Source organism: Schistosoma haematobium, chromosome 1 (genome assembly GCF_000699445.3).
Source record: "Schistosoma haematobium chromosome 1, whole genome shotgun sequence".
In the NCBI taxonomy this organism is placed as follows: Eukaryota; Metazoa; Platyhelminthes; class Trematoda; order Strigeidida; family Schistosomatidae; genus Schistosoma; species Schistosoma haematobium.
In genome coordinates this window covers 55,805,826-55,941,354 of record NC_067196.1, presented here as the reverse complement: position 1 = coordinate 55,941,354, position 135,529 = coordinate 55,805,826, and the positions used below count along the sequence as shown (strand labels likewise).

Sequence of the window (135,529 nt, the reverse complement as noted above, 5' to 3'; positions counted from 1 at the left end):
AGTTGTAACTGTAGTTTGCGACATGTCGCAGATGGACTACTTTACACTTTGAAGTGTTAAAGGTAAGTCCGTTATCGTCTGCCCAACTTTGAAGTCGCGTCAGATCCTCCTGAAGTGCCTGTGTATCGTCTTGGTTGCGTATCTCTCTCCAAAGTTTCACGTCGTCGGCAAAAAGTAGTAAGTCTGACGTTACCTGTTGAGGAAGATCATTTATGTAGATCAAGAAGAGAAGAGGCCCTAGTACTGAGCCCTGGGGGACCCCACTAGGACATTCCATAGCCTGAGATAAAGTGAAATTAACCCTAACCTTAAAGTGTCGATTTTTTAGGTATGAAGTAAGCCAACCGATTAGAGGTGGTTTGATACCTAGTCGTTTGAGCTTGTTGATAAGACACAAGTGGTTAACCTTATCAAAAGCTTTTGAGAAATCAAGGTAAATGACATCAACCTTTCCCTTGCAATCGAGGATGCTTGTCCATCTGTCCACCGCAGTCAGCAGGTTGGTTATACAAGAGTAACCCTTCCTGAAACCATGCTGTTGGGGTGAGAAGAAATTTAAGGACAGTAGATAGTCATTTAAACCGTCGTATATCAGGGACTCCATGAGTTTTGAAGGTAATGACAGAAGAGTCACCGGCCGATAACTTGAAGGTTCATTGCGTTCACCTCCTTTGAAAATTGGTGTGATGTGAGCCAACTTCCAGTTTTCCGGTAATTTGCCTCGGCTAAGCGAGTGTGAAAACATCACGCTAAGCGGCGTTGCCAGGATTGAGGCTGCCTCCCTCAGTATGGCAGGATGAACCATATCCGGGCCAGGAGAAGTGTCAAGTCTTAAGTGCTGCAATTTCCGGAACACCAAGTCAGCGCTTAGGTCCACTTCAGAAAGTCCTGTGGAGTTGGAGATGAGACTGTCGTCAATAAAGTTGATGTCAGCCGGTTGAAATGTTTGAGAGTAATGGGCCGCCAGAAGGTTAGCGGCGTCGCCATCGTTGTTGGTCGGGCCGTTAAGACCTAGCAGTTGAGAAACTCCTGTTTTGGCTTGACGAAGAGAGGCTGCATAACGGAATAGGCTTCTAGGGTTAGAGGCGAATTTGTCCATAAGCTTTGTTTGGTACTGAAGCCTGTCTTCTCTTATAGCCTTCGTGCATGTGTTCCTGATATGTTTGTATTGCCTATACGCTCCATCGTTATTAGTTCGTTTGTATTCCGCCCAACAGTGCCGTATGCGGCTTAGGAGGCGAAGGGTACGGTTCTTGATTACTGTAGGTGGCTTGAAGCTTTTGGGAACCGTTTGAGGAACTGAATGGTCTGTAGCACATAAGAGCGTGTGCAGTAAGAAGTCCCAATGACCATCCACATCGATTTGAGGGTGAACATCCCAAACCACCTGTTGTAGATAGTCATGTAGAGCTGGGACATTCAGCCGTTTAAAATTCCAACGCAAATTATTGTTGGGATACCTTAGCTTAGTTTTGATGACAAAACTGAAGGCTATGACGGCATGATCGCTTTTTCCCAGAGGAGCCAGGATTGAGAGGTTGTCGACTAGGAATTCTTCGTTAGTGAATACACAGTCTAAGCGCGATGGTGTCTGACTGTTTCTCCAACGAGTTGCCGACCTCACATTTTCATATAAGCCCAAGTCATCGATGAGGTTGAAGAACCGAGCTTCAATTGAGTTGTCGCCTCCAGTGTACGTGTGTTCCGCGAAGTTGACTCTAGGGAGATTAAAGTCTCCTAGAATCAGGATGTGTGTGAAACCGAGACGGATAGAGCGGGATAGTCCTTCCAGCATACGACTATCGTACTCGGTGTCGGCAGTTGGCTTCCTGTAAATGACTCCGACTAGACACCTGGAAGTACTAGACAATCTTACAGAGCACCATATGGATTCCTCAAGGTTGTGAACTTGGTACACCTCCAAGCAAGAGCTTATGTATATGGCTACTCCGCCCCCAATTCCTGTTTTTCTGTCGTTGCGGAACAAAGTCATCCCAGGCAATGCTAACTCTTGGTCCGAGAACTGAGAAGATATCCAGGTTTCAGATATTCCTATCAGACGGGCCTTATTAGCGTTGCTTAGTTCACGTAGTTCATCCAGTTTGTTTGGTAGACTCGCGGCGTTCATATATAAGCAGTTTATGCTTTCAATTTGGAACGCGTGAGCTTCGTCCTGTTTTTCTGTATGAACCTTATGTGAATGGACAGGTAGCCCACCTATATGAGGTTTGCCGAGGTGGTAGGCCCTGTCCTTTACACGTTTTTTTTATCGTTTAGACAGTCCACAAGTGGAATGGTCAGCTCCAACTTGTCTTTGTTCTTGGTCCTAACTTCGTATGGCCTATCCGGGTGCATCTGGATTCCAGGTGGCAATCGACGTCTATTAGCACGAAATGCTTCCAGAACTGCAGCCGCCATGTGGGAAGATGGGAAGGTTATCTTCATTAGACGGGGTCTAAGATCACCGTCCTTCTTGGCTAGTCTCGTCACATGCTGAGTTAGTATGTGTTTGAGCCTCAAGGACTGTTTGATGAATTTCCATTCCCTGATGTCAGAATTTGATTGAGTAGGGTCTGCATTTTCCGGTATACCTTGGACAATTATGTTTCTTCCGCGGAAAAACTTCTCACGAGATTCTTTAGGGACGTTTCGTATGATACTGCGCTCAGAGTACGGTATGTCGGGCAGTATTCTTACGTTACCATCTGATTTCAGCAAGTGGCTTGCTAGCAAGACGTCCTCTACGTCGGTAGCAGCCTTAAGTGTTACTCGGAGAAGCCTCGGGTGATTTAGATGCTTAGAATCCTTTCCTCGAGTGAGCCGGGTGACCGTCAAAGGCTCTATTCTAGGAAGTTCGAGCTTCTTGTTCAATTCACCCCAGAGCATCCTGTCGTTTTTGTCCTGCAGACTGAGAGGAAGATCAGGCTTGTCAACGAGGTTCATGATAATGAGAGAATCGTCACGAACTGTTGTTAATTTACCAGGTTTCACGATGGGTTCAGGTTTAGTAACTTGTTGTTTGGAGGTCAGTGTGCGTTTATGAATCATGGGCTCTTTATTGACCGGACGAACAGTCTTGGGGGTAGACTGTGCGACTAAATTACCAGTTATTTACCGTGCAGCAACTCTTGGGTTGCTCGGCTTAGGCGGTGATGCCTGGTTCTTTTGGGCTCTCTTAACGTGGGTCGAATCACATGCAGGGTTTTTGGCAACCACTGTTGTGTTCGGGGACCCTGAGCTGGGAGACCCGAGTTTGCCTAGGGAGTTCAGTACCGTCGACGTAATGATGGTACTGAGCCTCGACACGTCGTCGTTAGTGTGGATGGATGCTCCATCGATGGAATACCTATCGATATCCCTGTTTTTGAGTCCGTTGCACTCTCTTGTTTGTATATCAGTTTTTTTACTATCGTATTCCAAGTTAACTGACAACTTGTTCCGAAGACCCGTCAGTAGGACAATGATGTTACTCAGCAAGACTACGGAGTCTGTGTTGCACGTGACACACACCCACTTTTGCTCTGACTTGCTGAGTCTGTTGTAAGCAGTTGCTGTCAGATCTGTGCATGCTTCGTGGAACCAACCTTTGCAGTTGTCGCACTGCATGCCAGTTGTGACAGCAAAACGGCATCCCGGACGTTTGCATGAGTTTTTCATGACGGTGTTGAAGCAAATTATGTTATAGATGCTTGCAAGAGCCTAGGACCTTTTGAAAAAAACACTAAAAAGCACACTGAAAACGGACAAAAATGGACAAAACGAGTGATATAAACTGAAACTAGTCTATACGTGAAAAACAAAAAAAAACCGAATAGTAAGCTGAGGCAAAACCACAGGTAACTATTAAATATAGTGAAACTCAAAAAAAAAAGTAATCTACCGAACGTATAGCTCAGGATAGATTCTTTAGAACTGAAATGGTACTTTTGTTGCGTAAGAACACAGCAAAAGTTTGATAAATGCAAATCACGTTAGGACTAAACTTCCCGTTCGAAAAGCGCGGTCGTATGACTATCTCGGTCCTCGAAGTTCGTGTCAATAAGCTCCCAGCTGGGCTGATCTAGGTAAAAAATAAAACATGGTAATGACAAAATTAAATTGTGATCCAGTATAGTACTTCGAGTGCAATGTCACTGAACCCTAGACAAATCATCTGGCAGTCGGGTCACTGAATGTCGACCAGTTCACCGATCCTCTCTAAGTTCAAGGACAACTAACGAGCATAAATTTATTGGATGCCACTAACTGACCCGTGCAGCAGTAATCACACACCGTTCTTTGAACCTGCACTTACTGATATCTGTAGTAACGCCCTTTGTGTTGTACGATCATTGATGTATCTATTGCATGCGGATACGACGAAAGAGCAATCACTGTCAGCTACTAACTGTGAGGTGTGCCTTCAGTGCTATCCGGTCGGTCATGCCATTACCATTCTACACGATTAAGTCCATATTTGTTAGGCACATATACGTTGTGGATCGACAGGATCATCTCGTAACTAATGGTCAGACAACGAAGTTCAAGTGTTACAGTTTATCCCCTAATTCAAGGCCAGAGAGTTTTTTCACCAAGCGATACATCGAGAGTTCATTGCTCTTCGCAAAATTGTGTATGTTTTTTATACGTTATTATATTGTTTTTGTGTTCTCAGATATTTTCGGCATATTTATAGATTCAGTTCTTCTTATGCACACATACATACAAACTTTTAGGGATCGAAACTCTATTAGTAATTTATTCTTCTATAGACCGAAGGTACAGAAGCCTTGTCCTGCTATGCAATGGATGGCTTCCACGAGTATGATATGACTGACCCACGTGCTCAGTTCCTCGGAGAAGTGAAAACACCATCGCGCCAGTACAACGGACACGTTACATTTGCCAAATCTACTGATGATGTTTCTGAGCTTTATGACATCTTTAAAAGGAACGTCTTTAAACATGACGATTAAATCTATGGACAAAGGTTAGGCCAACTCTTTCACGATATCGAATCGTGATACAGCTCGGCAACAGAATTGTTTCTACATTTGCTAGAAGTTGCAACAACTTAGGTTGACTGGTTAGGATTCGAACAGAAACATCAAAGTAATTGTCACAACAATAAAGCTTAGGTGAAGCGACCGAACAACCAATATTCGGTTGGAACAACGGACTGACGAACCCAAAATTTATTCAATTAGACCAGACCACGTTCCTCTGTATAGCTCACAACGCGTTTTTGAGATACTCGTATTATATTATGTCAAAACGCAAACTATGTGCTCAACATAAACGGTTCTAATTTAGAAAACAGAACAAATTACATCAGAAATACAAAATACCCCAAACGGTACAGCCTTTCCTATACAGTCAGAAGTTTTTGTAACGCAAATTAGCGCGCTAAACAGTAAAAGAAATAGTTAATACTAAAGGGTTTGGTACCTGAGAATCAATACAAATATTCCCAACAAGGGATTCCAACAATCCTCTCAAGCAGACAGTCAGAAGGTTAACAGTCACATACTGAACCACGCAGTGACCTTGAGCTTGGTCAAACATGACCTTAATGGCAATGGTCCGGCATCATGCAATAGAAAATTAGGTAACGAAAGATAAGTCTTCAATCAAAATCAAATAATAAAGGCCCAAACGAGGAAGACTGAAGAACAAAAGATATGGTTAAACGAGATCGGAACAAAGGTTAAAATACACAACAGGGAGAAGGAACAAATAAATGACAATACTGTTCAACAAAGAAACTGCAGAGGGATTTTCATCGTTCTCTTTCCGTTACATTAGGTACTCAATCATTTCCTTATTTTGCATGGACATTATATTCCCCATTTTTTTACGTTGAATTTTGAGAAGCTTTGTGTAACCTGACACAACTCCGCCTTCCGGGGCTTAAAGATAAAGACCTACCCACTACTAATCTGGTTTCTTATATCGGCAGTACGAGGGGTACTCAACGGAACGAAACGAACGGGCCCCACCCCAAACATGAAAATTAATTTCTGTTTCGCATGTGCTTTTTCCTGGTAGTGAAGATAAAACTTTTAATTATCTTCAACATAAAATTCGTATACATAAATATATATATGAATATTGTCTTTTATTGAAAAGTATTCGTGTTGCAGTCATTGTTTTACCCAGTTCATATTATATTATTATATAAGTAACGTACATATGTCGGATCAAATCTAAACGAAAAGACTGAGAAACAACTGTAATTAGTCACTGTCAGAGACAGACACTGTTATGGCTACGGACGCCTGACTCCCAGCATTCGATCCTAGTGATCGTGATTTGTGGTCCGCTCATGTAGAGCATTATTTCACGGGAAATCATCAAATCTGAGGGAATTCGCTACCGAGATAATTCATCTATCCTCCCTTCAATCTTCAAAGAAGTCCGCGACTTGATTTTAAGTCCATCAACACCACAACCCTACGCCATTTCAAGACGAAAGATAACAAACCTTCTATCTTTATCAGACGCCCAAAGAATCCTTGGGATTTTCCGAGGAGAAAGATTAAGTAATAGGCCAACATCACAATTTCATGTCACTTCCAAGTGTTACTGGGCGACAACACATTGTGTGAAGTAATATTATTGATAATAATTTACTCCCAACTAACAGTCTGTTGCATGATGCATGCTAGTGTACAGGCAAGATCAATTTGTTACAGAAGATACAGCCTTCACTGGAGTGGGTTACTCAGTCGGGTTGATGTTTTATAACGAACACCTCTCAAACATGAGTGCAAATAATATCAGTAATACTCGTATCGTCAATGTGATAGTTGGCACGCTTTATGGAGGTCGTGTTATGACGTGTGATTGGTGGTCGAAAATAAATCCACGTGAAGTTGGCAGCTTCTAGAAACCGAAATTTTATATCCCTCTGGAAGATCTGAGACATTAATGATAGCACAGGATAAAGTCACCAGTTCCACATGTATTTTCTGTGACATACTTCGAGGGATATGAAATGGAGGGAAGGAAGAAGAAAGGACAAGAAGCAGAACAGACAATGTTCATGCCTATTGTAATGAAGTCATTTTTGGTGAAATTGTTAAGGTATGACTACTCACTTTAATTCTCTTTTATTAGTATATGTTTTAGGCAAGAGCATTCTAATAGGTTAATGCGAACAAGCGTCGATATAGTAAAAATGGACAAAGAACTGTATTAATGGACGTGGTGCAAAAAGAAGCCGAATGTATAGGATTATGTATAGTTTTAAAATATAGTACTGAAAACAGTATTCTGACACATAAATGACTATCTCCCTTTTTTGTCCAAGCTATTTCAGTCCATTTTTCATTTTATTGACTTCACAGGATCATGAGCAGGCTTTGGTTTTAGCGGATTGTCTATTTGTGCCTATAGTGGGATTACTCGGTAGGGAGGAAAAACCAATTCAGGGTCATAGGAATGGGTCAAAGAGTTATTAGCCATAATATTTTATCATCAATACCATTGATTCATGAAATCCTACTAGATTATAAAGAGCCGTAACCTAACAAAATGTTCTGTTCTACAGACAAGGGTGGACTGAAGTTAACACTCCACCATCATGTTTACCGGTCAGTGATGCCATCCTCCTTTCTTTTGTGATGTCAGACTCTCTTACGTTTATGGTACTTATGAGTATTGCTCCAATTCAAGCATCGTGCTGCGCATCCGCACTAGATCACGAGTGGGAACGCCGTGCTCAACAACCCCTGCAATCGCTAGCCAGATTAGATCAGACAATCCTCGATATAGTGATAGCCTATCAAATATATCTTCGAGCCTCCTCGCTTTTGTCTTTTGATTTCGCTTGGTGGGTACGACTCATATTAGAAGGTGTTACTGGTTAAAGCGTTATTAAACTCCGAATACCTGCGACATCTTCACTGGTGAGCCTAACGTGATCTGGTACGCCAAATTACAAACTGTGTGTTGGACCAGACGATATATAAACACAAAAAGTATCGACAAAGTTAATAAAAAAACAATAGTAATATTAATATATATCAGTTAAATGTTACAAATACAATAAAAATGGGACTTTACTTAAGTTCACCCAAAATGATGCGTGTTCGGCTTTAATCTGGTACAATTAATCCACAATTATAAATGCTTGGTAATTCCAGATGTATCAATGAACTCCCCAGTGATGTAATCCAAAGTAAGATATGGTGTATTTACTTTCTCAGTCTATGAATGTAAATAATATTTGTTTTAGATCTCAGTTAACTCAATCTCGAATGAAAACAGAACGGGGAATGTGAGAGATGCAGTGTATTTGTTAACCAGCAACGATATGTCACGCTATGTAGTATCACAACGGAAAAAGTGTTCAAGGTCGTTGACTAAAACAACACGTAGTCATTTAATGATAAATGTACATACAGTGAAAAATTGACAAAATAAATACGAATAATATTAAAAACTATTTACAAAATAAGCTTGTCAGTCATATCTCCACAACTGTGAGTCTGATCCTTTTTGGGGTTTTATTTATCATTACCTTATTTTAATTTTTTATACATTGTGATATTTTTTCCGTGTTTTTATTACATATTTTGTTCACTCGTTCATTCCTGTACTTGATATTTCACTATGACTTAACAGACACCCAACGTATTTAAACTAAAGACCATGTCCTCAACTTCGTTCCAACTGTCACAGGAGAACTGAAGACATTTGGCGGATTAAAACCTTTTTATTGTATACTAATAATTTACTGTGTTTTTGGATGTATTTGTTTTACTTAACTTTTGAGCTTGTTTGTTTATATCATTGTTTTCGGACATTTTGGTTTGTCTCTGGTTTGGTATTTGGGAGTTTTTGCTCCGGGAACCTACAAAATTGAAGGTTTGTTTTGTAATTGTTATAATCATTGTTGTTAGAACGACATTTGGTCGACTATTTGTGAATTGCGAATAAATTTGGTATCTGAATTGGAGTTTTCGTTCTGTTGTCAATTTGGGTTCGTAATTAGCAAGTAGATCGATAGTTCCTACCTTAATAACTGGAACGAGCAAAACGTGGGCGTAACACCAATTGATGTGCTTCTGGCCAGACAACATCGAAGCCTGGTTCTGCTACGCAGAAGCCGACATCTACGAGCACGGCGTGAACGACACACGTGCGAAATTCCTCTTAGTAGTCAAAGCACTACCGCGCGAATTCGACAGGTACGTAACAACTAGCATGTTTACTAGTGATGTTTCTGAACCCTACGAAACACTGAAACTATCTATCCTTAAACATGGAGACCTAACTGATCGACAAAGTTTAGACCAACTCCTTAATAACATCGACCTGCAACATGGTTCTGCGACACACATGTTGCAAAGAATGAGAGAGGTTATCGGCCGAAGAACCTTCGATGATGGCCTATTCAAACAACTTTTCTTATTCAATCTTCCTCAACAGGTGCAAGCTGTGCTGGTCTCGTTTCAAAACGACGCCTTAGACAAGCTGGCTGCGTCTGCGTCTAACCCCCTGCCCGACTATCACCCACGACCCAGCCTATAGACTTAGAAACAACGCATATACATTACTTACCGTAAAACACCAAAAACAAATGCGTTGTAAGTTTTTTACAGTACGGTATAGTTTATTGTGGAACAGGCTGCCACTGCCTACCCGCAACTGTGATACGTTTACCAGATTCAAAGAGCTAATAACCCTATTTCTAGACTCCAAAGAGCTTCAACATTTCCTTGAACTCCCGCCCACCAATGAGGCACTTTATTACGGACCGCCTAGTATCTAGAAAGAACAAGATTATAACAAGTTCGACTGTTACTAATACGAATATAACCAAATCACAGAATATATGGCTTATCCTTTCCTATTATTCATTGTTTATTGATCATAACCTTATGTTCCTAACCCTAGCTTTCAGTTCCCAAATCTCTACAGGTTAAATGTACATTATTCTTCCTAAAAGTCATGCTTTTTTTCCTACTGCAAGTAGACAGATAGCTCAATCTTATGGATGCTGATCTACTAAGGCCGATCATACAAAGCTCAAAATTTGGCCACAATGTCTTGTGAGTTTCTCAATGTTTTATTTGTCTTACCCTGAAATCTTCTTTTCTTTCTACAGTTTTATACCCTCTCATATCTTTTGATTTGCTATTAGTCCTTACTTCTTTAAACCATTAGTTATTTTCATAGCAGTGTGATATACTATATGGACATCTAACCCAAAAAAGACTTTCCAACTATCTGATTTGCTTGTAACATGGACCTAGTAGAGACAGTGTATTCCAACTATGGGCTTTGATTAAAGCAGTATTCATACTTACCATAAACGTAAGAGAGCCTAACATCACAAAAGGAGGGAGGGTGGCGTTACTGACCAGCAAACATGATGGTGGGGAGATAAATTCAATCCACCCATGTCTGTAGGGCAGAACATTTTGTTTAATTACGGCTCCTTATGGTTTAGTGGGATGTCACGAACTTATGGTATTGAAGCTGATTTATCACGCAAAATGCCTCATTAAATCGTGCTACGAACGTTGAATTGGTTTCACTTCCTACCCAGTAATCCTATTACAAGCAAACTAGACAATTCGCCAATATACGAAGCCTACTCAAGACCCTATAATACCTGAAAAAAATAATAATACAAAAAAAGAAAGGGGCTCTAATAGCTTCGATAAAAAAAAGGAAGACAGCCAATTGTATATCACAATACTGTTTCTAGCACTATATTTTATTTTATAATCACACATAATCCCATACTCTCAGCTCCTTTCCGAATCGCCTCCATTTGTCAGTTGTATGTCTACTCACACATTGTTAACACTTATTTTCTTTAACCTATTAAAATGCTCTTTCTTAACAAATACCTTAATAAAAGAAAATAAGACTGAGTAATCATACCTTAAACATTCCTGCATGAATATAGGCTGTTCTGCCCCTCTTGTTTTCTTTTACTTGCTCCCTCTTTCAGCCCCTTGTGATATGGAACGAAAGATTTTATCTTGCACCATCCTCAAAGCCTTAGACATTCCAAAGGGATATAAGGTTGCGACATTTAGAAGCTCCCACCTTCAATGGACCTATCCTTGACCATCAGTTGCACATTCGCAACGCAACATTCGTGAAGCGCGCCAAATGTGATACTGAATAAAACCATCTACATTCATATCTTATAAATTATCAACCCAGCTGTGTAATTTACTACAATGGATATTGTGTCATTTGTATCAATTTGATCTTGCCTGTAAACTGGCATGCCTCATGTAACAAACTGTTATTTGAGAATAAATTATTATTATTATTATTATTATCATATTAGAAATCACGAAATCTTCTACTACCGAGGTTTTTCCACTCAAAGAAAAGCCTCAAACGACCCAGAACGACATAACCGAGTTATGTCATACACTTACACGTTATCTTAAATTTCGTAACGACCGTAAACAGCCACACACTCTTCGTAGAAGCACTTCACTTAAGCGATCTGTCTCTAGACTACGAGAGACGGATAAACCCGACTGGTGCTGGTATCATAATCAGTATGGAAAATTCTCCAGAAACTGCAGGAAACCCTGCAATTTTCCTAACCCAAGATCGACCGACACGAAAAACAATTCGGGGAACTTCCAAGCCAGGACGCGTTAACGGCAACCGTGGCCGGCGAAAACAGCCGTCTGTTATACGTTACAGATGTGGCGCTACCTCGTTGATACTGGCGCAGACGTTAGCGTTCGTCCTGTAAATTATAACGACCAGCCTCACGAGTAGTTTTCAAACCCACGGGCGGCAAACGGAATGTCTATCGTCACATACAGTAAAAGGTACGTTTACCTTAACGTGTGTTTACGCAAAGACATACACTGGATCTTCGTTGTTGCAGATATTTCTGTGCCAATCATTGGTATCGACCTACTACAACACCAAAATCTACTCATCGATACGCGCAAACGGAGGCTAGTAGACGGAAACACTAATTTATCTGTTTGCGTAACTTTTTTCTCTGGTTGCAGATTATCTCCAGTCACAATTAAGCGTACGATAGACCCACTTTATCAACCGCTACTCGGTAAGTATCCTGGGATACAACAAACGCAACCAAAACTACCGTGTGTAACCAGCAACGTTACACATCGCATCACGACTACAGGACCATCTGTATTCTCTAAAGCACGTCGACTGGGGCCCAAAAAGTTAAGATTGGCGAAAAACGAGTTCGACCACATGATAGACTCAGGAATCATACGACCGTCAAATAGCCCGTATGCATCTCCGTTGCACATGGTCCCTAAAAAGGACAGCAACGATTGGCGTCGAACTGGCGACTATTGGCGATTGAATGCGAAAACCATTCCCGATCGTTACTCGTTGCCTCACATTCCCGATTTGACAGCTACCTTGAAAGGTACAACTGTCTTTTCGAAAATCGACTTGGTTAAAGCGTACAACCAAATCCCTATGGCTACTGACGACATACCGAAAACAGCTATCATAACTCCCTTCGGACTCTATGAATTTTTGCGAATGCCTTTCGGTCTAAGAAACGCTGCTCAAACATTCCAAAGATTCATAGACGACGTTTATCGAGGTCTCAACTTCGTACATGCGTATGTTGACGACTGCCTAATCGCAAGTCCGAACAGAGAAACACATCTCAAGCATCTGGATTTTGTTTTCAAACGACTACAGAAACATGGCATTACTGTAAACGTTCAGAAATGCCAAAGCCGAACCGACTCATTAGACTTTCTAGGACACACTATAGATGCTCAAGGCATTCGACCCCTTAGGACCAAAGTGGCGGCAATTCTGGATTACCCAGAGCCGACCACCATCAAGCAACTACGAACGTTTAACGGCCTGGTAAGTTTCTGTAGACGTTTCGTACCAAAGTGCGCATTACTTATGAAGCCTCTGACCGATCGGCTTCGTGTAAGTGCGAAATCCATCAATCTGGACGATACCATGCGAAGATCATTCTCCACAACTAAGGAACTTATCGCTAAAGCAACAATGCTTGCTCATCAGGACACTGAAACACTCATTTGTATCGCAGTAGACGCACCGGATTCAGCAATCGAAGGAATCTTACAACAATGGGTTAACAACTCCTGGCAAAGTTCGGCATTTTTCTCTAGACGGTTGCTAGACACCGAATCGAGGTACAGCACATTCGGTAGGAAACTCCTAGCTATGTATTGCGCTGTACGGCATTTTCAACATCATATCGAAGGCCGTGAATTCACCCTTCTCACTGACCATAAACCGCTTACCTTTTCCTTAAGCTCTTCCTCTGACAAGTTCTCACCTCGTGAGTCTCGACAACTGGACTACATTTCGCAGTTTACTTCAGACATTCAGCACATCTCTGGAGCAAACAATGTAGTCTCAGCCGCCTTGTCTCACATAACTTCCTTGAACAGTTTCCGAGGAATCGACCTTCTGAAACTCGCCCGGCCTCAAAAAGAAGACAGTGATCTTCAGCACGAGTTATCGTCCGCAACCCTCAAATTACGTATCGAGCAAATGGGGACAGGTAAGGAAACCTTACTTTGTGACATCTACAGGTAGGGATCGCCCAGTCGTGCCGAAACGTTATCAACGCAACGTCTTTAATATGTTGTACAAACGTTCTCATCCTGGTGTTCGCGCAACCATCAAGCTTATAGCAGAACGGTTTTGCTGGCCTGGTATGAATAAAGATGTGAGGGAGTCGGCACGCTCCTGTGTAAGCTGCCAAAGATCTAAGGTTATCAGACACAATAAATGTCCCTTAGGCCCATTTAAAGCTTCCGATGCTCGTTTCGACCACTTTCATCTGGATTTGGTACGACCTTCACCAGATTCAAATGGATACTCTTATCTCTTAACCTGCGTAGACCGTTTCACTCGATGGCCAGAAGCAATACCTATCAAGGACATCATTGTTGAAACAGTGGCTTGCGCCTTCGTCGAACGATGAGTAGCAAACTTCGGTTGCCCTTCAACCATCACTACAGATCGCGGACGTCAGTTCGAATCTGAACTTTTCCGTCGTCTGACCATACTTTTATGAATCACTCGCTTCCGAACGACTGCCTACCACTCACAAGCAAACGGGTTGGTAGAACGCTTTCACCGACAACTAAAAGCTTCACTATCAGCTGCAAACGTTTCACAGTGAACTGACGCTCTTTCACTCGCCTTACTAGGTATTCTCAATGCAGTGAAAGCTGACCCTGGATATTTCGTGCCTTAAGGTAACCCTCGTGTTATTGATAGAAGAAACCAGACAGGCGGTAAATAGGTCTTTATTTCGATCTTCGTGCTGTCATAGTGGCGCGTGGGGTTGTTTATTCATACAAACAAAGCCTCTCAACATTCAATATAAGATAATAGGGAATATAACACCTATACAAAATAAGGAAGTGAATAAATAGTTGAAATATACTGTTCAGGCATATGCTTGGTTGTTTGAGGTCAACTCTTAACCAACCAACCTTGGATCATCTGAGAGACCATCATTGACAAGAACAACACAGGCCATTACACCTCCTGTCCTTTCCAAACTGAGACTGAAACTGGAAGAATAATCAATTTCACCCTATTCTGGTAAATTGAATCTATCAACTGTTCCATTCGATTATAAAATCTATACACATAACCTCATTATTTATATTTAACACTTCAAGTATACATGATCGCCAGTTTTATTTCAATCAAATTTTATTATCTCTCATCTTGATCATTCATTTCTTTATTCTCAATTCTAATTAGATTGTCTTCAAATGAAATGTTCATGTGATACCACTCCTGGAAATTAATTATTTTCTTATATACTACTAGTAATAATGATAACTAGTATTATCATTATTACTATATTATATTATCACAACACATTACATAAAAGAATACTCGTAATAATACAATTTAAAGCTGATTAGTGGAAACAGCATTATTTTTATACCTTCGTATGTAACGTGCTGTCTAACCAACTGTTCTCAAAAACATGTCACTAATACTTTTCTACATTTTTCAATATTTTCAGCCATTCTTGATGGAATTACTTGAAAAGCGTGGTTGTTAAGAGGATGACAGCTGGAGTCTATTGATCAGTGATGATGACGATTTCTATCAAATAATTTAAGTCTTTCAACACTAGATTTTTTGAATAATATTCTAAAACTATCTATCTTGATGACTGCCATACATTATTTGAGAATGAGTGAGTTAAATCATATTTGCTAATAACGTATGAAACACCCAGACGATAGATCACTTACTTAATTAATAACACCTGTTATCACTCATGAAGGAGCATAGGCCGCCCACCAGTATTCTCCATCCAACTCTGTCCTGGACAATTCTTTCCAGTTGTTCCTTTTCATCTGTGCTTCCTATTCTCGACACAGTGTGTTCTTTGACCTTCCCCTTTTCTGTTTTCCTTCAGGATCCCAAGTGAGGGTTGCCTCATATGCAGCTTGGTAACTTCCTCAATGTGTGTTCTATCCACTTCCAACGTCTTTTCCTAATTCCCTCTTTGTTTGTTTGTTCTCTCCCACTGTAATTTGTTGCTGATGGTATCTGGCCAACAGACATTGAATATCTTCCGTAGACAATTGTTTATAAATACTTGTACATGTTTGATGATGGTTGTAATAGTTCTTCACGTTCCAGCTCTGTACAGTTGAACTGTCTTCGTATTGAAGATTGTGACTTCGATATTGGTTGACAGTCGTTTTGAGTTCCTTATGTTCTTCAAATGTGGGAATACCACCTTTAATTTGCCAATCCCTGCCTTTACATCCGCATCAAATTCTCCTTGTTCATCGATCACAGTGAACATGTCATGTACATGAAAGTTCCCACCTGTTGCAGGGTGTCTCCATCAAGTGTAATTGGGTTGTTTGGTGTTCTCTGTGTTGTATTTGAGGATGTTGGATTTTCCCTTGTATATATTGAGGCCTGCTGCTGCTACACTAGTTGTATTCATTGACATTTCTTCATGTGTATAGGACAGAAGAGCTAGTTTGTCTGTGATGTCCAAATCGGCTATTTGTATCCAAGTTGTCCACTGTATTATGTGCGTCCTTTGAAGTGTGCAGATCTTCTTAATCCAGTCAACCACCAGAAGAAAGGGAAAGGGAGTAAGCAGCTTGTGGCTGTTCTATAGCATGTATCTCTTCCAGGGTTACTTCCGATCTCAAGCCCGGGTAAAAGAGGGAGGTTGGGTATCGGGTCAGTGACCCCATTCCGCAGAAAACAACATTACTAAAAAAGCACCAACTAGAATGAACAAATTCAACAGCTGTGCACTAGTCTCAAAATATTCTTGGTCAGTGTCAACAGCCATATCCATCTTCCATGTGATATATTTGATGTTCTCCCTTTCCACATGAAGCTTGACATTAGCTATCGACTACATGGATGTATTTAGGGCTGTTATAACTTGTGACCGCCGATCAGAGAGCAGTGAATTATCGATCGAACCAAGGACGAAACGTTTGTAGTGACTCACGTTTATCACGAGAACACGACTGGTTTAATAAAGACAATTATTATTATAACCAACTGTACCAGTGTTTGTTTTAATGTGCTCTTTGTTTGACTGTGCTAATGACAGCTATATTGTGCTCCCATTATTCTTCTTACACTTTTGATAGTGAACTCGCGCAAATTCGGTTACCTTCTGTAACCAAGGTTGTATCCTGGCACGATCTCGGTATCCTTTCGATACCACGAGATCGCCAGTGAATATATGTCGATTTGGTCCATTAACTGCCTTCTGATATTTGGCTTCCGGGGGATTTTATGGATTTATTTGGTTACGTTCAACCTTCGCCTTCTGATTTATTTGGCACGTGTTTCTTGGTAGCGGTGTTCATAGTCAATCCCAACTCGACGCCACGCTACACGTTTACCAAGTCTACAGAAGGACAGCGAAGCCGAGTGATCAGAGAGCATTGTAACGTTTGAAGTACCAGCTTTACGAGACGGCTACTGGAAATCTCCCTAATTTATTCAAGTTATTAGCAGGAGGAAACCATTGGTCTAATGACACAACGTCAGGTTTATGACGTGTCGATTAACATTTTACAAACATGTTTCGAACGCCTGGTAGAGAAGTGGTTAATCACCCCATTAAGGTCATAATAAGATAATTCTGCATTGTTTATAACTGCCAATTTTGTCCGGTTTCTATATTCCTCTTTGTTTCCTGTCGTCAATATTCCAAAAGCAATTTCAGATGAAGTACATCATGACATATATCTGTTATCCGGACACAGACCTTTTGGTCTCTTGTATCGACGATATCCTATGACAAACAGTGTATTACGAACTGGGTGAAGATGGAGAATTCGAACCACTGGATTACAATTCATGTCGGTACCCGAAGATCTTCAGACAGTTACTGCCTAGGAGACCCTAACAAAAATAAAAATCATCCAGTGCTCCCTGTTTTTCGATGTTTCCTTAGCTTTACTCACTCTGTGATAAGAGTTATTCTCAAAAGTAAGATCGAAGGTGAATAGGTAGGGATAGTACCAACCAGAACATATCAAGTCGACTATCATTTGGGCTGAACAGGCACAATAATCACAAGACAATATCGTAACAACGATTATCTTTATCTAGTAAATGTCATATTAACTAGAAATACAGGAAACAGTAGTATTAGGAATTCAAAAAGGTCAAAATATGTTACTTCAGAGTGTTGTACATTTCTTTCGTTTCTATTTGACAGCAATTAGTATGTGTAATAATGTCCACCACACATACACTTGTGGAGATAGGCCTGACAAGCTTATCTTGTAAATAGTTTTTAATATTATTTGTATTTATTTTGTCAACCTTTCACTGTATGTATATTTAACATTAAATGACTGTAACTGTTGTTTTAGCAAATGACCTTGAACACACTTTCCGTTGTAATACTGACATAGCGTGACATACTCTTGCTGGCTGACAAATACACTACTACTCGCACATTCCTCGTTCTATCTTCGTTTGTGATTGAGTTAACTGTAGTCTAAATCAAATACTGTCTACATTTATAGACTGTAATTGAATATATCACATCCTACGTTGGATTATATCACTGCAGAGTTCGTCAATCTGGTTGGAATTGCCAAGCATTTATGATTGTGGATTTACAATACCAGATCCAATCAGAACACGCATCAACATTTGGTGAATTTAAGTAACGTCCGAAATTTTTATTGTATTTGTAACAATTAACTGGTATATATTAATATTACTATTGATCTTTAGTAACTTTGTTGATACTTTTCGCGTTCATATCCGTCTGGTCCACCACAATTATTTGGTGAGCCTCGAATTAGTTATAGATATTTACTATATATATATCTACTTATATTTTTTTATCATTATTACTTGGCACGACACCATTTTTGTTTTTCCATTATGAACTCTCCTATCAAACTTATCGACATAGATTTTTTAAAAATTTTATTTGGACACATGAATATTGGTACAAGAGAGCGCCAATATATATGCGCCACACAAAACAATGAAAATTCAAGAGGAATACAAAGAAAGAAAAAAAAGCTAAGGAGCGCAACAAAAAAAAGAGAGAGAACAATAACGAAGAGATTGGTGTAAGGTAATGTGCTAGTAATCAGGGAACGCAAAGGTACAATCGGAAGAAATCTTTCAGTTAAGGAAGAAACAACCACTTTTTACGAAGAAAGTAAAAGAAGGTTACAGCAGGATCGCCACTGGCTTCTATTCTGAGCCATATCTGATAACGTCTCTAGCCACTGTGTTGCACCATCTCTCGGACCCCAACCAGGGAGTCGTGAAGGACCGACAGAAGCCAGTCCTTTGCGGCTTTCTTTCATACCACGACACCATGTCATATACTGACCACCTCTCCGCTTCTTCCAACCAGTCTCAGCGTCGGCAAATAATGCACGACGTGGAATTCTCTGGGACGACATTCGTAGAACATGTCCAAGCCACCGAAGTCGGTGTTTCAAGATGGTAACACCAACTGAATTATCATCTCTGTGTCCGAACACACGATGCCGAACCTCTGCATTACTGACATGGTGTTGCCACTGAATGTCAGCAATCCTTCGGAGACAGCGATGATCGAACGCAGAGAGTCGTCCAACGTCCTCAACTCGGAGAGACCAGGTTTCACAAGCATAGAGCAAAACTGCTCTCACTGACGCGTTGTAGATCCGATCTTTCACAGCCAGACTAACATCACGAAGGCGCCAAAGGTGGCCCAGATTGGCATAAGCCGCTCTGGTTTTCACTATTCGTGCATTGATCTCATCACTCACACCACCACCAGCACTTATGCAGCTACCCAGATACACGAACTTCTCAACTACGTCTATCTGCCCACCATCCAGGGTGAGTACAGGATTGGAATCCTGCCAGTCTTGTAGGAGTACTTTGCACTTCGAAGGTGCAAAGCACATACCATACCTACGGACACTGATTGCCAACTGATTAAGTGCGGATTGCATGCCTTGGGCATTATCGCACAGTAAGACAATATCGTCCGCATACTCAAGGTCGAGAAGTCTTTCTCCAGGCAACAGATCTACACCACCATTACTTACATTCATCAGAGCTGTTTCCAGAATATCATCGATGGCAAAGTTGAAGAGGAATGGTGAGATTGGTCAACCCTGTCTAACCTCGCTGCTCGAATGGAACAATGGAGAAAGGTGGTTGTATGCCCTCATTCTGCCTGAGATGTTTGTATATAGGGCTTTTAGGATGGTAATAAACTTCTCAGACACACCCTTCTTCAATAGACAATCCCACAGAACAGTGCTGTCCAACGAATCGAAGGCAGCCCTGATGTCAAGAAACACTACGATTGTTTGCCTTTGATAAGTATGGCGATGTTCTAACATTTGGCGGAGGGTGAAGATATGATCAATACATCCTCGACCAGAACGAAACGCAGCCTGCTCCTCGCGAGTCAATCTTTCTCGGGTTTTGAACAACCTACGAAGTATGACGGAAGCCAATAGCTTGGACGCAATCGGAAGTAGACTCATCCCCCGATAGTTGTTGCAGGAACGACGTGAACCCTTTTTAAAGATAGGGACAACTATCGACTCATTCCATGACGTTGGCACACTCTCGAGCTCCCAGACCTTTGTAAACAACGTCGTCAATTCCTTAGTCAGAAAGTCACCACCATCTTTAAAAGGAGCCGGAGGTAAGTCGGCTGGACAAGGTGATTTGTAGTGCTTCAAGAGTTGGAGTTTCTTGAGGACTTCCGCCTCATTTGGTGGATCAGTCGTCACCGGCCATGGAGGGCAGGACAGTTCGATCGATGTTGCCGGAGCAGCAGGCCAGTTGAACTGCCCTTCGAAGAATTCTGCCCATCGTCCAAGACGTCGATGGATGTTAGTGATTGGCATCCCATCATCCTCGCAGATTGTTTCACTCACACCAGACTTCTTGCTGCCAGTGGCTCGGACGAGCTGGAAGAGCTTCCGGTAGTTACCAGATGCAGCTGCTGCTTCCAGCTCATTAGCACGCTCCGACCACCAGGCTTCTCGGTCCTTACACAAGCTTTGCCCAATTTCATTACGTAACATCCTTCGTTTATGGTCAAACTCACGGTCACCCGGAGTAGACCGACGGGCTTCAATGAGTTGTAAGGAACCAGAAGAAATCATTTCTCACGCCGATTTCTTCTCACTTTGATGGAACTTTCTAATCTAACAGCACATAACCGACTGTTAATGGGGATCCAATCGACTAGTGCTGCCTCAGCTCTAGCGCTTAGTGCGACACCAACGCCTGCAAGACCAGACGAAGATGCCACAGGGTCCGCGGATAAGCGCACGTAAAACAAGCTTTTTGAAGTGATAGATGTAGAGCGAATTTGTAGTACTTCACCAGAGTCTTGAATACGGGTCTCGGATAGACATAGCCAGTCCTATCTGTTGACCAACCTGCATAAGTGTGAGAACGTTGAAGGCAGCCAGTTTGAATGGTGCACGTGGTTTCAGAAAAACTTCTTCAGTACTCATATTCGATGGTAACATACAATTTTCAACCGGACAGTGACTCGAGAACGTTTAGATACAGTCGGATTTCCACCAAAGACGAGCCGCTGTATAAGTATAAAAGAGGGTAAATAATGTGGAGAATAATAATAATAATAACGACAATAATAGTAATAATAATAGTATTAATAATGACAATAATTGTAATGATAATTATTTGAATCGACTGATTGTTTTTCAGAGCGAGAAAAGTGGTTGCCATAGACATAGAGTTCATCGTTTGTGTGTGGGCTGTGATACTGCCCGGGTGCCCAAACCGAAGCAGGTGGTTATCTTAGGGAGCCACACCCTGAACCTTTGACCTAAGGTCTGATCCACAAGCCAGTGGAGCATCGTAAGGAGATGCAATCCCATGGTAGCCGGTGACCAAAGATTGATTCATACGCCATTTGTTCCCGCAGGATACTGGAGCCCATGTGTACCATTGGTTTGGAATCCGGTTAAAGCGCCGGACATTCGCTTTTCGTCCTCTCATTTTCGTAAACAACACCACCTCCACGAGAAGGCAATGAGTAGGACTTCCCTGGCAGAGGCTGTATACGCGTGGCCGTGTGAGAGTATTTCGAGAGGGAGAATGGACTCACCCCACTCTCTGCCATACCAGGGCATTCGGGGGCCTATCTACAGCGGCCTGCTTGAATATCTGGGCTACTTGTTTCTGCCATCTGTTTATTTCAACAAGTTATCTGTTTTCTTTCGTTTGTTCTAACTTATAATTATGTCCATTAATCGCATAACCTATTCAGGCGCTTTTATGAAAAGCCTACGACCTTTCGCTGCACAGATTACAAAAAAGTACTATAAAAGACATCGTGGCGGTTGGCAATATGCGTTAAAGAGAATGAATATTATACGTGTGTTGATTCCCGAGCTGCTAAATTCTAACTCTCGATCACTAATCAACAAAATGGACCATCTGCAATTCGTACTAAGTCAAAATATGTATCGTAATTGTGGTTTCATCACAATTCAAGAATCTTGGTTAAATGATTTACAGGATGACTGCCTAGTATCACGACGTGATTTCAAAATTTATCGTCAGGATCGATCAAACAATAAAAACAGGTGTGGTGGCCGTGTAGCTACGTTTGTAAACATAAACTGGTGTCGATCTTCGTTTGTGTGTTTTAAGTTTTCAAATGACTTTATCGACTGTCTAACTCTAAGATGTCGTCCAAAACATCTGAATAAATACAAATATGTTTATGTTACCAATATCTACGTGACTCCAGGTTGCACATCATCTGCACTATCTGTTTTCGCTGATGAATTCACTGAGTTCGCTGTTACTGCCTTGAGTGATTCACTTTCAGTTGTATATGGTGATTTCAATTCATGTTACTGTAGCTTCCTTACGTCACTAGGTCACCAAAATGTAGTGGATTTTCTTACTCGTTTGGATGCTCATTTAGACTTTGTTTTCATTAATGATGTGCGTATATATGAGACTCGTAAACGTGCCCCATTGTTCAGCTCGGATCACTGTATAATTCCTGTTCTACCTAAAGCATATAGAAAGCATGAGAAGAGTACACTCTTACATCAAACCAAGAAAGTCAAATATAGGAATTACTCAGAAAATATCCGAAATCTGAAAAACATGTTTCATACGACAAACTGGGAATTATTTACAGATGACTCACCGGAAATCACTACTGATGTTATCACTTGTTACCTTAAATTCTGTTCTGATATTTGTTGTCCCACTGAAACCATTTTAATAAGTTTTGATCGACTTACATCTACACAACTAAAACGACTACGAAGGATGAAAGAAAGCATGTACAAGGAGAAGAACTCTAATGAAGTTCGTAAAATAAATGGTCTGATAAACCTAGAGATTAGACGTCTCAACTGTATGTTTACTCAAAAGCTCTTATCTTGCAAAAACTCTCCAAGTATGTGGAAATTCTTTAAAGAACTTACAGGTGACAGAAAGTTTAGAAGCGATAACCAGCCGAATGTTTGTGACTTAAATAAGTCTTTTGTACGTCAGTCATCTGATGTGATGCTCCCTCTATCCACGGGTTTAAAAACTAGCTCTGTTCCTACTTTCACTGAAAATGATGTACGAGGATGTCTCCAGTCGCTTAATTCATCTCGATGTTTGGGACCTGATGGTATCCCAAACATCCTTTTTAAAAAATGTGCTGACGTTCTGTGTCATCCGTTCACAACTATATTTAACAGATCCTTCTCATCTAATCTCATACCGAAAATGTGGAGAAAGATGAAGATAATTCCTGTACCCAAGAAAGCATCTGGTGATAAGAATGTAAAATTTAAACCTATTGCAATAACTTCACCCTTCCTCAAAACCATGGAAAAATTACTAATACTTCCACTTCAGCCTGCGATAAAAGAGCATATTGATCCATATCAGTTTGCCTACAGACGCAAAAGAAGCACTTTAGATGCTGTTGCTGTTCTGCATCACAATATAGTGTTCAACTTAGAAAAGGGTCAGAAGTATGTTCGATGTGCTTTTCTGTACTATACTTCAGCTTTTGACTCTATACCAAGACAACGTTTAATTAACAAGTTAATCAGCATCAACACTGACAGCTGGATAACCAACTGGCCATGTTCCAACCTCTCTGGAAGGGAACAGTACACTGTGTTTGGAGGAAAGTGTTCAGAGTCTCTGCTGTCTCATGAAGGTGTACCACAAGGAGCTGTTCTTTCACCTCTTCTTTTCTTTTTTTTTCTGCATGATCTGCCATCTTCCACAGAAAACACTTTTTTGAAATATGCGGATGATCTTACTGTATGTATGCCTATCTTTTCCTCTTTACATCCCATAGAAATGAATGAGTTTTTGTCTCGTATTGATTGTTGGTCTGTTGGTAATGGTCTCATACTTAATCCGTCTAAATGTCAGGCTGTTAACTTTAGTATGAGACATGAACGGAATCTGAACACCATTTTGAGACCCCATAATGCTTGTACCATCGGAGACTCTTTGATAAGCACAGTGTCGAAGGTCAATTATCTTGGTGTCACCTTTTCCTCTGATCTGTCTTGGTCTTCCCACGTTTCATTGTTATCAAAACAGGTTTTCGGTCTGACCTACTACATAAAGAGATTGCATGCTCTTGGGATTACTCGCCATTTACTCTTACAATTTGTCAATTCTTGCATACTACATATTATTCTTTACTGTTCTCCATTATTCTTTCCCGGGCTTTTGAGGAAAGACTTTGCTGTATTGCGGGGAGTGCTAAAGGCAGTTAGTAAGATGTGTGGTGAATCTTTCGAGGTCATAATTAATATGGTTGTGGACAGACATCTAAAATCATGCAAACTCCTGGCAGTTGTTATTTTATCAGATACTAGCCATCCCCTTCACTCTTATCTTTCTCCTTGTATATCTTCTGGTAGAACGAGACGTAATTACATTAAAATCTATGCACGCAAGCAAAAGTATAAAAGTTCTATAATACCTTATCTAGCAAATATACTCTGTGACGAACAGGTTATTAGAGTTAACCTAGTCAGTAACTTGCATTCTTAACATGTCCTTAGTTTTAAAAATTGTACAGTTTTTCGGTTGTTTTTTAAAAAACCTTTTTCATTTTTTTGTATTCGTTTTTTTTTGTTGTTGCGTAACTTGTTGAAATAACCTGTGCTGGGAATTCTATGTTGTACCAAAATATAATATTGAATGAAGCCATTAATAATAATAATAATGATAATCTACCAACCCCCTTAATGCATCACAACTAGAAGACAATGTTTTGAACTCGATAAACGCTATTTCTGAATTAAGATTACTAATATACGGTGCCAACAACCCCAGAATTTGGTTTGCACAGGTCGACGCATTATTTATGGCACGAAGCATACGATCGAAGGCAACAAAGTATGCATATGTAGTCAACGCACTCCCCATAGAGATTGCTACTGAGGTAGGAGACTTGATTGACCATGTACCAGAATCAGAACTTTATGATAAAATAAAGACTGCCGTAATCCAACGCATCTCGGTCTCGGACGCGAAAAGACTACATCAGTTGCTAACGTCTTGCGAATTGGGGGACAAGAGACACTCGCAGTTACTCCGGCTTATGAAACATTTAGCAGGGTCATATAAGGTAGACGACGCATTACTTAAACAGATGTGGTTTCAACGTTTATCACACAAAGTCACCCAAATTCTCAGCGTATCAGGAACTTCCGTCAATCTCGACGATCTAGCTGATATGGCAGACAAGATGATGGAGATTTATCCTGACAGTCGGTATTTGAACGCCCTACAAACCTCTAGTAGAGACGCTGTGAACCCTCCCCTGGACATTCAGCAGCAAATAGCACTCAGCAAGTAGCATCGTTGCAGGCGACCGTTGCCACGATCCACTTTCGTCCTGCCAGATTGATCTCGAGAAAGCGATCAAGGTCCAGACTTCGCCCTAGGTCACCCAAATGGGCAGCGGACACCTGCTGGTATCATGCGACTTTCGGAGAGAATGCACGCCGTTGCACTAAACCGTGCAACGTTAAAACAAGAAACCCAAACCACCAGGGAAGCGAAGCGGCCAGACAGTAATGGCGGCGGCTGTTACTGGCCGACACGTTAGCCGCCTCTTTCACATCAGGGATCGTATTTCTGGCTCGAACTTTCTAGTCAATACTGGAGCAGAAATCAGCATCATTCCACTACATCTCTCCCGCAGACAACAGACAACAAGCACTAAACTGTCCCTAATAGCGGCTAACGAATCAATTATCAAAACGTACGGTCAACAATCACTTATATTAGACCTCGGACTCCGCAGAAGATTCACACGGGTTTTCATAGTTGCCCAAGTCAAACGACCCATCCTCGGAGCTGATTTCCTCAGTGCCTACAATTTGTTAGTAGATATGACTAAGAAGAGATTAATCGACGCAAATACACGTTTACAGGTAGATGGTACACCTTCCAACGACTATGAAATCCATGGTGTACGGATAATGAAACCTGCGAACAACGTTTTCAACGACATACTGACAGAATACGAATGCATCACGAAAATAGACTATCAAAAAGAATGCGATCCACACCATGTGCGGCACCACATCACTACCACCGGATCACCCATTCGCACCAGGGTGAGGAGACTACCACCAACAAAGTTGCAGACAGCTAAGAGAGAATTTGAGCATATGATGCAAGTTGGTATCATCAGACCTTCTAATAGTCCTTGGGCCTCGCCGTTACACATGGTACCGAAGAAAGACCAAGATTGGCGTTTGTGTGGTGACTGCCGCCGTCTGAATAATCAAACCATCCCTGAGAGGTACCCTATCCCACATATACATGACTTCTCGTTAAACTTACATGGTAACTGCATTATCTCGAAACTCGACCTCGAGCGCGCATACTATCAAATTCCGATGGCACCAGAAGACATCGAGAAAACAGCCATCATCACACCCTTTGGTCTGTCTGAGTTTCTAAGAATGCCGTTTGGATTAAAAAAATGCCGCTCAGACAGTCCAACGATTCATGGATGATGTTACAAGAGGCTTAGACTTCGTATTCGCCCACACAGACGACGTTTTGATCGCAAGTTCATCAATAGAAGAGCACGCTCAGCAAGTCCTTGATAGCCAACGCTACCATGTTACAACATCTCAATACCGACCCCACCACCCATTTGATCCTATGTACGGGTGCCTCACAAAAAGCTGTCGGGGCAGTATTGCAGCAACAGGTAAATAAAATGACTACTCCCGTAGGGTTTTATTCCAAGAGACTGTCACCAGCCCAGGAACGCTATAGTACTTATGGACGGGAGTTACTTGCTGTCTACTTAGCCGTTAAACACTTTAACTTCTTACTACAAGGACGAACTTTCGCCATCATGACCGATCACAAACCTTTATGTTACTCATTCAACACTTTTTACGACCGACACTCACCTCGCGAAGCACGACAACTGGATTACATCTCCCAGTTTACGACAGATATTCAATTTGTCAAATGACACACCAACGTCCTAGCTGAAGCATCATCACGAAAGGACGTAAATACCCTGGTACTTAAACAAGACATCGATCTAGAAACAATCGCAAAATTACAAGTAGACGACGCAGAAATAAAAAGCTGCAAGGAAAAGTCTAATTTGATACTTAAACATGCACTGATTCCTTTTTCAGACTCATTTATCATCTGTGACACCTCAACAAGCAACAATCGTCCGCTTATCCCACACGCTTGTCGACGAAAAATATTTCAGCACTTGCACGGTCTTTCACATCCAGGCATCAGAGCAACAACAAAGCTCACTACCGAACGTTTTGTGTGGCCAAAAATCAACTCGGATGTTAAACGTTGGACACGTAGCTGCCTCCAGTGCGAACGCAGTAAGACACAGAAACACACCTCCAGTCCAAGTGGGAAGTTCCCTATCCCTGACAAACGCTTCCAGTACGTGCATTTAGATTTAGTGGGGCCCCTGCCACCATCAAACTCTTTCACACACATTCTTACTGCAGTAGACAGGTTTACTAGATGGGCCATAGCTTGCCTCATAAAAGACACTTCGGCAGAAACAGTCGCTTCAGTCTTCCTCGACCGCTGGATATCTAACTATGGATTACCATCAATAATCACAACAGATCGTGGTCCACAATTTCAATCTGTCCTTTTTCAGCAGTTCACTAAACTTCTAGAGGTCAACCACAATAAAACCACAGCTTACCACCCAGCAGCTAATGGCTTGGTCAAAAGATTTCACCGCCAACTAAAAAGCTCGCTGATGGTACGAAACGACATATCAAAATGGGGCGATGCATTACCTCTTGTACTCCTAGGTACCCGTTCAACCATCAAAGAAGACATAGGGTGTAGAGCTGCTGGGTTAGTCTATGGTACAACTCTCACATTACCAGGACAACTTGTAGACTCAAATCCATCAATATCAACAGACCCAAGCCGTTTCACCAGCCAATTACTACAAACCATGGATAGAATCAAAGCCACACCGCCTCGGGAACATAACAATCGAGTGCAACTTGACAAAAACCTAGAAACATGCGAGTTTGTGTTCGTCCGTGTTGATGCAGTTAAAAAACCATTGAAGCAACCGTACGAAGGACCATACCAAGTGATCAAACGAGCAAGCAAATACTTCGTTATCAACAAAAAGAGGAACAAGGAGACAATTTCCATCGACCAAATAAAACCAGCTTTCTACGAAGTCCCTCAAGACAAAGAAGACAATACTGCAAACAAACAATCACTCCCATCAATTGCTACGGAACAAGAAGATGAAAAAATTAGCACTACACCCTCTTGTTTAACACGTTCTGGGAGACTTATAAGAAAACCCAAGCGTTATGTACATTTTGCCGTATAAAAAGCAAAAACAATCAAAGCAAACAATTATCGAAGTCCTATACTATCAATTCCACAAAAAAAGTTTTCTTTTCACAGTGTACATAATCACATTTTTCCACAATTATTCGTTTTGTCACATTTTTCTACATAAAAAAATTTTGTTACAACAATAAACGAGTAAACTCCATTTAATTATTCATCTTTTGTACACAAAAGTAAACAGTCCAATTTTTTTGTGTGGGTCACTAGCAGTTTTGCACATTATTATCATTGTTAGTCAAACAAGACATTAAATGACAGTATTTTCATTTTTTGTGTGTTCGTTATGCTATGCTACATCATTGCTATTCTTAAACGATAACACACTGCATCTTACGTATATGTCATATTCATCTCCACAACTTTTGTTGGTTATAACTGTAAATATTATTTTTGTATATACGTATATATCATATTCTTACAATTTTTTTTGTTATTATGACCAGTGTTACCTCCGAACACTCTGGGGGGAGCTACGTGGAGATAGGCCTGACAAGCTTATCTTGTAAATAGTTTTTAATATTATTTGTATTTATTTTGTCAACCTTTCACTGTATGTATATTTAACATTAAATGACTGTAACTGTTGTTTTAGCAAATGACCTTGAACACACTTTCCGTTGTAATACTGACATAGCGTGACATACTCTTGCTGGCTGACAAATACACTACTACTCGCACATTCCTCGTTCTATCTTCGTTTGTGATTGAGTTAACTGTAGTCTAAATCAAATACTGTCTACATTTATAGACTGTAATTGAATATATCACATCCTACGTTGGATTATATCACTGCAGAGTTCGTCAATCTGGTTGGAATTGCCAAGCATTTATGATTGTGGATTTACAATACCAGATCCAATCAGAACACGCATCAACATTTGGTGAATTTAAGTAACGTCCGAAATTTTTATTGTATTTGTAACAATTAACTGGTATATATTAATATTACTATTGATCTTTAGTAACTTTGTTGATACTTTTCGCGTTCATATCCGTCTGGTCCACCACACACTGGGCACCACACACACAGTTTAAACAACAACCTTTTAAATAATGATAGTCGGATTAACAATCAAACTAATAGCAATGATAGTATACAGTTATTATTGAATGAAGAAAGTCTATCCCATGTAAACACAAATAAAGCTAATACATCGCCAACAAGTCGAAAACCAGTGGATGAAGCAATTATCAAGGCAATCCAAACATCCAGGAAGTGAAATTTTATGGTGTCTTCAGAAATATTTGACGTAAACAGATAAATGGAACACAAAATAGAGAGATGAAAGCGATTACAACTGGGTTTTTTCTTTAAATTTTGTAACTTAACTCACCTATCTATCTAAATTATGATCAATCCAAAAACGACAGTATTAGTCATGAGAAACGAATGATTTTTAACTTTGTCTCAAAGAGTTCTGATTATATGACGTGTTGGAAACGCTGGATATTTGCAACTATATGTATATATAACTATATGTACAAGCACCTCTTCTTGTTTCGCGTGCAAACCAATCAATTTTGAGAGAGCATCTGCCTGTCCGAAATCCGTTGTAGGTTGATACTTGATCTTGAAATCATGGCCCAGTAATGTAGTTGCCCATCGCTGTAGCCGGTTTGCTGTATATACAGGGATACCCTTTTTAGATCCAAAAACTGTCAGTAACAGTTTATGGTCTGTAAGTAAGGTGAACTGTCTGCCAAACACCATCTTGTGGAACTTTTTAACAGCGAATATAATCGCGAGGGCTTCTTTCTCTATCTGACTGTAGTTTCTTTCAGTCATAGCGATCTCGCAGCGTGAGCGATTGCTTTCTCAGACCCGTCAGGGTAGGCATGTGAAATTACTGCTCCGATTCCGTAGTTCGACGGATCTGCTGCGACTATAATTGGAAGATCGGGATCATAGTGTGTAAGAAGAAGGTTTGATGATAGGAGCTGCTTTAGTTTTAGGAATGCTTCCTGGCATTCAGTTGTCCAGAACCATTTAGTATCCTTTTTCAATAAGCAATTAAGAGGAGCACGATGGCGATGCAGATCTGGAAGAAAAACTCCATAATGATTAAGCATTCCTAAGAAACAACGTAAAGTTGATACATCCGTCGGTGGAGGCATGGACTTAATGGCTTCGACATTTTCAGGATCAGGTTTTCTCCCGTTTTTATCGACTATGAATCCCAAAGACCTGACTTGCTCCATGTAAAAATCACATTTTTCGGCACGCAGTCTGAATCCATAATCTGCTATGCGTCTGAGAACCGTATCCACCTTATTCTCTAAATCAGCATAGTCTGTACCCATGATCAATATATCATCGAGATAGGCCGCGGTACCAGGAATGTTTTGTAACGTAGTATCCATAACTTGTTGGAAGATTGAAGGGGCGGTCTTTACTCCAAAAGGAAGGCTGTTATATCGGAATAACCCCTTGTGAGTGTTTATTGTTAAGTAATGCTTACATTCTTCCGCTACTAGAATCTGTAGATAAGCGTCTGATAGGTCTAATTTTGTGAAATACTTGCCCTCATTCAGTTTCGCAAATAAATCCTCTGGCACCGGCAAAGGGTATTGATGGGCTTCAAGTGCTTCATTTAATCCAGTCGAATAATCTACACATAGCCGGATGCTTCCATTTGGCTTTTTGACAATCACTATTGGAGCTGCCCTATAGAAAATGTTTACTGGCTCTATTATTCCACTTCTTTGCAGACGCTCTAATTCCTGTTCAACAATAGGCAGCGTTGCATAGAGTACCGGACGTTTTGGTCTGAAGACGGAGGTAGCCCCCGGTTTAAGAATCAGTAATGCTTTTGCCTTTCTTTCCGCTTACGGCATGAATGTATGGCAACTGGCCATTATTTTCTACCATGGAAGTGTCGTGCTTTAAGTTTACCAATCTCTGACACTCTGTGGTTACTTCTTGTAGTGTTATTTTCGGACATTGTTCAATTTTACTCAAAATTCTGATTCTAATATCAGCATCTTCGGGGGATTGGAGGCAGCACACAAACACGAGACACTTAAGCTGGTCTTCTGTCATTGCTGATAGTTTGAAGCGCTCACATTCACGGTTTACTAACCCCGCATGCTTCACCCAGTCACCATAACCTGCTTTTGTCATCTTGTGACATTGATAACGAATATTAAACAAGGATGACTGTTCAGCAAAGATTTGAGAAAAAATTTCAATCGTTGCATCAAAAGATTCTTTGGAAGGATAAAGTTACTGTAACGTTCGTGCTCAACAGTTCCAAGTTTTCGAAAGAGTATTCTGACCTTAGTGGCGTCATCAAGGTTTTTGAGGCCGACCTTGAACAAATCTTCATATTTCTTGAACCAGGTTACAAAAGTAATGCAAACGAACCATCAAAACTAAATTCATGGATAGAAATAATGATCTGGTCAACATGAGATTTGAAGGGATCATCTGTAACTTCTTTTTGATTCAGGTTCATTTTTTGCGTTAGCGTCTCTATCATGTGCATCTGGAACTGTTCAAAACGTTTTTCTTGGCATTCCAGCAAGGCTTCAAATTGTTCAAATGTGAATGACATATTGTTACGATAACCCGTCACCAGATGTTATATCTTGAAATGTTGATTTCTTGATATACCGCGTATAACAGTGCACTAGAACACTCAAAACCCTTCCAAGTCGCAATAAGAAGACAGAAGACTAATGAAAGGAATATTACTCCAAACAGTGTCAATCATAGTACAAAATTGCCAGGTATTTATAGGTTTTAGTAAGAACGAAATCATCATTACAGTCCTCAAATCCGCATACAGAGGGCTATTAGCATTATTCAATCGGGAAGCTGCACGTAGGAATTCTAGAATATTCTCCCGGAAGGTGATTGGATGGAACATCTTCGGCTCCTTCTGAACCTCTTACAGCTTCCTCGAGTTCACCGGCGGTCCTTCGTCACACCCACTCATAGCATAACTCGTTTCAAGTGGTAAACGTCACACAGAAACTATCACCAAGATACAAATGAGTCATAGAAACATGAGCAGTTTGCTAAAAAATGAGAGCCAGGTCACAAACGTCCAGCGAAGTCGAGCAATTCTGTTGGCATCATTGGAAGTTTGGTAGTGAAATCAGTCGAGTGCAATAAATCATGTACCTGGCCTAAAAAGACACCCAGGAATATAGAAAACGAATAACTTCTCCACAGATCGCGACGACTTAGGAAGGGTTCACAAACAGTCGCTTGTCTCATGTTGGAGAGAGAAACTCAGGCTTGAAATCTTTGGCGGGTACCGGTACTGCACTTAGTATCATTCCTCAAAATAAAACTCATTTGGATCGAGAAACTTCTCCATTTACACTCCAAGCTATCAGAAGATTAAAGTTGTAACGGTTTGCGCGGAAAAATTGGACGCGAAGCTTGGGGTTTAGGAGGCTATACACCTAAGTGTTCACTTTTACCGATTTAGATCTGGCAATGCTGGAAATGGACTTTTTAGAGAGATTTAGATTTCTAGTCAATAATGAAAAACGACGAATTACGAAAACACTCCCTGCAAGTTCCACTATTTCACCGAATATTCTGTTATGGTTATAGTAATTTACAACATGCAGCATCTTATACTCATATAGACTAGTCATATCTACACATTATCACTAAAACAGAATCCGTTTCGGAGTACGATATATTCAGTGTTTTCGTATGACATACTACTATTAAAAAGTGGTTTTTGGATGAAGCATTTTGGATCATACAATCATTCAATACTTGTTTGTTGTCCTCATTTTCTTTTTTACGTGCTCATAAAGGTTATGCACGAAGTTAACGAATATTTCTGAGTCATGATTCGCAATGTACCAAGTAACTCAGATTTTTTTGCACTATTCAAACCATTCTTTTATTTTTATTTTCAACTTCTGAACTTCTGAATCAATAAATGTGGACATATTCTGAACCGTCAAAAGTCTTCCGTCTAAAACAACAGTGCCTTTTGGCGAGACCATAATTTACGGACGGACCAATCAGATTTGAAATAATATGTCCCTGATTTTGGAGTGAAATTCATTCACCCATTCAGCTAGATGAGGTCTTGGCATTTTAGGTTATGTAAGTTCGTAATGAAAAACCTGAATCTAAATGTTAATTCTGACCATCAACTGTGAATCATAATTCTAATTTTTCACACTGGTTTATAGTCATCATTTAGTTCCAACATACATATAAGGCTCCGTTACTATTTTAAAATCACGTAATATGGCTCACTTAAGCGATGAAACCAAGAATTAACTCACTAGACAATCTGACTGATAACTTTTTCACAAATAATGTTGTTTCCCCATAATTTTCTATATCTAATAATGACGGTTTGAAGAAGGAAAAACAAAATAACTTTCCAACCAGTTGATCCGCCGGTAAGCCCCATGGAAATTTATCGATTTGATAAGAGATTTGGCGACAGTCAATTGTGCAAACCACCACTGTAAGCAGTCGAGAAAATCTTTTGCAAACTGGAAGCAACATTGTCGTATATATACAAACACGGAGAAACCGTCCATACCAATACCATGGAAGTGATTTGGGAGTTATTTTCCCACTGGCTAAAATTTGTGCTACCACTCTACCGGATTATGAGCATTCAATTAACCAAATATATCATACTGTAGATAGTCTTCAAACAAATTGTTTTATAGCTTCTGTTTAGTCTGGTGCTCACAACTAGCTTGTAGGTACAGTTATTTTTTACCATAATTCTTTAAACACCGCTAACATATTAGTTTCAGGATATCGTCATAAAGCATTGTCATGACTTGACAATCACGTAATATGATTGATAAAATTGGTGAAACTATTAACAAAATCGGAGAACAAAGTTACTTTTAATTATCATTAAATTGTGTTATTTTCCCGTTATCTTCATCCATTACGGATGATTTCAATATGTTTCTCTATCAGTCGCTCATTCGGTAAATATCTCAAAATGTTTTCAGTTCAATTGGAGGTTTAGCGACACAATTATGCATATGAATCCTCAGTTTAAGCAGTCAAGCAAATCTGCAATCTGAAAATACTGTCGAATTTGCGCCAAAACTGACTAAGGATCAGGCCATTATCACAGACATGATTTGGGAGTTGTACTCCCCTTGGTTACAACTTATGTTCTCCATAATAATCATATGAACACCATTCACTGTTTATAACCTTGTAAAGATTTTTTAGCCGGAAGCATCATGCGACAACACAATACCTATGCTTATGGAAGATAGGCTAGGTCGGTCTCAACAATTCTTAATCACTATATTTATAACTAACTTGTGAGAAATCCGATACTTGCAACTTGTATGCACCATCAGCCGGTAGGTATGAATATAAATAACTAGTCTATGGTAAATCAGAACATTGAGTCTAGAGCATGTCTGTCATAAATACACTCATGTTTAACGAATCGCTGTTAGCTATCTGTCGAAAATTCACATAATTGTCACTTTTAATATGTTAAAATATTTTTAGATAACCATTCATATTTATTAGTATTATTATTAAATTCTAACACGGTTAGGTAAAAATGAGGTCGAGAAAATCTCCCCGTATCTAAATAAACCGTATCAAAACAACTGAAACACTTGTTGGAGTCCTTTTAAACGGTTATAATTTCGTTCCTTCAGTAAGCCTACCACGTTCGTCTTTTTAGGCTACTATTATGATAGACCAATTCATAAAACTAAATACGCATAGAAATAAGGACTATGATATGTTTATTGAAAATGTTAAGTGCTATTCAATGATTTTTAAATTTAAAAGACATAGAGATATAATGCAACGCACGTACGGGACAGGTTAACATGCAGGTTGTTGAGGTATATGAGAATTTAAAAACAATAAACATGGCCAGAAAAAAATTTTGGAGTTAGGACTGTTTATGAAACTTCAGGCAGAAATATGACGCGTTATAAACTTTCCTTAACAAGTTTCTACATTTAGCTTAGTGACATTTACAAATATGTAGCATAAGCAACTGAAGCTAAGAAATGTCTTTAAACAATACACTTTTTCTTAATACTGTGTCGTATTATAAAAGTATTAAATATTTCTTATACCAAACACGTTTTGGCAGCGGTTTGTGTGGAATTTATACGACAAGTCTGTGAAAATAGTTAGACTCGCCTGGATTATTTTCGCTTCAAAGTAAAGAAAATTTGAATTGGACAGTAGTTCAAATCTGGATTATATACAAAGTACTGTGGATTAGCTTCATAGATTAACACATCATTGAAGACTGAATTTGTATAAGTCCAAAATTAATTGAAGCCAAATACGTAGTATTGTCTGACCAACAACCTAAACAAGATCTAATATTGCAGGAAATTTATAGTTCAAATTCACCGTAAGTTTCTGGAGTATTGTTGTTTGTTAATGTTACTCCAAAATTGAAAGTTAGGCACTCAGTGGTCGGAAGAAAAGGTACTACAGGAAAGTGCATAGCTTAAGACAGATTAAAATGTTAAGCAAGAATATGTTTAGGTTCAGATAACTGTTCAATTCTCGCTTACGTTGCTAGTCAATGCATATTTAAGTTATTTACAGGTCATGTTTGCTAGAGCTTGAGGTTTTAACAAGCTTATTCCACCGAAGCATGTAAATGCTATCAAAGCTTAATAATAAACCATCTTAGCTGATAGTTAATATAGATGATCAGTTATAAGTATCGGTTGAACAAGTAAGTTATGAGCACTAATCAATATTACAATACGATAATACACGTGAGGATTAATCAGAGGATTAATAGAATCTGAGTTAACATAAGTAAAAACCGATCGAGAAAGTAAGAGTGAAAATAAGGATTAATAGTAATAGGCTGAGTTTATTTAGTCGGGCTTACCAATGTAGAATTATGGTCTACTTCGATATTAGTACTGCTCTAATAACAGACCTAATCCTAAAATTGATAGATTTATAATGGAGTAACTACCTAATCTATACGATCTTACGTGAAAGTCACATCATTGTTTACAACAACTCATCGCATCGTAACAACCACTAATATATGTTGGGGAACACATTTAGGCTAGGGATAATAAAAGATAAATAAAAGATATAGGACAACACTCGAGAGTGACCACTACTGAAAGGCCGAGCCATGCTTTTCCAATTATTTGAATTAATTGGATTTATACTTCTCTTAGCTTCGCCATCTTTAGGCTTTTCTTCGCGTTGAAAATTGAATCTCTATTTTCCCAGTTGTTTCGTGTTTCCAGCTTTGAGGTTTTTGTAGTCAGGGTCCAATACCACTACAAACTCTCAGTCATTTTTCACTTTTCTCTCAATATTATGTCTTAATTTTTCTGGTCAGTGGACACTACGTATATCTGAGATTACGAACCAGCTATGAAACGCGGTTTCCAATTCTCAAGGTCATATATTTGATCGAGTTTGGTGAATAATCCGACTTCTGTCTGGTTCACACATACATTTTTCTTAAAAAGTGGTTTTCCATATTACTGCATTTTTGTTCTCATTATGTCTACACCACGTCTATTTCCTACCAGATTGCCAATAAGTTCTGGAAACCAAATACTTAAGTGAAAGTGAACGTTTAACACTTATAATTGTGCTTCACCTTTTGTATCTAATCATTTTACACAAACAGTGAACAATCTCTCGGGCTTGAGTGACCTAAGTTATTTTCTTCAAAGTAAGTTCTTTATTTTCGACTTGAGGGCGACTCAAGACTCAGGTAGGTAAACACCTGGTAGCCGGACAAAGCACTGGAAAATGGTACTTCACTTACCTAAAGTTGAGTAGCTCTCTGGCGGCGCCTTCTCAGATATTCTTGTTTTATTTTCTTACACGCCATTCTCTTACACGTTTTGATCCTCACATGGAGGACATGTTCAGCAAGTCGTAAGCGATCATTTGTGGAATGAATTGAATGCTACGAAACAAGATAACAAGCTAGTTAGGTGTATTACACCAATGGAGTTTCTCCGAACACTGGCCGGGCTTTGGTTGTCATTGATTGAAAGTCAAAGGTTATACGAGTCAGTGATTTTTCACTGAACTGCGAAAACAGAACTGACATTTTATTGTTTGACAACTTGCTCAAACCGACATTCCTGTTAATATCAATCCTAGAAGGAAGCTTAGAATGGTTGGTCAATAGTTAACTGGAAACATTCAAGTAATTGTCAGAACATTAAAGCTTAAGTATTTACTCACTTCCTTATTTTGTATAGGCATTATATTTCCCATTGTCGCGGTAAATAAATCCCCAAAATCAATAGCTCCGTAATTCTTCGATATTTGATGCTGACCCTATTGGTCTTAATGGACTCACATAGCTGAAGGCGCTCGATCACACATTCGCACCAGATAACGAGTGGATAGGCCTTGGTTCACATCTTATACGACTGCTAACCAGCTTAGACTGATCACTTCCCGATATGTCGATAGCCTATTAAATGTGTTTTCGAACCTCTCCTTCACTGACTTCTGATTTGACAGGGTCGGCACACTTCGATTATAAAGGGGTTATTGGTTGAGACGTTATCAAACTCCCAATACCTCTTGCATCTTTACCACAATTTTACATGGAATGTTGAAGGCATTGCATGTTTGTAAAGGCAATCTGACACTCCGCCCTACCTTCCAGGACTTAAGAATAAAGACTTATTTACTAATAATCTGGTTTCTTATATCGGTAGAACGAGGGTTACCCACCTACATGAAAAGGTAATTGGACTCCAATCTTTTGATGAGGGCTTTTTCAGACAAACATTTTTATGGGACATATGACTTCTTTCTGCGCTGTCATTATTACCTCCAATATTTATCTTGTAACGTCATTAAGAAGCACAAAATTGTGAGTTAAAGATGACGTTTCTAACTAACTGGTTATGCATTTACCGCGGTATCTCTTATTTTAAACAGCTTTGAACTTTAACTGCATTCATTCTGAAACACCAGTTGCTTGTCGCAAGGTAAACTTTACAAAAGCACATCAACTCTCATATTCAACACCAGTTTTCCCAACATAAATATTCCAATGTACAAAATTATACCCCTTGTTTCTATGACAAATGTGCCCTATAACATATTAATGTCATGGAGTAACTTATTGAAGTAAAGCTTTTAGCATTTGTAACAATCTGATCTTGCCTGTAAATTGGCCTGCCTCACGTAAGATTTTTATTTGAGAACGTATTATTATCTTTGCGTCAATTAGTTTAGTTGCGGACACCTTATCTCGTATAAATTCCTTGAAATGTTTCCAAGGTGTCAAACTTTATAATCTAACCCACCTTCAGAAAGAAGACACTGGTTTTCACAGTCTTTGACGAACCCGATACTATGAAACAAACATGTGAGAACAGATGAGAAAACGAAGCCATGTGACACATCTGAGGATGAGATTTATTCGGCCATGCCGTAAGATCGTCGTCGGTGATAACTTTCCCAACCAGGTGTTCCAGCCATCATAGTGCTTATGAGACAAGTTCTTGTATAAGCTGTCAGACATCTGTGGTGATTAGACACAACTATTATCCCTTAAACTTTCACTTCACTCGATTTTCGTGTCGACCATGTTCATCGCGACTTATTAGGAACCCATACAGGTTTAAATGAGTAGGCTTATCTCTAGACTTGTGTGAACCGTTCCAAATGATGGACAGAAGCAGTAACTGACGGTGATATTACGCCTGAAGCAGTGGCCCACGTCTTTATTAAACGAGTGGTAGCAAAATTAAACTGCCCTTTCAAATATTGCAAATGACCCTGGACGCCAGTTCGAATCTGGACTTCCTGTCGTTTTATTATACGACTATGATAGACTACCTATCAATCACAGGCTCAAGGCGTTGCCAGAACGACTTCACCGACAGTTCAAAACTTCGCTTTCAGCCACAAACGTTTAGAAATGGGCTGACGCTCATCTACCAGCGTTACTCGGTATACGCGACGCAGTGAATGTGGCTGCTGGATACGGTGCAGGACAAAGCAGTTACGGCATGACGCTTCGGATTTCAGAAAAATCTGCTGGCTCTTTATTCTTTTCAACAGATACAAACTCCTACACTAACGGGCTTACAAACGCAAGTCGTTCAATTTGACCTGTTTCCACTCGATCAGAGTCAAACCGCCTTAAAGCTGAGTACAAACGATTCGATGTTTCGCGACTCACTACGACGATCCCTCAAAACAGCTTACGAAGGACCACACGATGTCCTTTATTCGGAAACTAAGTACTATATCATCAATAAAAATCAATATCAACTGTCTAAAGGCCGTTTACTTGAAAGGAAATCCCATCCATGTTAGAGTTCTCATGAAATAATCGAGCGGCACAATCCTAACGACTAAGGTGGAAACCCTGATAGTTAGCGACCATCACTAAACTCTAGTGGTTTTCGACAGGTAGTTCTCGAAGAACGACAATGTTTCCAGAACAATTAGACCATTATCGCACTTAGAGCTCATAATAAGTCTTTATTTTCATTTTGTTTTTCGCTTCCTACAACTAGTGAGTGACATGTTTAATTTTTAAATACTATTGCGTAAAAAATAAAAGACCCAAAAATTGAGTTTTTAAAGATGTGCTTGTATACGTTTATAGATCTCTGAAAGCCTTTTTGAGTCGGTTTTTTCTCTCTGTTGTACTATATATATATATAGCTTTTCAGGAACTTTACTTGGTTACGCAAATACGACTGTATTTTGAAATGGGGTTACACCTTCAGATTTCGCTTTTCCAAAAAGAACTGGGAAAGATGAAAAATGGACGATTATTACGACGACTCGAAGTTTACGTATTTCGCTTGTTATTATTATGTATCACATGGGCCTGTGCATAAAGGGAAGACCACCAGATGCTTCTGTAAATAGTAAGCTATCAGGATATTGTTTACTTACTGCAAGCTCGTTTGGCCTAAACTGGCTGGTCACTTCGAAGGGTCGTTTCTACCCCACTATGGAGTTGATGAGCTGAAGTGGTAAATAAATCCCTGAAATTAATGGTTCTGTAAGTCTTCGACATCGACGCTGACCCTGCAAGGCGCTGAATCACGCATCCGCATCAGATCACGAGTAGGTACGCTGTGCTACTCATCCTCTGCAATATCTAACCAGCTTAGAACATACGCTTTTCAACATATTGACATCCCTCCAAGTATATCTTCGAACTCATTCATCTCTAACTTCTGATATGACTTTGTCGGTATAGTTTGACAGTAAGGGAGTTATGGATAAAACCGTTGTCGAAACCCAAATATTTGTAGCATCTAAGATACCAATCTAGTCAATTGAGAATATTTATGTCCCATAGCACTAATACTGTTCTAGAATACAATTATGTAGACTACCGGTTACGTTTTGTAAATTTCAGTAGTCGTAAGACAACTTATCAATAAGACAAGGAACCAAAAGCATTAATTACCAGGGTGAAACTATAATCTATGAACGAACTTTGGGGGGCGCTGAAGTGACCCTGAGAGTTTCTACCTAAATACTAGGACTAAATAGGGGTGGCAAAGCAGTTTGAAGAATAGGGATTATGATTTACAGTTGATGGTTGGGGTTATGAATTAGATTTAGGGTTTTCATCTCGAACTGGCATCAGCTATAATGCCAAGACTCTATTTATCAAAATGGGTGAATGGATTTCGCGCCAAAATCCAAGACCTGTTATCGTAAATCTGATAGGTTCGTCCATAAATTTCAGTCTTGCCTCTATAATTGCAATTCCAGCAACAATTTTGAGTCTAATCACTCTAGGCGTCATCCCACAGTTACCCTTATTTTTATTGTCGGATGGGACATCAATTAAACAGTTTTACTTCTCATATATATGAATCATATTTTCTTGCTCAGACACAGGCTCGAAGCAACTGTCGAGTTTTGCAATTTAAGGGGCATGAAGTCATACTTAGGTGTTTGTATACTGAATGTAGCTGCCAGAAGTGTTGGTACCCTATGACCTGAAGTCCTATGTTAACTGCGACAAAAATACTTCACGAGGAAACCTTGGATTGGTAAAGTTGGAGCGAATTTTCGGTCAGTTAGACGGTAAAATTTTCTACTTTATCTCCGACAGTTTTGTTCAACCACACTTGGAGTATGAAAATATAGTGCTTCCACCCTCACTCCAAAAGGACAAGAGTACGTTGGAATGTATTCAAAGGCGAACCACGAAGTCAGTTCAGGGACTCTAATTCAAGCCTTAGGAAAAGCACCTCGAATCCCCTGACGTTTACACAGTGGAGCATGTGCATCTCAGAGTTAACCGTCTAACGACTTAAGATGTCTTAATTACTTCTGGACATGACTAAATACCCACTTAAGCTCAGTCCCAACACAAACCTTAGGGGTAAGACTCAGAAACTGGAAACACAACATAACAAAGCAGACCGTCGACAAACATTATACTTATTCTACTCATTACGAGTGGCCAAATTCTGAAATTAGCTGCCTTGTGAGCTAGTCAGAGTGACGTCACAAGAGTCCTTCAAGAAAAAACATGACATATTCTTATGGACGAAGGACAATATCTCACTATGATTAACTAGCATTTTTTCTCTTTTTTCGTTAAACATACCTAGGTTTCTACTTGAAGGCACCGGCGACCCACTGCTTCTACTCTATCTAGAACCATTTGAACCATTTTGGACTATAATAGTAACGGCGGACAAATCAGATAATCTCGACACAATTGTGTGCTTCAGGAAACCTGGATCCGCAAACGAAGCCTAGAAAACGGTTTTCGGGAATGTTTGCGATTGATTATGAAGCAACATTCATAGATCACAGGAGAATCACTGTGTGTCTGGCGTGCTTAGGCCCTGGGACTGACGAGGGAACTTTTGATACCGTTTTTTGTTCGCTAGTGACTCACTACTCATTTACCTTTGTACGAAGTAATGGTGAGTTTACTGAGCATTTGTCGCTCTAATCATCTAAGTGCCATAAGGGTATCTCGACGTAAACTATAATTTACGTCAACTATAGTTGATTATTTTGACAGGCCTTGTGTTGCATAAATTGGCTTTCCATCAGTACCAATAAAATTTATCGGTCGATAAAAACTACAGAACCTAAGGTTTAATGTTTAATTTTCCTGAGAACAGGCGAATTATGTTTCAGTTGCTTTATATGGAGGGATGCAATAACTCAAAATATTTGTGGCATATTTGATGCAGACCAAATGATGTATAATACTTGACACACCACGTAACATTAGTTCTGGGAAAACATGCAAAAAGTATGAAGCTGTATGTTTGGTGGGGTCTCAATTTAAGCAAGTGCAGTGTAGCACAACTTTACTACCGACTACATTTCTGACTAAAAACAATCTATGTGGTTTCAACCAAAGCTATTGCTAGTAAGCGCTTATAAACAGGATGGCATATAAGGATTACTTATCATGGGAATTTACTAGTTCTCATCTAATATTAACTTAGTTTTTCGTCTTAAATGGCAAAATCGGATTTCATTGTCCTAGACTTTTAACTTGCTCTGCATTAAATGCACAAAAACTCTGCCTCTAAATTTGTATGACGTGAATTGTGCTGTCAGTATAGTGAAGAGGTAGTCACAGTCTCATGTACTTGACTAAGATGTTTGAACTAGGACCGTTATTCTAAAAATTCATCTGCATTTCATCCCTTGTATATATTTGATGTTAAACAAAACATCGCACTGCTGATTCAAAGGCTGAAGAAAGATTAAGTCTTGTGGGGAAAATAGGCTATATTTTACTGGGCAATTGAGTTTATCATCGGAGTTGTGTTAGATTTGCTTAAACGAAGTATGTAGCAACGTTGGGGTTGGAATATACATATCATTTAGGTGCAAGGTAAAACTTGGCACCGATTCTTCAATTCAAGTAATCATACCACATTAACATAAAGAGATAAAACTCCAAAGATACCCTGGTGTAGTAGAAGTAGTAACAGTAGTAGTTAAAAAACTAAGTACAGAAAAAGGAGATAAAATTTCGGGTAATATACGTGTATCGCCGTGATATACGATATATTTTTGGTTTCCAATCATTTCCGATATGGGGTCTGCGTATTGTTTTAAAACCATCTGATAGTTGATCTCTATAGGAATCAAATTAAGGCTACTAAAATATCTTTGTCCGATGCTGATGGCGGGTGACACTTATAGTTTCTCCTTGCATAATATGCAGAACACTGGTGATTAGCTCCTATGTTTGCTTGCTGAAATTTCTGTACGATTTTCAATGAGAGAAAAGTGTCTAGATGTGAGAAACAGGTAACTTAAATATTAAGCGAGCAGTATACACGGCAAAGGCAAATATCTTTCCTTAAACTTGCTTGGATTCTACAACACTAATTCGCGTTCTCACAGGTTCGAAAAGTGAACATCTGTTGAGCACGGATAAACGCGATTCTCTTTCGGAGACCTCTGAAGTACACAGTGATATTGGGATATCAAGTTTTAATACTCGTCAACCAATCTGGTTAAGGTTCTTAAAGGAATATAACCCAATCAATAATGCATGGAGCTGTTTCCAACCTTATCGGGCTACTGTTGGACTGCTTGCTTTTGCCTGGTGTTCAAGTCATTCTGACATAGAACTACGGGTCAAAGATTACATCAAACAAAAGGTTAGTTTTATTGAATATGCTGGTTTATTTTTTATGTTCACTCAATTAGGGTTCTCTGGTATGGTTATTCCACCTTATTTTGACTTTTCCTCGTAATAAAATCTGGCATTATAGGTTACCAGGAAGATGTACATAAAAGAAACCGTTACATCAAAGATTGTAGATTTATGTTCCGAAAAACTTAACTATTCTACGAGTAAGTAATACGCTCAACTAGGTCTGAGAAAAAGCAAACAGTGAAAACAATACAAGTGGTAGTGGAAAACCAGACATCAGATACATAGTTCGAATGAATTAACTAAAATCAGAAACTGGAAAGTGTAAAATACTAGTGTTCACGTTATAATTTCCTCCTACTGCATCAATTCACTCGATAAGTCCCTAAATCAGAACACGGTTGAATAGTAAAGAAATTATATTCCAAGTAACAAGAGATTTGAGTGTGACCAACTTGATCTCGTGTGCCTCGACGTGCTATGTTTTACTGTGTAGGAGTAGGTTGGAAAAAAGCTAGGGGCGGCCGGGCCAAAAAATGGCACAAGTCCATGAAGTCACTGACAAGTGGACTGAGCCATGTTGATAGGTGTAGACTACCTGGTTGGGGACCGCGAGATGATAGCAACCGATGGTTAGAGACCCTGAGTGACATGGCTCAAAATCCTTTGCAATGGCACAAGTGCATCCACTATTTGTGCTCTCCCAAACTCTAATCTTCTGAATTCTTCATGTCCCTTATTTTCTTTCCAAATTTATTTCACTGTATTATACTCCTTGAATAACGTCTTCCAACCCTGATCTTTCCGATTACTGTTTATACTCTTACCACCTCTACCACTACGGAATTTGAGTCGACAACTGCATCTCTGTGCTAATATGGTAGACAACTGGAGCTGACGTACGTACGTGCGAAGTTCTACGTTACTGACTGAACAAGGGTAGATGGAAGTAAGAAACACAATAAGGAAAACGTTAATATATTTATATTTTTTACATGGGAAGATTTTAGTTTTCACCAAGTGTCGACTAGCGCTGATTGGATAAGACTTAGCCAATCAGCGTGCACCAACGCAATTTGCATGGAACATGCTTTTATCCAATCTATGTCCCGCTAACAGTTCAAGATTTATAGAAAGATAAATACTAGTCACACCCACCCCAGTGTGATTGGTTTTTGGTCATTTTATCTGTCACCATCCATAGATTACGATTTCCTCATGAGTTTTAGGGAGTTAGTCTGCCCTTTGTGATCCGGCTAAAATAGTCAGATCTTAGTTGGCTAATGTCTTGCTTTGGTTTCGACTTTCGTGACATTTATTTATATTAATTGACATTTAAATCTCAATTACTTTTACTAAGTACCAATTGTCTTTGAATACTCAGTTACTCGTCACATTAGCACGGTTTAAAAAATTATTACGACCGTAAAATATGCCTGATATGCTGAGTTAAGTACTCTCGGCTTCCCAAAGCAGTATCATTATATATCCTGAACTACCTCCCTTAAAGATTTGTATAGTTAACGCACCTGGACCTATTGCTCTACATTGCATCAAGTTAGTTACTACCTCAGCTCTACTAATAATTTGTGACCCACCAACCAGAGCCTACCTCGATTTGTCGTGTTGGCTGGTGTAAGGACAGGTTGAAAGTAAACTAGGACCAGTTAAACTGAAAAGTGGTATCAGTCCATAAAGTCTTTGGCTGTTCATCCGAGCCATGTTGGTGGGTGGCGACTGTGTGATTGGTGTCTGTGAGATCACTTCAATCACTAGTAGTTGGAGACGTTGGGTGACATAGGTCATATGTATTTGCTCTTTATCTCCCATTAGGTCCTGAGTTCTAAAATTAGTTTGTACTTTTATTCTGTCATTCTCGTTTCTTCGACCATTTTATGTATGCTTATCGTTATTGTGTTAATTAGTCACATGATTTTCCTATTTCTTGTCCTCTTTCCCATTAGACGTTTTTGTTTTTTTGCTAGAAATTGTTGTCAGCTACGCTTATCAGTGGTCAACTTTTCCTGTTTTTAAAACCATTGGGCAATGAAAACGACTCACTGTCAGTTGAAGAAGCAAATGCTTTTGTATCTGAAATGTTGAAAGAGGTAACTTGATTTTTCCAGTATTTGCTTTTGTATGGCGTCGAAATGTGACGCATTGGCTCTTCCTGGTACTGTTGACACACTGGGTTCTCTATTCATATAAAAGCCATTTTTGATTAAGAGTTGCTTGTATCTAGTTGATTATTTGATAGAACAACCGAGAACTTGTCAAATTATTTCAAATAATAAACATGAAGTGCAGCTTGTAAACATCTGAATATGAACAATGTGATTTTTAAGAATCTATCTTTGATGTAAGACGGTTTCCATCTGTGTAGATTTTAATCAAAATGACTTCAAATAATTATTGAACAGTGAATTCATTTTATTTAATCGAACTTATTTCTCAACATTACATTACATTTAAGGATGCTTTTTTTTACAAGATCCAGTAATTGACTGTTTTATCGCTGACAAGCAATAGTTTTCGGACTACTGAATGGCAGCAAATACTTGAAAGTTGTTTCTAGTTCATTAAAACGTTTTCAGAACTGGAAGATCACTGACAGTTCAAAAGAAAAACCTTTTTGTGAATATCAAGTATAAAGGACATGCCAAGCGGAGGCGAACGCGAAATTCCATTATTTAAGACCCTGTTGAAAAGGCTAGATGATTACCTACAAAGATCTATGTATAGAAAATCGACATGAAATGGTCAGTATACGAATTTTTCACATCTGGGTGCCATAGAGTAGAAAAAGAAACGTAAGTCATTCTGTATCTTCGACGACTAGGCATACATACTCTAATAGCATAATAGATGATAAACTATTTAGATTATATTTAGTTCAGGCTTGGTAGACTGCTTTATATTTTTATGAACTTGTCAGCTGAATGTACTTGCGTCACAGTGATTGTTGATGTTATCACTGAGACTTCAACCCAGTAAATGGGAACAGAAATATGTTATTTACTGGGTATAAGTTGTCACTCCCACCATATATATTTCTGAATGTTTTTTCAGATTTCTTTGATCACTTTTCGTTATTCAACTATCTTTATATCCCTTAAGCTCTTGATTGCATGGTATTTATTCGGAATTTTTATCATTATTTTTTTTCCATTTCGGGAATTTTTATTGTGTGAACAATAAATAATTTTACCTGAAATTATGTAGACGTATATAACTCTTATTTTCGTCACAGGATTCAGCATTGCTAGGTGAAATTATTTGTCATCCTTCCGAGCATTTATTCGCATCAGAAATGAATATTCTTAAAGATTTTGGTTACTCTGCTGGGACGGATGAGTGTTCTTTAGTTGACAAATCACATGTTTCAATTAGACCACCGTTTGTTAATCATCGAATTAGTTCAGTCCTTCAAGCACTAACTTCTGAAATTTATTGGAATTTGAAGAAGATGCTCGCCGCTAAGTGTCCGAGTGATATTAAATTGAAGAAAAAAGAGTCACAGCTATCTAAAGAACTAACAGACTCGTCAGACGATCTATTAATGGCTCCAGAAGAAAATGAATCGAAGTGGAATATTCTTGATGAAGTCAGACGTAAAGCGCTAGGGCGTACTAATGCATTATCTGCTTTGTCTACCTTTACAGATAGATCAGGATCAACAAGTTCTATCAGTGCTCAAACAGATATAAGGTTAGTTATTTCTTTTTTAAAACACTTGATGAAGTTGTCGCTTTTTATTTGTGGATATTCCTTTCTTATATACGAATAAGGTTGTGATGCATATCATTCAGATTTTTAGTAACATTCGACATAATTATAGTTTAGTTAACTGTTCTTTTAAATTCCAAGTTTGCCTATCTGAATACAAAATTATCCTTTATTCACGCCCCAACAAATCTATAGATTGACAACCTATCTCATTTGAATATTCACATCACTGACTCATGCTTCACCTCACTAATGTTATTATGTAACTTCGTTATGATACATTCGAAATAAAATATAGAACCTCATGAGCATCTAATCGTCGCCATCTACACTTCAAGTTAATGAAAGTAGATACCTTTCATCCCACCAATGGATTCAGGTAGCAAGTAAATAAGCAGTACCTCTGATCCAATAGGAGATAATTAACTTTAAAATCCATGTCTTCACTGACTTGTCGACGTTAAATCTTGCTTGAAAATTTAACTGTGATATCTTATTCTTTTTATTTAAATGTTAGAGACTTTTCAGTTGTACATATGATTTCGTTTAATCAGAATCTTAAGGCATTAAGTTTGTGTTTCTTTTCCACAACTGATAGTGGAGATCAATTCAAATTGTAGCTTTATATATAAAGCTACAATTTGAATTGATCTCCACTATTAGTTGTGAATTTCAATTTATTATTTATGTATTTGAGGACAAATACTGGTACAAAGGGGCACCGAATACATATATGCCACATAAGTCACTTGATTTGTGTGTCGGCTGTGATACTGCCCGGTTGCCCAGATCGAAGCTGGAGGTTTTCTTAGGGGTCACACCCGGAACCTTAGACCTAAAGGTCTGATCCACAAGGTAGTGGAGAAACTTCAGGAGATACAATCCCATGGTAGCCGGTGACCAATAATTGATACATACGCCATTTTTTCCTTCAGGATCCTAGAGCCCATGTTCACCATTGGTTTGGAATCAGGGTTTCCCAACTTCCCCAGGTGGATCCTTCATATCCGCCAACCCGGTTAAGGCGCCGGACATTTGCTCTCCCCCAAATGCCCTGGTGGGGAGAGTCAGCCCTCCCTCTCGAAATGCTCTCACATGACCACCCATATACAGTCATTGCCAGGGAATTCCTACTCACTGCCTTCTCGCGGCGCGGGTGTTGTTTACGAAATTGAGAAAACGGAAAGCGAATGGGGGTTCCAGTGTTTGACATGATTACATTTTGAAGGGCAGCAAGTCATGTTAGAAAATCACCTAGAGGTACAATATTTGGTGTAGAAACTTATTAGTTTGTGTGAACGATTTTAAGAAGCATTTACTAGTGATTTCTTTAAATTCTCAATTCCAGTTTTGAGTGGTTCGGGTAAGTTTTTGAAATAGTTTATTTTCATAGTAATAACAATAATCAATTCGAAAAACTTGTTTTCTAATCATTAATAACCTTGGTTTACTGGTGTTTTGACTAAAAAAATATTCTCTTCATATATATATATATATATATATATATATATATATATATATATATATATATATCCTATTTTTAGTATTAATGAACTCTTCAGAAAGTCTAAATAACTATAATTTGTGATGTTTTTGTTTGGTTTGAATTTTTAGTAAATGTTTAAATAGTATAATAAGTAGATTGCAAATAACTACGTTTCTCTTTTGTGGTCGTACGGAATCTCACTAAACTCTAGGTTTTTCGTGCTTAATTTAACTTAAGCAAAATAACCCTAAACTTCCTGTGCATGTCATCCGTACAGAAATATTTCCGAAAAACCGGTTAATTTTCTACAATATACATAGTTAGTGTCCATTTTAACACATAACTAACCTACTCTGAATCAAGATAATTCATGTTCACAACGTAGTTAGAAACTAGTTGATTGTCTGGAGCTGCAATATTTTTATAAAGTTGGAGCCTGTGTAGCAGATGACTAATGTGTTCGGAAACAAAATTTGCATGTGTTTTGAACTTGCTTTTGACTTACGGATGGGTAAAAAGGCCAGAATGTAGAGTAATCCATAGCTTCTGTTTCATCGATTAATTGGTCACCAACCTACTGCATTGGTGCAACATTTTTCATGTTTAAATTAGTTGTATATCCAAATTTGGCTTGTGTCTAGTAAGTGTTGACTTTCTGAACTCAACTACACTCAAAATGTGTTAACAAAAAACAACATACTTGAATTTGCTAGCCATAATAACACCCAAGGCAATCATAATCCTTTTGAGATACTGCATGTGCAGAAAGATTTATTACTTATTAAAAAAGTAAATAATACTCTAGGAATTCTCTGTTTTCGTATTAATCTTAATTATTCTAACAGATGGTGCTGATTATAGCAGAATAAAGTTTTGTATATCTTTCAGGTGACCATTTTGATTACTAAAGAATGTGGTAGAATGTAGATATAGACAAGATTTTCATTTGAAATAATTCCTTTATGAATACTTTTAAGGTCTAATTAGACTGTCAAAGTAAGTCTGCATTATTCAGCATAAGCTCAGTGTACAGTATATATGTCATGTATTAGTGGTTGCCCACAAAGAATGATAGATTCGGATTGCTTTTTTCGTTGATGTATTGTTACGAAAGTTCGTAATGAAGCATTTTTATGTTGTCCTACTGTTATTCTTTTGATCAACGTTTGCTTTTGCTCTGTCCTGGTAGTATCCTAAGTTTGTCAGATTTGATTGCATGTCTTGCGGAATTGTCATCTAAATTTTTCGAAGCTGACATTGTTTCCACTGTGACTAAGATGATGAATAAGTAATATTTTACAAATTGTCATATAAAAGTTGGATTCTCGATGTTACTAGAAATCTTTTATGTTGAGTTTATCGTGTTATTATCATTGTTTGCGGCTTAATGGTTAGAGCACTCGTTTTTCAACAATTGGATCACAAGTTCAGAGGTCATCCCATCTGCTTGAGTTTGGATAGTTGCGTAGTGCTACTAACCGTCAAATAAATGATCATTTCAAGTCGAGTTCCTGAACATGTACTTGATTAGTGAGTTTTAGATCGCTTATAGCTAAGTTGTCCATAATGTGATATGGGTATATTTTTAGTTTTTTGGCTTAAAAGGTTTTGACTTATTATGTACAGTTTATTGAAATTAAACTAATTGTTACCAAATCATGTGAGTAAATCTTCTTTTCACTGTATTATTGCACAATAAAAATGAACGGGTTTTAAGTACACGAAAGGAGTATAATTTGTAACAGTAGGCTTCCTATCCCATACATCCCTTTAAAATTTTTATAGATTACTGGGAAACAATATAATAAAAAAGTTTATTTGGCGACTAAATACCCATCAGTTGTTCACTACCTAGCAGTAGCCTGAATGGAAGATCGACATTAATCCTCCAATTAAAGTGAGAGCGAGCAACAAGCCCTGGTTGGTTAGTTCCTGAGGTTTTTGTGGATGATGATGCAGGATCGTCCAACCTAGAATAATATGCATCTGTGTCAGGTTCTGATCGAGCGTTTTAGACATTGTATCAAGGCTCTAGCGATAACCCTCAGACGCTTAAATCCAAGTTGGTGAAGCGGCTTTCAAATATAAGACGTTTTTGTTAAAAACAGAGTGCTTAAACCCGACCGTTGTTGCTACCTTGACGTAGTGGTCGGGCTTGCCTATCGTGATGAAGCAACCGAGCTATACTGGCTGGAACAACCTTTCCTCAAGGTCCTACCATGTCAGACAGGTCGGTTGAAGAGCGGTAAGACTAAATCAACAAACCCAAGGTCCGAAGGCGAAGTTGTACTGCTGACTGTACAGAGGTGTGACAGTAGTAAGGTGTTTCCTTCAGACAACCAGCATGACAGCGATGCTGCCTTCCTACAAGGAGGGGTGGAGTTAGAAAAGGTCGACCCTAAAAATGCATACCTCGCCTTACCCCACGGATATCCGTTTCCGGCGGTAAGGTCTCAACAAGTACTGAGCTAACACAAAAATTGCCCACAAGAAGGTCGTGTGTGACCGACCTCAAGCAGTTGTCCCTTGGGCACTGTGGTCACGCTCTCAGGTCACTATGACCACCTCTAATCCAATTTCCTTTTCGGGTACCTCCAGAAGAACCCTTCCGACCGGGAAGTGATAACCACCCTCATACCTCTAACAGCACTCAAGACCACTGTATTCATAATCAACCTCCCTCTTCAATTCCTATTATTCCTCCTACATCGACTTTCAACTTTCCTCTTTCGGCTTCCTCCTCAAGTGTCACCATAGCCAACGATTCTAGTGCTCAAAACACTGTCCCAGGTCTACTGAAACCTCGCTCCAAACTACACATTGGAGCCTTCAACGTACGAACCCTATGTCAAATCGGTCAGCAGGCTTCCTTGGTTAGAACCCTAGAATCTCGTACGATTGATGTATGCTGTGTCTCTGAAACACTCATACAGGATCCCAGTGTGGTCATTCACTTGACCTCACCTCGGCAAAACGGAGAGCCAATGAGATACACCCTCCGTGTATCTGGTGACCCGATGGCCAGTTCTCGTGGACTGGCAGGTGTAGGCATAACACTAAGCATGAGGGCGGAACAAGCACTGTTAGAGTGGATCCCCGTTGACAGTTGTTTTTGTGCTGTTCGGCTAAACGGCTCCGTAAGAACTCGGAAGGATAGAGACACACGTCATTGCCCTTTTGTCGTTTCTGCCTACGCTCCCACCGACTGCAGCTCAGATGAAGTGAAAGATGAATTTTACAGAAAGCTAAACGTTCGGACATAGTACTCGTAGTAGGTGACTTTAATGCCCAGATAGGTAGTTTAAACCAAACAGAAAGGCATTTGGGTAGGTATTTTAGTATTCCGACACAGCGAACAGATAATGGTGATCGTCTGCTGCAATTGTGCTCAGACAATCGTTTATTTTTAGCAAACAAATTTTAAGCATAAGGAGAGACATCGTCTAACATGACGGCCTCATACATCAAACAAACGATGGACTCAAATAAACCATATTGGCATCAGTCATCGTTGGTGAGGGTCGGTAGAAGATTGTCGCTCATTCTGGAGTACCTGTTTGAACTCCGACCATGCCCTAATTCGGGCACGCATCTGCTTGCGCCTCACTGGACGCAGAAAAGCCCCATTAGAACTGAGTTGAGTAACGAGGAAACCAAAAGTAGGTTCCAGGAACAACTGAGGTCACACTTAGGTAGTTCTGAAAACGATGCTGGCCCAGATGTTGCTTGGAAAGATATACAAGCAGCTGTGGAAACAGCAGTGTTATCTATCAGTGATTTAAACCACAGGGTTACAAAGAACCAATGGATTTCCTCAAGGTCTATTGCACTGATGGATTCTCGTAAACTCATCCCATTAGGCTCTGAACACCATGAAGAGCGAAAACAAATCAGATCTAGGTTAAGAAAAAGTCTAAGAAACGACCGTGAGCAGTGGTGGGCAACGAAAGCAAAAGAGATGGAAAAGGCGGCGGCTATAGGGAACACAAGACAGCCCTACAGACTAATATAAGAAACTGAAATTAATAAGTCAAGTGTAAGTCAGACTATTTCGGAAAAAGACGACACCCTCATCTGCTCTCAGTCCAGACGTTTAGAACGATGGGCGGAACATTTCAGAGAACAGTTCAGCTGGCCTTCAGCTACTCTACAACTACCCTCCATTCCCAGACAGTGTGAAGGGAACATTGAAGTAGGTCCCCCAACTCTTGCTGAAGTTGAGAAGGCTATAGTTAATCTGAAACGAGGAAGGGCAGCTGGTCCAGATGGATTGGCTCCAGAGGGCTTTAAGGATGGTGGTCCAATTTTAGCGATTAGGTTGACTAATATTTTAGCTAAGATCTGGGAGTTAGACGTTATTCCATCTGACTGGTCACAATCACTTATCGTCCCAATACATAGGAGAGGGTTAAAATCATCATGTGACAACCATAGAGGGATTAGTTTAACTAATATAGTATCTGAAATACTAGCCTCGATAATTATCAGACGCCTAACTAAGACTCGTGGACTGCAAACACGAGGAAATCAGGCTGGCTTCAGACCTGGTCGTGGCTGCATCGACCACATATTCACCATTCGTCAGGTTCTAGAACATAGACAGCTTATCAGCATCCGAAAATGATAGTTTTTCTTGGTTTAAACGCAGCATTTGACTATGTAGACCGAGAGGTTCTGCAGCAATGTCTGTGATTGAAAGGCGTTCCTCAGAAGTACATAAACCTTGTGAAGGCTCTTTACTCGGACACCACCAGTCGGGTCAGTGCTTATGGAAAGTTTTCATCTGATTTTTCAATCTCAAGTGTTGTCCGTCGAGGCAGTCCACTATCTCCATTTTTGTTCAATTTCACTATGGACATACTAATGGAAACAACGTTCTCGTTGACTGAATTTTCGGGGATTGACCTCCTACGAGGAGGGCCACTTATTGACTTAGGATACACAAATGGCATAGTCCTGTTTGGTGAAGACGCTGATAAAATGCAGAATATTTTGGTAGCACTGAGCAACAATGTCAGGATGTTTGGGATGTGTTTCTCCCCCTCTAAATGCAAGTTGTTGCTTCAGCGCTGACTTGGGTCAACAACTGAACTGTGGATAGGGAGTGAAGTAGTCGAACACGCTGACAACTTCACTTGTCTTGGAAATCTGACCAGCCCTAATGGGTTGGTGTCAGACGAAATGTGATCACGGATTCGAAGTGGTTGTTTGGTTTATGCCAACTTACGTCATCTATGGTGAAGGCGAGATATCCGTCTATCAATTAAGGGTCGAGTATACAACGCAGCAGTTGGTTGTGTTTTATTTTGTGGCTGCGAGACGTGGCCAGTAGGGATAGAGAGAGGGTACTTGTAAGTTACTAGTATTTGATTCCATATGTTTCAGAAAGATTTCCAGCACTGCTGGGATCATCGGGTAATGGTGAGTAATAATGAGGTTAGACTCAGAGTATTAGGGAATGATGGTAAATCAATTGATGAGTTGGTGAATCTTCATCGACTGAGTTGGTTGGGCCACGTCCGACATATTTTTAAACGTCGTTTACCACGAGTTGCAATGCTGACAAGTGTTGGAGACTGTTGGAAGAAAGTTAGGGGTGGCCAAGCCGAAACGTGTCATCATTTCTTGGAGTCACAAACTTCTAGTTTGAACCATGTTGGTAGATGCAGACTACTTTGTTTTAGTCTGTGTGACTATTGTAACTAGTGGTTGGATTCTGTGGGTGACATGGCTCAGAATCGATCACAATTGGGTGGGTGTATACACTCTTTGTCTTCCATTAAACCGTGATATTAAAATTGCTTTATATCTCTCTTTCTACGATCTAATGTTTTCTTCCTGTACTATATGTTTATACATAATCTCTTTTATTGATTACTATCATTGAAGTGACTACTATGAATTCGGTGTTCTTGTTGTGCTAATGAGGTGTAGTAACTTGGAGCGATGCATATATGTCTGGTTCTGCTTCGTAGATGACTGACTGACTGACTTAAACCTTTAAGTTTAAGGTCTTAATGAATGTCTTATATACTCTCAACCAGTGATTCAATGAGTTGTTTTTCTAAATCCTTAAATCTAACCTCTTGACTGTTCGGTTTTAAAATATGCTTTTATCATTACCTACTTTATCAATACAAAGTTCACTTGATGTTTAGGAGTAGTACGTGTTCATGAAAACCAAATTATTTCTCATAGGACATCATGGATGCTTTCATCGTGTTCCGTTCCGAATTACGGAAGGTAATTTTACCTCCCTGAAGTTTCCTGGTTTAAATCCTAAATTATATCCTTTCCCTTGTCATATTACTGTAATAGTTTTTCTCCAGTTGTATTGTTTGACTTTTTTCATACTTTCCTTTGAGCATTATGCACATATTCCAAGTAGTCAGTACTTATGATATAAATCAAATGCATACTTTATTTCCACTTGGATTTTCTGTTTTCACCTTCATTTCTCATAAAAATAAAGTTATTTTGATCATTTTATCGTTTAATTTCTCACAAATCACTTTCCACTATTTTGTACTGCGATTCTTTCGTGTGTTCCAGTCTTAGTAATAATGTGGTATGATTAGTAAGGTATTTTCTTGAAACACTGATTACTGGATGGTTGAAAAATATTGAACCTTTAACTAAATAATTACTAAATGTAGCATAACGCCGATCGATCATTGAGTAGTGGTGTAGTTAGTAGTAGTAACTAGTCTTGTCATGGTGTTTGTCGTTGGCCGAACTCTAGAAATATTCAAATAGAGTTAAATTTGGATTTATTATTGCTATTAATGTCAAAATATTCGAAGTTTCTTATCACTGACTGCCACTAATTAGACAAAAAGATTTTAGCGCTTCTTTCTAAACACGTTACATATGGTAGGAATATGTATCATTTAATTATTCTCGTATAATTAGTTTATTATTAATACGGATGTTTTGTTGTTAAATATTATTGAGTGGTTTCCAATATTTTCGTTAATTTATACCTTTTCTGCTTGTCATGCAGATAGCTTATATCGACTGATGTGTATTGCATGTACATATAACCATTATAAGTTTATTTATCTGATTATTGCTTATCAAGTTTTTGTACTTAATAAATCAATATATTCAGCATGCTTCTAATTAAGACATTTTCTTTGTATTTATCGCTTCGCAGTTATTGAGTTCTATCTCCGTATTCGTTTGTGAAGAAAAAGTAGTTCTTCAAATCATTATATACTGTTGTGTATTCATATATGTATTACATATACGAATTCACAGAATTATATGATGACTTACAGAACTTTCTCTGTTAATGTATATATATATATATATATATATATATATATATATATATATGTAACTACGACCACATATCTCGAAGCAGATGGACTGAGGTTTAAATTCACAATTCGATGGCAGATAGTAAATTGTTTAAAATGCTGGACAATTACTCTATACTGTTTGCTTTATGTTAAGTTATTTACAATGCTTAGTATTTTACTTTATTTCTATTCGACTGCGATAACATTTGACATAGGTAAGGTCACATGGTCAAAATGAAATTGATTTAGCACATTCTTTGATATTCATTTGATATTGCGTTTATACATCTTTGTAGTTTTTTAACCCTATTAATTTGTTTAAATTTTAGGCACATAAACTAGTGATAGATAGTATAGGTGTTCTGTTTTTCATTCGGTTGTTATAATACTCTTTTACAGATCATAACATATTTATTCAAAGTAATCTTTATCGTCCTAAAAGATATCAGGTTTTTTATTTTATCTGATGTGAAAAACCGTATTCCCCCATAGTGTGTGTAATACCGGGATTATCTTTTTGAAATATCAGTTGTTTATGATTATCTCATTTATAAAATCGTGTAATCCTAGGGAAAGCTTAAAATAGCTTTTCATAGAAATAAATACGGCAAGTTTTGATAATTGCATTTAAATAAAATAAAGTGAAACCTCGCTTTTGCTGTTCCTTATTGAACGCTTACTGAATAAGTTTTTTTCTCTGGTTTATTTATATGCTTCAACTGCGCTACTACCACAGTTTGGTGTTCAAAATCCATTTCATAAATCCCTATTTTGCATCATAACATTTAACCAAGTGGTTGAAATACCTTCCTTTTATTGAAAACTTTTTCTGGTGATATTTTTTATTGTCAGTTGATTGCTATGTATCATTATTTTCATTTTATACCTATGGTTAGATAATATTTATCTTTTATTAAGTACACATCGTTATATTATTGTTATTATTATTACCGTAATTTGGCGTGGATTTTCCTTTATTTAGATTTATCAAACAGAAACGAGCAACGGGACGGTTTAAGAAATATTTGGGCGATATATTTTTACAGTTAGGTGATTTAGAAATGGCACAAATTCAGTATAATCTGGCCCTTGAACATTTAAAACCTATTAATGATACTTTGTGGATAGCAGGTAAGTTTATTTTCTAAATGCTTCATATTCCACGTATGATCTTTTGTTTGGTTGCATGATAGACATGGTTTTAAGAAGTGAAGTGTTATAAATGAATTTGTCCCCGTTAGATTTCATTTGTTTATGAAATCGTTAGACTTTAAAATGGTGCTTTTCTTGAGCAAATAAAATAACACTTTTGAATAATAATCATTGAGGGTTCTGATAATGGTATTCATCAATGTCTTGATTATTTAGTATGAATTGAAATTGAGAACAATAATTGTCGATGATTCGGGAACTTGCTAAAACTTCCTATAGTTCTGTCTAGCCTTTAGTCAATTAAGGATCCTTATATTTACTGTGGTATGACGAACTTCTGGCATCTAGATCGGATTGGTTGATATGGAGTGTCAACTAAGAAAAGTTGGATAAGTTTGACAATAAACCAGTGTTAACAATGACTCATAGTTTCCTAAATTTTCTCTCTCCCTTACCGTAGATGTCTGTCTCCTACTTTAACTTCATTGCCTTGTGATTTCAACAATCATATCGAAAGTGTAAAAGGAGGTATCCCAAAGAAATTACCTGCTTACGTTTTGGTTCTCAAGCAAAATCATTGTGACTAAACAAATGACACATTTTTGCATTAAATTGTGTACGTTATTTATTATCCGAACTTAGTGATAAACAGCTGAGAGCCTGGTGCAAATGTATGTCAGCTCAAGTTACTATATCGCATTAGTTGTTGGTGGGACATAGATTAAATTAAAGCATGCTCAATGCACGATTGCGTTGGTGCACTCTGATGGGCTAATTCTTATCCAATCAGCGCTAGCCGATACTTGGGGAACACTCTAGAATCTTTCCATGTAAAAACCATGAATATACTAACGCTTTCCCTACTGTGCTCCTTACTTCCATCTAACCTTGTTATTTAGAATATAATCTCTTTCCTGTTCAACCGTGCTCTGATTTGGGGACTTGTCGAGTGAATTGGTGTCCAAAACTACTAAACAATAGGATTAACTGGGTTGTAATAAGAGAGAATTACAACATTAATACAACAAGATAGAATTAGGAAGATGAATAGAATAAATGTCCAGATTTCGCCAATACCATTTATAGTGAGAATGATTAAATAATGGAGAGCACGGTTTGAAAATAAAGGATGAGTTCAAGGAATAGAAAGTACGAAATAATTTTTAAGTTCAGGATTTGGGAGAAATTAAAAATTGAATGCACATGAGCCACTGTGACTGGTTCCAAGTCATGCCACTCAACGTTTCCAACCACTGGTCATGATTCCTATGCGAGGTTCAACCAGATAGTTTGCATCTGTCAACGTCCGCGATGATGCCTTGGCGCGCCCATCTCTTGTTCTCTAATCTGCTACTATTCTAACTAACTATGTACTTCTAGGTAAATTTGTTCGAATTAGCTTTCATGAGCGTTATTAATATTTTTACTCATCAGGAATTGGTAGATATACCTCTTCTATAATAAAATATTACCTTATGGTTACTTCACTTAATATTATCGAGTCATATCTTGACAGTAATCCTTGCAATAAAAAATCTATTTATAACTTGTTTTAACTATTTCAGGTGCTCTAGAAGGTCTTTGTGCAGTTGCTATGTGTCAACATTCTTCTGATCATTCCTCAAACCTAGGAACAACACGTTCGAATTTTCTTCAGCGTCATCTAGATGATAATTTAACCAATGGTGAACTACGGAAATCACATTCCCAGGAATCAGATATGCTGGGTATGTGTCAATCTTCAACAATTACTGATAACTTACAGTTACATAATTTTGATAAAATATTTCGATTTTAGATGATTGTTTCCGTTTTGCAAATTACATTTAATTTTGTGTTGTACTTTACTTTATAACTGTTTAATTAATGGTTTTTAAGTCCTCTTAATTATTCACGTATCAGCAGATTGTCTATGCAATATTGCGAACTGCTTTCTAGCTTTAATGACCATTTACTTATAAATGATCATATTTATGACGTAAGTTGCCAAAGGTTAATCAAAGGTTTCTATGCTAGTGCTAAAATTTTATCAGCCATCATTCTGTTAAGTGAAAAACTGACACAAATCTGTCCTTAGAGATTAAGACGTTTGACTTTCAAATACCAGGCTGCAATTTTGAGGCCTGCTTCACCTACTTCAGTTTGGGTATCCGAGTTGTATCACTAGATCACATACACAAAGAGAAGTTATAAGCCCATTACACGAGTCTGTACTTGATGAGTTGCAGCTGAGCGACGTTTCCTACCAAGGGAGTATAATACACATACCAAGACTTCTTCCATTGTTAATCAATGTGGAAAGATTCTGTCAGCAATTGTAATAACACCTGGCTGTGTCGTCTGTATACATCAAGCAGATTCCTCACAAATGAGACAGTATTAACTCTAGTATCATGCCCATTATAAAATTAGTCAATAATAACAAATTTGGACAGTATTAATGAGTCTATTCACAGATGACAGATGACGCTTCAATTTAACTATTAGTTTTTTGGTAAAAGTTATTTCACTTCGGTTATTCATCTTATGAAGTCTTCACAATTATGTACATTTTAATGGTAATAATTGTGATTCTTGTTTAAGAAACGTTGTATATTTGATAATTAACCTAGTCTATTTTAGATATTATAAATATTTTTATATCTGTGGTTTTATTGTAGCAATCCATACATCAGACTTTTATATCTACAATAAAATGATATTTTACTTATTATAAAAATTATTCTTTGTTGTTACCGTCAATGTCAATAAACATGTTAGAATTCCATTAAAGTTAAACACGTCAGGATACAGTCCAATTAATTTGATCAATAAGATAGAAACGATGAATTAATTATTATTTAATTTCTTAATCAACTATTGACTAGAGTTTAGATTCATTGATCTACCGGTGTAAATGTTTTTGTTGCAAGAAAGTATGTGTTGGTTACCTTTCTGTTTCTGGTTATTACTCTGACTTAGAATTTTTCTTTAAATTTCCCTTTTACAGAACATTCAACATCTTCAAGTTTAGATCTCGCTTCGTCAAAATTATACCACCCTCTTATAATATCATCCACTGATTGTTGTAATTACGCTTTGGAAACAATTGAGTTATACCAAAAGGTGTGTAGTGCTTTGCTCTTGTTGCACTTTTTTCCATTAATATGTACTGTTTAAGTAATACTAGATATCAGTGAATTATTCAGTAAGTCATACGCAACATAAAACTTGGCACATTCATTCTTCGGTTCAAGTTGTCGCATACATTGGCACAATGAGAAAATTGTCAGGACAAATCCTAGAGTAGTAGAGGTAGTAGCAGTATTAATATTGAGCGTTACATATACAATTTGAGAAAATATAAAAAGGCTTTTACGGAATTTAGGAACTTAAGATTTAAGGAAGCACAACAAGTGAAAGCACCTGCTCCATTGCGAATGATTTCGAGCCGTGTTACCCAACGTCTTTAATCATTGGTCATGATAATTACATGGACCACAGCCAGGTAGTTTGCACCTACCTATATGGCTTAGTCCATTAGTCAGTGTCTTCATAGACTGATGCCTCATCTTGGTTTGCCCGTCACTAATTTTCTTCCCACCTATTTCTACAATGGCCATCATCGTACGTAAAAGCAGTTGGTGAACGGACAGGCGTAATACAGGTATTAACCATCTCAAGCAATAAAGATCCTTCATATCTTTAAATACAACTTTTTCCTTCATTTCAAAAAATTAATGAGACAGTCAATTACTGTACTAAGATTTTTCGTGTAATTCATCCTCCCAAAGTACCGGTATAAGATATCTCGTTAAAATATCAAATGTCCATCGGAAAATTCATCCGTGAAAACTCCCTACTCAAATAACAACTGATGGCACAAGAGTGTGGACATCTTAAAATGACATCATGTTGAATTAGACCGTCAATTTTCTAATTTCAGTCTTTTATGCCAGTAATGATAGTAAATGGTTTTCAATTAGTTGTTTTTGAGGAAAATGGTTGAATTTGAGGATAGATTTCATCACAAACTGACATCAGTTTGAGAACTGCTGAAATCCAATTACTGATGGACATATCGAGGGTTGTCGTCTTTTCTCCATTCTAGAGTAGCCTTAAATTGAGAAGAGACAACTTATAAGTTCTTCTTGGCTTATCATCTATTATTCAGTTGGTGTCGTTCCACGATAACAGCTATTTTCAGGTTGAGCAGAATTCAAAAACCACCTACTTAAACAACGATCATATGCTCACTAATGATTAGCTTCTCTATGAATTTCTTTGTGTTCTTGTAAAAGGCTGGACAACTGGAGATAGCTATGTTTTGAATCAAAATAGTTATTATAGATAATTTTACACAATAGTCGCAATATGTCACGAATTACAAGTTAAAAATGTGAACTACTGGATTCCGAATCAGTTGTCTGAAAGTAACGGGCTCTCTGTAGGACTTAATGGTCTTGAGTTCCGTCCCTTATTTGGTCATGGGTACGCTATCCTTCGGAACTCGAAACAGCTGTTTAGTGCTATCAAGTTTTCACTGTTATTCCAGTTCATATCAATCCATAATAAAAAGTAGCGTCATAATGACTTCAGTCTCCCATCCTATATAATAATAATATTTGAATTAAAGTTTGTTTTTGTCTGTCATACCATTATTGTTTGTTGTTTTATATTGGTATACTTTTTAAATATATTTAGGTTGAGTTAAATCCTTATCTTTTTGAGGAGTTCAAATTCAAGGTGATTCGACTACTTATCTCTGAATCAGTAAGTTTAACAGGAGCAGAAGTATGATACGAAATAATGTATTTACAAGATTGGTTTCTTGTCTGTTTTTGAAAATAACAGCTCTATGCTGAATCTTGTGACTTATTATATATCACTATCTTGCCAACTGAAAATGCGCACTAGAATTTCAAATCCTTCCTAATTGTTAAATCGAAGACAGCTTAAACTCAACAATAACCTCATTCATCTTCAGCCACCCCCACATTAGCGCATATGCTTTGTAGACTTGGACACGTTGGAAAGTGGCTAGAGGTGGTTAATTAGATGTTTTTAATATTTGACCGGACCACATGATATCAGCCAAAGTGATATGTGTTCACATAGAATATATAGTACAGATCCATGGATTCGCTAACTGTTAAACTGAACCACATTGGTAGCTGAAAAACAAGTACCATGCACTTCTAAGTAAAGCATGTCAGTAATTTAAAGAAAATTTCCAGTGCCTCAGTCAATACCTACATTTTATTTGTTATCATACAGGATACCCACATAAACAGTTACTGACCACTTCTTGAAGAAAATCGAACACCAAATACAGCGTACTGTAACTTCACTTCCTCATTTAACATGTTAGACACAATAGTTTGGATTTATCACTGATGACCAAACATGATTGATTAGCATTAACCACTCACTCCTACATGTTATCAGCTGTCAAGTAGTTTACTGCTTATTTATTCACTTTTAATTCTCTGATAGAGCATAACTCTCTTTGGAATTGTAGGGGCGACTATCTGATGACTATAGACATGAATAATAATTCTGTGGTTTAAGGTATCATAATTAATACATCAGCTACTCAACACTGAAATTTTAGTATTACATATCGTAAATTAAATATCTTTGTTTTTATATATTCATTGTCTAATCTTTAAAAAATATCACATGTAAATATCGTCCAATATTTATAGCTATCAGCAACTGGCATTTTTGATTTCTCTAGTCCTAGTGACCATTTTTCTGGGTATCAGTTGTCCGAGTCCATTTTTGCTAAACGTTTATTGATCAATTAATGTTAATCAGTGTTTTGTAGTAAGAATGTTCTGTAGCCGACACAAAGATTAGTAATATGCTGCTTTATGTTAAGAAGATACTCTACATATTATTGATTAGTGAATATATTTGGATCATGTGATTTTGTTTGATTCCATCATATTTTGAGTCTAAGTTTTTCTGAATAAAGTCTTTTTCATCTGCGCTTTTTTTTAGCAAAAGCGTAAAGCTTGTGAAATTCTTGATTCGTTGGTTGGACCATCTCTTTCCTCGTTTAGTACTGAGGTAGTTTACTGTTTTTCAGTGCGTTATTTTACTTAATTGTCTAACTATACTAAAAGATTTTGTGTAATATGAAATTATCCAATCAGTGATTATTGTTTAAAAAATTGTAATATGATTTGTTTGTTTAATTGTTGGATAGTTGAGATTGGAAGAAACTTAAAAAAAGGGTTCATATAACATCGATAGTTATTGGGATTAGGTAAAATAAGTCAGGGAATAAAGAAGTTATTTATTATCAGATCTTCAGGATTTAAAGATAGATTTTGTCGACGACCGGCCTGTTGTCAGTCAGTCAGTTACAACGCAGGACCAGGCACATGGCCATCGAACTAAGTTACCACACCTCATTAGCATAAGATGAACACCAAATCCATAGAAGCAATTACTTCATTGATAATAATATATAAAAGAAAGATTGCGTGTAAGGATATAATACCCGTTGTATTTGGTGAAGTTCCTAATTTAAGCAAAGTCATCTATAATCTCAGTTACTACATATAAATATCAGTATAGAATAATTTTGGAGTATCAACTTTCATATGTTTGTGTTGGGATATTCAGGAAAATATCCCAAAAATTATTCTATTAAGTCTAATGCTATTCTTGGACTTGGAGATGGTATTATTTCCTCATTGGTCAATACTGTACAATGTTATTTTCTATTTTATGGTACGATGTGGTCTGCTTGATTAGTATATAAACAGAGTGTGTTTGAAATATAATGATTCATATATCCGAGGCTGAGACTTGTGTTCTGGACTCAACCGGCTGGGCTAGACAGGGAAGCGGGACCAATCAGAACCCTAGGCCGTTCTACGTGTTTGTGAGTCTTTTGTCCGATCAATAATTCGCTACCCTCTAATCTGCTGCCGTCACACAGTCATAGTAGTTTGTTACCAGACATATGCAGAAATCCTTAGGTTTTTGCCCGAGTTAATGATCAGATCGGTGATTTTTCACTATCGGTCTATTTAAAACACATCATAAGCAATAAATCGATCCCTCCAGAGTCACTAATGAACGACATTAATTGTTTATCAATGCTTACATGATAGGGCTAATCAAAAATAGACACACCGAGTATCCTCAGCGGATACCATCCGTTTTACGCATATAACATGTCTCCATGTAAATTCACGCCACTGTTTAGGTTTAAATATCCTGTCTTAAGTAAAATTAAATTTCCGAGATTTTCTTGGAGATCAATTCATTGTCAAAGGATATTTCGATCATATGTGCTGTTTATATGGATTCAAGATAGCGTGCACAACTTTTCTTCTAGCTAACTAATAACAACAATGTATGTATATTTAAAACTCTTAAATCATAACAACGCTATAACAATGAAACTTAAGTTAATTTTGCTCAGTAATGTCAGTTAATTTCCATTTCATTATTGTGTAATACTTTTAAACTTGACTATTTTAATTTAAATCATAAAATAATATTAGGGTTTTCTTAAATCTATTAACCAATTAAGAAATAAAATTTAACATTCAATCAATTTATTTATCCCTTTTTGTATGAATACTTGATTTTTTATCTTCATATAACAGTTCTAGTAGGATATATTGTACGTGTAATACAATGTGAACAGATAGACAAGTGATGTTATTAGTCCTTACATAATTGATGTACTTCATAATCTAATAAGAAAATGCTTGTTAACAGCATCTTTTCTTTTGACAGCGGGACTGAATAACACATTATTATTAGCCCTTTAATCAACCATTATACCTGCTAAATTAATTCTAATTAATTGCATTGCATATTGTTCAATAATTATCTTGAACTAAATGAAAATGTGACAAATAAAGATTTATATATAATTACTTAATCTTCAGCTAACGTAAACCAGCTGAGACGTCCAATACATTACTGGATAGTTAACAATACGTGAAAATTGCATATTATCAATCGGTTTCTTTCCAATGATCAAGTAGTCAATCAGTCATTATCAATATAGAGCTTTAAATAAATTGTGTTACCCGGATTTGCTATACCATAGTAGCGCAACAAGATTAAATTTGTAAGGTGACTAGCGAATTACGATGTAACAATGACAGTGAGAAAGACTAAGCATCGTAAACATGATTCGAGATCAAGGTGTATCTATAATATAGCTTTCATTTTGACTTAACGATATTTGGTTTTCATTTTTTTTTTCCATCTGTCTTTTCTATTTATCTTAGAATCCTTGTTCAATGAAACGTTATTTCACTATTGTTCGTTTATATAAATTGATGAATTTCAATCGTAAGGCTAGTTTAGCCCTATGGCTTTTATTATCATCAAATCGACTGAATCGTGTTGAATTTGAGCATGAAATTTTATTTAATGGTTTAAAAATTCAATCACTTTCATCGAATATTACGCAAATGACTGAAACGAAACTCCTAAATGGTGATGACGATACTACTATTAATACCACTACTACTAATAATAATAATAGTAATAACATCACTAATAAAGATTTAAGCTATTTAATAAATGAAAATAAACCACCAGTAAACGTCACCTATCGTTTAATTGCGAATCCCCCATTATGGAGTCCATTTGTTATACCTGATCAATCACATTGGTTAATTCGTCTCACCACAACGATATCAAATTCATCAACGCTTTCAACCAGTATATTTAATAATATAATTAAATTAAAATCAATGTCTAATAATACACGTCATATTAATTCAAACATGAGTTCTAATTCCAATAGTTTATATTCATCAAAATCATGTCTACTATTCCGTTTAGTTGGTTGGTGTGATTTACAATTGAAAGTCATATTTTATTTAATTAATGAATATAAAGCAAAAATTAATCTGGAAGATATATCTGAAATTCCATGGGATATTGGATTAAAACTTATTGGGTAAATGAAAAAGTACAATTGTGAATTGTTAAATTTTGATATATATATAACGCGCCAGCGTGCTTTATACTTGGAAGCAGTTAAGCCATTAAGTTATACACTTCTTATACATAACGTATTACTTACAAAGTATTATTGTACATATAGTATGGTCTTTTGAATAAGATGCTTTAATATGTCACCAACTGTTTGTTACTATTGTACTAATAAGATTGTAAAGCAAATATTAATCTTCTCACAGTTCTACGTCAATCATAATCATAGGTTTCTGCACAGAGTAAGCCTAACTTTAAAGTTTTTCAACTTCTTTTAAACACTCAACACTCCCATATAGGTTATAGAATGAAAATTGTTTCTATAAACTCTACCGTGTATTTTTTATGTTTATTTCTGATTAATGTGAAAATGTATATGGAAACGTTGATATCTTATTTACATTAATAGAAATATCAAGTATATAGTTCGTGCAATGTGTACTATTGAAAACCTTTGACTATCCAATAAAATTTCATTTATTGGCATTTTGTTTTAAAGATTACAAAATATATTTCTAATCATCAACTAGTCAATTTAATTAATGAGTTTGATCAACTGTTTGAAAACGAGTTTCGAAAACAATGATATAAAGAAAGGTATATCCTAACAGCACTTTGTAGAAACGCACTGGAGGATAAATTATAGGCGTAGTCTTTCTTGAATAAAGTAGTTAGGTATTGTATGCGAAATAATTGATATAATATTCAAAAACTCCCATTAAATTTCTTGTTCATATTTTTGGTAAATAGATCAATAAATTAAATGCTACTTTATCCAAATCTTTCCCGTCATAAAAAATACTATAGGGGTCGTCGATAATTATCAAGGGGATTCGTATTCACGGTGGAAAATCTTATGGAGGCTTTATTCATGTGTAAGGTTTCAGGCAGCATTTTATTTATTTATTATTTTAACACATAAATATTGGTACAAGGAGGCACCAAATACATATGTGCCACACAAATCTCATTTGATATGTGCGAGGGTTATGATACTGTTTGGGTGCCCGAACCGAAACAGGTGGTTTTCTTAGGGGGCCACACCCCGAGCCTTCGACCTGAAGGTCTGATCCTTAAGGCAGTGGAGAAACGTCAGGAGATGCAGTCCCATGGTAGCCGGTGACCAATAATTGGTTCATACGTCATTTGTTCCCTCAGGGTACTGGAGCCCATGTTCACCATTGGTTTGGAATCAGGGTTTTCCAACTTCCCTAGGTGGACTCTCCATGTCCATTAACCCGGTTAAAGCGTCAGATATTCGCTTTTCGTTCTCTCAATTTCGTAAAAAACACCGCCACGAGAAGGCAATGAGTAGGACTTCCCTGGCGGAGGCTATATACGCATGGCCATGTGAGAGCATTTCGAGAGGGAGAGCGGACTCTCTCCACTCTCGGCCATACTAGGGCATTTTGGGGCTAACAGTGATTATCCGCGGTGCTGTTCACGGGATTCGAACCCAGGGCCTTCGGTCTTGCGCACGAACGCTTAACCTACTGGACCAGGTAGCAACCATTAGTCTTAACGCAGGGTCATCGATCAATTTGTTTGATTCAGAGAAAAAGGTTAGTTCTTGCTTTCATTCTTCCGTATGTACATACACAAATATTACCCAGTATTATCATCTATTTCACAGTGATCATTATGAAACAATTTAAATATTCACTCCTGGTATCATAATGTATTGCTTTTTATGTATTTCTATTCTGTTTATTTGTTTTCATTTGATGAGCTACCACTTCATCCATATCTGTCTGAGACTACTCTTTTATTTTCAAAAAAATTATTTGTAGATACTGTTTCTCTGTACTGGACAGTTGGCCTGAATATCTAGAAAAAAGTAGTTGTATATCTTGTATGGATGATTTATGCTGTTTAGCGGTACTTCGTTGTCCAGACCAACCAACTAATTTACCTAGTATAACTTTATTAAATTATTCTACTCAAGAAAATGTCCGTTCTCGTAGATGGCCTCGTAATCGTCGTGTAGTTTATTCACCAAGTAGATTTTGTTATTTAATGAATAATAACAATGAAGAAGTACAGACGAAAGTGGTCGAGAATAAAATGTTAGATTTGGTAGAAATACCAGTGCATCAGTTGCCCTTAGTTAGGTAAGATATTTTTCTTAAAAATCGTATATGTGCAATAGTGCGTACAAAAGTTTTGTCATGTAATATTTTTGAAATTTAAGTTATATACTGGAGAATATTTGGGTAACTCTATCAACCCAATAAAATTGTTTGATTACCTTTTCAGAGTCTACGCGATAAGCGGTCAATGGTTGAGGATATTTTGTGATGTCTCAGAATCTTTTTCACTATTACTAATTTTGCATCAGTTTGATTCATTTGCTACTTATCCTATTAATTTCATCTAATCGTCCTGATGTGGTAAGTCGAGCCAACGCACTTATGTACCGGGCCCGACGTTGCTTATGATTAACTGACTAAGTGTCATTTGTAAAAATTAATTGCGATTTCACGATACTATTTTTTTGTTTTACTCTCCTTACTTTCTTCTGAAACAAATAACAGACTTTAATATTGCTTTTCCATCTTTACAATGATAATTTAATCTATTTTGCAGTCCTAAAAGTTTTAGCATTCAACTTTAGATTCAATTGATCAGATACTAATGGCCCTTCTCATAAATACATAGGTCATTATTGATCAGTTATTGATTGCTTTTAGTAGCCTGTCAACATGTGTATTAAACTTTATTGTCAGATATATCTCTATATAAATAATCTAAGTATCTGCCTTTTAATCATTGAATCAAATATTTTAACCTCACTACCCCAACCCCCGTACACGCTTACTTATCTTTAAGAATGAGGGCAAATATGAAAACTTGGACTTAGTAACTGAATTGTGACTGAATCGAAATTACTATCAGAAGAGAATAAAAATTTCCAAAGTACATTCAGCCACCTTATAAATTATTTAACACATTACAATACTGTTTATTTAATTTAATTACATATAAGTCAATGTAGCAGTTTTTTTTTCTCCGACAATCTAAAATTTGTAAGATATAACCATTATCAAAGTTTGACTTTACTTTATACTGGGATGAAAAATGATCATCTATTTAATTTCAATCTAAAGAGTGAGAACAGTATATCACTACTGAGAATCCTTCTTATCCATAAAAAAGATAAATTTGTTGATAGCTATCGTTTGATTTCAAAAATGATGTAACCAGCGATATTCTAATGATTCGATTCAGAAAATTTATCTGATACATCGTCATTGAGATTAATTTGTAGTGCTAATAAAACGAGTTAAGATGTAAGTGACCTTCAAATACTGTGTACACTCGATCTCTCTTGTATATCTATTCACATAACTCACTCTCAGAAAACTATCTTTGTACACCTGTAAACCTGCATTGATATGGTTTCTGAAACAGATGGATTTGTTTCCTATGGTATACTTTCCTATCTAAGTTTTGAGACAACGCATTTTTAGGTCACCTTACCGCAGCTTTTACGAACTTTATAGTGATAATATCGGTCACTGGGTGGTTCATATTGTTAGATGGCTAAATGCAATTTGTAAGTTTATCACCTAGTTATTCAATTATTTTCCCCAAATCATTTTAGAGACTTTGAATAATCAGTTTTTATTGTCTTTGCAACTACTCGTAAGTAACATGCTTCATGAGTGACGTGTAATTGAACAATAATTACGGTTTTGAAATATGTAAGTTACTGCTTAAGTTCATAAATAATCGTATTACATTTTTTACTCTCATTTTAAGATTGATCCATATACCTTCACTGCCAAGTAATCTGTTACCTCACACAATTTCTAAAAACGGAGCGGAGAATGTAGTTTCATTGAATAGATCTCGTACAGTTATTATTCGATCAGATCGAAATAAATCAAAACCACCGGAATCTAACAACAATATAGAATCATCAAAACCCACTGATCCATTTGTTTATAATCCTTTTCAAATGGATAATTCTAGTGCAACTAAACATTCGAGTATGTGTTATTCTTTGAATTAATTTCACAGTTGATTTTACATTTGTTTTTTTTCAAACATTCACGGACTCGTACAATTTTTTTCACAAGGCATTTCTTGGTTAGAGTAGAAACGCAACTGTTGGTGATCTACATATAAACGTTTAGCCAACTATGTCACGCATTTAAACATGTATTATAACTTAACTGATCTCTAATTGTCGTGTATAGTAATTTAGAAAATGCGTGTGTGTATGACGGCAAACCGAACACAAAAATATGAATATCTGATTGTCTAAGTGTTCCTTCTAAATTCAACTTAATGTTTATCAGTTGGTTATGGTGGTGACATTTACTAAATGATCATGATTCTTTACCTCATTTGTTCCATATCCATAAGTTTTATCTGTTGTGTTGATGTCTTTTATTCTGCTTGGCGTACATCCATATTATAAAATTTTTATAATTGTTTGGGAAACTGATTTATGCTGTGATGTTAAACATATCACCTCTTACGAAAGGCATGTTTGTATTTGCTGAAATAACTGTGCATAACTATGATATCTTCATACTTTTCACAATACACTACACACTCATTCGAAATTAATAATCTTTATCATTTTAACTTTTCTCATCATGCACTAAGAAACCTCATGTTATTCTCTAAAATAACCACATACAAATTGTTATAAATATTCTACTTAATAAGTGGTCCAACTCAAAAAAAGTCTCTGTATATCAAAGCGAAATTTTTCTTTGTCATTTTCTGTAACATTAAAGGATTGTCATAGCAAAGTGTATATGCAATACATTAATGTATGTATTTTCACACCATAAGCTGTTTAAAACGACAAATTTCAACAGTCTGCGTAACCTATTTCCTCTACAACACTGACATTATTATTTATTTGAATAATAGGAGAATCTGTTTTTGTTCATTCATCCATTAATCATCAGAAATACGCTATTTTGACGTATAATTTATTGGACGTCTTTGAGATTATTTTGATCACCATAGATTGAATTTCTGCTGCACCTTGATAATGGAATATATGTATATGTATGTAGATGTAGTATGTCATTTGTGTTTTTTTTGTATCATGTGAGTAACAAGGTTGTGGCTTAATAAAGTAAATCTCTGTCATTTTGTAGTTTTATACCATGGAAAGAAAGTATCTTATACTTTACTGTTGTAGTCAGTTTTGAGTACATATATAAGATTATTAATTGTTATTCAATTGTTAATCTTAATTTGTCTATCAGTCATGTGAAATTTAAAATAAACAATTATTTAATGAGAAATATACGTTTGGATTCAATATTCTACAATATGATGTTGAATATGATCAATTTTTCATAGTTTGTTTCAATAATATATTGATTTACATTTTTATGTACATTTTGGTTACTGATTTTGGAATTCAGGATTGAATACATACATTTTCTAAGTACAAAATTGGTTAGGTTTTTTAAGCTTTGAAGGTATTTCATATGTTGTCGGGTTATTGAAATACTTTTAAGATTCAGTTGAACTCAAATCCAAACTATCCTTGTCTTCTTGCTACTGAATAATTTATCAACATGTAGTTGAATATGATAGTGATTTACCTATGTCACCTCTAAATTAACTTCAATTCACAAGCAACTTTAATGTGAGCAATAACACAGACATTTCTCTGTTTGAATTAAACCTTCACAAACTATCTTTCAGAGGTATATAAGTTACGAAATAAAATCGTAATGAAAGTGGAACAAATGACATCGAGAAATGCATACGAATCCCTATGAATATTGATTAATTCAAAATGATTATTCAGAAATACGAACCATGCCACAAAAGTATTCATGTCACTGTAATGATAACTATCATTACTTATTTAATCAGTAGATAATGATATAGTGTTTGAACAGAGTATATATCAAACCTCAGTTTTATTGGGGTCTAGTCTTTCGCAAAAATAATGGAACTCATACTCAGTTTAATTAATAATTATTATAAGAGTATAAAGCGCTTGGATTATCCATTGAAAAAACACTTTATTTTTTACCTTTTCATGCCATCTTCAACTTTTGTTCCATTCACTGATTGTTTTTATGGTTTTTTTATTACAAGTAATCGATTGGGTTTGTGAAGAACCTGGATACATAGAAATGATAGTTGATAACAAGCTCCCAATTGATTTAAGAATGTCTGATTTAGTAAGTGCTTTTTGTGTAATGTACTTTTTCGTATGAACTAAACAATGTGTGCGTGATATTCTGTTGATAGTCAACACCACAATATCCATCGAATACACTTGGTTATGAAAACACTCAAGAAATGGTAAAATTTGACACTAGTTGCATCTGGGATAGCATTCGTAGAAGTATAATCAGGGATTATGATGAAGCATTGTCCACCACATTACTTTCAATTTCAATTAAACTTTGTGGCCTGACTGTTCAGAAACAATTAATGTTAGAGATACGTTGAAGAATTACAACAAATTTGATCTTAACTGTTAATATATATTTTAGTGCTATTCGAAATAATACATAATCATGTCATTAGAAAATGACGCATTATAAATGATCTATTAGTAGAGTACAAAATAAATATAAGAAATTATTCGATTAAGAGTGAATTTAGAAAATCTTAGTATGTTTACATGTTTATTTTCTTATCCACGTCTAGTTGGTTATCTAAAGTTATATATATATATATATATATATATATATATATATATATATATATATATATATATATATATAAAGAGTCTTCATTAGACATATGATTATTATTGTTTATTCTAGAACTAAACTGACTTTCAAACTAACCTAAACTAAATCAAAGCTTATAATTTTTCATTAATTTATTTAGTTTTAATAAACTAAATTATAAAACTAACAATATGCTTTAAGAAATGTTATTAAAGCGAAATCAATAATACACGGTTAATTGAATTAAAGAACTTGCAATTTTCTCAGCTTACATATAAAATAATTCATTGTAATGATTATATTCATAATGAATAATAATACAAATAATTTAATTATTATAATGTAGAATATTTAATGACATTCTAGTTTGAAATAGGTTATGATGTTATGTATATCTATAAATTATTCATTTATGAATGTTTCTAAAAAGTATGTCACAACATCATGTTTTATTCTTTGAAATATTTTAGAATGAATCTGTCACATAGCATTGATCATACTCATCTTACTCTATCCAATAATTTTGAACAGTATAAAACTATAAATTTTTAAAAGCTTCGATCATTTTTCCTTTGTTAGTAAAAAGTATTTTTCTTTACTTTGATATTATTCTTATCTCCAATGTATTAATAATAATAATAATAATAATAATAATAATAAAATATAATGATAATAATAGTTCGCATTCATTTTTATTAGTTGTTTGAATGACACAAGCGAATGACTATCCGGATTCGCTAGATAAGTGGTTAACGCGATAAAGTTTGATGCGAATGATAATGGGTTCAAAAGTCCCGGAGTAAGCATCAGTTCTGTAATGCATGTATATTCAGCTGACTAGTCTCAAGTGAGACGAAACATGCGTTTTAAGTTCGACTGTTAGACACTATCCATCTATGTATGTAATTGTTACTATTGTTTTTTTCAACGATTTAATTACAGCATGTTGAATTGATGCCAGTTAATATTGGATTATCGACTAAGGAATCATCATCCAATCGTGTTTCGTCATTGACTTCCGATTATGAATCATCATTTGGTGGTGGTTCTACTGTAAACAATGAATGTTCAGATGCTTTATCAAACCTAATTCATTTAGAAGCAATATTTTTAACTGTGGAAACTCCACAATCAGTTAAAATACTACCCACTTCACATTTGAGTAATCTTGATCTTGGAAATGTGAAACATCAAACAAAAGAGGTATCATTACGTTCATTTTGTTTTCATTAATGAATTTTGTAACATTTGTTTTCTTGAAAAGACCTACTATACTTGATACAATTGTTTACAGTAATTCTGTAATGAAGTTTAAGATTTTATATTTCCTTTTACAAGACAGAGAGAAAGCAAAGAAAATAAGTGACTTCATTGCATTTATCTGTGTCAGGACACTTTAATTCACTGATAAAATTATCAGAATGAATTTGTTGGTCAAATGGTTACACGCTTCACAAAATCAACCTACAAATCTTAATTGTAGAAATTCTAAGTTTCAAGATAATTGACTTACTGGTTGAATGCATATTGTTCATAAAATTTGCAATAAATATACTATGTTTATGAATGATATCTTGAATAAAATTAATTAGTTAATCATGTAGATGGTAGTAACAAACCGAGCATTAAGGTTACGATTCTGTACACCTTTTAAGTGTAAAATATTATTCATTCCTAATGTTCCTATTTACAGATATTGTAACAAATTAATGATGAAAGTAGTGAACGGCATGCTGTAAATGTAACCAATTATTAAAGATGTTCAATATATTACCTCATCTTTTCATCTCTGATAACCTGTATTCATTCACTTGTTATCCCATGCTCAGGAATGTGCGTTACTGTTTTCCAGCAGTATCATATAACATCTAGTAGGTCATTGAAGTTGTTTCAAGTGTTCTTTCAAACGCCTATCTTGCTTAGTCCAAATATTCATTGGTTCAGTACTAGCTGGTTGGCTTGCTAGTAATCCCCCGGATTTTTCGAGAAATCTTCAGTCATTTTAACGTCGAGTAGTCAGTTACGCAATCTAATTACATTCTCATCAAACTTTTTATTACATAATTTACATATAAAATATATTACAATGTTATATACTTGTTGATGTAATTTATTGGGTTTTATAATATAATACAGAATGGCTTCTATGGTCGTCTGGAAAGCGGTTGTCTTTTAGAAGAAGCTGAATTGCATAGACAATTTCCTTATTCCAATACAGAATGCTTTTGGAGACGAATTAATTCAGATGTAAACTGCAGATTACCATCTCATACGAATGGAATTAAACTGTCGATTGGTGTAGTACCAACTTTAGATTTGTTAACATCAAGTACTTCATTCGATGATTCAAATACATGTTTACATGTAAGTATTTTCTCTCACGTATAAATAATGTCCATATATTAATATTCCTTTTTACTTTTATTAATTCTAATGGTTATGTGATGTTGTTTATAATTTTGAGTTGTTTCATTCAAATAAACCCTGATGAAAAGTTCAATAGATTATTATTTTAAGGTAATATAAATAAGTAAAAAGTTATAGCACTTCTGAAGTTCTTCAAACCTCTAACTTAACAGTCGATTTACATGACTGACTGTCTCTTCATTCGGTTTACTGGTTTAAAACCAATCTGCTTATTCTATTTTAAGCCTAAAAACAGAAATAATATCTTTCTTGTATTTATATAACTCAAAATAGAATATTCATTGAAAGTTCATTTTGTCGTGTTATGAGCGTTTAGTTTCTCAATAATGTGAAATAAACTCTTTTCATAAACTTAATTTTTTTAAATCTTTACTAATTTAATCAACCTTCAAAAAAGTGAAAAGAATCCTATCATTTAGTTAGATCTTATCATATCCATCATTTTATATAATATCTTGTCCATCATATTAAATAGTTAACTTTTATCATTCACTGACTATATTTATTTTTCTTGTTTATTATTACTATTATTTGTAAAGTATCGAGTTATTGGCATTACTTATCGTCTAGTCGATTGTGGTGGAATGAGAGTTTGCCTTAGACCATCTGGAAAATTTCTTTATTCCTTGTCTTCACTTGGGGAATCATCTAGTAGAGGACGTGAAAGACATCCGAGTGGTTCTTCATCATCTACTTTTTCAACTATTCGATCTTCATGGAATTTAGGTTCGGAACCTATATGTCCTAATGGTATTTCAAATATATCTGAATTTGATAGTGAACATTTATTATCGAATTCATTGGGAATACAATTTTCATTATTACCACTTATTAGATTACAACATGCAATGCCACGAATGTGTATGTTTCCAGGTCGCATTTGCAGCGCATTCGATTTAAATGAAGCTGTTGATATATTGAGAAATGAATCAGCTAGTGAACATTCATGTGATGTTACGAAACAACTCCATTCACTTGGTCTATCAAAATTTCATGTCCCTGATCCTTCAGAATGGTGTAATCGTGTAGCTGCTGTGGTAAGCTTCAAGTCAAATTATTTTCCATCAAAATTGCTATACTGGTGCTAACTGTATCATAAATTAATATTTTGCTAATGTTTCATGGTTATCAGCCACTAGATAATGTATAATAAGTTACAATCAATTTTCAGTCAATCTCTGTAGTAGTTGAAATACGTGGATAAAAGCGTTAGTGTTCAACTTACGGCTCTAAAATGGCATTGATACTACAAAATGAAGAAACGAATTTAACCTAGATATTTGAATTTATTATAAATTGACCAGACGTAAACTTATTCACTTAAATAGCAATTAATAGTCTGCATTTTACAAATCCATATTTTCCTTCGGTACTTGAACACTATGACACCTTTTCTTATTTTAGCTCCGAGTACTCTAAAAGACAAATCTTCCAAGAAAAAGTTACATAATAGAGACTATAGAGAATTCATTTCAGCAAACAACATACGCGTACAGTGGAGTTGGAAATATTTGAAAGAATCGTAGACCATTGAGAAAATATAATCTTTGGATGGAGTAAAAATGAAGGATATTTCCCGTGATTAGTTTTGGCTCGACTGAAAATAGAAACTCAGTGTTATAGGATAAAGACAAAACAATCAGTAAACCGGTGGTTTCCTGGGTATTTGAAATCCTCAATAATTCTATCAAAAATTGTCTTGTGAACTCCAGGCGAAATTCATTTAAAATGACAGACAATCTAATAATACTTAGCTTAATCTTGTAGACATTTAGGTGAAATACTGAACTTTTTGTTCTTTTCGAAATCGTGTAACAATGAATTTTTCAGAATGTTCGAATAGAGAACCCTTTTTTTTCACCTTCCTAGTATCCGTGATCCTTAATTAGCTTTCATCAAATTTGCATGAAATTTTCAATATTTTGAACAGATCTTAGCAACTTGATGAAAAACTGTAACTCTGTTTACTTAAGAATTCACAATGTTTTGTTTATAGCTTTGCACATTCACTACACTATATTCATTTAAAGTCCACTATTAATTATGTCCTGTCATTAAATCTCCAAGTTGTCAGAAATAATCTATTTGTATAATATCAAGTTGGTAATCTAAGCCATGCCAGCTTTATGTGACGAAAGTAATCAAGAGTGAGAAAAATCAATCGTTGAAATTCTTTGTAGTATGATTCATATTATATTGTGATAATTTAGACATGTGAAGCCTTTTTCTTACTATTAGCAGTTACCTTCATTGTTTATTGAAAGTCTATCTGTTTCATCTCTTGTTTGTTTATCCTTCACTGAAGAAATCATAGCACAAATACAGAAGAATTGCTTGGCATTTACTAATCTGTTTCACTCATGGAGCCTGTCAAAGGGAGGCCATATAGCTAATCGATTTTCTCTTTCCAACTCTGTAACCATCAATGATACCATTTCATGTTAGTAGATACATATAGACTAGGTATATTTTAGTGTTTCTTCATAGCAAAGCTTTCGTGGAAAACTTTCGAATACCTAAGTTTAGAATTAGGTATAAAGTTGTATATTAGTCAGACCGCTGGAAATGAAGTAAAGTCTGGTACAGATATTTGACAATCCAAGTTGCTCCGTTTCATTTCAGCATGATGAACCACGTTAATTGGTGAGGTTTTTAACCTACATCGACTTATCTGGCTGAACCATGTATCAAGGATACATTCACTCGTACCTGAAGTGCAAATAGGTTGGAAAATGATTAAAGATAGGGAAAATAACATGTGTTTGCGCCATTGACTAATGTCATAAGGCAGTAGGGAGATGTGAAAGTCTTTATTGGGACTCTTCAAAACAGCGTAAAGCAGTGACACTTGATGGGATAGTCCCAAGTCATTATCAAAAGAGCAGAGATATACATTATTTGCCTTGCATTTCTTGACTATTCTGATTATTCCCAGTATTTCGTTCTTCCGGCACGCTTTTTATATACTTCGTTTATCACATTACATTTGTTTGTTCTCATCACGCCGTCACAAAGTGTGATGACTCGAACTGATACATATATCTTCGAGCGAGGTTCAGCGTTGATTGTTTCCTTTACCTCACTTTTTTATGATCAGTTTTTGCGCGTCTCTTTTTTGTTAATTTGCAGTTACGAGACGGTTGTTTTGATTTATGATATCTTCAAATAATTCATTAATGCTTTAGATTTTGCTGCATTTGTTTATATTTTCATTGCAAAATCACTACTGTATCAAGACTGTCAACCAGCAGTTATATAGTTGAAACTTGATAAAAGTTAACTTAAATATCAAATATCAATTTCGTAGCTATTAAGGATAAGTCCTAATAACATATGTCCTCTACCATTAAATCATTAATATTAATAATTCGTTATACACTCATCATCTGACTTTCATTTGCCTTTGCATCAGAGTAGATCTTTTTTTACTCCTTTCGTTTTACATATAACTAATGCTAGCAATATGTAATATTATCATTGTGATTATTATTGTTCTAAATAATAGTGCTATCCATATACTGAATTATTATTTTTTTACATGAATTTTTCACTTTATTTAGTTGGATTTAACTATATTTCCATATGAAACTAGATGGTTACCCATCGAATTATATATTCGCGATGAAAATAGATTCAATGTTTCAATAAATAATAATAATAATAATAATAATAATAATAATAATAATAATCCAGAAAGTAATTATGATTTTGATAGTAATTACTCAATTAAACGTAACCTAAACTTGTTACATGTAAATTTAAAATCAGTTTCATCAAGTTTATCATTGTTAACCAAGTTAAATTTAAATGCAACTGATTTTGTTCAATGTATCGGCTTAGAAGATATTCGAAAAAGAGTAAGTTTAAATTAATGTTTTACGAATTTCATTCAGTATGTGAATACTTTTTAAATGGATTACAAGAATGTTTTATTTTACATACACCCAATACTCATTGATACCTTGAATATATTATTTGTTTTTATTTATTTAATTACATGAACATTGGCACAAATGAGTACTAAAGTTTTTATGCAATACAATAAAAATAAAATTGTGAAGTGATAGGGAAAAGAATATCAGGTAGATTGGTGAATCTCAAGGGTTTTGCCTCAATTGTTTATTTATGTCCGATGTAAGAAAGCAATATTAAGAACAATATAAGTTTAATCTGTAGGATTATAGTGCGATGAGTAAGTTACTTTCTTAAGGCAGTTTGTTATATGTATACAAAAATCTAATTTTAATGACGGAAATTTTTCTTTGATAAGTTGGCGTTTTGACTGGTTCGAGATAAGTTTTTCACATGAATGGGTCCTGGCGTAGTTAAAGAAACACGAGTAATGTTCTGGTAATATTATTTTTGATTGAGGTGCCCTTTTTCGTAAGTCTTTGGTTGGTAGTCTTATCCAAGACCATACAAGTATTCATAAACTTGGAAAGTGTACCGATTGACCGTTCAGATTCTTTCAGTTGTTCTGCAGGTAAATGTGAATCAAATCTGAACAAGTTAAGTCGGGAGAATTTTAGGTGCATATTATTAAAGCGGAAACAGTGATACGAACTATCCAAAATGTTAGTTGCTTTCAGTTTCGAATACCTAACCGGTTTAAGTGGGACTTTGCCAAGTACATTATGGCTATTCATGCTATTTTCAAGGAATATTCTCTTAGCAACTTCTTTTGCAATAACGTAGACGACAGATCCGGCTTTAATAATGTCTTCAAAGTTAGCAGGAACTGCGTGCTTAGACAATAATAACTTAAGAGTTCATAAAGCTTACATTTCTTGTTTGGCATCAAATGTTGATGAAGGACTCAGGCAACTCCAATTCGGAATGCATATAGCTTAGATGCTTGCGTACATTGACTAGTTTGTTTTTTAAACTATCTATGCCATAGCTTCTTTGTAGGGATGATGTATGTCCATTAGGTATTACATCCATGCATTGTCATATGTGATGTGATTCCGATCATGACAATATCAGTAACATAAGAAATCACTGGACTTGAGATGTAGTTATTAACAGAGTTACTATTGACCGAGGTATTAGGGTTTTTTTCAAGCTCGTTATCTCGATAGTCGACCCATTTCGATGGTAACGCTACCGTATATGTGGTTTGTTTTATTATTTACTGAAAGTATAGAATTAGGGTGAATTTTTTCACAAGAGCGTGATAAAGTAGTTTTAGAACCAAACGCGTAGGAAATGTGATAATTCATAATATACTCTTATTGCTTTAACTTCCGTACTCTAGTGTAATAAATAAATGTTAAATATAATCAGTTTTCAGTTATAAAATCATGTTTACATATGGCGTGTTTGTCAACAAGGGTTGAAATAATTGATTATCTTGTCTTTAACCGTGGGAAAATCAAATTACTAATATATTGTCGTTTTTTCTGGGTCTGGTTCATCTTCTGATGAACATTTTTGAAAAAAAACTGTACATAAGATCTTCGTTTTATGCATAGATATTGTAGACTATTCTATTTCAGTACGTGAAGCAGTTGTCACCAATGGCATTCGATGCTCTTCGTGCTCTATCACAAGTTGATTGAAGTTATGATTGTACTAATGAATACTGGGTCAGGGATTCTAATCCTTTTGCGTCAATTTCAAGGTCAAATTCCTGACTGAGTCATGGGTAGGCATCACTGGAGAGTTCCATACTAGGACGCAAAAGCTGTCCGTTAGGCTCTAGTTTTATACGGTACATCGATCGAGATCAATCTGTTTCGAATACCAAAAATATCACTAATATCTACTGACTTTATTAATAACATAGCATTGTCTCATGTTTCTTCATACTTTTTTAAAATTTTATTTTTGTCAGTTTCCTCTCCCAGTTGAAAATTGTGAAGTACCAAATTCTTTACCAAATGTAAATTCTGATTATGATGAACATTCTCTTCCATTATATGCGACACATGTTGGTTTAATTTGGTTGAAATTCGATTCAGATAAGTATTGGCAAATTGTGACCGATCGATTTTCTTCAGACCCTGAAATTAATGAATTAATGAAACCTACTCAAGTACAGTCGATTTACATTGAATTAGAAATTGAATACGCTCTTGATGCAACTAAACCTTCACCATCGTCTGAATGTAATACATCATCATCTCTACTTTCCAATAATAATCAATCATTAACACGTCGAATTTCATTAGGATTCAAATTGGAATTACTGGCATCAAATTTAGCTCCATTAAAGTTATCTGATTTAATGTTAACTTTTGAAGATAAACCATTAACAAATGAATATTACTTACAGAAAAATAAAATGACAAAATTATTTGGAGAAAAAATTCAAGCTGAATCATTTTTATATGGCTCTGTCGAAACAAACTTATCACATACATTTCTACCTCAGGTATGTTTTCAGGTTACAATTTTTTCTGAAAAAGATAGTAAACATTGATTTCAGTGTTTTAAATCTTTCCCTTAGTAATTTTTCTTTTATCTGAAAAGAGGATTTATCGTATCTTTTCGACTTTCAACGTTAAACAACTACATTGGAATATTTTATTACTATGTTCTCGTATAGTGTTTGTTCACTCATGATTTTTCTCGTTTTAATTATATTCGATTTTCATCAAGTTCTGTAATGTTAAAACTTATTGGCATAATACATTCAAACTTCTACAATTTTTTTTTACATTCTTAATAGATATTGATAGAACCTAATCATCTCCTGCATTATCGTCTCGAAATAGAACTAGAAGAAAATTGGTCTAATAAACAACAGTCGAGGTCACTAGTACAATTAATTAGTCCATGGTTATTTCATGTATTTAATGAATCAGCAGATAATAGTTCTAAACGAAAGCAATCACTATCTTCTACTGAACTATCGAATGGCGTATCTGAAAAAACCTCGAATTCACCGAGTTCTCCTGTTTTAAACTCTTGTACAGAAGATGTCTTGGATAATTTGAAAACTACACATCAAATCCGTTTACCACTTATTGGATTTAGTGACTTAGTGTTCAGTAACAAAATGACAAAACTTATCAATTCAGAACGGTTAAAATCGAATGAATCAGGTATTCCTATTCCTGTGGAAATTGAAGTACCTGGCAGTGTTTTAGAATCAAATATAAAAGTAATATCACATCCCCTGTAATAAATATTATTTCAGTAATTCCCTGTAATGTTATTTAATCGAAACACATTTTTGTCAAAAAATATCTTAAAAGGGGTTATTTTAAAAGTTATTACGTCGAAGAAGTGCCTGAAAAGTGTCCTCTATGTAGCCAAAAATATCCATATTATTATCAATAGCTTGCATGCGTTTTTAACAGTTGGCTTCGTCTTACGTTACGGCTATGGAATTCGGTAGTTGAAAGTAGAAGTCTACTATAGGTTGTTTGTATTTTACGGCGAATATATTTGGAGTCTTTCTTTCTCAGAACAAAAGAAAGAAAGACTCTAAATAGTGCAATCACCAAACATCTCCTTGATACTGGACATCAGGTTGATACCCTACAATTATTCAAGGTGATTAGTAAGCAGCCAAACTCCAGTCTTCTGAAGTTTGCTGAAGCAGTTCCTATCAGATGCCAAAAACCTGATTTATGTGTTCAAAAGGAGATGGTTATTAATCTTTCCTTGCCTTGGTGACTAATATTCCTTCACTGTATCTTAATATTTTTTCTTTTTCTTTCAACTTTTTCTTGCACTTATCACATCATTGAGTTTTACTCCAACTACCTTCCAAATTAATGATCTTATTTTATCAACTGAAGTCTACTCATTTCGGTGGTGTTTTGTTCTCTGAGCTGGATGGTTTGGTCGTGGAGCTCTCATCGTTCTTCTGAACGACATCATCAGCATCTGAAGTTTGTGCTGATGATGTCGTTCAGAAGAACGATGAGAGCTCCACGACCAAACCATCCAGCTCAGAGAACAAAACACCACCGAAATCATCCACCTGAGCTACAAATCTTCTCCACCATCTCGAACTCTACTCATTTTATTCCTATCAATGTTTACTTGTTTCTAGCCGTTTGAACTGTTGTCACAATGTTCTTTAACATAAAGTATATATTTACAATATTCAGTCTATAAATTTATCTACACCCTTGCTGTACTATACGAATATGTCTTCAATATAACATCCAGTCAAACTCTTTCATGTAAGTAATTTAAACCCATTATGTAATTATGACTTTAAATATCACAGGTTGTAAGCACCTGACGGGAACCAACGAAATAAAAATGAATTCATGCTATTCTGTATAGACTTTTGTTAAAACTTATTCCATAATCCCGAATCAACAGTTAAAGATTCTAGAAGGCACGAATCAAATTCAATTACACTGATGTTAATGTATCTGATTTTTCCATCAATCTCGAACTAATCATTATTTCGTACTTCACATTCTGCAACTGTATGGATACCTATCTAACTATTTCAAATACCTACTTTCCCATTGAAATTAATGATATGATTGTATTCCTTTGATTGACCTTTCACCGCCTTGATGTGCAACGCAACGTGTCAGTGTAAATAGACATACATTTGTACTATCACCTATATTTCCTTTAGTTACAGAGAATAATGAAATGTCCTTTTTTTAATTATTAACTAAAGTAGATAACGGATTAAAAGAAGTTAATTATTTCATAATTTTACCTATATATATGCACAGATTGATTACTACTATCATTTATTTATTTTGTTCTAATCTTAATTCTTGTTTTCTATTCTACAGATATTTTGGTACTCTCGTGTTCAAGCTCGTTGGAAATCTGATTGTAAATCAGAAAAATCTCAGCAATATGAAAATTCATATTTATGTTCTTATTTTCGTCGATATGGTCGAATAATTTTACCAGCACATGAATGTCGAATAGATCCAAAATGGTTTGCTAATGAAGCTTTGTCAACATCATTATTTAAACCTTGGTATGAATATCCGTTCCTTAATTCTGGCTCTGCTGCTGGCCTTCTCTGGTCAAATAATATTTGGATAGGTTAGTCTTGTATTTCTTTTATGGATCGATTTTTACTGAGAACAATTTGAAGTGTTTGATAAACAATGATAAAAAAACGACTTCTGAATACATTAGTTCATGAATAAATCGTTTGTTCACCTTTAAAAATCTATCTAATTTTCTGATAGGTAACTTATATGTATAACGAGTAAAACTAGTCACCTTCAATGCTTATTTCAAATCACTATATTTGTTAGTATTTGAAATCAGCATCTCTATGAGATTTACTGGTTTTCTTCGAAGAGGATATTTAATGAGGAGGTGCTAGTTAACAGTGGAAATGCATAAAAATACATAAAACGATTACAAATTATCACTGCTATAGTACTCTAAAATATACAACAGAATGTAAGTTGTCGATTCAAAACTTTTCAAAATGGGTAACGCTTGAAATTTAAGATAAAATGGAACCAAAATCACATTCTGACAGTACTCCTTAGATCTTCAATAGTTAGTAGGTTTTATGAATGACAATAAGGTCATAGGAATTTTTCAATAAAGCAAACTAGCAGTTGTGATCTTCATTTGATCCTACTGGGAGATTAATTAGTGAATTTAAATGTGATTAATCATTTGTGATCACTAATTCCTTCCTAATTTATTCATTAATATTCAAAGCACTTACTTGCAAGCTGATTTTTAAGATTTTATTTATAAATTTCTATTGTCTCAATGTGCTACTACTTGTAAATAATCATCATTCAATATCTCTTCAAGTATATGGATACTTTTTTATCCCTATTGATCTTGTGTCACTCTAATTCAGTGATAAATACTTCAAATCTCTCAATACGATATATATATATATATATATATATATATATATATATATATATTGAATAGCTGCTGAATGATCGATTCGTGAAAGTTCACCACTAGTATTGTTTTTTGAAATTCATGACAATGACAAATGAAACACTGTTGTACTTAATAAATGAAAGCTTTTGCAACTTAATACCAACCATCGGTCTATGCCGAGTAGTGACGGTTATTTATCCGAAAAAGCACTCAAACGAAAAATTCTCAAGGTCCAATGTTACAACCTTACTCGTACTTACCAGTTATCAGAAGCTGTCCATTATCATCCTGTTACTGCTCACAGGCAACATCATGAGATACATTGTACAAAATGCTTGCGAATATTGTAACTATTGGTTGTTTGCATTTCTTCACTGAAGTTATGCTTTACACAAAAGTTACATTAAGCTAACGTATGTTTGTGTTGTATTTAAAAAAAATTGTTTAGATATCAGTCTGGACCCACCCATTCTTGATAATTCACCAAATTTTCGAATTAATTCACAAAAAAAACTTGATCCTCAAAGTCAACTATGTTTGCAATGTCGTCAAGATTATTCTATTGCACGTCGAACAACTGTTTGTACCCAACGTCGTATTTCATCTATTTCAGTATTATTAAATCAAGAATTACTAACTAATACCAACACTAATATCAATAGTACAATAGCGAAAAATCAGTTGAATAATTTAAAAATAGAAGAATTATCACTGGGACTTCGTAAAATATCTCTGCCCGATTTAAGAGCTTCACTAAAATCCATTATGAATATTAACAAAGAAGATCTTTATTCATCGTCACGTATTTGTACATATCCATTAAATCCTGTGTCTGTTTCTATTCAATGTGGAGTAAGGCAGAATTTTTTACGGAATATTTTTATGGAAAATGAAACAAGTAAGTGGTGTGTATACAATTCTTTGTTGATACTATGATAGTAATGATCAGTTATATCTTGTTTTGTTCACAAATTATCTATCTCGTTATTTAATGTATCACATACCTAACCACCGCCTAACTCTACAGCAGCATACTATAGTGTAGGAGTAGGCTGAAAGAAGATAGTGGCGGCCAAGTCAACTACTTTTACTACTGTTGTATTATGATTTTTAATGTCATCCCTCTGTGCTAATTTTGTGTGGAAAGTTGAATCGATGAACATATATTAGATTATACATTGCATATAACTGACTTACTGACCTCAGTTCTGACTTTTAAGCCGGTTTAATATCATGTAACTTATTTACCGATCGGAATACGACTCATAGAATCTCAGCACTGTGCCAAACCAATGACGTATCAACCGGTATGAACAGCCTAGCCTCTTCGTTAGAAATTTATGTATATGATATGCTAATCAACATGTGTCAAAGTACTTAAAGCATAAAATTGTTTAAAACGATCATGTTACTTAATTATAACTGACTGATTAGTCAGTATACTTGAAATAATTTCAGAATGGAATGTATTACAAAACTGTCAAGTTGGAAATGGTTTAAAATTGCACATATATATGTATGAAATTATCCCATTATCTGATGAAATGTATGGCTAAGAAAAGTTTACTTGGTTCCGTGGCAATCACAACCCATTAGATTTAATAAATGTATAATTAAATTACTCATTTAAAACTTAAAGTGAGAAACAGTTCATGTTACTGATGTAAGTCATTTAAATAAAACAGATATGGATATTCGATTAGAACTGTAGAAATTACTTTTATTAAAATAACATATGTAAGCGAATAATGTTAAATCAATCAAGACAATTAATAAGTCGATAATCACAATGAAATAGATTGCATAACTACAAATAATAGATAAAAAGTTAAAATGCTGGTGTAAAAAGAATAAAATTTCAACATAGGAAGTAGAACAAACTTGTATAAATAGACTTTAAAATAATAGTCACGACATTCTTAAAATTACTTAAGAAGAATTGTGTCAATAATCAGATGGTGAAGAATATTTTAACTTCTATAAATCTCTGTCTCCATTGTTATGCTGTTTACAAACATTTCTGCTATCATCTAGGAAACCAGTTAGCATCAGCATGTAGAACGTATTTAGCCCTCGATTTCCCTGGTACATCCAAGGGTGCGAAGAGTCCACCCATCCTCTTGAAATGCTCTGGCATAACCACGCGTATACAGCCACTCCCACGGAAGTCCTACTAACTTCCTTCTCGCACGAGGGTGTTGTTTATCCAAACTGAGAGGACGAAAAGCGAATGTCCGTTACTTTTACCGGGTTGGTGGGTTTTGAGTGATCCACTTAAGGCAACTGAAAAATCCTGATTCCAAACTAATGGTGCACATAAGCTCTGGAATCCTGAGGGGACAAATGGCGTATGAACCTATTGTTGGTCACCGGCTACAATGGGAGTGAATCACCTAACGTTTCTCCACAGACTTGTGGATTATACCTCTAGATCAAGAGCTCGGGGAGTGTCCACCTAAAAAAACCACCTGCTTTGAGTTGGGCACCCGGGCAACATCACAGCCCACACACGAATCAAGTGACTTGTGTGACGCATATATATTCGGTGCCACTTCTTACCTATATTTATGTGTTCAAATAAATAAATAGGTTTTACTAATCAATGGCTCTTTATGTTATGCGAACATCTAACTTTTTTTTACCATATTAGTTCATTTAAAGCAAATGAAATCACTTTATTACTGTAAAACGAACAGGTTTCTGAATTTATGTATCCTGATAATTTTTTTTTAAATATTGCTTTTGATTAGTTGTAATTCATCATTTGTGTAAACATTTCTTTTTATTATTTTTATTCGTTTTTAAAAAAATATACTCTAAAGACTCTACAACTCAACGAAAAAACTCGTTTCTCAACTCAAATGGTACCACAGATTCAACACAGGAGTTTCGAATAGAACATGTTTGGATGGGTCCCGCTGTATATAGACATGTTCAACACATTAGTAATGATGATCATGAATCAACTCAGAGTACTTTGTTAGGACCATTAATTGAAGGAATGGATTATACTTTTGTTGGGAAAGCCTCAGGTAGTATTGGGGTGAGTGTCCGATTGCATTTCTTAAACATTAAAGCTTATAAATGTGTAAATAATTAACCTATCAGAAATGTTTGTAATCACTGTATGTTTTTGTTTTAATATTTTTAGTTCTCTATCCCTCAGTCTTCGCCGTCATCATCATTATCACCATCTAGTCAAAAATCTGAAACATCCATTAGTTCTATAATATTTTTACGTCCCGGAAAATTTTGGGTTTGTGGTCTGTTAGGTATATTACCAGAATCTTCCATTTTAACTGTAGCAAAAGATGGTCAAATACCTACACCATTTCATTTACCATCAGTACACAGTGTTGAAACTATTCGTTTTTCGCCAAATGGAATCTATATTCATGTACTTGATTCACATGTGTAATGATTTTTTTTATCTGATTTATTTTTTTTTCTGATCTAGAAATCTACTTTCAGAAGATAAATATATCCTTCCACTCCCATAGGTTATTTATACTGTTTCCTTCTGTGTTTATTTTACTGTGATTATTACTTTCAAAGTGTCTGTTTGTCGGCGTTGTTTAGAAACAACCGGTTTCAAAATATTTTCCTACCATTTGTTTGTACTGATTTCTTCGTCATCATACGCTCAACGATGATTTGTCCACATGTTTTATAGTGATTTATATACTTTAAATAAATTTCTTTGTTCTATAGATTAACAAGTTAAATCATTCATATCATCATCATATTCACATCAAAACAACTGGGAGTATAAACATGAAAAAATAGAGAAAAATATATTATTCAATTTAATCTCTTTCTTATGTTATTTCTGTGCTGACTGTCTCAAAACACACATGATACATTTTTAGTCTACACTGTTCTATTTTTCCCGTTTTAATATCCTTCATTCTGCTTCTTCTTCACGTTTGTCGGCGTGTTTTCTTTATTCCTCCTCTTCTACTGTGATAGATTAATAATGAATATTTTTTAATTGCATTTATTAGACAGTATATTCAACATTCGCGATTTGATTACTTCGTTCAATATGTAGGCCAGTTAATTGTATGTGTGTATGTATGAATAGATATATATATATTTATTTATATATTTATTCAATAATAATGCTTGTTATTACTATCTCTTTTCTCTCATTTATATCTTGCTTCATTTATTCAACCGAAAACAATTGAACATTATACATATCATATAAGAATTATTATCTTAATCGTTCTGTAACAAAAATAAAACATTGATTCAGTGTATTGTAACTAGTGACTTCCTGTCCATACATTTAACCCTCGCCTCAAGAATGATGTGTGTGCAATTGGATAAAACTTGTTTACTTTCCATTTCTATATAAATAAAATACGGTTGTGATTTATCCAAATCAATTGTTCACTAGTTCTTAAGTTGTTTTTAATATAATATTGTTTTAATAAATAACTTATAAAACAGAATATAAACATTCATTTAGAAGTATATGGTTTATTTTTTTTTCCATATGTTTATGTGTAAAATTAATTAATTCTTACTTGAAACATGTCTGCAGTTGAATAAGTTGTTTCCAACCTGGTGAAGTAAATGAATTCCAAATTACTGAATTATAATATATTTCAATTGTGACCGACAACTGAATTAAGGATGATTAGTAGGATAATCCGTTGGGTTTTGAACAGATATGTTTTAAGTTAGTCTTAGTGTGAAAATCAACTCTGAGTACAAGCTGCTGAGTCCAGGATAGGGTGATATGTATGTCCGAATTTGCATTACTAACTACAATCCAAATATACCAAAACTTCCAATTAAGGTCTGTATCTAGACTATCTGCTGTGTCCATATACCCCCATAGAACATAATCAGTCCCAGTTCTGAATATGAATATCGGAAAATTTTCAACTTTTACATAAAGAACTGAATTGTAAGTTCCAACTCATCTCGAGCAAAGAGTCCAAACTAACTTCTATAATAAAGATTAACAGACTGGTTGTTGGGTTGTCTTCATCTGTAATAAATGTATTTGACATATATCCAGCGTGATCAACTATCGTTGTCAAAATAATGTTTACGAATTAAAAACTACTAATTATGCTGTCTAAAAGAACATGAAATCATTTTTACAAACTATCATATAAAGATATGACAAATGATATGCAGAGCCGACATAATCTATGACTTGCCATATTTAATCAATAATTAACTAAAGGGAATTCCAGAGGAATAAACTTGCCCGATATTTTTAATAAAAGTTTAAAATAAGAAATGATAGTAAAGAGCTGAATAAATATTTCCGTAAGTAATGAATCACTTATTGATGGAACAATGCCAGATAAATCACATGGATTCCTAATGTTCCAGCGTGCAATGATCTCGTTACCATAGAGACAATTTACATACTTTTCACAACACATTCCCGAGGATGAGTGGAGCTGCTTAGGCTGTTCCATCTAATTTTTAGCTGTTAGAGTTTGTGTATACTTTGCTTTACTGATAATTATCATTTAAATATCAGAGGTGGAATATTAGTTAATTTATGCTTTTACTAGGAACTGACGTAAAAGCTTAACAGCATTAGGATAAATAGTTTTGTGATAGCAGACGTGATCTCATGTTCTCTCGACGAGTTGTTAAACTAAAATTTCAACGTTTGACTGATAGAAGAAATTCGACCAGATTATTCTCTAAATAGTTGTGTCAAATACTATCATGAGATAAGTTTCATTAATCATAATTTGACTATCTAATTAAAGAAAGAGAGCACAGTATCGGTTGATTGATATAAAGTACCGTCAACACAAGTCTTTGCAAAACAAATGAGAAAAAATTCAGGATTTCAGCAGTTTATTGCAGTATATTTCACCACTGGCTCATGTAAAATTTGATCAAGGTTTTTAAACACAATAACAATTATCCCTGGTTTCAACATATTTTCTGCTATTTCGTTATTCCTAACTATATTAGTATATCTGCACCTTATGAAATAATTACACCCTAAGGTAAGTGCGTAACAGTTTACGTAGTTATTGGGTAGAACTATAGTAACTTAAACGCAACTTGTCGGCTCAGGAAAATCTCAATTGATTATACTCCATTTCTCTTTTGCTATCGTCGTTAGCTAATTTCTTTGAGATGTTTTAACTACTAACAAGCTTTAAAAGTAGCCACCTTTAAAATTTTGATAATAAAGTGCACGAACAATATGACTGTCGACAGCTTACTGGGATAGTTAGAATTGTGGTATTATGCTTGAACAGTCGTTTGTAGATTGATTGATCTCATTACACAAATTAGCACTGACATTCAGTGGTTGGGCGAAATCTGTCTGTGAAATAATAGGAAGCGGTAAAGCGTAAAATATCAGGATTATCAATCCTTGTCTCTTTCGCACAACCGGTTCATAAATCTCGTTTCTAAGTACTGATACCTTGATCGATGATCCCACTGTTGACATAGGGAATTTGGACTGCGAATTATGTTGAACGAAAATGGTAAGAGACTTAGTGGAGACACCGTCAATAATTATGGAAAAATGTTTGGAATAAATTACATATCTGCCACATGCTAAGTTGGATTGCACAATACTGAGTTTTAAACTAAGTAGTTTATTTGCGTTCAAAGTTTTGTCTGTGATGATGCGTTAACGACCAATCAAGTTTTAAAACTGACACAGTGTTCGTTTTTGCGCAGCCGGTGTGTATGATAAAGATGCTCATGAAACCTACAATCAATCAGACTGTCACCCTTTTCTACTTTATCGCCTGAACCGTCGTAGACATAAATATATTTTATTAACGACGTCTTCAATAAGTCATTCGTTGCCATTTCGCTAATCTAATAGACAGTGTTGACACATGGTATGAAGCACTACACGAACGAATCAAATTTGGTGTAAATTCTTCTGAAAAGTGTTGTTGCAAATACTTGATGACTTCAGTTTGTTTTACTGATTCGTGTATACAAGACATTGGGAAAGTGCTGAAGATCAATGTCTAAAGCCAACAACAATCGCTGTGAACTTTGCAATTACATATGAATTCACTTATAGGAGTCTAGCATTTCAAGTCAAACCATTTCATTTGTAAACTTTAAAGTCTTCTAATAGACCTCGAATCTTCTGTTATCGTAATGGGTTTTGAAGTCAATTCTGCAATTCCAATAGTAATAATTGTTTCAACTATACAAAGCTTGGAGACCATGACAAATCAACATAAATGCTATGCCGTATTTTATTTTTCTACCCATCATTCAATATATATAAATTATTAGTCATATGCGGAAATTGTGATCAACATTTCCACATTTACGGTTATTTCAATTGTCTACTTGTTTCATAATGACTGAAAATTTTATTCTGTACACGGCAAACATGCAAACATCTTATTATCAGGTGATTCATCTCCTTCTGCCTGGTTTAAAATTATCAGAATCGGGGTTTGTGGAGATTTTAGTATTTTCGCAATAGAATTCACAAGTCAATCTAGGCTAGACCACCAATGGAGTTGATTCGTTCTAGTAAGTGACTCCTCAGCAGTACGCATCCACGATTCAGCATGCGGGATTCGAAACCAGGACCTTTGGTCTCACAAGCGAATACTTGACTTCTAGACCACTGAGCCGACATCCAACGATTTTAAGGTCTAACTTTAATTGATTCATGAACTTGCTCATCCCTTCATCCATTATCTGAGGTAGGTACATATCTCTGCTCGACACGGATTGAATTCCACTGATCACGGCTTCTCACTAGAACTCCAGGGAATCCATCTTGAAGCTAGTCACTCATGAGCTCATTATTATTACCATTAGGGAGAGTTGTGAAGATTGCAGTATTTTTAACAGTACTTCCAGGTTTCCAATGGTAGTCTAGCTTAGGTCGACTCATGAATTCAGCTATTAGTCTAAAATTAGTTGTCTCAAACTATTTACCATCAAATTTTTCAAAATAGCGTACAGAGTTCAATAAGAACGAATAGGTAGCATCAAACAACATTTATTAACTATTCCAAGGTCGAGCTACACAAGTGTTTTTAAACCGTGAAACGTTTACCGTATTAATTCATAGAGAATACGTATCGATAAGTTCGAATTGTATCTATCTTAACTGCTTTATTAGAAAAATATTTTACTGCTTCAACATATTTATCTTAAAAAGTCTCTTGTGAGATTTAGAAAACAACACACTGAATATTGGAAGATATAATGAGATAAAACAAATGTATTATTGAATAAAACAAGACAAATTGTAGGTAATTTATAAGAGAGTAGTGAACTATCTGATAATAATTACATTTGATAGCCTCAGGTATGTAGATATATAAATATACATATATGTTTAAATTGATAAATATTCTTTGAATGAATGATATTTAGCCAAATGGAATATACCTGAACGAAAATTGCCAATTATATATACATATATATAATCCACCCAGCTTTTGCTAAGATGTTTATTGAATGAATAATAGGTTAACAAAAAGAAAAATAACTCTGAGATTATAATACATCATCATTTCTCGTTCAATTTTAAAATCACACCTTACGTTATAATTTCTCATAGATATTACTGCTAACCTCCTGAATATCTTCCGAATGTAAATACTTATTGACTATGATTTAATGTTGGATAGTGGATTAGTTTATAAAAAGAGAATAACTAAACTAAAATTTTAAATACAATGAAATGAAAGTTTTAGAAATAATACTGATAATGCTCAGTGTAAGGTTTTGATTGCGGGAAGAAATATATCAAGAAAAACTATTATTCAGGCACAATCGCTCGATCTCACTAAGATCTGTTTGTTTAAATCATCATTATTCCCCCCATGTGAATGTATTTGTACAATAAAAGTTAGAATTTTGCTTTGAAATATTGCACTGAATATTACAATCTTTCAGAAATTTTAAGTTTTATAGATTCTTGGGTGGCATATGACCAAATGCTTTGAATCATTGATGTTAGTCAATAATTTCAGTACAAATTTGACGATAAATGTTGGCAAATCTATTTATTTTCTTTTCCATAATAGAAACTCACATGCGGCTTGATCATTAGTAACGTATATTACCTGACATCTATAATGTAAAGATTCGGTTATTCTCACAAAATTTAACATTTCATTAACTGAAGATTATAAAAAGTTCCAAAAGTGCCGAACATCCGCATCTCCTTAGTTTACCGCTTATTTGCATTATTTACTAACAACCTAAAAGGTGATTTGTAACAAGAGATTATGGTTGATCTTGTAAGATTCTAAGATTAATACACGGAAGTTATTTAAAGAAGTGGTAATCTACTTTATCATTCCTACGCTGCTATCTTCTTTATTATTCAGTGAATTACTAATAATGTGATTTGTTTAAAGCTTCACCATGAACAAAGGATATTGGAACAAAATCTCAGGTGCGTTCCTGAAAAGTGTACAACCTTTCGTTGTACAAGTTAAAAAAAGGCCCAATCAGTGATATCGTGGTTACTGGCAATATGAAGAGAAAAGAATGTATATTATTTCCATGTCGATTGACTGGGCTGTTAACGTCTAATTGGCGATCACTCAATATTTATCATCAGGATCGACCAAGAAGTAAGAAACGGAAACATGTTGAAATATTTTGTACTGAGAATTCTATATTGTACCAAAATGTAGTAGTGAATAAAACTAATAATAATAATAATAATAATAATAATAATAATAATAATAGTAATGATGTATACCCATCTGTATGTATCATAAACTAGATTTTATTTTCAACTCAATAATCATTTTATATTTAAGTAAATCTAAGAATAGTTTAGTTGATAATGTTATTTTGAATTCTAGTTACTAAAATGACCTGAAATTTTCTTTTCTTTTTTTTAAATAAAGTTCTACAATATAGTATGTATACTGGGTATTTTAATGAAATCTAATGCATAGATGACCTAGTTAACTTTATTCTCTCGAGATATAAAGGTGTTTCGGATTTTTATTTTACTGAATCATTACGTAAATAGTAGAAAAATGTCCTAATATTTTCGTAGTGGATTTAACTTGAAATTATTCAATTGACTCTGAAATATCACTGAATTTCCAGGCAGGAAAGTTCTATTACGCCATATGTAATGATTGATTAAAAGTTAAATCATGATACCATGGCTGCTAAATGGATTATTCAATGTACAATGAATCAGTCAGTCAGTAACAACGTAGAACTTCGTACGTACGTACATCAGTTCGAGCTGCCACACTACATTAGTACAGAGATGCAGTTGTCGACTCAAATTCCGTAGTGGTAGAGGTAGTAACAGTATAAGCAGTAATCGGAAAGATTAGGGTTTGAAGATGTTATTCAAGGATTATAATCCAGTGAAATAAATTTGGAAAGAGAAAAAAGAAAGGGACATGAAGAATTCAGAAGATTAGGATTTGGGGGAACACAAAGAGTAGATGCACCTGCGCCATTGCAAACGATTATAAGCCATGCCATTCAGGGTCTCTAACCATCGGTTGTTATCATCTCTTGGCCCCCAACCAGGTAGTCTACACCTACCTACATGGCTCAGTCCACTTGTCAGTGACTTCATGGACTTGTGCCCATGAAATGTACAATAAATACCATGATATTTATATGCTTAGGTTTTAAAATATATAATGGAAAAGTTTTTGATATTTGTTTTACAGAAATAACCGTTCATCAGTTTAAACATAACTTCATCAAATGGCTTCTTGAAAATTCGACAACAGATCATTAAATGTGATTAACAAATGGTGGTCAATTCTACGAACTGCTGGTTTCTAAACTATATCAGTCAACATTGCGACAACTATACGTCGATCCATCATACTCAACAAAACATGTGTTGATTAGATATTCAGCAACAGAATTATCTACCAATATGCACTCACTACTATGTAACCATGCTGAGAATTATTTGGATTCGCCTTTGGAAAAAACATGTTTTATCGTACCAATAAAATACGCTATAGAATAGCAGGTAAACTAGAAGATTAACATTCAGGTGTGATAAATTGCCTATTTATCCTTTACATATCCTTGGATCAGCCATCTTTAGAAAAATACAGTTTGTAGTTCAACAAGATAGAGAATTTTCTTAGATGAACTGTTTCTAACTTTCTTAATGACCTAATAGGCTACTTTTTGCGTATAAAAACTAACGATAATTGCGTAATGGTAAATAACCTCAATATATTTCTTTAATATTCTGTCAATTTTTGGATAGAAGATTCGAAAATAACATTCCAAAAAACTACATAAAATAAATGTGTATACTTCAGGACTTTCAAAGAAACCACTTGTCATAATATCTACCTATACCATCGTTTGCTTAAATATTTCATAATCAAGCGAAGTTACAAATATTGGAATTTGAACTCAGCGTCTTATTTGGAGCACAAATATCGTAATACCTACTCGAGGTTGAGCGTGACAAACCTCAAACAATGCATCATACCGTTGTGAAGAGATGGTATCATGATATCTCTTTGAAGCTCATGAAGATCGTAAAGCAAACAGAACGAAACACCTTCTACCCCGAAACACCCAATAAATACGTCTTTAACCATTCTAACGTCGTCGCTTGGTTCAAAAATTTACAGTAGTGCAAATGTTGCTGCAATCCGAAAGCCTTATGAAGCAAACATATAATATAACCGCAACCTCTAACAAAAACTCTGGTCGACTAAAACTGGTCTTTGTTAATTGCTTTCATTAATAAATAACACAAAATATCCTATGACACGAATTCTCTTAAAAGAATCCTAACCTCACTTAAATGATCTTCCAAGAAATAGGGATTTAGTGTTACTTCATCCCAGTAAAAAGTGTTCATATCATCTCCATAGATCGAGATGATAATACTGATAAATTACTCTTGGTAATAAAGGATATATGAAATATCCCTGAAGAAATTACTAAACAAGGTACAACACATTACACTGAAAATAGATTGATGGAAATCTTAAGAAAGACTAGTCAACCATCAGCAGTGAATTATGTGAACACCCAAAGTTATTAGGATCTACTATCTCTTGGCTGTATGGAATTTTGAAAGTACCTAGGAAACATATTCCCTTTTGCCCTAAAATAAATATAAATTACTCCTCATACAAAGCAGCTGACAAATGGTTGGTAGAATTTCTTCGTTTGGTCAAAAATAAGATGAACAAACATAACGCTCTGTTTTGTCCGATTTGACAGCTATAATCAATGCATATGGAAAGATAATTATATGTTTGTATGCTGCTTTTCTCTAAAAATGTGTTTTTCTCAGAGGCAATTTGCTACCTATGCGAATATAATGAAATTAGTAACACCATCATCGGTATGCCAGAACACTGCCTAAAGGAACTACATCTGTATTTCACTTTCAAAATGTAACTTAAATTCTATAAATAAACCGATATTCTTGGAGTGAGACCTCCAATGAGAAGTCTATCAGTAAATTGTTTCATGAACAATCTACACAATTTTACTACCCGATCAACAATGGATGATTTTTATTTTTGTAAAAGGCATCTGAATGATAATTTCATTATCTATGGTAAAAGTTGTGATCTTAATAAAATACTGAAGGTGTTCAGTATGTACCACCAGTCGATTGAATTCACAGTAGAGTCAGAAATAAATGGAGAATTTCAGTTCTTCAATGCTTTGCTAAAAATTACACCCTTTAGTGGCCCGAGATCTGACTCCAGGTAGATCGCTTCTGATTGTTATCGAATAACTGTTGTCAAAATGTACATCCTGAGTATCCTCGTGTTGAATCATCGCGTTAGTGAATAACAGAATTAAATAAGTCAAATACGAGAATGAATTTCATACAGTCAACGATCCAGATAAGAGGTCGGTGAAGCGAAGAGTAGAGAACGATGTAAAATGACACGCGGTGGAGACATCACGTAAGCCAACTCGTTTTAGCCAAGCGTGAATAGATATTTGTAGTCAGACAAAAATGAGTTAGAGACATGTGATGAGTAAGAAAAAAAATGCACACACATAAGTTTACATAAAAACAGTCAAGGTTAATAAGTGAATAAGTGATAGGGTAAAACAGTGGCTTGAGAAGAATGAATAAACTGATCTGTTCAGGAACTAGAATAAACTATGTGGGCTCGATTCAGGGCTAGCACCTACAACCCATTTGGTCTTTAAAAAGACAAATTTATAGAAATTCAACTTGAAATAGTCAATGTATAAACTTTCCACTCTTCATTCCACTGGAAAATCTAACGCATTTTCTATCCTTCACAGCTAGAAGAATTTGAAGAAGACACAGTCAACCAAGCATTGAAAAGAAATTCGTTAAATCTTTATAGAAAATGAGTTTCCTTCCAATTTCATCGACAGAAAGCTAAAACTAAAACTTAAAATTGAAAGAACCCACACAATATCTGAGAAGACCATGCTCATTATTAGGAAAGCTGGATAGGTTAAAATAATAATTTCCGTTGTGTTAATATCACCATATGACAATGAAATACATTTGAGTCAACCGCAATAGTTCAACTTTTCACTACTATTGAAATTATTTTGTATTATTTGTTGTTCGCATTGAACATTTCTTTTAGCTAAGTTAATGTGAGCTGTATAAATCTAGCTACTTGCCATCCTTGATAAATCCTATATTGTTTATAGATGAATAATGTATTAGTCGACTACATCTAACCACCATCTAATTTCACAATAGTGCCCGTAGTGTCGAGTCACCTAGACTGGTGGCCACATTGCATAGCATTTGGTCTGCACTAATAAGGACTAGACACGCATGACATTGATCACCACCCAGTGATCAATCAATTGTGATGAATAACTTCTTTTTATTAAAGAAAACAGATAAAAATAAATTCTCCTTTACAATTAAAACTTAACGTTTTTTATTAATTTTACAATAAATTAATTGACTTACTTTTGAAAAGTCTAAACATAAAAGTAAAATCATTTTTGCACTATTCTTCACTTAGGATAATTTAATTGATTCCCGTTTATTTAAATGAATAAGAGAAGGTACTTTATTCAAATAGTTATTGCTTTTGACAAAATATTGGTTAGCACATACAATCATAGTACTTACTTGTGTTTGTCTACACAAAAATATCTATCAAGTCTCTAAGCAACTAGATCAAAGAAATATTAATTTATAATGATCATTTGAATTTGGCAAAAGTGAGTAAAGTCTACTGTTATAATTTCATTAAAATATATGAAAATGCTTATATATATATGTGTGATATGATGGAAAGAAAAGTCAATTTTCGATTGATTTACTCACTACGAATTTTGTTCAAGATCACCTCCGTTTTGATTCAATGTAATGATTACTGAATGTAGTGTTTGTTTTCTTTTCTCGTATGATATTTTATTCTGTATAATATGCGATATTCTTGTATTCCATTGATATGAACTATGCTCAGTATGTGATTTCTTATAACTTTAAGTATTTTTCATATGTGTGATTTCATCCTAATTATTGATCAAAATGGGTGTACAATCAATATATAAATGAGTATATTTTGTACTAGAATCGTCGGCGTCGTTGTCGACGTGTTTTGGGGTTAATAAATCATCGCTTATACCAGTCTTTGTATTCTTACTTTTGAGTTGTGGGAATCGCAGAGGTCCCTCGTTCCGAGTATAAGTGATAAGCGTTTCCTACATAACAATCAGAGACGATCAGATGCAAAAAGTAGTATTAAAAGAGCCAAGACAATAAGCATTCAAAAGACAAATTAAAACAATATGGACAAGTACATATAGACAGTTAGCAGATGTATCTTAACTATCTCCAATTTTGAATAGATGTATATATTGGAAAATCAACTTACGGTAATGTGAAAAGTATTCCTTATCTAGTACGAACTTTGATTTCATAAACAACAAACTATTAAAAGTACAATTCAATAGTAAGAAAATTATGGACACAAGCCTAAGATCCATAGAAACAACTCGATACGAAAAAATAAATAAATAAATAAATAAATACAAAAACTACAAGTAAATGACAATTTTTTTAGTTTTACAAAGGATAGTAAACGGTATTAACTAAAATGACAAAGTATTTTAAATTTTAATCTATGAAAAGTGAAGGGCTACAAATAAAAGAAAATGAACAAAAAGAAATCAAATTAAATTTTTAAAAAAAGAACTATTTCGGATTTACATAATTCACGCAAATTCACCATTAATTATATTATCTGAACAACTAAAAACTAAAACAGAAATACATAAACAGAAGAAAAAAACAAACAAACAAACATAAGTTTGTGGATATTGTAATTCTCCATACACTTTATGCTTCTTTAGTCTTATATATATATATATATATATATATATATATATATATATATATATATAATGTTCCGTCTCAAAGAAAATCTTAGATTTAATCAATTTTATTGTAATTGTTTGAGCAATCTAAACATAAATAATAATTTTCTGTATACTCATTGTCAAAGTTTTTCTACTATATATGCTTTTTTTCCATTTTATAAAATTATTAGACATATACAACATACTACTAACTAGTAATATTATAATCGTTAAATTTAGATTCATTTTCTCTTTAATGATAGATTATAAATAATCTGATTGGTCGATATAGTTTTAAATTACTCAAAAGTAAATATATATACATAACCTAAATATCAAATATATATATATGAAAATAAATTTATTCTATTTTCAACGGGATAGATTTAAATCAACCGCGAAATATTTTTGAAAAATTACTATATAAATTAAAATAAATAATTAAAACAAAATTAATCTATTTATTTAATCAGTTATTGTATAATAAAATCAAATCATATCCTGTTTTATTTTATATTGTTTACAAAATGATTCAAATAAAGGAATGATATAAAATTTAAAAAAAAATAAAAAAATAAAAATAAACAAAATTCATTGAATTTAGTTAACTCATTGAAAATATTTTTTAAAGAAAAGTATATACATAAAAGTACTATGATATTACATAACTGATTTATTTATTTTTGCCCACTTTGACGAACTATTAATGAATAATGAATTTAATGAGAATATTTCAAATTGTTCAATATATTACTGTAGAAATTCTTTTATTATATGGTAAGTAGAAAATATAATTTTTTCTTTCTTCATATTTTTAGTTATATTCATGATAGTTTATCTGAGTCTAGATAATCTATCGTATTATTTTAATTAACATGTATAAATACGTTCATTATGAATTACATAACTAGTTGTCAACGTATATAGTACTGAATATATTACTTGTATTGTAGTTAAAACGTATTCTAAGACTAAGTAGTTTTAAGTTGAGTTTTTTTTAAGAAAAGAAAAATCACTTCCTTATTACTAGATTAAACATTATTTCTCGAATATAAACTTATGTGACAATGTCTCAGAATCTATCACAATGGCGTCGGTGTATACACTCTCTATCTTCCCTTAAACTAAGAGGTTAAAATCACTTCATATCTTTCTTTCTACGAACTAATTCTTTCTTCCTGTACTATATCCTTATTGCAATCTTTCTTTTATATATTACCACAACTGAATTAACTACTTTTATGAAACCGGTGTTCATCTTGTTGTGTTAATGAGGTATGGCAACTTGGACCGATGCATATATATGCCTGGTCCTACGTAGTAGCTGACTGACTGACTGACTACGTGACTATGTATTACATGTCGAAAATGACAAATATAAATTTTAAATTAATGATAAACTTGATAGATAAATTAAAACAAGGGTATTGGTTTTAGTGTAATTTATATGCTATAAAGTTTAAATAATTAAAATATAGTGATGTACTAGTTTAAAAGATTTTAATCATTTTTTTGAATAATTTTTTTTCTCGTTAGCGTTTTTTTAGCGAGCTAGTTTCCTACAGGATGGGGACGCTAACCCCATGCCCAACCCTCCTCCTTTATCCGGGCTTGGGACCGGCAGTAACCCCCGAAGGGACTCCAGGCGGAGTTAGTCAATATTATACAGAACTCATATGATGGATTACACTGCAAAATTGTACATGGAGGACAGTTGACAAAGTCGTTCAAAGTGAAGACCGGTGTTAGGCAAGGTTGTTTACTCTCACCCTTTCTCTTTCTCCTGGATCATGAAGACGTCAACGTCTGAAGGGAAGCGCGGGATACAATGGACATCTAAGATGCAGTTGGATGATCTAGACTTCGCAGACGATCTGGCCCTTCTATCCCAAACTCAACAACAGATGCAAGAGAAGAGGAACAGTGTGGCAGCAGTCTCAGCAGCAGTAGGTCTCAATATACACAAAGGGAAAAGCAAGATTCTCTGATACAACACAGAACGCACCAATCCAATCAAAATTGACGGAGAAGATTTGGAAGATGTAAAAACCTTTACGTATTTGGGCAGCATCATTGACGAACAGGGTGGATCTGATGCAGATGTGAAGGCGCGGATCGGCAAAGCAAGAGCAGCATATTTACAACTGAGGAACATCTGGAACTCAAAGCAACTGTCAACCAACACCAAGGTCAAGATTTTCAATACAAATGTCAAGACAGTTCTACTGTATGGGGCAGAAACCTGGAGAACTACGAAAGCCATCATCCAGAAAATACAGGTGTTTATTAACAATTGTCTACGCAAAATACTTCAGATCCATTGGCCGGACACTATTAGCAACAACGTACTGTGGGAGAGAACAAACCAGGTCCCAGCGGAGGAAGAAGCGCTGGAAGTGGATAGGAAACACATTGAGGAAAGCACCCAACTGTGTCACAAGATAAGCCCTCACATGGAATCCTCAAGGCCAAAGGAAAAGAGGAAGACCAAAGAACACATTACGCCGAGAAATGGAGATAGACATGAGAAAAATGAACAAGAATTGGATGGAACTAGAAAAGAAGGCCCAGGATAGAGTGGGTTGGAGAATGCTGGTCGGCGGCCTATGCTCCATTGGGAGTAACAGGCGTAAGTAAGTAAGTAAGTACTAGTTTCCATGAAAGTAGTAATCAAATTCCTGAAGTATAGCTCTGAGTGCACAAGAATACAGATGAATGTAAAATTTCCATATAACTACATCTAATCAGATCATGAAACAAGCGTATTTGGTGACAAATCTTATCTAAACCTAAAGGTTTTTTCAGTATTTAAAATGAATAGAAATCTTTTACATTGACTTTTCAAGATAATCTTGCCAGATACAGATTAATATAAATTTTTATTACATTCATTTATGGGTGTTAATTTTTACTCACGTTTCAAAACAATTATAAAAATAATTGTAAATATGTATCTCTTCAGTCCACTGAGTTCGAACCAAATCATATGATTTGAATCAGATTCCAATTGTTTTTTTAGTGTAACAAATCGTCAGAATAACCTGTAGATGAGAGACTGAAATTTCACTTTTGCTCATGATTTCAGTTCAATTTTTCCATGACCAAAGATTGTTTACATATTTTCTCATTTAGTGATATACTTAACTTTCGGTGATATACATAGATTTTGTGCGCTATTCTTCTTATTATAGTTTTGATTACGTTTAGAACATGTACTCAAACTGAGCAAATTGTACTATGTTAAACATTATATTCATAATTGTAATTTTAGTTTTTCTCAAGCTGACGATAAATCGTGAAATAGAATGATGTTACTCCGTTGAGTAGTCACTTGAATTGACTGTTGAAAATTATACTAAGGTTCTGTGAAAATACTTCAACGAAGCTTAGAAACAAGAATTAGAGAACATTATTAACTGGGAATGAATAAATAATAGTGATATATTCGTTGTAATACTATCTGCTATTAGCCGGCCACTTTTCTGACATATTAGGCCAGAAATTTTTACGCAGAAAAAATAACTATCTATAAGTAAGTAAAGTCTCAGACCATAATATTTAGGATAGTGTTTGATAAACATGCTTAGGAACAAAAGAGATGGATGCTATAATTTAGTCAAAATCGATAATTACTCATTTTAACAGGTAGCATCACTAACTGCCAGAATCCAGATATCATAGTAAATACCACAACCTGGTTTAATTAGATACACTTATCTCAAGTTATTTAGTCTAGAACTTTAAGTTAATGGGCGTACTATAAATTTTAATCAACTATTTATAATAAGATGTATATTTTGAAACTACTGTCAAGTACTCCGTAGATTAATTTAAATACCTATGACTTTTCTGGTGAGTATATGTATTTATTTTCCGGCCTTGATCCTGTCGCTTCCAAATTTTTCTACTGTCTTTAATTCCCTTTACAATATCACTGGTCATAAATATAATTGACTATGTCGCAAATATCTACAGTCACTCTTTGAAACAGTATGGGTTAATTATTAAAACGCGCGTATATTCCCTTCAGTGAGTTAACGATCAGTGATTAAGTACTATTTGTTGGCTCACATATCCAGTCGCTACAAACCTGATCTGCCAAAAATAGATAACATTTAACCAACAACTTTAATTAATCTCTAATTGTCTATTGGTTCAAAATGAACACTAAAAGCTTAGTTGAAATCCTAAGAAATATTAAGATGTAATTGTATAAAAGGTTTTTCATTTCAATTACTCATAACAACATATATGAATCTATAAGTAAATAGAGAGCTTTCAGAGTTCTTCTAAAGGTTCTCTACCGAAAGATTATTGGTTGAGTCAAAGTCTATGGGGAACCACCACCAAAATTATCAACCTCGTAACACTCAAAGAAGGATAGTAGACAACTCCTATGTGTTCATTTCCGTCATAGATGATTTCCTAGAAATAACATTTTATTCATCTAGCTTTTCGGCGATTAATCTCTTACTAGTAGGTTCACTTGTTAACTATGAAGATCTCATAGTTTTATTAAGTGAACACACCAGCATAATGAAACTTTGTAATTATCTTTAATAACAATCCAATTGCAGCCCTAAACATCCATGGGAAGATCCAAGTAAACAATATCAAGTGAATTTCAACTTCACCCCATTGCACAAGCAAGTGGCTGTCACGGCTCAGTAGCTAAGTGGATAACGCGATGGCGTTTGAAGTGAATGGTGCTGGGTTCGAGTCCCAGAGTGAACATCAACGTTGAGGTGCAGGTACATTCGGCTGACGAGTCCGAAATAGGACGAAACGCGCATCCTGGATTCCACTGCTAGCCACTATCCATCTTTGCTTATAATGCTTGTGAATTAAGGTAATATCGAGGCATACGCACAGTAAACACATATGCCAATAAAAGACTGATCAATTGCAGTTATAAACATCAATGGGAAGATTCAAGTAAACAATATCAAGTGAATTACAATGTAACTATGTTTGGAAGGTATTTCCCCCCCTCTAAGTGCAAACTTTTGCTGCAGAACAGGTCCACGTCAACACTTGGATTGATCATAGGGAGTGAAATAATGAGTAGGAGTCCTGAGTTTTTGCTAGTGATGTCGTTCCAAAGAAGGATCAAAGCTCCATGATCAAACCACCCAACTCAGAGAACAAACGTCCATCGAAAAACAATAATTGTATTTATTGGAACCACTAAATGATCGATGTTAAGAAGCATGGCTAAAGGCGAATTTAACAGATCGGCTGACAAAGTAGTGACTCATCTTATACCAATGCAGTTTAATGTGCCGATAGCTCGAACATATCTCTTTTGGGTCTGGGCGACTATTATAAACAACTGCTGGAAAAAACATATGATACAACTCAGAAGCGGTTTAATTTAAACAAGCACGTTAACTCTCTATCCTCTTCTAGATCTTATCTTAATGAACAATGATCTATTGATCACTACCCCTACTCAATTAGTTTAGTTTAAAAGACTTGAGTTTTTTGTATTTTTTTAATACTGTCCATGAATATTACAACATTCATTGTACACATAAAAATTAGTCTGTCAATTCCTTACCTTACATTACTTCTCACTTTAGTCTCAATATGCACACGATATAATTGTTTATTTCAATTAAGTTTACTATTAACACTAGACCTATGAAGATTTTTCTACACAACCAAGATCCTTAGGTGAGTTACTTAGATAACACTTCACTTGTATATTATATTTTCGTTTAGAATTTTGTTTTATTCCGACATCCAGAGTTATTTAAAAAGCATAATAAATAAAGCTTATGATTTACACTACGTAATTTATTTAACCATTAAAAAATATGCGAGTAGAATCCATTCCCCTACATTTCCTACTGTATTAGTTTAATGATTAAGAATTTTCACGTTATCAATTTATAACTCTTGACTTAGATCTCCTTGAGACCAGTGGAGAAGGTCCTCTTTTACAAGTTCGTATTGTTTGTATATCATTTTATTGTGATACATTGAACTTGTTTCAACAAATTAACAATACTGTTTTAGATTATTTTCATGATCTATAAAACAGTTGAATACGTTTATTCTAGAACATTAGATTATCATAAGTGTTTCTCATTATTTCATTTTTCATTCTATATAGTTTCATTAATTGAAGTTACACGGAATGTATATAAAACAAATATGAATATTTCAGTTAAAAATGGTTCTATGGCTGAATTATCATGTCCGATAGATATTGTTCTAACTAGAAAGGTAGGTCTACATAATCAAGGTGTCTTGACAAAAAAAAGTACTCTGTGTTTGTGTCAAACAATCTAGTATCATTTTTTGGTCAATCTATAACAATTATGACACATACTATAATCATTAACTACTGTATTTATGTTACTATACCTTTTTTGTTGATTTAATTAGTAAGGTTTAAGAGACTATTTTATTCGTCTAATTTTTGTGGGGTACATATGGTGATATCAAGTAAAGTTAAAATTAAGGATATGAAACAGTTTCTATTCATTTAAAACAAAATCAGAATTCTTATTTATTTACAGTATGTCCTGTCTCTTAAACTATTAAAGGATCGAATTGAACTCAGTCATCTTCAACGTTTCGGTATATTCATAATAAATCAGTTTGAATACAAAATTCTTTAACGCATTAATTTACACTTGTTTTGTATGATTCGATTTTTTTAAAAACTATCTAGTAAAAATACGAAAAACAATAGCAACCATTAATCAGACAATCATAATGATATTCTTGTCAGTACAAATTTCCCCTACTTAATAGTTTAATTTCACTAAGGCTTAGAGATCAATTGAATTGGCAAAGCAATGGTAGCATTCCTACATTTGAAGAACATATGAAACTCAAAACAGCTGCCAGCCAGCATCAAAGTCTGGATCTTTATTACGAATATCAAGACAGTTCTACTGTACGGAGCTGAAACTTGGAGAATTACTAAAACCCTCATCATGAAAGTACAAGTATTTAAAAACAGTTGTCTATGCAAGATACTCAATGTCCGTTGGCTGAATACCATCAGTAACAGCCTACTGTAGTAGGGAACAAATCAGCTTCCTGATGAGGGGAAAATTAGGGAAAGACGTTGAAGTGGATATGACATAAATTAAGGAAATCACCAAACTGCATCAGTAGGAAAGTTCTAACTTGAGTTCCTGAAGGGAAACGGAAAAGACGAAGGCCGAATATCACACTATGTCGAGAATTGAAAGCAGACATGAAAAGGATTACCCAGGACATGGATGGATGGACAGTGCTAGTGGGTGGCCTGTGCTCCTCTACGAGGAGTAACAGGTGTCAGTGAAGTACGTTAGAGACAAATTATAAGTTTATAAAGTAAAGAAAACCCTACTAATGTAGCTTCCTGAATCCTCAAGAATATTACTTATTTAATAAAAATTCCTTTGTTATATAAATGATATTAAGTGTTTTAACAAACACATTTGCTTTATTAATCGTTTGACAGATTTTAGGATTGCTTACAAACTGTAGCATACTTCTCACCAGTTTTAATGCATAAGTATGTTTGTCACTTAATAATAATATATTCTGAAAATAATGAATACAGGATTCATGCCAGTTTACAGACATGATCAGCTTGATATAAATAGTAATATTGAGTGTAGAGAGCAAACATATTTTAAGTTCACTAGTTCAAAAATTGTTTATGTAGTACATTTATGACATGTATTACAACAATGAAGTGTATCGGCCAGGAACTTTTAATTCTGCTTAAATGGACATCCTATTGATGTATGAATGGTGCATTTTTGGTCATTTTCTGCTCCATAACGAATTTCTTATAACCATCTATAACTAGAGAAAATAAAGCAGAAGTAGAGAGCACGGAACAAATAGGGCAATAATTATTACGATAGGCTATTTAGGTCTACTACAATACATATGTCAGGTTATTTTCTGATCTACTATTTATGTTAGATGTTATTCAAATTAGTAAGGGTTGTGAGGGACGGTGTTAATGTAAATTAACAGCAGTTCAGTGGTTTTATTTAGTGAATTCAGTAATAAGAATGGCTAAATATTTAAAGTCCCTATAATCTCACTTGTAGTTTAAATATTATTGTCCTCTTAAAAAATTCCCTATTTATTCAGAAGTCAGAATGTCAGTATTACAAATCAATAAAAACTCCGTGTGGAAAATTTTTTCCAGGATTTTGACCTGCTAAGTGAAAAAAATCTAGTTAATCTCTGTGATGATAAAGTTAATTGTTTTGAATATTGTTTGAAAAAGTTTTTAGAAATACCCGTTTATGTGAATAAAATTATTCGGTTCTGTTCGATTCCGTCAATAACACAGTTTCATAAGCCTAACCATCAAGCTAATTAGAAGAAAAAGATCGAAACTGGATAATAAGCTCTATCGCTGGAAGCCGAATAACAGCATTCAAACATCACAAATATATACTGGTTCGCAGATTAACAAGCATATACGGGTGCTGATCCATGTTATATAAATAAGTCATTTACTCATTATAGATCCTGATAATTGTAACGACTACGTATGAACTAGAGGCATTATGTAATTTGTCTTACTACTTCAAGCGGACGAACAGTTACTAAAATAGTCACGCAATATCGCCGATTGATTGGAGTTATACATTAACAATGTTGAAGGGTGGTTCAGTGGTTTCGCGTTAAGGTTTTGGGTCCAAGTGCCGCATACCAGATCGTGGGTACACACTGTACAGTAGTCCCATCTTAAGAAAAACAAGGCCGTCCAGTACTTCCAGGTTTACACTAATGGTCTAAAATTGAAAGGTTCGTGATCTCTGAAAAAATAAACAATCCGTACAATTTTATATTGATGATTACTAATATAAGAAGGGGTTTGTGGAGATTTTAGTAATTTTCAACAGATTGAAATCATGAGTCAGTTGAAGCTAGACCACCATTGAAAACCTGGAAGCACTGGACGGCCGTTTCGTGCTAGTATGGGACTCCTCAGCAGTGCGCATCCACGATCAAAAATCTCCACAAACCCCTTCTGATAATAATCATCTGCTCACTAGTGACTGACTTCAAGAGATACTCCCGGAGTTCTAGTGGGAAGCCGTTACCAGTGGAGTACAACCAGGTCCGTTGTGAGATATCAGCTCACTGAAGACAATGGTATATGGCTGCGCAACTTCGTGGATTGGTTGAAGTTAGACATTAACACCGCTGGATGCCGGCTCAGTGGTCTAATGGTTAAGTGCTCGCGCGCGAAGCCAGTAGGTCCTGGGTTCGAATCCCGCGGGGTGCGGGATTGTGGATGCGCACTGCTGAGGAGTCCCATACTAGCACGAAACGGCCGTCCAGTGCTTCCAGATTTTCAATGGTGGTCTAGCTTCAACTGACTCATGATTTCAATCTGTTGAAAATTACTAATATGTTCAAAAAATGTATCCAGAACACGCCCATGGCAATTTCTATATCTATTAAACAAATTACATAACATTAGTTAATCATGCACAGGTTTTTATGTATATTACATAGTTTATCATTACTTTTTTGTCATCACTTAATGACAGATCGATTTTCGCGTTCCGAAATCAATAACCATTAAAATCAATAGCATTTTATTATTGAAAAGGTTAATTTATAATTCAACTTGATGGTTAACCTTTTGTTAATGGATGAACAGGCTTTAAAATTTGTTAACTGGTTTGATTTATATATTGCATTAATACACTTCAGAATTGCTCTATCACCAACATCTAGAATGCAATGAAATTAAAACCGAATACATACTTGGAAAATTATTTCACATTATTGTTCTTTGTGTAAAATAAATACCTACGATATATAGATGAGGGATGCTTAAACTCACGAGTTCCGTGTGATGTTGACAATTTTCTCAGCTACTCACTCCATAATTTCGAAGAGCACAACAGAATCTTTCTCGAATTTAACCTTTTCCGTCCAGCTCGGGTCCATTGGGTTTCAGTGATTCCAAGCACCATCAAAGTTGTATCACCTCATTTCCGTTGCTATTTGACTGGTCCTCCCGGTGTTCCACATTATCCCGACATTCCAATTACCTATAAAAATTGTTTCTCTGGTTGTTAGAAGGGGCATCAACCTCGTAACTTCCAAAGAATCTCGGCTCTCACCATGAGGCGTCACGATTCTTGTGAATAATGATTCTTCAACTCAGAGAACGTAGTTTAAATAGTTTGATTTGTTTAACCTGATCTGCTTTTTTAGCTGGGTTGTTTCCTATGGGATGGGTATGTTGACCTCATAATCAACCATTCTCTTTTACCCATGCTTGGGACCGGCAGTAACTTAGAAGAGCTACAGACAGAGTTAAAACAAATAACTAGGGGAAATATATTGTTTCTCCTAACTAGTCTTCGATGGGAATTAGTTTATGCATAAATTTAATATAAATATCAGTAATACAACAGCTCTCTACTTGGAATATATCCCTTCTGATATATCTCGATGGAAATGTATGATTCACTTGTTATCTACTACTGTAAAAGAAAACCTTGGGCTTATAAAAACTATGCGAGCCTCAATCTTTGAGAGAAATATTTTATTTTATTGAAATTTTTAAGGCATTTTGAATCCCGTGACTTCAGTAAGACAAGCCAGTTATACTATTAGATTTATTTTGAACACTTCATGCCAAACAAAAAAAGATGGACCCGTTAATGTTAATCTCTTCCACTGGGATAAACCATTCCATGTTTTCAACAATTAAGCCAATAATAAATCCATACAATCTAGATTTCTTTGTTGATATTAATAAATTTTATTTGAAATAGTTTAATTTAAATCTGAAAGCTAGTTTTACAAAGTTCAATTAATTTGGCTTCTGAAAATTGTGTCAGTCCAAACTTGTTACACATACATCGTGAATTATAAAATAAAAAATATTGGTTCATTGAAGAGTTCTCTTTTCGGAGAATTCATTCTCATCCTGAGTTGATTAATATCGTTCACTGATTTGCCTTACAGGAACTGGAAACATTAACATGGATTCGAGCACCACGACAACTTCTTACAAAGGGCGTTTATAGAGTTACTGAAAATCCTAGAGTATTCCTAGCACCTATGGTGAGTGTTTAAACAAGTTACAATTTTAATTTTTTAGAATACTATTGCACTAGTAATAGTTATCTTCAGAAACCAGTGTAACTGATATACATCATCATACTGCACTCATAAACATACGCAAATTTCCAACATTCCTAATGTGGTTTTTTCCAATAATGTTCTTTGTTAAACTGATTTGATGATATTGATTCCTAAACTGGTGATAGTGACCGCAGAAATAGTAATATCAAAATATAGCCAAATTGATCGTATAATGTAATTCACTTTATTAGTCATGTAGAAATATTTTAACAAGTGGTGTCATTGGTACTATAAACTACAAGAGACCCATAGAAATTTCAAGATTATGTGTTTTAATTTTAAAGACAAGATAAAATGCTGGTTTCTTTTACCTTTGAGATATAATGAAAGGAGAGAACCGAATTGGCATGTGATATAACGATTACAGCTTATTGACCGTTATTTAGTCGAGTGGAAGCAATCCTGCTTCAACGTCACTGTAATACGTAGAAATATAAATATGGGAGAACATAGACTACAAATAACATGAAAATTGTTTCGTTTTAAACTATCACAATCAGACTAGCTGCACATTTATATTTTGTTAGTTTAACATTGTTTATCTTGATTAACAAACGTCGACTTCAGAAATTTTTATATAACCAGATCATATGACAAATTTATACAGATCAAGAACATAAAGGTTTGGGAAATAAAATGAATTCATTCTATTTCATTGCTCTTGATCGTCTAAACATAACCTAAAATTACAAGGAGTAATATAATTGTAAACAAATGTATAACATACTTTAGTTATTGAATCTGAAGTGAACCAAAATGAAACTTGACATCCTGAACACTACATCTGAGTATGTGACAAATAAATATAGGGAAAAAACTTACAGAATAACAATGAAGCTATAATAGTTTTTGTCCCTTTCAGTTATAAACAGTGGCTAGTCAAAACTTTTTTTTGATAAAGATAAAATGGTATACTAAAACAATTGAATACATGAGGACCTGGTAGCTATTAAAAAAACTCTTTATGAATTGAAACGTGAAGAAATTAATTTTAAAATATGGAACAGCGCATCCTGAATACCGTAAACAACTGATTGTTCTCAAAAATCCTACTCTCATCCGTTTTCCATTCAAATGAGTTGAGATTTCAGAAGATTTCTTACTGAAGCCTTTCTCCTTATATTAAATTATCAGTTACTATAACATCACTTCCTCTATTTTATGTGGTTACTCTTTAAATATAGAGGTATACGTTAATCAAATATTTTATGTCCTGTTCTTCTTCTTATGATTTTCGTTTCCGTTTTGAATATGCCTAAAATTTACTAATTAAAATACACTAAATCTTTGTTTATCATTATTTTCCTCCTTTTAATTTTAGGCTCTTTAAAATTGATAAGAAACCGTGAAACAGAATGAACCTTAATGTTCTTACTGTGTTTAAAAGTCAATTATTTTCTAGATCAATAGTGAAATCAACAGTTTGAAAATGTAATACTTATAGTCTTAAGGAACCATGTTGTTTGATCATATAGACAGTTTGTAATAACTCAAATGAATTTGCAGTAAAACAAACACCTACAATATAATATGCATTACAGAAAAATTGATTTATTTGAATGTTTTCTTGAGTAGTTTTTTTTTCTTAAATCTATTTAGGATCTTTTAAAAACCAAAGCTTTAAGTTTATTTTTACGACCAACCCTACCAGACGATGAAGGAGAATATAGGTGTACACTCACCTTAAAAGATAGAATTCATGTTCATACCGTATCTTTAAATATTTCTGGTAAGTTTATAAACATGATTTTACAAAATATTAGTATGTAATAAAATTATTGAAAATAGTTCCTACATATTTCAGCTACTTGGTTGATCAGAAAAAATAACAATCCTTCTTATGTTAATATTTTTATTCTGCTTGATTTGAACTGAATTAAGGCGAAATTTTGTTAGACAAATAGTGTCATAAATTGTAAACACTTGCGTATTTCCCCTTCACATAACAGTCAGATACTATATTTGATGAATTAAATAAAATCTAAATACATTCAACACTTATACCATGTGGTGACATGTAACACCAGTCAGTCTGTAGTTGATAGTTTGGATTCAATCAATTGAATTCATAAGTTGATCTCAACTAGACCACCATTGAAAATTTGGCAGAAAGGTACGGCCGTTTTGTTCTGGTAGGTGACTCCCCAGTAGTGCTCATCCACGATCACGCACGCGTGATTCGAAATCAGGAGAGTTGTTCACCTCAGACAATAAATGAAGGGTTGAGCAAGTTCATGAATGGATTGAAGTTAGACATTGAAATTGTTAGATGCCGGCTGAGGGGTCTAGAAGTTAAGCATTCACATGTGAGACTGAAAGTCGTGGTTCCGGACCCTGCATGCGAGATCGTGGATGCGCACTGCTGAGGAGTCACTTACTGAAACAAAACGGCCGTTCAGATTGACTGGTGGGTTCCATCGTGATAATACTACTAAGTAATTCTTTTGTACACACGGTTCTGGCTTCAACTCATGAATGGCAAGAACTTAAGTGATAAATAATCAACCTGAGAAAACTTGAACTAGGTCGCAGCTCTCAAAACCAAGTTATCATTAATCAGCGTTATCCAAATACTTTGTATACTTACTTGAAAGCTGAAATCTTTTAAAGACTTTTTACCGGTTATTATCAATAAAGTGAATCGTACAGTTTATATGAATTGAGTTTTAATACTTTAGAAAATTACTTCTTTTTCTTCTAAATATCTTTGACGTATTATGATTATTAAGGTGTAACAAAACACTATATAAAAGATTATTACTCAGAAAGTCCTGTGACCGTATAACTTGGGTATTTGGGTAACTGAACTGGCGTAGTGGAAAAATTGCTCACAAACCAAGACCTGAATTTCAAATGGATATTTTCCAAAAAACTAAACCACTCACTACCTTATCTAATATTACTGGACCAAAGCTATTATTGCCATTCAAAATATTTAAACACAACAGAATGAGTTACTCGTCAGATGTCGGGTGTGTAGTCAATAATTAAGATGTTTATCGTTAACCTTAGCGTCTAGATTCTTATATGCAGAATATAGCAAATTATAATAATACAAATGTATCAATTTAGATCCCTAGTAATAATAGATTTTCAGTGAAAAGATATGGATAAATAAAAGTGTGCTAAAAAGAATTATTAGTCCTTAATGTACTACTTCAAATGATGCAAAATATTTTGATTATTGAGAAGGAATTTACCACAGATTAACATCAATTGAACGACTATTATATAATAAGGAGCGAGAATTCTATCTGATAGTCCTTGATTTCTAATAGCTTATTAGTTTAAATCAATCCGTGACAAATAAATTTCCACAATCAACTAACTATACACGATCGCACTTTCATTTAAAAAGTCACCAAACATTAAAATCATGATATTTGGTGAAAAAAAAGTTATACTTAGATAATTTTATACACGTACTTCTCATTCCTAATTTAAAAGTAACAAACGAATTGAGCATAAAACTAGTAATTCATCACTTTTGTTATATTTTTTAACAAAACACTTGAAATTTGTAACACGTATAAGATAATAATAAGATTATAAATATTTATTAAGGACTGTTCAATAGAGTAACGACTGGAATACTTAGATAAGAAGTTTCGTCCAAATTTGATCGAATAGTTTCACAGTCTTTGGGCGCCGAGTTAATGTGAGACATTAAAGAGGAAGAATGTATTTGTAAAATCTCAGCGAAAGAATTTGAAGTAAATCCAATGTTTCGGCTAGCAATCTGGTCCAAGCTTTTTCAAGGAAATATAATCAAACATCAAAATTATCGAATATAATTAAGTACATGGTTCGCCGGTTTGCTGTATAATGAATAAGTTATCCAATCAACGTTAATAATGTTTAAAGTAGGTATTTACATTAGTGTGTAAGAGACATGAGGTGTGAAACGAAAAGTGTTAAGATAACAGATTGTGTGTATACGTAAGTGAGAAGAAGAAATTTCATTCATTATATATTGTGTTCGGTCGGCGAATATTAAGAAAATAATTGCAATTGTAATTGAAAGTTCGCATTATTTTTAGTGTTCCAGTCAATTGTTTAACATATTCAGATAAGGTAACTGATTTGAACCGTTGAATGTAATATCTGTTAATTAGTTAATGCGATATAGATAGAGTGGAATAAGAAATTCAGGTTTACTTATTAATTATTAGTTGCCATCGGACAGCTGGTTGTATTCCATCTCTCCTATTAATACCGTTTGGATTAGCCCATATATGTAGGGCTTCAGCTGTTAGTCTTTCTTTGTAAGAATTAAAGTATTTTGAAGGATTCTTGTGCCATTGGACCACATTGCCAGGCAAAACGTTGGATTTAATTCAAATTCTTTCGCTGGGATAAAACAAATACATTCTTCCTCTTTAACTGGAACACTTATTTTTTTTTAAAAACATGACTATACTTGTGTTATAACTTGTAGCCTGAGTGCCCTGCTAATGCATACGTAACGATACCGCCAATTAGAGAGCAGTGACTTATCGATCGGATCAATGATGCGTAAACCCGTATGAGCAGTCTAGAGTCCTCATTGTTCCTGCCTCCTGCCTAGCCCAGTCAGTTAAGTTCAGAACATCACTCTCAGCCTCTGCAATATGAATCATGTATTTCAAACATACTCTGTTTATATACCAATCAAACAGACCACATCGTACCATAAAATAAGAAACAACATTTGTACAAGATTTGGCCAAATGTGGCTGTGAATGTGGGAGGTAATGATTAATAGACGGGGAATAATTCAAGAATGGAAAGTTGTATAACAACAGTTCATAGGTTAAAACAAAGCTTATGATAAGAGAGACATAAATATGAATAGTTTAGTTAATTAACAATTATACGATAAAAATATACGCATAGTATTGATCCATAAATGGATCCCTAAAATTACCATTCATTATGCTTATCGGGAACTAACAAATTGAAAGCTTGAAACATACATCATAATATTAAACACTATTTATTTATGCATTCACTTACTGATGTTCCTTTCGAAACTGTATTAGAAACAACAGTATCACTCTAACCATTTTATATGTTCGAACTGATGACTGACAATTTTAATAAATATTGTATTGTCCTAAAAAAGCTTCATTATTACTCAATGAATTTCTTTCCAAAGTCAATGTAATTTATAATCCAATACAATTTAACTTCTAATGTAATTATTTATTACTTTACTAAGGTTTGATTCAAACTTTAAACCATATTTATAAGTTACTGTGCATTTTCTTTCTAATAATAATATTGTTGAATTATATTTATTTACAGTCCCTCCAATCATTATTAAATCTCCTGTTCCATACTTAAAAGTTGATGAAGGTTCATCACTTGAACTAAATTGTCTAGCGACAGGAAATCCACCACCTCAAGTAACATGGAAAGTGTTTTCCAATCCACTATTAAAAGATGATAAAACTGATCGAAAATTATTATCAATTCCTGATGCATTTTCTGGATTAGGTGTCCGTAAGTTATCAAGTTTATGTATTTATTTAAACTAATATTTAATGTAAATTGGATAAGCATAAAACGATTTGCAGAGATGAAATAAATTTATGATATTGCAGGCCTTCTTATCAGACAGTTTAAATAGTTCAAAATGACGATACATAACAGAAATAGAAGTGAAAAATCAAACTATTTCTAATGTTTAATTTGATTTTAATCAAAACCAATAGGAGTTAATTCTTATTATTAAACGCAATTCATTTGTTGGATATGCTGTCCAGTTTTCAGTGATTCAATGGTTTTCCATCTGATATCACTTTATACAAATACATCTTAGTATTGATTTTGCGAAGAGCAATAGAAAGTGTTGATATTAACAGAGTAATTATTTGTTACTACAGTAATCTGGCATGTTTTATTGAGTCTAATATATACAAATATTAAATAGAGACTTGTTTAATTAACTGTCTAAAAATTGAGTCGGTTGAATATTACCTACCGTACGAAGAAATGACTGAAATACTAGATAATATAATTACTCTCATCAGTAAGGAATGCCTACTACGTTTTTGATCTTTCAATTTGTTTTAAGAGTTACTCCTAGTTTATTAGAGCGATTGTTCTCATTTTCCCATTTCGGTATTGTATCCATAGTATAGTATCCATAGTCTGTACAACTTTGATAAGATTATAAGTGTTAAAATGAGGTTACCTTTTTGTACGCAAAGTTTAACAATGTTATTTCATTATCTGCACATATTTTAGTGTATTTATGTAATCAGGTGATAAATCGTTTGAAATATTTTCAGGAAACCTTAGTAGTCAACACTAAAAAATATACTTAATAAATAAATTTTCTTCCCTGTTTCAAATAAAATACCATGATTATGGCAGACAAATGTTAAACTATCAATATTTATGTACATTATGCTCAGTCCAAAATGATGCTATTGCTCTTAAATCATATTACATAAAGATCACTGAAATCATATTAAGTAGTTGTATGTTTATTAAATGATTAATATTTAACAATTTTTTATTACATACACATAGTTCCCTTTATCATTTTGAAAAGAGCAAGAACAAACATTCTAGCAGAATAGCATGAATTCATTTTTATTTCGTTGGTTCTCGTCAGCTGCTTACAACCTGTGATATTTAAAATCATAATTAATGGGTTTAAATTACTTACATAAAAGAGTTTGATTGGAAGTTATATTAAAGACATATTCATATAGTATAGCAAGGGTGTAAATAGATTTAATAGACTGAATATTGTAAATATAAACCTTATGTGATGAAAGAACATTCAACAACATTGTTGTGACAACAGTTCAAACGGTTAGAAACAAATAAACCTTGATAGGAATAACATGACTAGACTTCAGTTGATAAAATAAGATAGTTGGAATATTAATCACCAAGGCAAGGAAAGATTAATAACCATCTCCTTTTGAACACATAAATCAGGCTTTTGGCGCCTGATAGCAACTGCTTCAGCAAACTTCAGAAGACTGGAGTTTGGATGCTTACTAATCACCTTGAATGATTGTAGGGTGTCAACATGATGGCCTGTGTCAAGGAGATGTTTAGTGATTGCACTATTTAGAGTCTTTCTTTCTCTTATTCTGAGGCTTTTTGGGACATGTTCAAAAAATCTGAGATGTGCCCTCCTTTCTGTTCGGCCAATGTAGCTGTTTTGGCAGGTACATGTAAATTTATAAATACAATTGGCGGTAACATGAAAAGGATGCTTATCAACCTTTGATTGAGTTATTGAACATGTTTTATACAGAATTAGAAGTTTGGCCGCCGGATAAGTTCTGGCTAGCGCAGTATTCAGTCTCCAGTTGATTGTGTTTGCAACCTCGTCACCTTTGAAGTTAAGACTTATAGTTATTGGTTTTTTATTGACATTTCGTCTCTATAATTTTTACTTTTGGTAATACAAAATAATACCGAGATTTCGCCTATTATGATTCCATCTTACTTCATTCCTTACACATACACAGCTATTAATCATCATAACGGCACTCTGATTATTGGTAAATTACACAGGAAAATGAATCAACGTTTTCTGTGTATAGCAGCTAATGGTGTTCAACCGGATGACCAAAGAGAAGTATTCCTATCAGTACGATGTAAGTTATAGTAATTAAAACAAAATCAATTTTAGGATAATCAGTAAAAAAGCATTAATAATACACTGAAAAATCGTTACTTTAGCAACCGATTAACACATCTTTTTAGACTGAATTATCGCTATTCATCAGAGAAAATTTGAGTAAGTTATTTCAGTAAAAGTCACTGGTTCATTAAATTTGAGTTTGGCTCTTTGAATTTGACGTATGAGTAAAGTATTTAGGCAGTTAGAAAATAAATTTTTTCTGTATCATGATAAATGACAGTACTGTTTAGAGTATGATACTTTCCATACTTAAGAAGCAAGTGTCTACATGTATTTAAATCTGCATAAAAGTGTAGTGAAGAATTTATTTACTGAAGAAAGTTATAAGACTATTATGAGCAGAGATGGATGGTGACTAGCAGTGGAGTCCAGAGCGCTCGTTTCGCCTTATTCGGGACTGGTCAGCTGGATGTGTCTGCATCCCAGAATTGATGTTCACTCAGGGGCTCGAACCCAGTACCGTTCGCACTAAACATCATCGCGTTATCCACTTATCTACTGAGTCCAGCTAACCACTTGTGTGTGCAATGGGGTGACGTTTTAATTCATTTTTGTATTGATTGTTTGAGTTTTCCTATTGATGTTTAAAACTGCAATTGATCAGTCTCTTATTGGCGTATGAGCATCCTGCGCGGATTACCTCGATATTGTCTGAATTCACAAGCATTATGCCAATATGAGATTGATTAAGTTCAGTCCTATGCATCAATGAGAAAACTCAAACAACCAATACAAAAAAGAACTATAGGACTGTTGTTTACTTAAGGAAATAACATTTAATTGGAGGCCATGTTAATCTAGTACTAATACTGTAAATCATGTTGCTTTGGTACAACACTTACTAAAAACAATATTTAAACCCATTTCCTCAACTAAAATAGTTCATATTTGATGAAAATATGATAACTATTAGGAATAAAATAGGAACGGAACTATTCGTAACATACAGTGTTGGTTAATTGCACCCACAAAGTTAAACTTCATAATATTTAGAGCTGAACTAACTGATGCTTGAAACTGTTTCAACAGCTTAAAAATAGATTGTTCAAAAAATATTATAGAAATAAATAAGTTTGATACGATACCCAATAACTAAGCTTGACAGACAGGCCTTAATTGACTGGAGAAGGAGTCACATGCAAGTTAGTTTCCTACAATTGTCAAAATGTTTATCATGTTTATTTTTGGTACATATTGTTGCTTTGTCATCATTTTATTACATGAAAAACTGCTCATTTGGTTAGCAGCTTTGTCTCTTGTTTCTAATCATTCAGGGGCCTAAGTCAATGATATGGTCTCGTGAGTAGCAAACACTTGGCCACATATTATTGAATACATTTATCTATTGACATTCTAACAATATGAAGCCAATTTTAATCTAAACACAGAAAGCATCCTCAACAACAAACACACTAAAGAGAAAAAAATTCAACGATTCAAGGCCATTTATGGATTAAGGTAAACTGAAGATATTCAGAGCTTACATTCTCAATAAATCTTCAAACATATATTCCAATCAGTCAGTCATCTACAAAGCAGAACCAGACATATATGCATCGCTCCAAGATACCACACCTCATTAGCACAACAAGATGAACACCGAATTCATAGAAGTAGTCACTTCAATGATAGTAATCAATGAAAGAGATTATGTATAAACATATAGTACAGGAAGAAAACATTAGATCGTAGAAAGAGAGATATAAAGCAATTTTAATATCACGGTTTAATGGAAGACAAAGAGTGTATACACCCACCCAATTGTGATCGATTCTGAGCCATGTCACCCACAGAATCCAACCACTAGTTACAATAGTCACACAGACTAAAACAAAGTAGTCTGCATCTACCAACATGGTTCAAACTAGAAGTTTGTGACTCCAAGAAATGATGACACGTTTCGGCTTGGCCACCCCTAACTTTCTTCTAACAGTCTCCAACACTTGTCAGCATTGCAACTCGTGGTAAACGACGTTTAAAAATATGTCGGACGTAGCTCAACCAACTCAGTCGATGCAGATTCACCAACTCATCAATTGATTTACCATCATTCCCTAATACTCTGAGTCTAACCTCATTATTACTCACCATTACCCGATGATCCCAGCAGTGCTGGAAATCTTTCTGAAACACATGGAACCAAATACTAGTAACTTACAAGTACCCTCTCTCTATCCCTACTGGCCACGTCTCGCAGCCACAAAATAAAACACAACCAACTGCTGCGTTGTATACTCGACCCTTAATTGATAGACGGATATCTCGCCTTCGCCATAGGTGACGTAAGTTGGCATAAGCCAAACAACCACTTCGAAACCGTGATCACAATTCGTCTGACACCAACCCATTAGGGCTGATCAGATTTCCGAGATAAGTGAAGTTGTCGACGTGTTCGACTACTTCACTCCCTATCCACAGTTCAGGTGTTGACACAGATCAGTCCTGAAGCAACAACTTGCATTTAGAGGGGGAGAAACGCATCCCAAGCATCCTGACATTGTTGCTCAGTGCTACCAAAATACTCTGCATTTTATCAGCGTCTTCACCAAACAGGACTATGCCATTTGTGTATTCTAAGTCAATAAGTGGCCCTCCTCGTAGGAGGTCAATCCCAGAAAATTCAGTCAACGAGAACGTTATTTCCAGCAGTAGGTCTATGATGAAATTGAACAAAAATGGAGATAGTGGACTGCCTCGACGGACAACACTTGAGGTTGAAAAATCAGATGAAAACTTTCCATAAGCACTGACCCGACTGGTAGTGTTCGAGTAAAGAGCCTTCACAAGGTTTATGTACTTCTGAGGAACACTTTTCAATGACAGACACTGACACAGAACCTCTCGGTCTACAGAGTCAAATGCTGCTTTTAAGTCAAGATAAACATTCATTGTCGTACGCCGATAAGCATGTCTGTGTTCTAAGATCTGGCGAATGGTGAATATGTGGTCGATGAAGCCACGACCAGGTTTGAAGTCAGCCTGATTTCCTCGTGTTTGCAATTCACGAGTCTTAGTTAGGCGTCCGACAACAATTGAGGCTGTATTAGTTGAACTAGTCCCTCCATGGTTATCACAAGTTGAATCAGCTGAAGAATTTACCATAAAAATATGGGTCACTATATTTTCATTATATATGCCCCGGTACGGCCGAGAGTGTGGAGAGTCCGCTCTCCCTCTCCAAATGCTCTCACATGGCCACGCGTATATAGCCTCTGCCAGGGAAGTTCTACTCACTGTCTTCTCGTGGCGTGGCTGTTGTTTATGAAAATGAGAGGACGGAAAGCGTATGTCCGGCGCTTTAACCGGATTCCAAAACAATGGTGTACATGGGATCCAGTATCCTGCGGGAACAAATAGCGTATGAACCAATCGTTGGTCACCGGCTATCATGGGACTGCATCTCCTTACAATGATCCACTGCCTCGTGGTTCAGACCTTCAGGTCTAACGCTCCGGGTGTGGCCCCCTAAGGAAACCACCCGCTTCGATTTGGGCATCCGGGCAGTATCACAGCCCTCACACATATTGAATGAGATTTGTGTGGTGCATATGTATTTGTGCCTCCTTGTACCAATATCTATGTGTTAAAATAAATAAATAAATAAATAATAGAATGCAGAACGCACCTTTCGTTTAACTTGAAGCTGTCATCCATCCCAGTTTTGATTGTCATACTGAGACACAAATCCAAGACCCTTCTATTCAAACACCAATACATCATCCACTGAGCTACTGAGTTCAGATAGTTAGTGTTTCAACTCTCTGGTAAAGATACATCTGGTTGGTGAGTACGAAACAGGAAGAAACCTCTGTAATAGATTCCATTGTTAGCCACACACTAAATATACTGAAAACTTTTGACTGAAGACTACTTCGAAACTGTCCGCTCTGAATGCACATATAGCAAAAGGCAGTGATCAGTTGCAGTCCTGCGACGGTGAATCGCAACACTTACTAAACGACCTCAAAATATTGCATTCACCCGAGTTTGAAAATTCAAAATTTTATTCATCCATGATCACATGTAAGAATAAGTACGAAACACTCATAAGCAATAATTGCTATTCTAATTTTTCTTTATAAACATTTAATTGAACCTTTTGTTTGCTCCTCAGTTTCACCAGAAGTCAAAATGACTAATCGTATTATCAAACAAGGCATTGGTATGAATACAGTGTTAACATGTCAAGTCAGTGCACATCCACCTGGATCCATACGATGGCTTTTTAATCATCATTATCCTATAACAGCCACAAGTTGTGATGTTATGACAAATTCAGAGAAGAAATATTGCTTACGTAAGATAATCTAATTATAAATTATTTTGATTGTATTCTTAACAAAATACGATACATTCAACTTAAGATAAGTTATACAAGTAGTCAGTTTATTATCACGTTCATGCAAATATCTTCCCCTTTATTTGATTGCTTTTATTTTAATAATTAATAGAACAACTGTTACATTCAAAACTTATCATTTCTTAACTAATTGGGTTTAAAAATGAAGAACTAATACATGCCTTATTTTTGGCCTTTGTAAAATATTATAATTATGAACTTATAACTGTAGAGCTTGATGATGAAGTTATTGAAAACAATTGTTCGCTCAAATATTCTTCATTTCTGAATATTCTATGGGGATTTTTAAACTGCTAATTGGGTTTAGTTTATATGATTAGTTCAAGTATCATATCTACAGCAAACGGGCTCTCACCTCAAATATTCATTACTATGTATGCAGTACCTTAAGTTCCGTAACTAGTTTGACCAATCAGATTTAGGATAACAGGTCTCGGATTTTGGCGCGAAATTTATTTACCCGTTTGGCCAAACAGCGTCTTGGCATTTTAGCTAATGTCAGTTCGTGATGAAAAACCGTAAATCTAATTCCTTATCTTAACCATTAACTGTGAATGATAATCATTATTCTTTAAAATGCTTTATAACACTCATTTAGCCCTAGTAAGTAGGTAGACACTCTCAAGGTCCCTTTGGCGTCGCTCAAAGGTCGTCCACAAATTAAAGTCTCACCGTTTAACTTCTAAAATAACAAATGAATAAATACAAGGGTCACTTCGTAACCTTGTGATCTATTTAAACAATCTATACTTCAATGGTAACCTTAACTAAATATGATCGAATCTTATTGCAATTAACAAACAAAATTTAGTACTCAAGGCTCGTTTGACCTGTGTACAAAATCAGTGTACAGCTATTAATAAAGAATTCAACAAGACAAGATAACTTGAATTAGAATATCAATAACTATAAAGTGATAATATTTTCAGCATAAATCGTAAGTAATAAGATTATGCATAATAATAATCAATTAAGATTATTTTATGCATTACTAATTAGAAGTGAACCTATCTAATTTTAAGATGGTGGAGAAGATTTGTAGCTCAGGTGGATGATTTTGATGGAGTTTGGTTCTTCTCCGCCATTTCAAAATCATATGAGCGTAGTACGCTTCTCGTTGTTAGAAAATGGGAGAATTCCTCCGAAAGGCAGGCTTCCACTCGAGAACAACTGTATTTTCTCCACTAGTGTCTTCGTTAGCATGTTCTATCAACACGACCAAGCCATCCAGCTCAGATGATAACCAATCTTGAAGCATTTAGGTTCAGTTATTTAATTTATCCTTCTTGAAATTCATTCTGAAAGACAATGACTAAACAGTTTGCGTGATTTACGGAAGTTCAAATATTATTATGTAATAACCCAAGTTAGGAAACTATGTATGGAACTACTCATTATTCGGGATACATGACCTTACACGAGATTAAACTCAAAACTTTCAGGCTTCATATAGAGTGCTCAACCTTAACATGAATCAGCTGGTATCCAATAGTTTTAATTTCAAATTGGATGAAGATGAAAATATAAACCATTCGTTTACATCTCAGTGTTATGATGATTAAGCACTTGCTATGAGACTTCAAGTTCTCAGATTTGATCCTCGATGGAATTGTGTATCTCAAATACTGAGTAAACCTATGCTAGAATGAAGTAACTATCTAGTGATTCTTAGTTTGCAATAGTTGTCTAATTAAAGTTAGTTATTAAACATAATATTAAGATTTATCAACAACTGATTATTTTTAAATACTCATTATTATATTTATACCTAATTTTTCTATAAACCTAGAGGAGCATAGACCACAATCATATAATAGTTTATCAGCAATCACATCAAAATTGGCTATTTTTAATTTAAAAGTAGGAGATTTTGGTGATTATGTTTGTTCAGTTAGTACAATTATGGGTGAATCATTTGGAGTGACAACTTTACAAAGTATGTTATTCATATCATTCTTTAGAAATTTATTTAAATGTCCTTATGTCATTCTCTCTAGTTTAAATATAATTTATAAGTGGTATATAAACTTTTCTCAACTCGATATTTCTGATTATTTAAACTGTTTATAGAGCGTTGATGTCCTTTTATGAAAAAGAAATTCTAATTCAATGAAGGCAATACATGTTGCAAACATTAACAAGGAAGCTATAATGTGTTTTTTAAAATGTAATACACATGATTGAATGTAATTAGTGGGAGATCTTGAACCATATCTTAGCTAAGAATGAGATCAATCAAAAAGATGTACTCACCTTCCTGAAAGAGCTCATTTGTCCTCAAAAATTTAAACTTTCATCAATCTGTGTAACATGCGATTGATTGATAGAGTTTGATCAACACTAGCTACTAGACAACAAGATATTGATTATTGTTTAATGCATCGAAGCTATTCTTAGTAAATTGTTGAAACTTATTTTGTGCCCTACAAGGAAACGTTCATCCGTCTTACTTTTCCCAATTAAATTAATCTTTATTTTATGACATCTTTTTTTAATTCCCTTAATTATATCACCATGAAAATTTTTCGTTTAAGATGTTATTTTTAAGTGAGCAAACTTAATTCATATTATTCTTAGTTCTTGATAAATTCATGAAATCGCTTGACTTTAATCTTATGATCGTTAGTAGCCACTCTGATCGATGTTCTAGAACCTTCTTTTACTGAAATCGGCTTCTCTGAGATTAAGTGTTTTGAACACGAAAATTTCAAAACTATTCTGTAAAACGTCAACATTAAACTTCAGATAGAAGTGAACTATGGGAATTTCTCACCAGGTGACTAGATTGTTTTGTAGGTTATGAATTTGACTGGTTGTTGTTTGTACTTATCCTGTCACAATCTGAATACTTATTTTAATTATCCTTCCCTTAACCAAATTCTCGATCTTGTAGTTGCTTATGGTTTTTCTAATTGGTTGATAAATTGAATCAGTTTTAATTTGTTTATTGAGTGATGACTGGTCTAGGTGCTTGGCTTCAAGAAATTAACTGGTCTTCTTTGCGTTATCTCCGTGAGAGATTTCAGCAGTTTTCCAGTTGAACGTGTATCTGTAACTGTCTACGTGTATTGATATAAGCAAAGATATTACGCGGTGTTTGACATTTAATTAGTGTTCATATAGACGAAGACCAGATGTAAGGAAGTTTTTTTCCTATTTAACGTCTTTCACAGTCATAGAGGTTTATTTTGTGAATGATGTTCGGTTTGCCTTCGTCGTATTTTTGCATAAAACATTGAAATGATTTTCCTGACTTGTAAGTGATGCCTACTGCTAATAGCTCTAATAATCTGGCTGTAATTTTTGATACAATTTCTTAATTTGATATTTTGCTAGATGATGAGTTTGATAAGCAATTTTCAATGAGCTTGCATGGATAACAGATTCTCAAGACTCCAAATGAAATCCTGAGTATACTTAACCGAACATCATCAGCAGAGAATTACAAAACTTTCTACTATGGATTCCAATGAGTCCTTTAGTAAACATTTTTGCCTCTCATAGATTTATCATTATTTTAACACTTCTGGAATCTAAAAGGAACTTTAGGTCATTTAAAAAAATACCCCATTTTCATATTATTTCGTATACTTCTTCGTTGTGTAACTTGAGATATCAAACCTTGAACCTGTTTTTTTAATTTACAGGGTTTAAAACTGAACGTTTTGGCACTGATATAGCACAAATAAGTAAGTTTTTACGCTATCATCATCTAAACATGGGTCCTTATGTTAGGGTGTGTCGTAAAATATTTACAATCCAGATCCCCACGACTCGAATGATTGTAGTCCACTGATTCAATTAGTGTGTTTCTGTCCAAAGACGAAACGAATTCCCACCTGACACTTGACATACCTACGCAGACGTGTAATGTTAGCTGATACAGTAGATTAAAAATGATCAATAGTGGGTTAATCAGGACATAGTATCAATCAATGAAGTTATAAATGTAGATTTGACTCATTTCGCAAGACATAGACCTCCTGGTTGGGGTTCATCCAATACTCGTAATCAACGGTTCGAGATGTTGCACAAAAGTGGTCGCAGTGGTCCATTCCTATTCAGTTTCGCCCTAAATCTATTCTTCCATTGCTTTTCTTCCTTCAAACAATACTTTTCAAGCACAGATCTCCATTACTTTTAATGTGATTTCCTGCACTATAGTTCTCATGGATACTGAAGATAAGTGAAACTTGGATTCAGTCCCTAGTATAACCAACAGATCCTGTCATCGGTCACAGGTTAAAATGATCGAAAAAACTCACCGAAGCTGTTAAGAATAACTTAATAACTTTGTCTGATAATTTTTATTTCGTACCTTCAATGACACCATCCCGTATTTCAACTTGAAATTGTTGTTGGATACACCACTCATTGAAAATAGTCTTAATATAGATCTGTGGAAATCGTAGAATTTTCATAATTTAAGTCACGAAGTTACCATACTCAAATCCTGTTGAAAACCTGGAAGCCCAATATCGTGGGGTGATTGAAGTTAGATATTTACACAGTTGGATTCGGCTCAACGGTCTAGAGGTTAAGCGTTCGACAGTGAGGATCAAGGTTCCGGGTTCAATTCTCGCGTGAACACTAATGAGGAGTCACACACTAGAGCAGGACGGCTGTCCATGGCTTACACGCTTTCAATAGCTAACACTAATTCGTGACTCAAAGAGTGGGAATTAATCTTAATAATTTACTAGCTAGAAATCTTATGTCTTGAGTGAGATACGTACTATTTGGGACTCTTACAGTGGGTTGGAGCGAATTTTCAATATTACCTGTTTTTCAAGTAACCATTTCAACAATGTTTACCATCGAAGAAAATTACCTGTAGTAAAATAACCACCAGCGATCCAGGTTTAGTATTCAATAATGACTGGTAAGTGTTATAAAAGATAGTAATAGTAATGACATTTATTCATTTAGCAAATGCGGATCTATGTACTTATATCTAAGCCCCAACGTTTGTGTAAGGACTAATGAAAATGAACAGTTTCTTAAAGCGAAATAGATCGAACGAGGTTTGAACCCACGATAGTTGGTCGCCTTACTCATTAAGCGATGGAGCCACAATTATCTATATTTTATTGTCAAGCGTTCCTTGAAATTTACTCGTCCAAAAAATCTCAGAAGAATTGAATTCATCATACTTAAATTAATTAGACATAAGGTCACAATAATAAAAATTATTCTAGTTCTTAGTCAATAAATAAACTGACCCCTTTCTTTGATATATCTCCTAGTTTACATTTCTACATATATTCTTTTTAGTGCATCAAAAACAAATTGAAAGATTATCGGATAAACAGGTTGCTCGTGACAGGATATCCAACTCTGATGATAATTATTATAATAAATACTTAAAACAGACTGGATTTTCAGAAAATAAAGTTTATCCAAGACCAATAGGTGAGTTTATAAACATAACTCCGTTTATAGATTTCCAATCATATTCTTTTTGATGCTGTTGTGTTCTGTGTGATGGATTCTGTAATTGCGTAGCTTTAATTGTCACTCAAGACAATGCTATAAAGAGCGACAGTAGAAGCTTCTCAATTGAACTATTTAGTTTAAAGAACTTAAAATCATCAAAAACATTCATGTGTCACTTCAGAATAAGATAATGCTCTTTTATTGTGTTTTTTGTCCATTAAATTTACATTATTGTAGTATTATAAAATGTTTTGAATTTTCAGAAAGTTTTTTAGTCCAAAACCCATTCAACATTACTCCACCTAATCAATCAGATTTAAGAAATAAAGTAAATCCACCAACTCATTCCAAACTGAAATCGTTTGACTTCTGCAATCAAATATTCCTCTGAAGTTTCATACAGTGAATTCAGAAAGTCTTTAATTGCTTGTATGGTTGACCTTTTCAGATTGACTTTATTTATTTGACTATTCATTGACTGAGTGAAAATTGGTATTATGGTTTTTCCAGCCAGTCATACGCAACGTAGAACCAGGTACATATGTGCATCGGTTCACGCTGCCATACCTCATTAGCACAGCGAGATAAAGTTATCAAGAAAAATCCCAGATTTCTAAAATTAATAACAGTATCAATAGTAGTAAACATTAAGTATAGAAGAAGAAAGGACAGTCTCCTATGCTAATTCGATTGCATTGGTCGAAATGTAACGTTCCTATTAATGTGATTAAACATTATATGCACTGTTTTAATGGTATTTAGTGCATAGATTAGTAACCGAAGTGAAATTAAACGATATAATTCCACTAACACGGGATTACACACGGATGACACCAACTGCTTACTAATGGTCAATCACTATGAATATATAAGTCCCATAAGAGATCATCCACAGTCCAAATATCCTATCGGAACTGTTTTGGTGTAGCACTGAGGAACGCAACTCTGCCTGTAGCTCTTCTAAGTTACTGCCGGTCCCAAGCATGGGTAAAAGAGGATGGGTGAGTATGGAGTCAGCATACCCATCCCATAGGAAACAAACTTGCCGAAAAATGCCAACCAGAATAAATAAATGAAACCATTTAAACTCTATCCTCCAAGTTGAAGGATCATCATTCAGAAGAATTGTGACGCCCCATGGTGAGAGCCGAGATTCTTTGCGATTCACGAGGCTGATACCCTTCTAACAACCAGAGAAACAACTTTTTATAAGTAATTGGAATGTCAGGATAATGTGGGACACCGGGAGGACCAGTCAAATAGCAACGGAAATGAGGTGATACAACTTTGACAGTGCTCGGAATCATTGAAACCCGTTGGACCCAAGCTGGACATAAAAGTTAGATTCGGGAGAGATGCTGCTGAAGATGCCACAGGTATTCGGAGTTCGACAACGCTTTAACCAGTAACACCTTCTAATAAGAGTCGTACCCACCAAGTGAAATAAAAAGACAGAAGTGAAGAGGTTGGAAGATATATTTGATAGGCTATCAATATATCGAGGATCGTCTGATCCATTCTGACTAGCGACTGCAGCGGTTGTTGAGCACGGCGTTCCCACTCGTGATTTGGTGCGGATGCATGACCGAGAGCCTTCAGCTAGGTGAGTCCATTAAAACTAATGTGGTCAGCATCCAATTTCGAAAACTTACGGAGCTATTTATTTTGGGAATTTATTTACCACTACACTGCTGTACTCTGATCAAAAGGAAGAAAATGCCTCACACACACAACGAGTTGCACTGTTGTTGTCCAAGGAGGCACGAGATACACTTATAGGATGAGGATCTCGTGGATCAAGAATCATCAAAGCATCCTTCAAAACAAAGAAGGAAGGGAATCACAATGAATGTTATCCAGTGTTATGCACCCACCAATGATAGCTACGAAGAAGATAAAGATCAGTTTTGTAAAAGGATGCAATCAATCTGTTATGACTGTGATAAATGCTGCTGATTAAAAGGTAGCGAGTTATTGATCAGACCAAAGACTCACAAACACGTAGAACGGCCTGGGGTTCTGATTGGTCCCGCTTCCCTGTCTAGCCCAGCCGGTTAAGTCCAGAACACAAGTTTCAGCCTCGGATATATGAATCATTATATTTCAAACACACTCTGTTTATATACTAATCAAGCAGACCACATCGTACCATAAAATAGAAAATAACATAGTACAATATTGACCAGTAGGAAAATGACACGTGAAATAAGCACTGACCAATAAGAGAATAATACCATCTCCAAGTCCAAGAATAGCATTAGACTTAATAGAATAATTTTTGAGATATATTCCTGAATATCCCAACACAATCATGGCGACGTGTCGAGGAAACGACCTCACCATCCTAATGGGGAACTTAAACGCCAAAGTCGGAATGGCCAACAAAGGGTATTAAAATATCACGGGACGACATGGACTGGGAGAAAGGAACGAAAATGGGGAAAGATTTGCAAATTTATGTGAGTTCAACAGAATGGTTTTAGGCAGCACAATATTCCCGCACAAACACATACAAAAAGCTACATGGGTCTCACCGGACCACACCACGGAGAATCAGATAGATCACATTTGTATCAATAAAAAATTCCAAAGGACAATTGAGGATATGAGAACCAAGAGAGGAGCTGACATAGCTTCAGATCACCACCTGGTGGTGGCCAAGATGAAACTGAAGCTAAAAAAACACTGAACAGCTGGGGAAACAGCATTAAAAAGGTTTAATGCATCGTCCCTTCGAGATACTAACAAACTCAATCAATTCAAGATAACTCTCAACAACAGGTTTCAAGCCTTACAGGATCTAGTAAGGGAAGAAACTACTATGGAGGAAAACTGGAAAGGTATCAAATAATCACTAAATCCAACATGTCAGGAGATTCTGGGCCGCAAGAAGCATCAACATAATGAATAGATCGCCATCGAAACCCTAGATAAGATTCAGGAAAGGAAGAACGACAGTACAGCGATTAACAACAGCCGAACAAGAACAGAGAGAATCAATGCACAAGCTGAATACACAGAAGCAAATAGGAAAGTGAAAAAAGCATTAGAACTGACAAGCAGAAATATGTGGAATGCCTAGTAACAACAGCGGAAAAAGCTGTAAGTGAAGGAAATATGAGACAGCTATATGATACAATGAGGAAACTAGCAGGGAAATATAGTAAACCAGAGAGACCGGTCATGGACAATGAAAGTAAGCCAATCACTTAGATTCAGGGACAGAGGAACAGACAAGTGAAATATTTCGAGGAACCCTTGAATAGGCCAGTCTCATTGAACCCTCTGGACATCGAAGCACCACCTACAGACCGTCCTATAGCCGTCACTCCACCAACGACCGAATAAATCAGGATGGCCATAGGACAAATCAAGAGTGAGAAAGCAGTAGGACCAGACAATATACCAACCGAATCACTTAAGTCATACAGAAGTAACTGCAAAGAAGCTCCGCATTTTATTCAAGAAGATTTAGGAGGAAGAACAAGTGACAACGGACTGGAAAGAAGAATATCTCATCAAGATTCCTAAGAAAGATCTGGGCAAATGTGAAAAATATAGAGGCATCACACTACTATCTGTACCAGTAAAAGGTTTCAACAGTGTTGCTGAACCGGATGAAAGATGCAGTAGACGCCCAACTTCGAGATAAACAGACTGGATTCTGTAAGGATCGGTTGTGCACAGACCAAATCGCGACACTATGGATCATCGTCGAACAACCATTTGAGTGGAACTCGTCACCATACATCAACTTCATTGACTATGAGAAGGCGTTTGACAGTGTAGATAGGAGAACATTATGGAAACTTCTTCGACACTACGGAGTTCCTGAGAGGATTGTCAACATCACACGGAATTCGTACGACGGACTACAGTGCAAAGTCGTGCATGGAGGTCAGCTGACAGACAGTTGTCTACGCAAGATACTCAATGTCCGTTGGCTGGATACCACCAGAAACAGCCTACTGTGGAAGAGAACAAACCAGCTTCCAGCTGAAGAGGAAATAAGGAAAAAACGCTGGAAGTGGACAGGATATGCATTGCAGGAACCATTAAACTGCAACAGTCGGCAAGAGCTAACTTTAGATCCTGAAGGGAAATGGAAAAGAGGAAGATAAGGAATACGTTGCGTCGGGAATTAGAGGCAGACATCAACAGAATGAATAGCAACTGGAAAGGATTGCCCAGGACAGAGTTGGATAAAGAATGCTGGTGGGCGACCTATGCTTGTCCACAAGGGTTAACATGCGTCCGTAAGCAAGTACTGTGTAATGTGGATTTGAACCCCACAATGAGAACCAGTCCACTTGAAATCCCAGAGAATTTTCGCAAAGGAGTTCCAATTAATATGAAAACTAGGTCTAGGGTTTCCTGCCAATGGAAGTCGACCACCTAACACTAAAAGGTGCTTTAGTTTGACGATATATGATTTTCATCCATACTACTCGAGCTCCCGATTTTGGGGTTTTTTGTGCCATTTCCCCGAAATATGCCAAATTTTCCCCGAAATTGGGAGCTCGGGTATATGCACTGAGAAATAACTCCTATCTTATGACAAGTAGTTTTCATATCTACGGTATTATCATATATTTTTCCGTAAACATGATTTTTTTCAACTTTAATCTCTAGAGAAACCTTATGTACTTATTTGTCATGATGCATAGTATTGTAATAAAACGACTTTGTGTTATAGACCGACTCAGTACTCGAATAGTACTAACTAGTGATCTTTTTTATAACTAATATATATTTTAAACCAAGTTTACTTGAAATACTGAGTCTTTTTACCGGACATTTTGTTTAGATACTCAAAATGCTGCTGCGAATGCTACATTAACTGTTCAGCTGTATATAAAACTGCTACTGTTGTTCAACATGATGACTGTTATTCCATACTTTTTATATTTTTAAAAAGATATATATGGAATTAAGTTATATAATCTAATAAATGGTTGTATTTTGGTTCCTGCATGTTTGTAAATAGTGAAAAAACACATGATAAAGCATTCTTGACTTTTTTGAATAAATTCTAAAGTTCATTCAATCTTTTAAAAGAGCATTTTGATTAGAATGGATTAGTATATAATGATTCTAAATATATTCATGAAAGGATAAAAACTCATCAACACCAGAAAATGCGGCGTACGTGGCTTAATCTCCTATTCTTTTTCACTAGAACAGTTTTACTTAACATGCCAAAAAAATAACACGACAGGAAATCATATTCTACAACAAACTATAGTACTATCATCCTTAACACTATGGTAATGATAACTATTTAATAACGACTTACTGATTACAACGAGTGTGATTTAGATGCTCGATTCCCATCTGGACAACTAAGTATATTACTACCGCTCATATTACAAGTATGCTCATAGACTGAACAGTACGGAAATCTGTGCTTGGTTAATAGCTTTCTTCCAAATTACCAGTTAGTCAGTCATCTACAAAGCAGAACCAGACATATATGCATCGCTCCAAGATACCACACCTCATTAGCACAACAAGATGAACACCGAATTCATAGAAGTAGTCACTTCAATGATAGTAATCAATGAAAGAGATTATGTATAAACATATAGTACAGGAAGAAAACATTAGATCGTAGAAAGAGAGATATAAAGCAATTTTAATATCACGGTTTAATGGAAGACAAAGAGTGTATACACCCACCCAATTGTGATCGATTCTGAGCCATGTCACCCACAGAATCCAACCACTAGTTACAATAGTCACACAGACTAAAACAAAGTAGTCTGCATCTACCAACATGGTTCAAACTAGAAGTTTGTGACTCCAAGAAATGATGACACGTTTCGGCTTGGCAACCCCTAACTTTCTTCTAACAGTCTCCAACACTTGTCAGCATTGCAACTCGTGGTAAACGACGTTTAAAAATATGTCGGACGTAGCTCAACCAACTCAGTCGATGCAGATTCACCAACTCATCAATTGATTTACCATCATTCCCTAATACTCTGAGTCTAACCTCATTATTACTCACCATTACCCGATGATCCCAGCAGTGCTGGAAATCTTTCTGAAACACATGGAACCAAATACTAGTAACTTACAAGTACCCTCTCTCTATCCCTACTGGCCACGTCTCGCAGCCACAAAATAAAAC

The 135,529-nt window shown here is 35.4% G+C and overlaps 2 protein-coding genes across 4 annotated transcripts; both read left to right on the top strand.

Annotated features, from left to right (window-relative positions):
• The first annotated feature begins 42,019 nt into the window (after positions 1 to 42,019).
• MS3_00001660 (uncharacterized protein) lies at positions 42,020 to 90,271 on the top strand. 3 transcript variants are annotated; one of them, XM_051209130.1, is made up of 23 exons: positions 42,020 to 42,267; positions 43,718 to 43,977; positions 45,959 to 46,081; positions 47,224 to 47,681; positions 57,472 to 57,620; positions 59,207 to 59,368; positions 60,631 to 60,746; positions 62,325 to 62,393; positions 63,627 to 63,695; positions 65,888 to 66,567; positions 68,393 to 68,713; positions 70,365 to 70,594; positions 72,687 to 72,772; positions 74,216 to 74,476; positions 75,410 to 75,637; positions 76,240 to 76,737; positions 79,261 to 79,557; positions 81,537 to 82,076; positions 82,374 to 82,808; positions 84,421 to 84,682; positions 85,950 to 86,399; positions 88,324 to 88,544; positions 88,653 to 90,271. In XM_051209130.1, exons 1-23 carry the CDS (start codon positions 42,114 to 42,116, stop codon positions 88,917 to 88,919), a joined length of 6,336 nt encoding a protein of 2,111 aa, XP_051074560.1. In that variant the 5' UTR covers positions 42,020 to 42,113; the 3' UTR covers positions 88,920 to 90,271. The 3 variants fall into 3 exon arrangements, with proteins under 3 accessions (XP_051074560.1, XP_051074561.1, XP_051074559.1); XM_051209131.1 differs by lacking the exons at positions 42,020 to 42,267; positions 43,718 to 43,977; positions 45,959 to 46,081; ... (6 more) ...; positions 65,888 to 66,567; positions 68,393 to 68,713 and having other exon boundaries at positions 69,703 to 70,594; positions 82,374 to 82,749; positions 88,324 to 90,271; XM_051209132.1 differs by lacking the exons at positions 42,020 to 42,267; positions 43,718 to 43,977; positions 45,959 to 46,081; ... (15 more) ...; positions 88,324 to 88,544; positions 88,653 to 90,271 and adding an exon at positions 50,163 to 50,181 and having other exon boundaries at positions 46,513 to 47,681; positions 57,472 to 60,200.
• A 10,875-nt stretch (positions 90,272 to 101,146) lies between these two features.
• On the top strand, positions 101,147 to 135,256 carry MS3_00001659 (uncharacterized protein). Its single transcript, XM_051209129.1, has 11 exons — positions 101,147 to 101,578; positions 106,920 to 107,032; positions 111,767 to 111,865; positions 113,546 to 113,675; positions 117,233 to 117,430; positions 119,425 to 119,553; positions 123,715 to 123,897; positions 125,750 to 125,896; positions 127,608 to 127,649; positions 129,235 to 129,372; positions 134,204 to 135,256. The coding sequence occupies exons 1-11, from the start codon at positions 101,515 to 101,517 to the stop codon at positions 134,308 to 134,310; spliced, it is 1,350 nt and encodes a 449-aa protein (XP_051074558.1). The 5' UTR covers positions 101,147 to 101,514; the 3' UTR covers positions 134,311 to 135,256.
• Positions 135,257 to 135,529: the final 273 nt, after the last annotated feature.

Coding starts and splice junctions, on each gene's coding strand:
- MS3_00001660 (XM_051209130.1), top strand. CDS start 42,114: ATGTTTGCGATTGATTATGAAGCAACATTCATAGATCACAGGAGAATC. Junction 43,978..45,958: donor AAGATTACATCAAACAAAAG/GTTAGTTTTATT, acceptor TTTTTTTGCTAG/AAATTGTTGTCAGCTACGCT. Junction 59,369..60,630: donor CCAGGAATCAGATATGCTGG/GTATGTGTCAAT, acceptor TCCCTTTTACAG/AACATTCAACATCTTCAAGT.
- MS3_00001659 (XM_051209129.1), top strand. CDS start 101,515: ATGAATTTAATGAGAATATTTCAAATTGTTCAATATATTACTGTAGAA. Junction 107,033..111,766: donor ATATTGTTCTAACTAGAAAG/GTAGGTCTACAT, acceptor TTTGCCTTACAG/GAACTGGAAACATTAACATG. Junction 123,898..125,749: donor AGAGAAGAAATATTGCTTAC/GTAAGATAATCT, acceptor CTATAAACCTAG/AGGAGCATAGACCACAATCA.